This window comes from Hirundo rustica, chromosome 2 (genome assembly GCF_015227805.2).
Source record: "Hirundo rustica isolate bHirRus1 chromosome 2, bHirRus1.pri.v3, whole genome shotgun sequence".
In the NCBI taxonomy this organism is placed as follows: domain Eukaryota; kingdom Metazoa; phylum Chordata; class Aves; order Passeriformes; family Hirundinidae; genus Hirundo; species Hirundo rustica.
In genome coordinates, this window is record NC_053451.1 from 78,703,756 (window position 1) to 78,841,457 (window position 137,702).

Genomic DNA, 137,702 nt, shown 5'->3' on the forward strand with positions numbered 1-137,702 from the left:
GAAATTTTGTTTCAGAAACATAGTTAAAGCAGGGTATATCCAGCATTTCACTGCCAGGATGAACTGCTTTAGAAAAAACCTTTGATGAGTAATGGCAACGTATGTGTTTCATGCTATGCTACAGAAAAATGACAGCAAACCTTAGGTCATAAGGAAAAGATGATTTCTACTGTCATGCAATGAAAAGTTTTGAAGACTTCCTAATACTAACTGTTGTGGTGAATAACAACCTGTAATTATGGTAACATGGTACTGGAGTCAAATGTGAGGGACTTGAAACTGATGTCTTAACCAATAATTCAATTCCCTTTATACACAAGGAATGTGAAATAAGATCTATAACTGTCTGCATTTCATATGCAGAATGCAAAAAGCCATTTTTTTAAAATCAAGCTTTCATTTTTCCCAAATGTCAGGGATGAATCTGAAACAAAAAACGCAGCACACAGTGAGAAAAGTAACTACCTTTTTCCTTTTAATATAGATGTAGTACAGAATGTTTAATTACAGCAGGACAGTGCTTCCAGTTAAATAAAATTAAAAACCTTTATTTTCCCCAAATATAAAATTACTAAATTAATGTCTTAAAAGAATAAGATTATGGAAAAAGCTTTAAATTATACCACCATTTACCACAGTAACCATGATTACCAATTACATACTCCATTGCTTTGGCAAAAAAGATTTTTCTTTTAATAACTGCATATAAACCTAACATAGCAAAGACTGTATACATCTTTATATTGCACTTATTTATATACAGGGATAAATGAACTGTAAGGTCTGCATATACTCGGAATGAGCAAATTTTCAAAATAAACTGAAAGCAGAATGGTAAGAGCTGGTATGAATATTAAAAAAATGCTTAGAAATGTAATACATTTATGTACAGACTGTACGGACTGTATTAACAAACAATATGTACAGAACAATTTACTACTATTGATATTTTAGTATAACTCAGTGTTCATTAATACAGACCTTTGGTTGTATTTAGTTGTTGAGTAAGTTCTAAGCTCGCATACCTCCAAAATGCAACAAGGTATAAAATAAAGCACAACAATTTGCCAAATGGTACAAAAACTACTATTGTCAGTTGCATTAAACCCCAAAAACTAGTGTCTCTGTCTAGCCCCAAAATAGTTCTTGTACTTGGAATCTCTATGTGCCATACACGAAAAGAACACCTGAATGTTACATATCTGCAAAATTACATCCCACAACACTTTTTTTTTTGTAATGTGCAATTCATTTTAATAATACTTTCTAATGAAAAACAGATGCTAGCTTCAACTTCATAATTTTCCAACACGCACTTCTGCAATGACATGGTGAACACTTAAAATTTACCAGCAAGATTAAAAAATATATATGTGCACCTCCCTTCCTCTAAAAGACTATCACCAGTAACTGCTGTTTGCTAAGTGTGCTCAGACATTCGCATCAACTACGCAGTTTGCATGTGCCCAACATTTAGCTTCAAGGTCATCCTGAGTTTGCACGCAAGGAAACAAATCCACAAACTTGAAAAGAAACAAATATACTTTCCCTTACAAAACAATCATGCAACTGAAGAAGAACTGGGCATCCCATGAACCGTTGTGCTTGTTGGAGTTCCACTTATGGCGTTGAAAATGTGTAGTGAGTTGGGCATGACACTGGCCTTTTCTTCCACCGGAGTAATCTTAAAATGAAAGATGTACCAAAATGTTACAAAATGGCACAGGCATGTCTAAAACAGATAACCAATTTCTTGATGTGCTGCTATCCACTCAGTCTCCCAGGACTTTTTTCCACTGCACAAAACTTGTTGGAAATGGAACTTTTCAGCCATCTTCTCCTAAATTTAGGAGAAGTTACTTCTCCAATATCAGTTCTCCTAACTCAGATATTACTCTGTCCTCTGTAGAGGATGCTTGGACAGTTTCTATCATTCCTCCTGTTAACTTTCAGAAAGAGTTTCATAGTGACAACAAGCTCACTTTTTGTAGTTTTTTGGTTTTCCTTTTTTTGACTTAGAGATATGATTTGAGCATTTCTTACAAAAAGCTATCAAAGCACTGAAAATATTTCATTCTTAAAAGCTATGAACAAATTGATGCCAAAATTAGAAGAAACATTAAAAAAAGGAATTATATAAAGATTTAGACAAACTAATAGAACAAAAGTAGAGAAAACTAATTACCATCCCATCTGATCATATTGGCAAGCAAAAGAGGAGAAAAAAAAAATCTGTTAAGATTCTTTGATGCATTTTTATAACAAATATTTTGCAGTTGTTAAGATCTTGCAGAGTTACATTACAGGTAATATTTTATTCAGTGATGCAAAGCTCCTTTTCCCAAAACACCAATATGCAGGTACATAAAGGAGACATTTTTAAGGTTTAAGACCTTCATGTTTCTAAGCCTTTAGGGGAATTATTAGTCTAATTGGAAAAAAACCCCAAAATCCTAAAGCAAAACAAAGCAAAACCACCACCAACATTGCATGTTTTAATTATCTACAACTAATTACATTTGTATAAGAACACCGTGGTAGGCTAATAGTACATATTACTTCAGTCAGTGCTGTGTTTTCATATTCTGTTCACAGTATCCTATGTCTGTCTAAATGTAAACCAAGAGAAAAGAAAGAGCAATGGGATTTATTCCTGCTGTTTCAGGACACACTTTTTCTTATCACCAGTCTTTGGAAACTCACATATTTCAGCACTTTTTAAACATCTACATCTCGCACTGAGTTCAAAGTACTTTTTCTTGAGTACAAATTTTCCTTGTATTCTTTTACTTTTTCCTGTGCCAGGGGAATGTTAATCTTGCATTTATCATTAACTTCTTTGACCAAAACACTAGTCTCTCCTTTCCAAAGGGATATTCTGTATCGCTGTCTAATTCTCTCATGTACCTTGTTCATCTCAATCAGCTGTCCTATCAGTTACCCTCCATTCCAAACCCTCCTCTGCTGATCAGTTAATCACACTGAAATATAGTCAAGCTGTCCCACTTCTGTTAGCTAAGCAAACTCTTTATGTTCCACAAATCTTTCAAAACTGTTTTCTTCTCCTACTGTTCCTTATTAAAAAAACACGTCCAACCACATAATTCTGGAAAAATGGTATCACTTCCTATAGATTTTGGTTCACAATGTTCACTATTGATGGTACTTAAAAAGAGTTAGTCGTGTCATAAGCTCTTCTCTATGACAGGATATCAAAATAGGTGAAGGAAAGTAAAGCCAATGTGCTTCATAATTATATCCCAGAGCTACTTACACAGTGCCTGAGAAACCACTTTGGGATATAATGGAAAGCAAGAAAGCATGTGAAGTGAACTTTAGGGGAGTGGCACATTTTTGAATAGAAAAAAGTGGCCATAAAAGTTTTGGATACCATCTAAGCAAAAGTAGAATAAAGGCAAATCTCTCTTAAGAATTATAAACCATTCCGTGGTTCTGGAAAAAGGTTATAAAAGTAACAGTGGATGAAAGAAAAGGGGGCTGAAGTGATGAATATGATGAATAAAAATGTCAAGAAGTAAGGGATTGAGCACTGAACTTCAGCTCTTCCTGTTCTCCTGGAAATAGTGTCTTTGCCATTGAAGTCATGAGACATTTCTACCATGGAACTCAGATGCAAAAGTTGAGTGACACATCTCAATCAACAAAAGTTCTGGTTTTCCTTCCCCCATATTTCTAGCCTGTCAGTATTGGACTTCCCTCAAAAAATGTATTGGAATATCTTTTAAAAGACATTTAACTCTTTGTTGCAAAAGCAATTATTTATAACTCCAAAATCAAACAGGAAAGGGCTAAGCTTGCAGATCATATATATTAATTTCATTACATTTGTTTTATCTTTATTGTAGTCTTTGTTGCCTACAAAAATTCAGGCTGATGCCAAGGAAATACAAAAGCAAAAAAAATGAAGGTCCACAGTTTCATGACAAGCTTATACTCTGATAGAAAAAAAAAAGAAACAATCCTTTTGTGTAAAGCATTACATACATCTCCCCTATTTTTTTCACATTATAGTTATATTCAGAATGATAATATGCATAATTTAATTTCAGCACATACCTGTTCATGCATTATTTCAGAAAGCTCTTTTGCCATTTCTCTGTAGTTGGCCTTCATTTCTTCTTGATACTCCAGCTGATCTTCCTTTATCAGTCGTTCATTTACACCCAGAGCATGCCCACAGGCTTCAACAAATTGCCTGATATAGAGAAAATAAGGACGTTCTCAAACAGAAATCCGAAAGATTAATTTAAAATGTCAGCTTAAAGTATGTCTTTAATGAATCAAAACTCTGCAAAAGTTGAAAGCTTCAGAAAGAATTTTTATGAGTCTTGGAAAAAAAAGTCCTTGCCTCTCCCCCACCTCAAGAAATCCCAAACTTTCCATGCCATACCTAAAAACTTCTTTTAGGAGCTTTACTTTATTGTCTGGATATCTTTTGGTGTTAGTGTCATCTAAGAAAGCTCTTGCATATGCTAATGGACCAGCATTAACCTAAAAAGAACAAGAATTAAAAAAATAGTCAGATATTTGACCTACTATCTTAGCAGTAACAAATGCTACAGGTGTCTATTGGATTCGATTTTCTTATGAGAATATGCTGATTTCAAAAAAACTGGACATAGAAACAAGAAAACTGCTAGAGTTGGAGCATTTGAGCATGAGAGGTCTCTCCAGTGCTATAAACTTGTCCTGGCACAAAGAAACCACTTCAATGATGCAGCAAAGTAACTGCAGATATTGCCAATCTGTCATCTCTGTCTATGAAATTAGGGTGGGAAAATCAGCTAAACCTACTACTGTTTGGTCTGTGTATCTATTGAAAACTTGAAACTTATCAGTTTTCCAAGCTGAGAATTCTGCAAAAACCTGCAGAAGTTTAATTGTGCTCTTATGGCAGCTACAGGACAAGTGGTTTCAGTGACTTCTGACTCATCCTTATTGTTCCTTTGTATTACCAATATGAGCCTTTCCCTTCTCATCCCAAATAATAGCTTCACAACTTATGATTCTGGAACCTTGGTTTGGTTATTTTTCCCTTTTCTGTTGAATATGACAGCTGGTCTTATCAGGTGACTGTGTTAACAGTTCCTTTGTTTCCAATCAGTTTAAAATAACAGAGCAGCACTTTTGTTACTGTATTTTCTGAAGATCCTTTCCATATTGACTCGTACATGCTACACCTGCTTCAGGTACCCTATTTCAGTGAATCTGATGGCTTCTTTATACATTCCAGTTCCTGCTTTCCTTAGGCAAAAAGGCATGCACTATGAGATTTTCTATAATTATCTTCTTCCTATATATTCTCACTCACTCTTTATCTCCATAGGGTTCTTACAAAAATATGCTAGACCTACTGTGGGCAGACCTACAGCTGGGCAAAATATGTTAATTTATCTTCTAGGTTCATCTATTATCTTCTAGCAGTTTCAGCTTTACACCAAATCTGGTGGGGCTTGGAATGCAACATATTCCAGAGATGAATCTTTGTTCTTTCGTGTAACTGCCTCTGATCAGTTGTTTATATGAAATACTTTTATTGCTTTTCCTATTCATGAAATAACTGCAGACAGTGAGCATGTTTCTAATCTAGGACACTCTTGAACATACAGAATAGAAACCAATTATAAAATGCTACTTATAAAATTTTTCAGGGACAGAAGCAAATGGAACAGCTGCATGGCAAAGGTCTTACCTGAACACTGACACTTCCCTGCAGCTTCAGCTGCAATTTGATCATATCTACTTCAGCTGAAGAGCAAAGCTGCCTAAGCTCTGCAACTTTTTTACTCATTTCATCAATGGCTACTTCAATTGGGTTTAAATCAGTGTGGTGCTGGTACATCACTGGAATGCGCTTTTTCACGTACGGGAAACAATGTATAGCTGTGGACAGAAGCAAGTTTAGCATAGTCAGGAAAAGGTTTTTTAATAAGGCGTTCTTTGAGAGAATCTTACGCTAAAATCTCATTTTGATGTAATTAGCTGCTCAACTTACTAACTTATATAATCAGAAATACCACCAAATGGACAGGGAACAAGACACTGAAATGCAAATATGCACAGTGTTACATGCATTACAGCACAGAAAGATCACTGTCATTACTGCTACTAATAATCACCGAGAACTTAATGTATATGAAAAGAATTGCTTAACATTCACAAATCTCAAAGAGAAGAATCAAAAATAGCGAAGCTCTATTTTCTATTTCCTCACAAGTACTGGCTATGAACAGCAATAAAGTCACTTATTATTATAAGGTCACTTTCTTATTATAAAGTCACTTACTTGTTTTTACAACTATATTAATCCAGAAACTCATACTTAATAGAGAGAAAACACAAAATAGTCTTTTTCTAAGAAAAAGGAAAGCCAGACTCCAGATTCAGAATTCTGCAAAGTTAGGGAAAAAGAGATAATAATTTTGAGGATTCCCCACTGAAGAAATTAATCTGAAAAACCTGGTTGTGGCCAAAAATATGAAAAGGATTTTAGCCGATAGCTATAAAGGACTTAGTTAGGGGAAATGAAAAAAGCCCATACAGAACAAAATTAGACCATCTGAACTAATGCTTCCAGTCAAAGCATTCCATTCCATCAGTACCTGTCAAAATAGTCCGTCGCTTACACTGTTCTTCTACTCCTCCTTGTCTTTTACCACCCTGAGTAAAAGGCATCTCAAACATAAAGCGACGAATGTTGTGAGTCCTTTCAAAATCTGTTTTTCTTTCCTGCAGCTCCTTTTCTTCGAAGTACGGAACTACGTGCGTAACTTGAATATAGGCGTATTTTGAATCCAAATCCTTAGGATTCACCTTAAAAACAGGAGGGGAAAAAAAAAAAATCAAACAGCTATGGATCTAAAAGTAGTCACACAACTTCCAGAAATTAAATTTGGTCTCTTAACCTCTAAATTATTGAAAACATGGGAAATGTTCATGGTTTCACAGGGGTTTCCTGTATTCAATTTTTAACTATTCGGAAGAAAGACAGCCAGATGCATTACAGCATGTTGTGGATTTTTTTGTTTGTTTTGGTTCATTTGGGTTTGGAGGTTTTTTTTAACCACTCATGATCATGAAACCCAGCCCTTTCACCAAGACCTCCTCCCCTTCTAAAGTTCCAGTATAGAAATGCCCACCATTGCTGCACTTTAAGGCCAAAAAGCACAGAAAGTTTTGAATCAAGGATTCAAAAGGATCCTTATGAAAGAACAAAAAGAGCCAGGAAATTATACTAAGAGGAAATCACCATAAAGTCTAAGTGAGGAGAAAATCACAATAAAGTCTAGGGCTAAGGTGTGGAAAAGGGGAAGAACTTCCAAAGAATGGGTATGCACGAATGGGCAAGAAATACACCTAAAGTTAACACAGAATGTGATCATATTTTATATTTGTTCTAACACACAATTATTGTTTTGAGAGGTAACACTAGAGAAATCAAGCTTTTTGGTTGTCCTAAAAGGCATACTTAGTAGGAGATAATATTCCTCTCATGCCTTTCCAACAGCAGAGTTTTTAGACGCAGATGCTTGTGGGCCAAAAGAGTAACAGACAGTGATCCCACAGAATTTCAAGTAAACTAGTGAAAGCAATACATTACAATTTTTAGAAAGAATAAAAATCATACTTTGCCAGAATCCTGAATCATTTTGACATTTTCAGCTCCAAATTTGTCAGAGTAGAGTTTTTGGAGTCTTTGGGAAATTTCTGAAAGAGGTGTGAGTTTAGGCTCTTTATAGATATATTCCTTTCCATCTTCATCCTCGAAGAAACCCTGTAAAAAATGAAGTAATCAAAATCTTGGGGAATAAAACATATAAGGCAATGACTAAGATGGACATAATGTGTGTGATTCAAAGGAAATATAAACATTTAACATCAGTATTCAAGCAAACATAAATAGACAGAAATTAAAATCTAAGTGAAAAGGTTTCCTAAGAGAATAAAAAAACAACAGAAAAATGTAATTCTCTACTACAACATGAGTGAAAGATAATGGAAACACAGAGTTTAAACTTTAAAAGTTTGTAGCAATTCTATGGTGCGCCAAGCCTTTAGATAAGTTTCCTTCACTTTTATATAAAAGTGAACTTGCAGCACTGTTTCACTTGCCAAAACTGGTAGTCTTGCCCAACAGGACTATCTGATTCACAGGTGACTATTTTGGCAGAAGTTTACATTAAAATAATCTGATTTTTTTCCTTAGGTAATAAAAAATTTTTAAATAAAAATTAATTTTTAATAAAAAAATTAATTCCATAAGATGAAATTTAATTATGCTAAGATTTTAATTTTATGATGTACTCTTGGTATATACGTCTTTATTGAATACACATACGCTGTTTTTAGAATCACAACTAAGCGCACAATACATGGGAAGTGAAACAGTTGGTTGGTTTAAAACAACAAGCCATGTTGAGTTCACGTTTGAAACCAGAAAATAAATATTTTTATCATAAACGAAACAGACAAAATAGAAAAGCACAACATATCATGTATAAACACAGGCTAGATTGACAAAAATACCCACACCAAACTAAGGTGAAATGCAGTAGTTGGTACTGCATTGCTTGCTTTGTAAGCAGTTACTGTAATTACCTCAACATCTGTTTCACTGTCTGTAAACTGGTATTGCTATAAAGTCATAAAAGACAACAGAATACATGTGAAGTTATACTGCTCAGAGGATTTTACAATTCTCCATGCTCAGCTGGACAATTAAGCAACTGGGCTATATGCATGTAGAGAGTGTATTACTTGATACTGCGTGATACCATAGGGATACAGAGGCATTCTAGACACGTACCAGAGGATGTGAAGCTGCCCAAAACACAGCCAGAACTTTGGTTTGAAGCATGCAGTACTGATGCATAGAAAAGAGTGATCCATTCTCTAAATGGAGCTGGATGTTACTTTTTGACTTGCAATGGCTATTAATGCATACCAATCTAAGAAGCAGCCTTGCAAACCACACCGTAGCACTACAGACATTAAGTCAATACATTGCTAAAAACTGACGTTACAGAAAACTTACCGCTGCCTTAAGGTAGTAAACAACAGAAGAAAAAAAGAAAAAAAGGCAAGACATTTACTGAGGAAAAACGGTAAGAATTTTACTGGAATTGATAAATGTCTTAAAAATAAATAACTGATGGTGTCTCTTTATTTCATACAGAACGCATTCCTCGTGATTTTTATGTCACGGTATCAATATAGATGATGAAAGAGTAAACCTTGTGAAATAAACTCAGGTTTTCCTTTCTGCATAGAGGAGACCAGTGAAATTAACACTCACTTGTCCAAAGAATGCTACCCTGAAATAAGTTCCCAGCAGCCTCTTGCCTGTATGCATAACTTCTGTAACTTTACTGTATGCTCGATGAAGGGTGTCATATAAGTGAGCAAGCCTCTAAAAGTAAAAGAAAACAGTAATGAGGTAGAAGAACAAAGCAGAACTTTTCTATCTTAAAATAACAAATTATGTCCTTGTAGCCAGTAACAACTAAAAACACGCTTTTATTGAATGGTAGTATTAGGTTTAGCACTTGCATCAGGATGACAACTTGTAAGACTGAATTTTAATTATTTGTATTTTAAAAAAATATTTAAAATTAAACATTTCAACACCTTCAAATCTCAGGTACTATTTTAATACTCTTATTACGTGATATCAAACGTGTCATGCAATTAGACTTGAAAATTCAGGATTTTTTCTTGCCCAAATTTACTTTTGATGAATTAAATACCTCAAAATCTCTCCGTTTTTCATAAATGGGAATGATAAGTTTGTATATATCAGCAATGAGTTCATAGCGTTCTGCCTTCCACAGTCCATCAGCACACTGCTCCAACAATTCCATCAGCACATCCTAGATTTGGATACACATTTGAAAGTGTGAAACAATTCAGTACCCATCAAAAGCACAGCAAATAATTATACCAAAGTTCTTCCCAGTGAAAAGGGAAATCTTGCCTCAAAACAGAATTATCTACGCTTACTAATGTAAGTTATTGTGGCAATCAAAAATTGCCAAAAGGAAACAAAAAAAAGCCAGAATGGTCTGAGTGTACACACATACTCCTTGTATTTACAAACACCATGTTTCTTTTAGATATTCTTGAAACTTCTTTGGATCTTCTAGCATTCTTGCATTGCAGTGGTGAAGCCAGAAGTTGGAAAAAACTCCTTTTATGCTTAGAAGTTACTCTATTCCACCTCCTCCTTCCCTTTGGTAGAGGACTAAGTCAGCTTAAAGACCTCACTAAGAAAATCAATTTTCAATATTGCAAGCAAAGAGACTAAAAAATGGTACCCTTAGCCATGTTGTGCAACAGACCTTAAAACATTTCCTCCTTTCCCTCAGCCGTTATGGGGCTGTACAGACTCCCCAGTATCTCCAGTCTCAGCAGCCAAGTGGTGACAAGTGACAGCCCAGTGTCACTGCTGGAGCACAAGGGCTGCTCACAAATGCTGGTTTATGACACAACTCCTAATTCAGACACCAGAGGGCATCCAGATGTAGCAAAGATGTAAAATTTTGTTTACAAGGGGAAAAGAACATAAAGAGCACAAGCTTCAAGCCGGAGAGTTGACAGGAAGGAGCAAAAGAGCACAGCATTTCTGAGCCACATGTCTCAGTGTCCATCCATTCCCATGGGAAAAGTTCTTTTCCATACATGCCGTTTCCCTTGACACCTGTGAGAACAGCCTCTTGCTCTCTAATGGTGCTCTTCTTGGAAAAGTCTGATTCTCCTACTAACCACTTTAGGAGCTGGATTTTTCCAGTTTGTTGATACCTCTCTTGACTTTTGGGGATCAGAGCTGGGGCTCTACAAATGCCAGGATAAAAGGGAAAAACCTCACTTCCCTCTGCTTCTTAAGTCAATCCTCTCAAACACAACACAGCCTGCATTGGTTTTTGCTCCCACAAAGCCACTCTGATGATTCCCATTTAATATGTTGTCCACTAGAACTTCCAGGTCATTCTGCAGAGCTGCTGCTTAGCCTGTACTGAGATTTTTTTTTTTCTTTGTACAGCCTTGAGAGGACACTGTGTTCCTGCGAGGCTCTTTCATTTGCCCACCTGCAAGTCAGGGTAATGCCTCTCATGGAATGTCACAGGCAAACAACTGTTTTGATGAAATGCACACAGCAGCCTTGTTAAAAAGGAAAATCCCAAACTGAATTTTGTTCTTTTCATAAGACAGAATTCTTTCAAAATGAGGACTAAATTGACAATCTCAAAATTCAAATTTTTTGTGAAATGAGAAACTATATAAAGTCTTAAGAAAAATTTCACTTAATTAGGAAGAGTTTTTATAAACTGGAGAATATGAAAGATATTTTGTCCCTTTTAGAAACATGAAGGGATTTTCTCTTATCCTCCAATACTTGTAAATGCTCCTTTGGAGATTTAACTCTAAAATAACTAGCAAAAAGGGAAATCTCAAGTTTTAAGGGAAAAAATTCCATATGGCTTGTTACCACATATAGGAATAATTCTCATCAGAGCATAATTTTGCTAAGTAATAGTAAAATACAGCTTGAAAGATGTTTCTGCTTTTTGACTTCTGTCCCCAGTCTCATTTTTCTCTCAGACAATACAGTTCTGCTTGCTTATGAACACACTGAGGAAACACTCCATTTATGAGTATGTTCCCATTCCTGAAGAAACTGGAATACCTGTTCTGAAGCACTTGTGAAATGATTTTTAGTCTGCTAAAGCCAAACAGTTCTTCCCTATTGTTACTGTTGTTATTACTACTATTATTACTTCTCCCCTGTTGTTATTTTTCCCATATTTCAGGTAACTTTCAGAAGTTATCTGAAAAATAGTAACTTCTTCCAATATTTCAGCAGTTAGAGTACTACATGGTTCAGTTTAGAAAGGTTTGCTTGCAGGGAAGAAATGAAATTTAGCTTGCTTCAATCCTTCTGCAAGCTGCACAGGCTAATAATTTCACTCTTGGCTTACTTCCGTTCCAGGGAAATACTGAGATGGAAATAAATTTGTGTAGGGTTCAATGACCCAGAAAAAGCAGTATATTCTTTATGCAGGGAGTTACTAATGAGAAAAAGAATAAAGACATTCCAATTAAAAAAAAAACAAACGGATAACAGTTTAACTCTGACAAATGGTCTGGCAGGAAAACAGTGACAGAAATATCCAACAAAACTTTCCATCAGCAGTAGTCACTAGAATTCCTGATCTTCGATAACTTAGAGCAGCTTGCATTTTGCTTTGAGTAACATGCTAAATTTCATGCTGGATCAGAAGAATCAATGATTTAAAAAATACAGAATAAAAAATGGAAAAAAATGACAAACTACAAAACAATTTGCACAGTCAAATAAAATTGTCATACAGCTTTACTAATTAAAACACCAAAGAAAAATGTTTTTGTTGTACAATTACGCTGACAAACCAGGGGGTTTTCCAACATGACTGCTGCCAGTAGTGGTCTGTCCCTCTCTTCCACAGCTGCACCAGCACATGCATAGTGCAGACATAGCTTTTCATAAGCAAGATTATTCATAATATTTTCATATAGGCTCCTTACCAGTAAAATTTACTGTAGAGCCAGCACAGATGGATCAGCAAAGATACAAGGAGTGAAACTTAAGCCAGAAAAAACACATGGACACGAGTTTGGTGTCAGTAAAACTGCTTTCATTGTTATGGCATATTTGCTTAGGGAAACTGTAAACAGCAAAAACCATTGAACACATGTTCATGATTTCTGGTGGAGTAATACTCTAAATCCAAGTCAGTTTTACAAAATAACAGATTTTGCTAACTCTAATAAGTAACCCACCTTAGTGCTCATCCTGTCAGCTAGAGTAAAACCCCATTTTGCTTTTATTCCACGAGCGGTGTTGAGTTGATGCACTAACACTATAATATATGTATATAGTAAATTCTCTAAATCTGGGACACCTCATAGAATGTTTTATTTCAGCTTTAGGGTACGAATGGCAGATCAGAAAACAATTATTGTATCCCTTGTATCAGTAATTGTCCCGACTGAAACATAAAATTTGTAAAAAACCCCAGTCCTTTCATGTTAACATTTTTATGTTTTCTTACTTCATTGAAGTGAACATCTTGCATTCCAACATCCTCCATCATTGAAGCCTCTTCATCTATATTCGGTGTAATTACTCTGAAAGCAGTACAACCTTGCCTAAACATCCCTGTCATTGAAAAAGAAATATAGACAAATTTAATTTTCTCCAGCAGGATAACACTGGCCCATTTTGTGATTCGGGATAAAGCAGAAACCATGTTTAAACATACCTACCACCAAATAAACAAAGAAATAGATCAGCTTCCCATTTCATTATTAAAATACAAGACCTTACGTTACTGTGAATTTACAAAATTTTTTTGGTAAAAAACCCAAAAATGTTAATATCTGGACCCTTACCTATCAAACTAAGTAGTGTCTCAATCTTAACCTTAAATCTGTGACCAATCTACTGCACCCTAAGTCTACGGTACTCAAGGTAACTTTTACAGGATTTAACTAAACTGCCATGAAGTCATGCTGGAGCTGCATACAGTATGAATTACATTAACCACAAATGATCAAGGGATGGCAAACCAGATCATTCAAACACAGAAAACCAGGAAAAAAAACCAACTAAATACTAATCCAACTACCTTTACCAAAAAAAAACCATCTTAACAAAAAAGGAGTATAGAATGTTCCAACATGAAACCCATGTCTGTTACTCATACTGTTTAGCTCTTTTTTTGATTACATCAGACTGCTGAATTAAGAAAACAGGATTTTCTGTATGAATTAAAACCTCAAGGGCAATCAGTAAATATTATGGAAGCATAAGGATTTGCACATATTTATTTTACAACTCATTCCTACAAGGATTCTTTCTGCTCAGTTAGGAGTTCTGACCATCAGAGGTTTTACTGGATGATTGCCTAAAAGGCAAGGGACTTTTCTGTTCCTAGAAGTACCATAGGTAGAACTTTCACCCTCTGTATTGCTGAGAGGAAATAAATTTTATATGACAGTATATAAAAATAGCAGAACACCCAAAGGACTCACAAATTAATAGAGACTATCACTAGTTTTCAGGTAACATCAGGCTTCCAACTGGACACAGTAACTTGTCCTAGCAGTTTATTTCAGATTTGGTCTCTGAGAAGGTTCTGAAATCACTGAGGCAAAGAAAAATAGCCTATACGTGACACAAGCATTTGGCAAGAAGCACAACAAGAACAGAGTCAACTCATCTTTTAGACTCAGTACTTCGCTTCACTTTGAACTGTCATGCAAAGGCAAAGCTAAAAAGCTGTGAACATGAATTTGCCCACAAATCCAAAACACTATCTCATCACCAAAATCAGGTTTAGCAGATTCCTGATATTTTTCTTTGAGAGAGCTCTTTTTGTTAATATAAGCCATATCTCAAATCCCTAGCTGAGAACTCTTCTGATCCTACAGATGAAAGCTAACGTTCTATCCTATCTCAAGGGTCATCAGAGTCCACTTTTACAAACAGCTCCTGGCACAGAATATACCACAACAAGGTGAAACATCCTGAGCACTATTATCATTGATTGAACAAATTGATTTTGACTCCCCTGGAAATGCCAGGTTTCCCCAGAAGCAGTGAGAGACTGACTCCTTGTAGAAAAAGAATATTCACAGATAACTTTGCTTTAGAAAGAATCTGATTTTGAGCTATTAGCAACTCTGGTGTAAAATTAAAAATGTTACTTTCCAAAAATTTTACTTTGCCTTCATTTGAAATGCTGCCCTTAGATATGAAAGTATACTCTTAAGTGTACTACCTACTACACTTGAGTATGCTACCTCAGGTTAGGTCAGAATATTTTCCCTGGTGGACACTGACATACCTCCAACTTCCACAAGGAAACAATTGAATTTCCCAAATTCTAATAAAAAATATATATTTGAACATATTAAAATGAGGTTTTGAAATCATACCTTTTCGTGTGAGATATTCTGCAACCAGTGCTGCTACATGTACATAGCACATTGCTGCCTAAAACAGAAACAGTAACAATCTTTTAAAATACAATGAAAATGGGACTATTCAAAACAAGGCATAGGGAGAGCAACAGTACGAGACAATTTCTTCAGTTTTCCTTTTTGCTGCTTTGCAGGAGAAATTCTGTGATTACTGTAAGAATTCTCCACCTCATTTATGTAAAAAAAAGTAACTGGGAAGTGCACTCACTCCTTCTTAACCAGAGCACTGAGTGGCATAAACAGCAGTTCACAATCTAAGAGTGACCCTGGGCCACAAATCACAAGGCAGGAACATCATGCTGTAATAAAAACAAGCAGATCTCTTTTTTGGGGGAGGTATTTTAAGTATTAAGGTATTAATGATTCTACTCAGTATTTGGTAGCCCTTCTGCTAAACTGTTTTGTCTGCTTTTTGTCTCCAGACCAAGAAAAATGCAGAGGAAACTGGTGACAGGCCATTTGAAATTTGGTTGGTGCAGTTTGGAAAACAGAAAAAAAAAGAAGAGGGATATTTTCAGATATCTGAGATTTTTTATGGATTTGACACTGACCACTTCTCTCCACAGAAAGGACCAGAAAAAAAAAAGGGATTTGAGATTCTTGTTTTATTAAAAAGGCTTCGGCTTTCAGCAAAGTGTTACTCTTAACTGTAACTATCAATTAACAGCTTAAATATGGAGGCTGCACAACCTCAAACAATGGAGGTGAAGGAAAAAGGTAAGAATCTGCCAGAAATTCTAACTCATACTTTGTATCGAGTTGAACTTGATGATTTGCAGATGGCCTCATCTAGGTGCACAGTCAAAGATTCTAAGATTTTAATATAAAAAATTAAAAACATAACTGAAAAGGATTAAAAAGCCTTGTCTTCTCAGACAGCTGAAGCTGTTCAGTTCAAAAGACAAGCTAACAACAGAGTAATGTGCATGCCTTCTGTGTTGCTACCACGTAGAAGTGGAGAATTCTAGTATGAAGAATTGAGTCAGGAAGATAGCACCCTCTGTATCTTGGAGATCTTTACTTGCTTACATGATGGTAATTTTAACAGATGTTTATGAAATGCAAGGATTTCATACAAAGAAATTTACTTTCAGATGGAAAAACCTTCCAGAAAGAGACAAAATTAATCTGTATCCAGTTAAAATGTTAATGTCTCATTAAGACACATAACAATCCCCACACCTAATTCTCTTACTTGCTAGAACTCAAAATTTTAAGAGCACAGTAAAATCAGAAGGCTTTTCTGTTTTTCGAACAACACAAGAAATTATCTGTCAGTTTTAAGAACAGTAGGATTTTTTCAGTAAGTAATTTGGAATAAAATCAAGCTAATTCTGTAAAGGCAACTGGAAGGGAATTCAAGGAGTGGCTTTAAGTGTTTAAGCAAGTAATAACAAAGATATTTTTAAGCAAAAGGCCTCTCTTCCATGGCTTGCATTGTACATTCCATTCTTAGTAGTGTGTCAGCTACAGCAGTTAAATATGTTCTTTTACATTAATAACTCAAAATTACATACAGATGTACTTGGGTAGGACAAAAACTTATCAGCTACTGAAACCAATCCAGCAGCAATTCAAAAATGATTAAAAATACTTGTTATGTTACATGCTAAAAACTACATATAGTACATTCCCTTTCTATAAAGATAAGCTTAAGCTTATTGAAGAGCTAAAACTAACTTGATTTTTTTTTTCTCTCTTACCTCTGAAAGATCTCCATTTTTAACATGGATCCTTGCCATGCTGTCTAACCACGTCTTCCTCAGTTCAGGTGTACTTGCATAAGACTTTGCCAAGCTGTACTGGAGGTCTACAAGCATCTCTGGATCATTCTCATGTTCCTTCATCTGAGCCGTAGCCATCAGCACTGTCCGAATCCGTTTGGTTAAATCCTTAACGTCAGAGGGGAATGTAGTGTGCTAAAACATGGAAAAGTTGGGTTAACCACTACGTTTTCCTAGTCACTGCACAATAAAAGGATAAAACATAACTGGGAAAGATGCTGTGAAAGAGTCTTCAAGCATCCTTCTACAATATGGAAATAAGAATAAAAACAGACCTTAATAACTCTGTCGTTATTGGCACAATTGTTGATGATGGAAAGAGACTGCTGAAATCTAGTTCCTCCAATTCCAACCACATCAGCAATTAACTGGCTTACTGAAATAATAACCTTGACAGAAACAAATATCTTGTTAGTGCATATTTCATGAAATACTTTTGAGATATACCTAAGAGGCAATTACAGCGGAAGTTTTTTTCTTTTTAATTGAAAAATTATTCTCCTAAATAAAATAATGTTTGTTTTTGGTTTTTTTTCCCCCAGTTACTTGTAATATACTTGTAATATAACATAGGCAAGATAAAACAAGTTTGTGTAAATTCAGGATACACGACTGACTGCTAGGTGAACTAGCCAGAGGTCATTAAACCGGCAGACTACTGTTCCCAGCTTTGTCAGGACACACCATTTTCTAATTACTTGTTTTATTTTAGACTTTTATGTGCTTCTTGCTGCATTCTTCTCCTTCTTCAGATGCAACAGGATACACCATTTAACAAACAAAATAACATCTACAAAAAAGAACATCTGCACTGACAAATAAAACTATTTCCTACAAAACATAGGGTCATCCAACTGTCTCTAAGTATTTCCTTGCACTGAGTGTATTTTTATGGCCATCTTCTTACTCCTAGTAAGAGCCTTGCTTGAACCCTAAATAAATTCTTTTAAGTCTTTATCTGACAGGGCTTTGCACACTGGTATGCAACTGTGAATCTACAATATTAAAAAAGAGAGAAAATGTACTAACTTGCAGATGTGTTCGAACAAAAGACTTCTTCCCTGTGTAGTCAAAATTATTTCTCATCAAAAAGTACAGTAACTGTGAAGCTTCATTACGAATTGAACTCAGCTTGGAATTACAGTACTTCAGAATTTCATAGCACAGTGCAGAGCACATATCAGCTCTACCTTCATAAAATGTAGAAGGAAACTGAGGAAAAAGAAGAAAACAAATAATTTATTCATTAAAACTGGAGTCAAATCCTGATAAGCATGTCAAGAAAAACACAAACATATTCATATCCTCAAATTGTGGAAAAAACCAAGAGTTAAGAGTAGTTCATGACACAAAACAATTTTTACAGCAATTCAAAGGACAAGCATTCCACACTGTTGAGATCAGATCAGTCCTTATTCACCAATTTTTGGGATGTTAGTTCTTAAATCCTTACATAGTATATGGTTAACTAAAGAACTGGACAGGTACTTGAAGATGAATTTCTTAAAACTTCTTACCTTGTAAATAAGTGCCCTTAAAGCACTGAATACATTTTTCAATGCTGTTTCAGATTGATTCTTTTGAAGGAAGCAGAGGTATACATCAAATACTTTCTTCATCAGTGGATTATGTCCGTGATCAGTCAGTAGCTGATTCTTTAAAATGATAACAAAAATTTGGTTTTGTACAGCAATACATTTATAGTACTCTAAGAACACAGATCATCAAAAAGCAGGATGTTTAAAAAATATAACATCTATGGCACTATCAAGATGTTTAATAACACACACATACCCAAGTTCTAATTAGGTATTTCTAACACTTCATTGATTTTGCTTATAAAGGAAGTGTCTTCTGAATAGACTTAGAGAACACAATTGTTTTTATCAGTTGTTAATTAAATCCATTACTATTAAGAGCTTTTTGAGGGGCACACCCAAAGCATTAAGAGACTTTGCTAGCACTGCCTTTAGCAGCTCAGACAGGGGAATTTTCTCACAGCCCTATCTCCTACTACAACGTGACTCTACAAGGTCTCGTCCCTTCTGCAACTCACCTCGGTGCCCTCCACTCCTCCTTGTCATTACTGTGTCCAGGCCTCCAAAGGAGTGGAAAAGGGTGGCTTCTGACTGGACAGAAGGAGGACTTTTTCTACACTGAGGGTGCTGAGGCAAGGGGACAGGTTGCCCTGGGAAGCAGAGGATGCCCACTTCCTTGGAAGGCTTTTTCAAGGCCAGGCTGGATGGGGCTTTGATCAACCTGGCCTAGTGGAAGTTGTCTCTGCCCATGCAGAAGGGTTGAACTAGATGATCTCTGACAGTGACTTACTTTCCAAAACATCATATGACTCTGCTTTTACATATTTTAGTGCAGTTTATTAAATAGAAGCCCCTGATTCTCCTACCTGTTTTGTTTGGATCTTTGAAACTACTCTGGCATACTCTTGCCCACTTTCTCAATATACAACATACAGATAACCTTGAAGGACTGTAATTCCAAGCATGATGAGTTGATAACTAAAGGTTTAATGTTCATTCCTCTTTAAATCTTTAGTTAGGCACCTTAATTTTCAATTCAGTCACCAAGTCTGCAGACAGAACTGGCTCTAAACTCTATTAATTAAATTACCGGAAAAAGGAATCTCATTGTAAATAAGCTCATGTTTTTATAAGCAGATTAAAGATAAGACAATAAATTTGAATCTTCAAGCAAGAATCTGGATACGTTCCCCCAGTTAGAGGAGAAACAAGCTAGAGTTATCATCTTTCCTTTTTATGGCTTTGATTTTAAAGACTGGAAAAACCTCAGAAAAACAGCCGAGAAGGGTAAGTAAGTGCGTGTGCTATTCCACAGGAGAGCTACAGCAACTGATACAACTAAAAGAAGTCTTATTTGTGGACAAATGGAAAAAAGTTACAGAGGAGGAACACACAAATCACTGTTAAAGGAGTGCATTACTATTATAAGCAGCCAAGTTCAATATGAAAGTCTGAGAGTGTCCAATTATGTTTTTGCCATAGATTTTTCACCTCACATGGCCTCTAAAAGCCACTTTTACCACTAATATTAGGTAGACACCAAAGCTTCTAGAACAATTTTTAAGTTAGGCAGAGGAAGGAGCTTTTTCCATGTATTACTGGTGATGTATGATGTGTAGCTGAAGCCAAAGCATTTTGCTGTGAGATATCATCAGTTTTAAGTGAAAAAAACAAAATACAATGCTAGAGAAGCTAAAAATAGCCATGCTATTTAACTAGACTATAAAAAGACAATTTAAAAAATAGTTTTAACAAGCATTTCTTTTCAAAGATACTCATGGGAATAGTTAACACCAAGTCATGAACAAACCTTAAAAGCCATTGTGAATAATGATAGAGTGTCCAGAATTGTAATGCAAACTTCGGTGGCAATATTTGCTTCAAGTAAAGACTGGTGAAGGACATCTGCATCTGAATGGCCATAGCCTACAGAAATTCCAAATGAAGTGTAAGTGCTGGATACACGCATTTAAATGTTACTTATTTCCAAAAGACTTGCTGAACTAGGAAAAGATTAACAAGTAAAAAGCCTGACAGAAGTTAGTATTCAATACAGGAAAATAACTCATATGCATTTAAATAGTTTCAAATATGGTCAGATATTTATTCTAACATAATTTGTACAGGATCATAAAACACTTTAAGTAAGAATTTCAACAATAGGAGCATTAAACAGCAGTTAAAAAAAGTTAAATATTTCATATATAAGTACATGTATACACACACGTGTGTGTATATATATATACATATAAAGCTACAGAGTTTTATATATACACACACACACACACACATATATTAATAAGTACAGCAGCAGGATGAAGTTACAGCTGAAAATATGTAATTTTGGCAATTTAGTGATGTTACAATGGTCTCAAAGTTAATCACAAGTCAACCAGGATAAAAATACAAAATAGTAAGAATTGAAGGGATACAATCCCGTACTTATATGCAGTTTAACACCCAAGTAATGAATTCTGCTCTTGTAGCAAAACAGTGCAGTAGCTCCATATTTAATAAAAACATTCTATCACTTCTGACCCCATAGTGTATTTTAGTAATTTTAAAAACATATCCTGCTTCAGCACTGATAACAATGTGTCACTTATGTTCCCTAACACTGGTCATTAAGCACCAGATTGACCGTGACTGGGCTGCTTTATAAAAATTTGGTCTGGGTCACGTTTATATGTTGGATTTACAGACAACTTAGCATCCCTAAATCAATGACAAAGATGACAAACTTGTTGAGATCAAGTAAAGAACAGAAGAAATGCCATACTCTTTTCTAATGAGGCTTAGCCACTTCCTTCTGCACCTTCTTGCTTCCCTGGCTGAACTTAGCATGTCTATTGGTAACCACCAGTTTCTTTAGATTTATACATTCTTTCTTGAAGCACAAAACTATACTGAAATTTCTCAGAGATGAAAGGCATCACTTATACCACTATTGCAGTTCTATTTCTAGCTTATGTGGTTAGAAAGGGAGAAAATAAGTTTAGAATTTACACTAATAGACAACTATCTTGCCAAAGAATCTTGATTTTAGAAACAAGTAAAGCAACTATTTCCACTAGACACTTCCTTTCTTTGTGTGTCCCACACAAAATATTTACAGGATTATTCAAGCTCTGAATTCTGCTTTGGATACATGACCAAAGAAGACTGACAGCTAAATGAAACTGGAAGTTAACAACAACAAAACCAAAGATATAAAAATCAATTTCACACTTGATGTGATTTTTACAGCAACATGTTTTCAATTTGTAAAACCTTGGTCAATACAATGTGTAATATCCTGATATTTATTAACTGTCCATTAAAAAAAAAAAAAACACAACTATTATCAGTTTATACAAAGTTATGTGAATAAGACACCTTCCTTCATTATTTTCTTCAGTTGGAAAAGAACAGAAAGTTTCTTTTTACATAAGCATGCGTGTCTTAAAATCTTTCAGCTCACTGTTTCCTAAAACATCAGTAAACATTGCCAAGTTCTGAAAGTATGAAATCTCTTTGCACAGGGCCATGTTATCTGTTTCTCAGAGATCTTTTTTTAAGCCAGTCATTATCTGCAAAGTATTATACTGCACCAAATGTGTAGCCACACAAAAGGCTTTCTTTTGTGTACCAACAAACATGTAGAAATTATGATGATACAGCAGCAGCAGACTGATTGCAAGGAAAAAAAAAGTAATTACCACAGACGTACTTGTCTGACGTTTTAAAAAGAAGCAATTGCACTTCTTACATTTAAACAGATGAGATAACGCATTTATGAATAGAGAGGTTTTGTGGGTTTTGTTTTTTTTTTTACTTTTACACAAGACAGTGTGATAAGTCTTGTGCAAGTAGGCTACATTTTGCTTTATATTACAGAAAAAGAGCTAAAAGATTTTAAGGGACAGTTAGATACGCTTTGAGAAATCAAAGAATGAACACAGTGAAAATACGGTTAACTCAAATAATTGTTTTACTGCACACAACTCTTTTCAGTACCAGTGATGTATTTTATTGCATTAGTCAACCAGTTTCATTGTTTTTTGAAGCTGAAAATTGAAAAATGGTGCTTTAGAATACTTCACATACAGTATATTGCAATTTAGAAGCAGAATGTTTAAAAAGATAGGCCACAAGCAGATTTAGTTTTCAATACAGCAGTCTATACAAGCTGACTTCAACCTGATTAAATCTTACCATTGTCTACAGAAATTCCAAGAATACTTGATATCTTTCTCACACTGAAAACAGAAAAATCACTTCATTATTGGACGCTTTTTCACTTCCAGACAAACTAAATCATGGGTTCACAATCTTTGAAGAAATTCTAAGAAACTTATTCCTCCTTAGAGGATGTCAAAACATGGAGATATGGTCAGAATACATATATTTAATTTTAGACTAGCAATTTATAAGACCATGTAGGAGAAAAAAAAAAATTTAACCTTAATAAAGCAAATAGAAAAAAAAAAACAAGTAAATTTTGTAACTACGTGCAGCACGAGTTTGAGGCGTACGCAACTAAAAGAAAATACGAAAATACAGTTTTTTAAGGTGCACTGTAGTTAACCACGCTCCATGTTATGGCATCAGCCAGCAGTGATTGCTCTATCACAAAGCAGAGAACAGACCATCGATTGCTTCCAGCTATTCGTTTGACCTGGAACAGTAAAAGTCATTGGGATGCACTGGTGTGGCTCTGGGACCTGTCTCTGGTGTTGTGGTACTGGCTGAGGATGACAGATGTTATCATGTCATGAGACTTACTGTGGTTAAAAGTGAGAGAGTTATCCAGGCTGCTCAGCTGCTGCAATCTGGCATGCATCATTCCTGTTCTGTTACGGGAAACAGGCAATGTCTGAGATTTTCGATCATGAACTATGGATCCTAACCCCTCCTGGTTCCTGCAAGATGGGTGAAATGGGATAGAAGCAAAAGTTAGACATGTCAAATTGCAGCAAGACAGGAAGTGCTGTTAGTTAAGCACAAGAAGTTTTGTAGAAAGAATTACAATGCGACCTATTCACTGTTTTCTTTATAAAACAAAAATAGGTAGCTTAAAAAAAGCATCGCAGCAAGCTCTTTCTTAAAACCTCAAAGCATGAAAGCAAAAGCACACAAGCAGCCACTCTTGAAGTGCTGAATTTACTTCAGAGCTTTTGGGAAAAAAAATATTTGAAAACATAAATATTCTGAAAATATTCAGAACCCAAAACTGAATCCTCTATTTTGATTGCAAAATTTTAGCAAAAAAGTTAAGACACACAGCAGTAGAATTAGAAAGCACACATGCAACAGGAGAGCAGGAATTATCTGAGATAGTATGATATACTTCTTACCCAAGCAGGAAGGGAGAAGAGCCATAGACTTTGTTAAAATTTGCAGCAATTAAATAAAGAAAACAGAAAAGTGATCTGTGTTAGCAATCAGTACAGGCTAACTTCCTATTGTGTACCACCACCAGAGCTGATGAAAAATGAAAACCAGTGCTTGAATTGCAGAATTCCCTGCTCCCTTTCATTCTCTGTCATTTGTGTATTTTAAGAGTATGTGCATTGACTGTGATATACTTCAGTGTAGTGACAATGTGAAAGACATGAAAGTTACATTTACTGAGAAAATTCACAACACCAGATGCTTTCAATAGCTCAACATTTTGAACATGAACATGCAGCACACAGACCAAGTGATCAGTAAACAAAAAGGAAGCGTGGTAGTGTCCTCTACAAACTAGTCAAACAAAGCAGTTGAAAGATTTTTTACAAAAAGCCTGAAAATTACAGACTCCTGTAAATCCAGAGTTTGATGTACACTTGAACACAAAGATCACAATCAAAACTTTAAGAAAGCCAGATTTATTTTTGATTTTTTTTAGGTTATATGAACTTTTTTTTCCCCCCAGAAAAATCTCCAAAAAGATAGTCAAGTTTGTAGAAGATTCACATTATCTAAATTAAAACAAAAACCCCTAACATTATAGTTAGAATGCATTACCATCCAAAGTCAGCAACAATTTTCTCACTGAGTTCAAGAGGGCCAGTATTTTAACCACGCCAGTTTAATTATAACAGTATTTCCCTGTCAACCACAGCATAAGGCCTAAAGAAGCTTCTACCTTTTGCTCCATTAAAAATCACTTTGCATTAAAAAAAAGTTATTGCAAAGATATTAAAATACATTAATACAAGTTTCTGACTCCACAGATTTTCTTCAGACTTCAAATTTAAAAACAGCAGCATTGGAAAGTTCACTACTCACCTTCAAGAAAAAACACTATATATTCAAAATTTCTAAAACATTTTAATTTATGTGGTTCTATGGCCAACTGAATAAACAAAACATCATAAAATTTATTTCCCAAACACATTATTTCAAGGTAAAAGATAGCATTTAAGGGGAGGATTTTAAAGTCATCGTTAACAAACAGCTCACAGATCATTCTTAAACAAACACCAGACTTCCAGACAGGATACAGATTTGTTAATATGATAACCAATTACTTACTTCAAACTCTTACGCATCATTTCTCAGTAACTCTTCTACTTGTGTAATTTATTTGTTACAGAGGTTGAAGGCATATCTTACACAGTGTAATTATTAGCAATCAAGACAGTGACATTTAAATTCCACACAGTACCTGGCTATGTATCGTTTTCCCATGTACTGGAACTGATGTAAGCACACTCTGCAGAGAACACAAATGAGAGAAGCCACAATTAAAAAAAAAACTTTTCTAGATTTATGCATGCTGGAATTATTCAACAATTATTGCTTACTTTAAACTCCTACATCATGAAAGTTCTTTATTTCTCGCAGCCTTAAGATTCCCCTCTAGACCCCCAGAAAAGAAAAGGCAAATGTCTCACAGTCAAAGTTATCTACAAATGGACAACAAGCTAGGGCAACTAACATGGAAGAGTGAAGCAAAGAGATAACCAGACATTGCCAATTTTCACAAATTTTGTAAGTTGTGTGTAAGTGCTCAAAATAAGGGCAAAACATTTTGCTCCCCTCCACGCTAGTCTAAACTCACTTGGCTACAAATAGGCATTTTTTGCTTTGTTAGCTTTTATTTAAGGTCTCCAGATTCTAGAATAACAACAGAGTTTCTGAAAGAAATATTTTCAAAAAGGAACATGCTTTTATAACTAGATGATAACAAAGACAAATTAACAACAAAAAAATTTCATTTAAAAAGTAATCTATGTTACTGGTAAGTGCACAACTCTAATTACTAATTAACTAGAAGTCATATTTTCAAGTGAAGAGAAGTGGTGTGAGTGGAGGCTGTAATACTGATTTTATTTTACTCTTTTCACACCGTAAATATTTATTCCAATAATACAGAAAACAATGCAACATCCCTTGTTCCTCCAGTAAGATGTTCTAAAAGCTCTTCTTTAAAGCGTAAAGCCACAATGAAAGCCAGTTTACAGGCTCTGTCTTTTGTGAGCCAGCTGAGAATGAGAGAAAAGACTGCCTTATTGCCTCTTCAACTCAGCTCCATTTTTTACTGAGACCTTGAGCAGCTTAGCTGCCTCCAACCTGCCAAGTCAGAATGATGCCTTGAGTTTTAGCTTTCATATTTGCAGATTCTGCGCTGCCTAGGAGTGTAGATCTGAGTCTCATATGAAGTGTCAGTAAGCTCTTCCCAGAGTGGGCAGACAAAACAAATCCTTTTCCTGCTGAGGACCAAGGACAACTTTCAGCCCAACAGCACAAACAACGGTGAACTGAAGAGAGAAACGAGAAGGATGAGACCTCACAACCTGAAGCTGTAACTGGACAATTAAACCCCAGTATGCAAAGGGACCAAAACTTCTAAAAGTGTAAGGTCTCCTCCTAACCAGTCATTGATTTTTGTGACCATTCTTGGTCCACCCTGGGTGTAGCCCTGGTCAGGCCCTGTCCTGCCCAAGGTGGATCCTGGAGGCCTTTCAATAAATACTTTATTCCCTAGCTCTGTCCAGTCTCTGTTTCAGGTCAGCCTTCCCAAGGCAGCAGAATAGTGTCTGCCTTCCCCAAACTTGTCATTCTGAGCACAAAATAACCTCAATTCCCCTTTCTGATATCTTCTTTTTCAGATTCTGTTCTTCAGATGGAGAGCAAGGTGATGATAACAAATAATGGACTCATCCTGTATCTATTCCCTTACAGAATAGCAGAGGACCCAAGGGATGCTAAGAGCACTGTTCTGAAGTTACACAATTCAATCAGTTTTGCTATGCAACCACATATTTGCTATTTAAGAGTTGATGTTACAAGATGCAATTTAATGCAGAAAGTTCCTCTTCCATGAGCACTGCAATACTCTGAGCACTACTTGTTCAAGAACTTCCTGAGATCCCTTCTGCATAGCCCAATTTCAGAGAGAGACTATTGTGGAATTGGACAGACATGCAATTGTGGACATCCAGTGAAGGACTTCTGAACAGATCAGGACAATATTACTTAAAAAAAACACCAAAAAAACCCTCCTGAAAAAACATTTATGCATGCTTACATTCACAGTCATGTTGTTAACAGAACAGCAAAAGACACAGCTGCACGGCAAGCACAACAAAAACTTACTCCGTAATCGTGAAAAAGTCCATGAGTTCAGATTTTGTAGCCTTGTTCCAATATGTAAACAATGCATCTAGGAAAATGAATAACAATTTAAAAGATAACAATTACTATTTGAAGTTTTCCTTAGAGCTGATTATTCAAATGCACATATCAATTCTCCAAATGAGTTTCTGCAATATGATGTTAATTAATGAACCCATAATGCTCCCATCCAATTTCATATTTTACATAGTAATAATTGTGTAGCCTCTAGTGCCTACAGCCCTGTAACAATGTAAGACTTCAGAATATCTCAGACTGTTAGTTCTATAACTTGCTTCTTTACAGATTGGTCCCAACATTTTCTTTTTAATTACAATTTTTTTTTTCTTTGATCTCAGACTGGGATGATTCCAAGATGTATGATCCTAACAAACAATAAGATGTGCCATTCATGCCGTATTTCTATACCTCTGTAACCTTCTCCAGGATAACATGACTCTTTCAAAAATTCAATGGATCATCTCACAAACATCCCAGGAGAGCGAAGAAACACTAACATCCCCATATTCCAGAAATAGAAATATATACAACAATCAAATCATTTGGTTCCTTGTAATACGGCAAGTTCTGCAGATCAGAGGAATGAACTAGCCCAAGACACTTCTGCAGAATAATGAATTATACTTCACCTCTGTTTACCAAACCACTGTACAATCACACACAAATATTCACTTTCTTAAAAAGTCCTGTAGTTGACCTCACACTTTGAATAAATAATGAGTTACTTAATGCTTACAAGCTTTCAGTCAGAGTTTGAGTTATCACACGTAATTGTAAAACGCAGCAACCATGCTACCTACACCTAAAATATTCTGCTGATTTTGAAAAGTTATTGAATATCAGGCACAAATCCAGCAAATTATGCTGAATTTATAAAAAGCAGGAGGAATTACCTACCGTCTGACATGCTTCTTAAAATATGAAGGAAACACATCAGCAGACTTTTGATCTCTGCTTGGTCAAGTTTGTCATATCGAACAACAGAACTTCCTAAAGTGCTACTCTGTTGGTTCTGAAAAGCAAACAGATGTATTTTGGCTGGAGTTCTTAAAATGACAACAAACTAAATTGTTTTCAATTGCTTTAATAATTCCTGCAACAGAAAAAGGATCTCAGAATGGAGACAAAAATGTTTCCTGTAGAGACAGGTCACTAAAGCACACGTTACACACACGAAGTATACCAAATTAAGCCTCTTTGTTTGCTTGTTTTTAATTCCTTCTAGGTATATTTCCCCACCCCCAGGAGCAAAAGGAAAAGCCACCTCAGAGTGATTATTAAACAAGTCAACTATACCTAGGTACTCACATGGTAGAAACCAAGCCTGCCCCTTCTGCTTAGATTGAATACTTGAAAACCAAATGCTACTGTTAGGTGATACATATATGCTCCTTCGCTTTTCAAGAGACTTTATGCTGAACTGTAGACAGGACTGCCTCTACAAAATCTGTTTCATTTAAAGATGTAAGAACCTCAAGAAAAACATACATTAAAGGCAATAATATGCATTCTGGAAGACTAACTACTGCTAAGTACTTGCTCTTGCCCTCCCCACCTCCCCAACATACAAACAAACAAACCCAAACAAAAGCAAAACCCTCTCCCTGTTTCATTTTTTAATGTAATTCCTACATTTGTGGGAAGTTTGTTGGCAACCCACAATACCATCATCTACGCAAAAAGAAAAAAGCTCCATAGCTGGTCTTTCAAAATGTATGCCACCTAACAAATAGGAAAAATAAAAATTGTAAAAATATATAAATTGAACTTTGGGCAAAGACTTGTAAAAAAATAATTTCCATACAGACAAGTGTTAGAAAATCCTCAGTCTGAAGCTTTTATAAATATACTTATAAACTTTTGTTTAAAGTATAAACTGTGCCCTTTAAAGTGCCTAATTCTCACATCCAATATGCCACTTCTGCAAATGGAAAATGAACCAGATATTTAGTAACTTTTCTGTAAAGTGAACGGCCTGGTATAATTGATCTGTACAACTCTTACTATAAAAAATTTACAAATACAAAGGTAGACTCAAGGGAGAAAAGCAGTTGGTTTCATAAACAAAGCAAGAAGTGACATTTGAACAACCCTTCCTGGAATACTCCTAAAAGCACGAGACATCCTATCCACGAAGGAACATTTCACAGCCATCACAACCATTGACCGCTGAGCCCTTTTTACGCATTCTGTTGCATTAAAGACTTCCTCTAATAAAACAATCTTGTAAATCTGATACCAGTAAACTTGTAAATCCCATACTAATCACGGAAAGGATGCACAGTGAGAGCCAATGTGAAACTCTGATGAATACTAGCCAGAAGTTACTGTAATTTAGGAGGAGGTGCACACCTCTATAAGCCCAATAACTGCCCATTCTAAAGACCTCAAAAACTGTTTATCTTTGCAATATCTCTAGTGAACAAGGAGGTGCTACTTACTCTACAGCTTTTTGGATGCTATAACAGAGCAGGCAATCAATGGGTGACAGAGCAGAAACAAAATTCCAGTTTCCTACCCTTTCAGAAACTGCCCAAAGCACTAGATAATACTCCTACTAAGACTGTTGAACATATACATGGATAAAATAGGATGACAGCTGCTCAGAAGCTTAGTTTAAAATCATGTCAATAACCTATAAGGTATGCACATATTGAAATAGAAACTGATATACTTCCAGTCTATTCTGATTCCACAAGCATAATGCTACAGATTATTCTGAAAGAAAATTAGAACAAAAACATGGCTCTTCACTATCATGATATCAAGCAATGAGCAAAAAATTGGAGATAACATGCACTGAACAACTGATCTACTAGAAAGAAAGTTCAGAAAGCAACAAATAAGAAGCCAGGATCAAGTCTTATTTGGGGAAAATATTAACAGCATGCAAAACATAAATCCTCTGTTACCTAAACTGGCAGACCAGAGTAGAATTTTCAAAGGATGTTGATTCCTTTGAAAACCCTTTTACTCAGTGAAAACACTACACATTAGTAATTAACAACATGACAACTAAGTAATAGATGACAGCATTGCCATTTAGCAACAGTGTATACCAAGTGTATACCAAGTATAACAGTGTATACCAAGACATTAATTACCTTGGTCAGAACCAAAGAAGAACTTTCAGTTCTATCAAAGACCCCAAGACTCAAATTCCGCAGTTATTTAAACTGATTGGATTTTTTATACTTAAACTAGACCACATGCATGTACTCCAGGTTTGACATTTGGAACATATTTTACACGGTCAAATTGCATATACTGGGTTTGAGATTCAACTGTTGCAAAGAAGTGGCAAAACTACTGACCACACACTTCACTCAGAAGCTCAACTATACCAAGCACAAAAACCAGATACTTCTTGTAACTGAAGAGAGAAAGTAGTATGCAAAATTTTCTCTGGCAAAGCTGGGATTGTCAGAAGTGAAAAATCCATAGTAACACGGTTTTTCTTTGGAGGGTGAAAATTTTCTTCTTCTTCTCCGTTTGGGCGCAAAGCATGAGCAGAGTGCCTTCGGAGCAGCTTCTCCCTCTGCCACACGAAGGCATGTCAGGGTCAAGGGGAAAAAGGTAACATGTTGTGACTCTCACAACCAGAGCTACGAGAACGAAACGAGATCAGTATCGACACAAACCCGACAAAGACAGGACTGAACACCTCATAGCTGCTGCAGCCAGAGCTCCTAATTTGTAACAGCTTTAAAGAGAGCCGGTCTGGAAAAGTCAAACTAAGACAGAAGAAATCACCCGGAGAAAGCGCAACCGGGTTTTTCAACATTTTAAAAATACTAAGTATATTGAGCACAGAAAGGGATGGAGTGATGGTCTCCACAAAATCAAAGAAGCTGTTCTAACTAGAATTCAGTCCTCTCAAGCAAAATTCAATATACTTCATCCAGTGCCTTTCTCTAGCAAAGGAAACAACAATGGCTTGCTTTTGTCTCTGCATTGAAAATCTGTTTGCATTTTTTGTGAAACAGCTCAGTAAATGCAATACAAAAGGAGTTAACAAGATAATTACTTCACAAAAGATTTATATGAAATACTGCTCTGAAGTTATTCTAGAAAGCCCAATCACAGTGGAGATCAGAGAAGTTAACTTCTATGAGATTTAGGATGAAATTTTAGAAATACACTTTGAGAGTTTATCTTAGTTTGTTTTTGTTTTTTATTTACCTTGTCAAGAGAATTGCTTTTGTCACTGTGTCTTTCTGGGAGACTGTTTCCTGAGTCTGTGCTGATAAGAGAGCCTCTTGAGTCAGCATTCCTCACACTATTAATATTTGGAGTTGATGTGGTATATGGGGAAGCTAAAAAAAAAATAAAACCACAACCCCAAACAACATAAAAATCTCAAACAATACATACAAGTCACTCCATAGTTAAGTCAGACTTTTAAAATCACCATATATTCTTTAAGACGGCAAATAATTAATTCCATTTAGTTATTTTTAATGAAGACAAACTTTTAGAATTTCAGCAAAGTCTATATGTAAGCACATACACACAGACTTAGGTACAACTGTGTAGATACATGCAATACATACACACTTCCATGACGAAGCATGTCTATTAAATTTAAAAAAAACCAACTTTTCCCATTTTTTATATCGTAACTATCACCTTTAACAGGGGAAAAAAAGCAGTCTTGCTCCAGAAAATAGCTTTAGTTTCATACAGAAGAGCAAACCCCAAAAGATCCCAAAAGACAGATTCCATGTGCAGACTGAAAAAAATAAAACAGTTCCTCTTTAATTATTTTATTTTACTTTTTTTTAAGTGCTTACCAATGCCAGAAATAACACCAAACAGATCTTTAGGAAGATTGTTATCCAATGTGTTTCCTGATTTTTGTGGTGTTACTAACTGACTTGCAGTTGGCAAAATCTGTGCATCATCCTTCGTGCTCTGTTTGGAAAAGAGAGGAAAATGTGATTACTTTCCTATATTATGGACTTAATGAATGTAATACATCTTTTAGAGAAATCTTTGTTGAATATTTTTTCCTCAAATTTTAATTTCGAAGAAATATGCTCAAAAGAATGGAGATGATCAGATATTTGCACAAGCTTGGGATACCCTAAAACTTAAGATACCCCAGGAAACATTGAAGAAATTAGTATTAAATTGAATTTTAAACACTGTAAAACAGATTATTTCAAAAAGACTCATATTATTTTATTTCAAATACCCAAATATTTATCTTGTTTGAAGAGTTTGGGAGACTTTTTTTCTTAATACTAAATGGAACACAACAAGATAAGGACAAAAGTAAAATACCTAAATAATTAAATCTTAGATTCAACAACTGTATGCAACCGTATCAATATATACCCTTCACAAATTACAATTTAATTAATTCTCCTGGAGCCCATTTGCATACAGCTCTTTCAAAATTAGACTCCTTTAGGGTTAAGTTCTTCTCTAATTTCTAGAAAATTACCATTCTTCTTGTAATACATTTGTTTCAGTGTTGGACTGCGTTGAAAAATTGCAGAATTCTGAAGCTTATGAAGCTCCATCTTTGCCAAGAGTATGCAGTGTTTCATACAGACGTTACCAATAATTTATGATAAAAACCAATTCAGAATACCAAACAGAAATTGTCACTCACATTGCTGGAAGGGTTAACAGGAAATGGGGACACATCTTTCACATTGATCCGCTGAACATTTTCTATGAGCAGACCAAAGAGTGGCAAATACATGGTGGCTATTCTTGCTTGATGGCCCTAAATAGAGTTCAACAGTTCATTAAAAAAATTACAGTTCTAAGTTTAAAAAAAAAAAAAACCAAAAAAACAAAACAACCCACTTCATAAATATTTGCCAAGCCAGAGCTCACATTTGTAAATTCATCAATGGCAAAAGCAGTGGTCATCACTGTATTTCCTGCTAATTTACAGAAGATCAGCAAATTTTATTTACTGTCTGAATATAATGCAGAAAAACTCCGAAATTAATGCAATTTCAGCTAAGATTACCCAAGTAACGTAATATTATGTTAGCTTGCTTGATGACTTAATGATAAGTTTCCTTACAATTTTTGGCTTGTCCACAGCACCACTGATGTTAAAAAGAGTCAGAAAATTAAAAATCACTCAAAATTTACCATAATGACTTGTAGTTTTCTTATACCCATTTCAAAAATAATAGATGATGGAAGGACAGCTGCAAAATATTAAGAACTAATACTTAATGAAATGAAGAGCTTAAAACACACTTGTAAAAATCTGATTACTTTAGGCACAGCAGTTAAGAGCACACTGTGCTAAAATGCAACCCCACATATAATTATGTTAAAAGGTGCTTTGTCATCTCATTTGGTAAAAAGATGGAATTTGCAGACAGATTTTGATACAATTTTCTCCACAGCCTAAATAGAAATAATTTTGCTGAAAATCAACAAGGGTTTCTTCTACGAAATAAATAACTTGCTGTATGTGTGCTCACCTGAACTTTATTATTTTGTACTACTAGCACAGCAACAGACTTACCCTGGTAGCGTATCTGTCGTCAAAAGAATGCTTTATCATCAAATTCTTGAGCACACTAATGGCAATCTGCCGCACATCTCTGAACTCTTGCAAGGCATTGCCCACCTCCCTTAGAAGCAGTCCAACCAAGAAGTGATTTTTACAGAACTCATCCGTTAATGAATAGTCCAGCTGAAGGTCTGGAAGGAACATGCAAATTTCGTGTAAGGAATGGTTGTATTTAAATCAATTTATCAATCAGCTTAAGGCTGAAGTAAAACCCAACACATTAGACATAGCAAAGTCAAACCGCTCCCTCTTCCAAGTATTTTTCATGTAATAAAAGAATCCAGGTCATTTATGTCTTGAATTTTTGACATCTTAAGAGAAAATTGAGCTTGAAGGGCTCTAATAAACTGAATTTATTAGAATGTATGTATGTTTACAATGTTGGCTGAGGTGTCCAAGAGTTTCTCATGTTCACTGTCCTTGCTCAATACAGTAATCAAAAGCCAGATGCTAATCTCAAAGCACTTCCATTTTCCAAAGAACTCTCTCAGTAAGGGAATCCCTTTAGTCAGAAAGAAGCCTATCTGAGACAGCACAGCCATTATACAGACATTTTACAGGCGTTCTTGTAACTCACTTAAGAGCCAGCCACATCACCTGAGATATCTCTTGCTCAACACACCAAAACACAGCCAGAAACACTTCTGATAAAGGCCTTCTTTCCTGGCTGAACTCCTAGTTCCCAGGGAGCATTTTCTTCTTTATTGTGCAATCAGAAACACTGTCTTCTCTAGTTCTGCTAAATTTTAAGGTTCCCTAAGCCAGCAGCTCATAGTCTCTTTTCTATGGGAAAATTTATGCAGTGTTATTATCCAAGACACTCCTGAAGGCTGAAAAACCCAAAGACAGAAAGAAGTTCTAAGCAGATGTTCAGCTTGTGGTCTCAAATCTTGCTTTATCTTGCTCTACCTTGATGAAAGTGTTAATTAGTGATACTCAGCTTTACTAACTAGCAGAATCGACAGATTAAATATTTCAGAAAAAAAAAAGCCTATTCTATTAAAATATATTAAGCAGGTTTACTCATTCCTTGTAAAAGCACCTTCCTTGTCTCTGTTTAGTGATTTCTGCTGTAGTTCAGTGCCTGGAAAAAATTAATGTGTCTTCACAGCCACAGAAGCAATAGCTAACATATGACTTGTTTTGGCACAAGACTGGATGTACGAGGAACCCAGCTGGGCCACACAGGACTTTCACAACTGAGCTCTACACACAACAAAAAAAAAAAAAGAAAAAGAAAAAGAAATTTAAAAAAAAAACCACCACCAACAAAAAAAGAAACCACAAAGTGGAAATGAGAACAAGCTACAAAACAGGAATATAGAAGTATTCAGGCCAGGAAAGCCAAAGCTCAGCTACAGCTGAAACTGCTAATGGACATCAACAACAAGAAGAGCTTTTACCATTACGTTAGCATTAAACCCCTGAATAAGGAAAACATGGGATATTTGCTAAATGGCGACTGTGATTTAGAGACAGTGGGCTTGGGTAAGGCTGAAGTACTCCATAACTTTGTTACTTTATCCTTCACTGACATGAATCCAGGCCATAACAGTCCAGAGGCTATCTTCAAGAAAGACAATTAGCACCAGTGGATAAGGATCAAGTCAGGGATTTCCTGAGAGACCTCCAGTCATGCAAATCCACGCCGCCAGATGAGACACTAGGAGAGTTAACTGATACCACTGGAAGATTGCTCTCTATCCCCTTTGTTAAACCATGGTGAAATCATTTTTCACCAAGTGAAGGAGCAGAGTGTGAGTGGGGATGGCCAAAATAAATTTACCCAGGGTAAATAATATTTTAAGACTGGTCTGTTTGAAGGGGAGAACAGCAGATGTCGACATGGTCATTGTATCCAAGCTGGACATTTCAGTCGAAGTGAAGAGATACCCAAATGTGAAAAATAACTGTGGATCACTGGGCTCAAAAGCTGGAGGTTAATGGTTTGTACCCTACTCAGAGACAGCTGCAACAGGAGTTTCCCGAGGACTTAATATTACTTCATCAAGAACCTGGAAGGGGAGATGGAGTACACCCTCATGAAGCTTGTGGATAGGTACAGTCCATTTGGTCAAAGAGCAGAGCTGCCTTTCAGAAGAATTTAGATTCTACAGAAATGGCAATCAAATTCCATAAGGATAATACAAAATTCTGCACCTGGGATGGACAAACTTCCTGCAAGGGCATCAGCTGTAGAAGGACTAGCACTTCTAGAGAAAGGAAGGCCTACCATGATCAAAGCAGAAAATTGGGCTACAGACCTACTCAAGTCCCTTTAAACCCGAATAAAAGTATGAAAAAAAGTTGACCATGTGTTTCTTTGAAAGATTATTCTGCAACCTAAGCACTTCCTTTAACTTTCAATGGAAGGATTGAAACTTTAGACTTCTATTTAACAATTTCAAGCTTTCCATCATCTTACAGACCTGAAGTTACACAGTGTACACATCTAATAATAAAAAGCTGACACACAAGAAATATGCCATACACTGCTTTGGAAGAATTTACCTTGGTATCTCTGAACTCTGCCTTTTCCAAATGGCATTGGTAGATTCAAAGGTATATAGTGTTCATGATTACAGACTACACGAAGAAATTCAAATTTGAATTCAAAAAGAGCCTGCACAAAAGAAAGTATAAATTAAACAACTGATGTACTGGTTTGAATAACATATTAAAAACAAATTTCTAACACAAAAGGGTGACTCATTTCAGTCTTGAACTGTGTTGGATATAGACCTGTCAAAGCTTCACATGTCAGCAAAAAATAAATCCAGAATTTACTTAACAATATATTATATTGTTATATAATATCATATAATATGTTATATAATATATACTGTATGGTATATAGTATATATTATCATACTTAACAACTGGTCTTATTTACTATTCCCATTGTCCAAAGCTTACAACCCTATTACGTAGTGATGTAAGAAAAGTTTGGACACACACAACAGAAATCCTTTGGGCATCTTATACATGATTTACCCACTCCACTAAGTGCAGCTTAAGACATTCAATATCAGCTCCTCCAATTTCAGACTTCTTGCATTCATGCTTTCAATTTCTGCTTAGTGTTGCGTCTCCACGCCCCACTACTTCTCTGATTCACACACTCTAGAGTGGCAAAATTGCACCTGAAGATGTGAATCAAAATAGGAAACAGTGGTTTGATGGGAAAAAAAATGCTCTAGGCACAGAGCAGGGACTTCTAATGTAACCAAGAAAAGTCTGAAGACTTAAGGCAGGACTTTATCCCCATGCATCAAGAAAAGACAACACTTAAAAATAGCTTCTTTAAAAACACCGAGTACCTTCGGATCTCCTGGGGCAAAGCAGCTGATGTAGTTATTGATTTGCTTGAAAACAAAGCCTCTATCCATAAAAGTGAAACACCTCTGGGGAGAAGAAGTGAAACCAAGACAGAATTGATTTACTACAGTCTCTGCATTCAGTAATTATATTTCTGTATTTAATAAGTTTATTTTCCAAACACATTATTGACATTTCAGTTTGAATATAAAAAATAAAACATGCAAACTAAATATATGTGTACATATATGAATACCAACTTTTTTCCTTAGGAGTGCTGATCTTAAGTCACAAATAAAAAGCAGTTTGAAAAGAACTCTCTCTTGATAGAAATGAAAATGTCATTCCACTAGAAGTTTTATTTACCATTTCAGTTCCCATCCTTTTTTCTCCCTTGTAAATATTATTGGTTGAAAAATGAGAGACACTGAAAGTCTTTCCACATAAAATGCATGCAAATAAAGCAGTACTGAAAACTTGCAGGATTCAAAGGAAACCCAGATGAAATTTTTAAAGGAAAAAAAAAAGAAAAAATACCTTTTGAATAAAATCTAAATTAATTTCTTAAGTGACCAAATTACTGAATGGATGTCATCTTGATTACAGAAGATGCAAATTATACTTCAATGCATTTTAACATAAAGGGACATAAAATTATATTGAAAAGGCTTTATGCATATTCAGCTTTATATGAGTTGGCTTTAAGATTCTGTAAAATCCATACAGAAGCAATATTATTGAAAGAATAACCACAGAGTCCAAATCTCTTGTGTACCTACCTTTATAAAGGCAGCCAGGCTATGGTTTGCATTTTTTGAGGCCTCTGGATTGTCTCTGTACTTCTGAGTGATGTGTGGCATTAGCATATTAACAACTGTTTCCACTGCATGATGAAAGGAGGCAGAAAATCTCTGGTTTCTCAACAGCTAGAAATTAATTCAGATGCAATATTAAATATGATTTATAACACTAGGATATATCAGAACATTTACTTTAGATAACACATAGATAACCTGACAGGGAGAGAGGAAACAGAAATGAGAACTTTCTCATTTTCTAGACGGAATGGGGAGAAGGATCATTTGTTTAAGAGAAAATATTATAATGTGCACTAGCATCCATTACTGAAATTCAAGCAAGGCAGTCTTCGATGACATAAACCACATGTATAAAAGTTTCTAAGTTTAATGCATTACTATTTTTATATACTGCAATAAACAACACAAGCTTCAGAATAAGAGAGAATCTTTTAAGTTTACCCATCTTCCTCTCCAAAGCAGACACCAGCTGGTTCACATATACTGACTACATTATTAGACAGTCTCCTCTGTCTTGAAAAAAAAATTTTTGCTGTTCTGCAACTATCTTGGTAATAACTGCTTTCACCATTGAGGAAATTGTCATCCATGCTTCTTTCTTTCTCTTACTCCTCAGCAACTTCAAAATCTTGGCTCTTCAGGCATCAGAATCTTACTATGTGTGTTTTTAAGCTTCCATAATCAGAACTCTTCTCTCTTACTTTTTGGTAGTCTGCCAATTAGCTTAAAACATTTCCCCTTCATTCATAATTTCTTCCTTTCCACTCACCACCTATATTATCTTCATCAATGAATTTGTACACTCTGACAATGTTATTGGTCAGCAAGTGCTCTTCAGCTTTTTGGCACTGCAGAGCCTCTTTTATTTCTCTACTTCTTACAACCTTTAGTAAAGATTCTGTCTTTTGTGTGAAGAGACTTAATGACATGTGGTGTGAGGCTGATGACATTGACAAAAACTGTTTCAATTGTACGGTCATTGTGTCTTTTCTTTGTGAAAACTGAAATCAAAGCATACATGTGGTCTAAGTACTTTTATTTAAATAGTTTTTTTGAACTACATCAAATCCAGCATTCCTAGACAAAACAAGTCATTGTCAATGACCCGCAAAAATCAATGATTACACAATTTGCTTCCTTTGTGTTTGAATTGTGGTCCAAAACCTCCAGCTCTAGCTTTAAAAAAATTTAAAAATAGACATTAAGGCTGAAAAAGATCCTTTTATAAATATAAGCAGCACTCATGCATGAAATAACAAATAAGAACTAAAGACTGTGTTGGTGAGTATGCCAGTGTCCTACAATGCCCTTCAGTCTTGGTTGGACAGTAATTAAACATAATTCTTGCCATAGAAATAATTTTGCTGCACACAGAAATACATCTTTTTGTCAGGTATCATAAGCAGCAAATATCTGAGTGCATATTGCATTCATTACATTATCTAACAAGGCAGAAAAGATCTAGCTAAATAATTTGTATTTAAGGGGCTTGTAAATCAAGAAGCAATGTTAAGGGGTGAGAACACCTGCAAACTCTACTAAGTTCTGCTCCTCTCAGAGGAGGTGACAATGAGGTTAGCTGAACTGGGACTCGAACTCTACTGATCATACCACAGAGCACTAAGTGTAGAACTGTAAAGCTTTTTTCCTGATCATTGTACAGTTATTTTTTCCCTCACGTACTTCATGTTTCCAGTTGCATTTTAAATACACAGTGAAAATAGTGATAACAATATCACAACTGCCTCATGCTACTCAGCTGAGACTGCTGTATACTTGAAGCTTTCAAGATATGCTTCAAACCAAAAGCAAATAAACTAAAAAGTTGTCAGCAATGCAAAAAACACCACTTATAGGCTAAGCTTGTAAAAAATGCATTTCTAAAGTTTTAGTATTCTCCTTCCAGTGTAGGAAATAACACAAAATTAAATATTGATGCTTCTTACTACATACAGAAGACTAAATTTCATGAATCACTGTTCTCAGGGTCATTTAATACCACAGCTACAGTACTGCTCAGGAAAAAAGCCCATTTTTTTTGCATAGTGCTTACATCAAAGTCCACAGTGCTACCTACTATTTCCAACTTCTTTGTACCACAAGAATTACAAATTCCTAGTAGAGAGTCTAATGATTTACACAGACTGCTCTACTGTATGGATTTTAAGGGTTTCCATTCTTTTACATTAATGCTGAATCCAGCCCTGTAATTTTTTCTGTGTAATATTTCAACTGATTTCTCCTGCTGCCTCTTTCTCTCCCTTTCTTTCTAATATGCAGTAAGAAATGTGACTGAAGAAAGAAGAGACCATATAGATCTACCTGCGAATATTCTCCTGCAAAAAGTGACATACCTTCACTTTAGAGTTTTCTATCAAATGTTGAGCCATTGACTTTATCAAAACTTCAAAGAAAAACCATGAATACTGTAGAGAAAAGAAAACATTCAGTAAGATTGCCATATGCATTCAACAACTGTTTTAATACTTAGTTCCTGTTCTTCAGTTATGACTAGACAAGAACATAAAGTACAGTTCAACACATACCTTAAGCAGCTTGTTACTTGTAAGAAAGTCAGCAGATGGCTTTAAAATTGTTGTCATTGACTTTGTCAACTCTTCATGTACTGTCTTATATTCAGAAGCAACATAGGGCTCTGCTTTATATGCATACTTGGGGAGGAAAAACAGAATTAAATATGAAATTACGGCATAATACTAAGTAGATGCAACCGAATTTAAATATATTCTTTCTTAGGGAAATTAAAAAAAGGAAATATTCAATTTACTTTTACCTACCTTCACATAAGATCTCAGGTAGCTATCCAAGCCTTCTTCATGACACTGAGCAACAATATGGATAATAACCCTAAACAGAAGCCAGAAAACAAGTAAACCTATAAAGAAAGCTGTGATTGCAACAGCAAAAATGCTACTCTGTTACAGATTTATGTGATAACCCAGTCATCATGTAGACTCTATGAACCACTTAAAATTCTTTACCTTGTCACATTGACTGCAACTTCCTCTTGAGTTGCTCTGGTGAGAACTCTGAACAACTGGTTTAGAACAGTTGGCAGGAAAGCGATCATCACATGGCCTTCCATAGCATGAAGGCTCTAAAAGAGAGTAGCAATACTGTCACTCCTGTGAATCAACAGCATTTAAATCAAAAATTCTGAAACCATAAAATTTATTGCAAGCCTTTTTCAAAAATACAAGCTGCTTACACCACTTGGTGTTTATTACCAAAAATATGGCATAGAAAGCAATTGAGGATATTGGAAAACACAAATATTTACTAAATGTTTTCTACAGGAAAGTAAATTAGAAGTCAGGTGTTATTAACAGCATTTTGGAAGGACTTATGTGTACTTTTCTATCGAAATGCACTCTATGTACTGATTCAGTGAAAAGTCTGTCCATGCGCCCACAGCTCACCAAGAATGACATTGGTTATTTTGGTATTCCATCCACCAACACAGACATTTAGCAAACAGATGTTCCACAGAAACATGCAGATTTCTTACCTGTGCTAAGTGCAATATTAATTACACTAGTTACTGCTAAACAACAAACTAGCAACTATGTTAAAACCCAGGATGAACTACAATCCGTAACTACCCATTGGAAATCGGAGACAGTGAATTATTAAAGACAATTTCTTCCTGATAGGCCTTTGCATTCCATCACATACAAAAGATCCTACAGACATAACCACCCTAACAGAAAAGGCAGTGTATGAAATTCATCCTACAAAGTATTACGCCACAAAACTCCCTGGAATTAAAGGGAATTTGACAAAAAGAATGTATTTGATGAACACGCATGCAGACAACAAATGTCAAACATTTCCATTTAGCGTTGTCTTGTCTCTGTTTGCCTGCACATCCATGCTATGCAGGAGACAAAGTGGTCTTTCTTCCTACATGATCTCTGTCAGAAAAAAATTGAAGTGGAAACCATGCACTCTATTGATCTAATCCTGAAAGAGAACTGAAGAGATGACAATGATGACCTTCTAAGCAAAATTTTAGAAAAATCAAGAGTTGTGATTCCTCACAATTTCCATACACAGTTCAATTTGATTATTTTGACAAACTAAGCCATTAGTGTTTTGAAATTACCACTCATAAGGCTGATCAATACGGTCTCATTATTTCTTTGTGGTTTCCTCTTCCACTGCAATTGTAAATTTATTTAAGGCAGCAAGTATCTTTGTGGGTTTTTTCCACAGCAAATTCCATTAATATGAGTCATAGTCACAGTACTAATTCTCACACTGAAAAATGAGACCTATTAAATGTCTGAAGCACCAAGGTTTTGCAAAAGCATAAATGAATTATATAATCTGTTATTCACTGCCATTTTATACCTTAAGATATTTTACAAGATCTGTTCCTAGTGCACGAGCTCCGGACTCTGTTTTTTGACAGTACTCAAAGAAATTATGCAAGTGCTGGTCCTGTCAAAGACAAAAAGAACAACAAATTAAACAATATCGAACATTACTATCTACAATCCATTAAAATATTTGTATGTATAAATACATATCTTTGTCCATAGATTCGATTTTCAAAAATAATAGTTGAAATGCACTACTCTGAAGACTTATTAAGCCTCATTTTTTTAAATGAAATTTCAAGTGTTTTTTGAATACCCATTTTAAAAACTGCCACCTATGTTTGCTTCCTACTGACAAGAAGAAAATAGCATACTTAATTATCCCAACCAATCATAATATGTTTTCTATGAAAAGGTCTAACAGGACTCATTTGCTTTGCAGACATGTCAGTAAACAGCTTTTAGACAATTATGACCTCTCATCTAACTGGAAAATTCAGACTGGAATGGATGACAAGAGACAAAAGGCTCATGCCTTGAATAGCTTCCATTTAAGATCTTCTGTTTTTCACATTTCATGTAAAAGAAAGAGACCATGAGAAAAGCCCAAAAGACAAAAAAAAGAGATGAGCATACTGAGTTTAAGAATCTTCCCATATATTGTATATGCATACTATAAGCATACATAATTCCTAAAAAGTTCTCCAATTAAATTTGTTTTATAACTCACCTGCGTATACACAGTTGACACCAGATGAGTGGATATTTTTAACAGTTGTTTGCCTCCATCTACCCATTTAATTTCAGGACCAGAGTGCTGCACACACACGAGGGGGAAAAGTAAAATAATGTAGCAGTATATTAAAGTAGAACAATTAACAGTACCATTAACAACACTTCTTCCGAAAAGAAAAAAACAAGTTGAAGAAATGCAGTGTGCAATGAATAAAGTCATAAAAAAACCAAAATTATGCAGGCAATATTTCCAAAAGCATTTCTGAAGCTTAAAATGTTTTTTACAAGTCCCACAGTATTTTCCTTGATGGCTAACAAACTTGATTCTCTGCGAGTCACAGATTTCATGTTTCCCCTACAACCCTGCAAAGAAACTTCTGACTAGAGAGAAATATTTACTGGTTTTCTCAGAAAAATAACACAAGGATTTCCACAGATAGTCACAAGGTTTAAAACTTATGTTTAAAACTTATGAGAGGTAGCAACCAGTCCTTCCTTCCCATCCCATTCCCAAAGAACTGAGAATGAGAATGCTGACCCTGACAGCCAGTTAGGGAAAGATTCTATTGCTAAATCTACACCTAGTTATATTGGTCCTAACCTTCTACCCACGGGCATGAGCAGAGACAAACAGCAGAGGCATAAAGAATACACCTACAACGTGAGAAGATGAAAGATGTGAAGGAGATGATGGTTGGAAAGCTTACAGCAGAGTTTAAAAAAGACCAGGTGGTAGGACAGGAGGAGAGCAGCAGCTCTTGCTGTTGATTTTAGATCTCCTCCTCCAAAATTAGTCAATTTTGTCTCTGCATTTCAATCTCTTTGTCAAATTCCCTATCACATTTTTGGTTTGTATCCTCCTTGGTATGATTTTTATTGCTACAATTATGCAAGCTTTCTGCTTTGAAAAATACAACCATAAATTTTACTTGTGAAATATAGAGATCACAAAAATCAAGATGTGAGAATAAGACTTGTTCAGGAATAAAGGACTTACTGAAAGGAGACAGCATGAAATGCTAAAAAAAATTTAGTAAAGGACTTCAGATTATTTGCATACCTTCATAAACTCAAAACAATTTAAAATGTTTTAAAACTACTGTAACTTCTAGTTGATTATTACTATAGAAAATGAAACTCAATCATTTCTTAATTATATCAGCTAAATAACAACAGAAGTTAGTATGTAACAACTTTGACAAGAATTTGACGCAACCTGTTCTATTACTTTTTTTTTTGTCTCACGTCTCTTAGGGTTTGTTTCCTCTCAGTCAGACAACTCACTTTTGCTAAGCATTCCATTTCAACTAAAAAAGAAAATAAATTCTACTAGAAAATTACTTAAGTCTTATCAGCAGACTGGGGAATTACAACCAAACCTTCTCTACACAATGTTTGGGTTCTTTTTCAAGGTTAGAGCCATTTTCTACAACGTACCTTTCCAACACCCACTTCTTGATAACTGAGATAGCCCGATGGAAGGTTTGCTGACACGGGGATTTGTTGCTCATTGGTGACCACTCTTCCATCTTTGATCAAAGGAAGCCAAGAATACCCAACTACAGAACATGAAAGGCAAGTAATTTTAAATATTATGAAACTTTACATACAACCTTACAACAGAAGTCTTACCACGTAATTCTGACGTGTAATTCATAAAACAGAAAATGTTATTGTAAAGGCCAAATGATTTGAATGCAAACAACTACAAAGCATTGAAAGAACAAAGTAATTGTGAAAAACACTGTGCATTTGATGGAAACTCTAACCCAAAATTTGAAACATTTAAATTAGAAGAAATATTTTATTAAATCTTTCAGTCAGTACTATGTAATTAGGAAGCATTATATGGATCACAGAAATGATGGGTTAGCAGATAAGCATACTTCAAAAAATTTCCCTAGTAATTACTGAAAGTAAAGCATTAGCGTACAAACCTTGTGTTTCAACAACATCTTTCTTCTTTGTACTCCCTTTGCTTGAATTATCACAGCTGACATGGTAGAAGGTGAACAACAAATGGTGCTTTTCATGTAACTGAGTGGGCAATTCTATTTTAATCTGAAAGGCAAAGAATTCTCGGTAGAAGCTTTCAGCTAGAGCACTGATGTGTTATTGGTTCTATGTTTAAAAAGCAGTTCTGGATTGTATGTTACTTGAAGCTAGACCACAAATCAAACATACAAAACTTAAAAAAAAGTCCTTAGAAAGGGGATCTGATTTAACTGAGAACTTTGCAATCCTCTAATATTTTCTTGTACTTTGAAACTTCCATAGTACCTCACCTGGTAAAAGTCTCCTCAGAAAGGCAACTTACCTCATCATAAAACTCTGGATTTTGATGGTGATGCAGAACAGCAGCAAATGCACTTCTGGTAAATACTGGTCCACCAGGTCTACCATAGATACACTAAGAAGAGTGAAAAGGAAAAAAGAACAAAAAAGACCCTGTGATCCTTTTTTACCCTCAGCTTAGAATGTCTCATCCAGAATTTGGAATATTTTAATTCGTGTTTAACTTGGTTTCTTTACATGATGTTTAGTCTGCCCGCTATGCAGTAGAGCTGACACTGTGATTTCACTTCAAGATGTCTCTACATTTTTCTATTTCTGTTCTTCCAGGCACCTTTTATACACTGTGATAGCTCATAAAATGGAGCTTGGCTCTGCAGTCGATATAAATCTTTAATGTTTTAACTTACTGAGGAGCAGGTACAAGCTACCCCTGCTCACAACAAGTTTAATCTCTAAAAATATTAAAGGCATGAAATGCTCTGAGGACTCCTTAGAAATCTCTTTTATCTGAAACAAGCAAGCCATCCAGAAGTTACTCTCAAGCCACCATCCCAAACTAGATCAATTAATCCAGTACTACTGTAACTTAGCTAACTGCTCACTACTTACTTCTATCAGACACAGAAATGAAAAGACTGACCTTCAAAGGCAGAGAATCCTCTTCATCAGAATCCTTGAACTCAACGCACACTGCAATATTTCTAGCCTAAAGCAGTAGTTAAAAACAGAAACCCAAGCAATTAATCATAAGGATCATCACAGAAATGCATATGTAAACAATCCTAATCTGAGAAAGATGGTGGCACACCATATAAAGGTGGTACTCACCTTTGCAAAAGACTTTTGACTGTCATATTTTAAGTGCTTTGGATACACGTAAAGGTGATTGTTGTAGATGGTAAAAGGCTGAGTGCATTTTGGTATACAGGGAACAAACTCCTCTATTTCAAATGCTGTGAGTGTCTTGGTACTGTTTTCAAACTGTTTCATGGGAATGTATGATGAGTTAATGTAATCTGAAAATACATTGAAAAAAAAACAAATAAAGAACCGAAGAGGAAAAAGCTTGATTGTCCATTTAACAGTGTTTGTTAATACTTACTTGGAAAATCTGGTGACACGTTGTCAATTGTAACATCCAGATTTCCTAAAATAACAGGAAGTTTTGCCATCTTTTCAGGTCTGTAGGAAGGAAAAAAAAACAAAGAAAACACCACACCTCAAAGTCAGGCTAAATGCAAATCAGATGCCAGAAAAAAAGATAATAGGAAACAGAGGCAAAAGTAATATCCTGAAATAGGAGTATGAGAGGAAAGGTGGTTTGAGGGTGCATGACTGATCTGGTCTTGCTTTTTGCCTAGATACAGAGTTTTATTTTCCTTTATATTCTCAGGAAAAAAAAAAACCCAAAAAAAACAACTTGACACACAATACGTCAAAGGTCATGAAAAAGCCTGACTTTTTATTTAAATTGAAATGAAACACTTTGTCAAAGGCAAGTTTTGTCATGTAGTAATTCACTATCATTTGCATCAAGGAGGGAATCTCTAAGTTTTAAATCCCAGTGGCCGTTGATAAGCACTCATGATAGTAGCATAAACCTGGGGATGTCTTTTTCTAGACTAACAATTCACCCTGCAAAACCCACCAACTATAGATTTTATCATGTAACTATTTCAGAAACATGAAGTACTAGTATTTTCCATGCCAAAACCATGCAGAGCCCTTTATTAGTAAAGACAGTCAGCAGCATGATTTTTTAAAATTACTGCACAGCAAGTGGATGCAAAGTTCTCCCAAAAAGCAATCCCATCCTGTGAAGCAAGTTTCTGGTTGGAGTCAGGATTCTAATTCCAATAGATATGTCTTCGGCATTAGAACCCCTTTCTTACTGTAATTCCTGTGAAATACTGTACATGGTTCCACAAACAGGATGCTGAAATAACCAAAAGCACTTCCTTATCTCACAAAGTAGTGTGGCAGGCTAATTTACTGCTCATTTCAATTCCAGTAACAGCATTTATGGCAAGGAGGATCAGTATACAGAGCAATTTCACTGCTACATCAAGTTCAGCGAGACCTTCAGCCACTTGCTAAAAGGAAGCTAAAATATCTACTGCAAACCTCATCTCCTTATCAGATTTGCTAAGCAATAAGAAAGAAACTATAGCCTGTGCCTTTTGTGCTTAGTGGTTATTCAAGTTTATAGCACTCCTGCTAACTGTGCTGCACCAGAATTGGAAACTCCTTTGCAAAGCAGCGGAGATTGCTCTATTGTTTTACATCCTATTCAATAAGGGGATTAATGACTTCATGACCATGGCCATCTGCCAGCCTTGCACACAAACTGATGAAGTCTTTAAGAATACTATGTAAAAAAAAGATAATCAATGTTCTGTTATTTAAATATCCTGAGACACAGGCATTCCCAAGGAAGGTGGACTGGAGACTTGCTTGATTCCCTTTCCCTGAGAGTCAGCATCCCCTGTCCAAGGTCAGGGAACAGATGATTTATGCTCATACTTGTTTTCCTTTGAGAAACAGAAGAGCATAATGTGCAAACGTATCTCCTAGCACAGAGAAAGTTCAGGATATGATACTGACTGCATGTGACATGCAGGATTGTACCTCAGTCCTGCTTGTAGCCCCCCCAAAACCCTGTAAAAGAAAGATCTGTAGCTTATTTGAAGGCCTTAATTATATTTATACAGAATCTATATTTGATGTGAAAGACATGTGTGTGTGTGTGTATATCACAAAATACTAGATGTTCCAGTTCAAGACCATAACAAAATATGGTGTGGCCCAGGGTTAGGAGTGAGGGGTTTTAGGTTGGCTTCTGGGGAACAACCCAACCCTGGGAAAATCAGACTTACTTCCTGAAATCTGCTAACAATTTCAACATATCTTCATTTGAGAGTTTATTACTGTCTTGTCTGAAGAGAGGAGAAAATCTTGCATTTTTGTCCAGGGTTCCTGAGGCATCTTTAAACAATGTCCTGAAAGTAAAAATCTTGCTTTCAGCTGAGTTTAGGAAAGTGTTGAAATTCGTTTCAGGAAATTTTTTTATCACAAATCAGAATATACTGCACTATCCTTCATTAATATTCATCAGGCATTTAATATTCTTGTCAATGTAGGTGAGTTTAGCATATAAATAGCTCAGTGTAACAAAAAAGTGTGAACCATTCAGTCCTTAATAACATAAGAAATATTGACAACAGAAAAGAGCTGGTGATATCAACAGTTTGAAGAATAATGTAATAAATATTTATAACGTTTTTCCTACTACAAATGTAAAGTGCAAGTTTGTTGAAAATCTTTGGTTAATCGAAAGTAAAAAAAGAAATAATTTAAATAGCCCATTAAGGTTTACAAGAAGGGAGATGCAAAAAACCATGTTAGAGAAAAGTTAAGAAAAAAATACAGATTGACAAGATTTGTCCTCACCTAGCTGCCCAGGCAAAAGGCATTCTATATTGACCTAACCTCTGGCATGCCTGCTTAGCATTCTTCAAAACTTTCTGTGCAACCTACAAGGGACATAAGAAATAGCCATATTTGAAAAGCTACATCTTTCTGAACCATTAGTACAACAAGAAAAAAACCCCCACATATTGACACTGATATGAATTAAAAAATATTCTTTAGAAGATTATAGATTAATCCTAAGTATGTGAGGGGAAAGACAATAATGCCTCTTAACTATTCATTTCAGGTTAAGCACAGCCTGCTGATTTCACAGCATTTTGTGGATGAAAACAGACCCATCTACACTTCTGATAAGAAATACTTAATTAAGCATGAGAAATATTATTGTACACAGAATACAGATGGAAAGCAAGAGCAAAATTAAACTGTTTTTAAAAATAAAACTCCGACTCCAAAAAAACCCTGACATTTCCCCCCTCAGTTGCTCCCCCACCTATATCCACCGCTCACGCTCTGTACCAGAACACACCCCTGCAGAATAAGCAGTACAATACTCTGCAAGACTTGTACTACAAATACACACAGACTATGGGAAAGAAGAGTTGTGTCAAGATCACATGGACAACCCTATGTATGGGCACTGAAACACTGTTCTCATTAAAAGTTTAAATTCCTGATTTTGTTAACATTTAAATGAACAAAAATCTCCATTATCCAGAACCGACACACACAACAATGAGCAAAACCCACTGATTTGAGATGTTCAACACTGAGCTGAAACACTTGGCCCTCTCTTTTCTAGAAATCAGCTTTTCCCATGTGTCCACACAGGGCAAAACTCTTTGCCAGAGGCAAAACCACCTACAGAGTAAAATTTCCTGATCTGTGCTGTTGATATTATAAAGAGCTGATTCTGTACATGTGTTTGAGAGAACTCTCCATTACCCTTTCCTGTAAAAAGGGGGAAATAGCACTCAGAAGCACAAAACCTTGGTAAGCAATGATCATTAGATCACTGTATTCAACGTTTAAGGGGAGAAAAAGTATTGGTTTTGGTTTGGGTTTTTTTGGTTGGTTTTTTTTTTTTTTTTTTTTTTTTTTGGTTGTTTTTTGTTTGTTTTTTTTTTTTTGTTTGTTTTTTGGGGTTTTTTTTTTGCTATAGAGTTTGCTGCTTCCGTTTCCCCTTTTTCTTATCCAGTATAGTAATTTTTGCAGGGATCTGGAACTCGCTCCCTACACTGACCCACATGGAGGTCTATGTAGCTGGGACTGTTCTATTTTGTTTCAGATTAATACAGTGTAGTCCCTGAGAAGAAGAACAGAAGAAAAATTCAAACTAAGCGTTCATTGTATAAAATTAGAAGTGACTGAATGCCAGAAAGCATAAGCTACTATAACCATGAGCATTCCTATTGTCTACTCCCATTGTACAGGGCAACTCCAAGTCTAGAACGCAGCATCAAATGTGGGTCAGGCCCAAGGACACCAAAATCACCTACACTCAGTTTAGATTTATTTTAACTCAGTAACAGTCAACATCAAAACCAGACTCCTAAAATACAAAGCTGCTTGTCTTCCAACAATAGTTGGGAAAAAAAAAAAAAAACCAAAAAACCTCACACATTCTTGGAAAAACAAATCAGCAGGCTGATCTATATTAAGACCAAGTGAAAAATACATGGTTTTTTACATGCAGCCTAGCCAACATCAAATTTGTGAAAAAGAACTCTGTTGCCCTGCAGAGACTGAAAGTTAACTGTTTCTTCTTAGCTGAAAACAGGGAGAACATCAACAGTACCTGACACTGCTTACAAAAACATTTCTCTCTTGTATGCTGCCCTGGATATTTAAGGACAACTGCAAACCAAAAAAACTGAACCTCTGCTTCTTCACTGACAAACGAGAAGTAGCAACTATCAAAATTCTTGTAGATATGTTTCAGAGAACATCAAAGTGTTATGCCATCCTAGATTCCTGCAAACTTAAGATGTTCCAGTGGATTATTTTCAGAAATGATTTGGGGTTCTATTAAATCTGCAAAGCATTTTATACAAAAAACCAGACGCTTAATGATTTCAATTAATCATTCTGGAGTTAAAAACCAGCAAGAGTGCAGATAAAGTTATAGTAAACTATTGTCACCAAAAAGTGGGACAAAGAAAATGTCAACTATGTTACACTAAGTAAGATGCATTGAGACATACAGTTATGATCTATATTTAATATTTCACTGTTCAACAATTTTCAACTCAACTTTCACACTAAAGTCCAATATTCTTTTGTCAAAACAGTTTACACTAAAGACATTCTAAAAATTACATTGTCACAATTATAAGAAGTGAAATAAATGTTTTCAATAAAATGCTCCTTTTTCTATAATGTACTAATAGTTACTAGAAATAACTACAATTTACTAAACCAAATTATCCAGTTACATGAATGTACTATAAAACAACTAAGATTTTGATTTATAGTTATTAATTTGAAATCAATCTGGTTTGCCTCAGCATGTTTTTCACACCACAGAAGAAAACAACATACCTTTGATGAATCTGAGCTTTTCATATATGGTTCAGCACAATGTGTAATACTTCCCTGTAATACCTTTTCTATTCTAGCCACAAGGAAAATGTCAGTATGAGGACACGTGACTGAGAATATTCCCTAGAATAAAACAAGAGATAAATATAGAAGGAAAATGCACATTTTACATCACATAATAGAAAACCAATGAAATCACGTAGGAAACTTGTATCCAAAATCCTGCTAGTTCTTCAGGTTCCTAGTTCTTACCTGCTTTGGATATTGCAAGACAGTTTCATGAATGTCCTGAATTCTGTGTAAGCTATCAGCACTGCCATTCATCATCTGTTGAGATGCACTGGAGAGCATCTGCCTTACTGAGGCATGGTTCAAATCAACATGGAAATCTGCTGAAATCTTCCGGTTGTTTTTAATATCAAATAGTGACAGTGTGACAAAGAAAGGTTCTACCTAGACATTTAAAAGAAAAAAAAAAAATCAAGTGTCAGTGTCGTCACCTAGAACACTGCAAAAACGTGTATGAAAAAAAGATAAGTAACATTTTCACGAACACATACGGCCATCACCCTACTGACAACACGTAAAAGACAGTAAAAGAAAAATTTCTCTCTCCACCACCCAGCGGAGAAAATTATTAGCAGTAAAGTTACTTTCTGTAGGATTTAGGCCTTCATTTTGATTTAAGGAGTAAAAATCCCCATATTACACATTTCTCAGTCACAGCAAGGAATCCCTGCCATTAAAGATAGTGCAAACCAAACACGAGGGCATTCATTTCTGATTTAATAGAAAGTAATTAGGTGAATTATTTACATTTGTTGTTGGTCCTTCTTCATTCTCTGCAACACAGCTTTGCAAATTAAAAGATAAATCATTACACCTTACAAGAATTTTTTTTCCAAATTTCTCTTCAAATGGCTTCACTTCTGGTTCAATGCTAGAAAAGTCAAGTTTCTTTAAAAAAAGAAAAGAAAAACTAAGGTAAGTTTGCTTTCATCTCAAAAGGATCAACATAAAATACCCCTGTCTCCTTGTAAGAAGTCTAACCTGTGCATCTGGATCCAAGGCAAAAAGTTTAACTCTGCTTTCAGTTTTCAGCTTGATTTCTGCTTCTCTGGTACTCTGTTCAAAATAAGAAAAAAAGTCTTGGTATCACACTACTAATTTCATGCCTTTTGGTGTGATGTTCAAAGCTCCACACATTTTTGATTCATGCATTCATTTCTCCCTTAGTGAGCTCTGCACCTCCCTAGTTGACATTGATCAAACATGACTAAGCACAAAGTGAAAGCTTCTTCTCCTAACGCTTTTTTCCAGCCCTAGAAGACTAAAACCTTACACCAGCAGCATATAACCTTCCAAGCCCACAGGAAGTACACTTCAGTGCAATTTATATATCTGTCTCCTTAAACAACAACTTTCATAATCCTATTTTATTTAAATAAAAACACATTATATGACTGCAGGTTAAAGCTCAGTGCTATCCTGAGACTTTAAGATTGCTCAGGAAACAACAGTTCACCTAAATTAAGAAACACCATCACAGCTTGCTTTCTTTTTTTCTTTTTCTTGGTCGCTTTTTCTTTTTTTAAAACTTTTCTTGAGCTCTCCTGCCAAAGAAGTGGTTTTCCTGTGGGTAGCTGGAGAAAGCCCAAAAACTTCCAAAAGATAAACCCCTTACATTTAAAAGTCACTTTGCAGAGTTCACTGTACACTGCCTGGGATTTGGGGACACCTCTCTATTAACAGTAAAACAAAAGTGAAGTGGAACAAAATAGAATGTGAAAATTGATGGCATACATGAGTTACCTTTGTTTTTAAAAGGTATTATTTAAAGAGCATTCTATGATTTTTAAAGTCACAGGACATGACAAATGAACAGATGCATGTACCAAAATTACCCATGCAGGAGAAATGCCATTCTTAATGTAGCAGCTGGCTAAACAAGGATACAAAATATTACATTACAGGCAGGTGTTTCTTTTTGGATCAGCCTGTATGGGTTAAAGGAAGTTACAAACCCAAATGCTCATCACTGACCATCAGCAGGAAGTGATCTACTATCTACATCTGCTTTGCTGGAGTCTGAAGCAACTTCTACTGTGTCTCAAGAGAAAAAAAAACCAAAGCAAAACAAAAGAACAATCTCTAAGAGCTTATAACCCTATTTTTAGGTGGATAACAGGAATCAAAATAAGAATTTGGCTTAAAAGATATATTACAGAAGAGAAACGTCTGAGATGCTTTTTTGAATATAAATGCTCCATTGGTTTTCATTTACTTTACTTTGCTAACCTTAACATAAAAAGAAGAAAAGAGGAGAGTTGCTGTGAAAGAGACGACCCAGATACTCAATACCAGCAGAGTACTGGCAGAATGAGCTTGCTGAAGAACTGGTATAATTGAGAAATACAGGAAATGTGAAAAAGTTTAAGGATGGCAAGGAAGCTGCATGCATGTTTCGCAAAGGTAGTATTTAGTGGCAAGAACCGAGGAGGAAGATTACCTAACCACAGGAGCTAGAGAGAAACTGCTTCAGCTAAAGCATCTTGAATAGTTTTAGATTCTTTAATGTTTTGTGCATGAAGACCAGATGATTATATGCATTTCTGACCGACAGATCAGGGGCAGCTGTCAGAACTCAAGAACTGAAAATGCACGTTACCATGAATCCTGTCTATAGCACAGCAGTGGCTCTGTGATTTTATTTCCTCAACTGTAAAACTGAGACAATATTTTCCCACCTCAAGGTATTCTGGGACCAATAACAGTAAAGGAGGTGCTTGAGAACACTGCTCAGGACAGTCACAGCTATTTCACAGGTCTAATTTATTTTAAGATTCATAAACGCAATAAAAACAAACAACCCCGACCAGCCACAAAATAAAATCTACTACAAAAACCCTTCATTCACCCTTGGTAGTTAAAGCACAGATAAATGAAACATGAAATAGGTAGGAAAGACAGAGTGAGATAGATGAGTGCACATCTATGCACTGAAGTGCAAAATACCATCTTCGTTTATGTTATAAACTACCAGCTATTGATAGAAAAATGAAGGCTTGCAGATGGATGCACTCACAAGGGTTAAACCCTTCCTAGGAAGTCTGTTTTTTCCCCTACTGTCAGGTGCTCTACAATCACCCCTGAAGGAATTTCTCTCTCCTCATAAGGATATGAGGTCAGCTATTGTGAAATTCTCCTCCTAGAACCAACAAAAATAATAGAGCAGCTATAAACTCTTCTAAAAGAAAGCCCAATGCCTTGCAAGGCTTCCACTGGGGAAAAAAGAACCAAATCCAAACAACAGCTGAAAAGACAAGGCAAGAAAGAATAAAGGACAAAAAAAATCCTCCAAACAATCATCATTTATATAAAGCAATCAAGTTAAGACACAAAGAGTAATGCAAATGGACAGAGTTTTCCCTGTAATTTTCCTCAGGAAAAAAAAAAAAAAAAAAAAAGAGGCTAGGAAAATACATTAGAGCAAAATATTTTGAAAGATGACGTTTAGTAAAGGTGAATTAGAGGGAGAAATTAAAAATATATATATATTTTGAAGGAAACAGAAATGTAAATAGGTTATAACAATGGAATAAATTATAAAACATGCCAATGGTTAAAGAGCTGTGCAAAAATAATATTCTAAAAAATAATGAGCTTTAAGAGCTGCGTGCTTCTGATCCAACAGTTATGGAAACAGCAAGTGGCAACTGTAGTACTAAAACTATATGCAGGTGCTGCAGCCCTGAAGTAAAGTTCCCTCTGGAAGGAATATGGACCATAAGCACTAAATTAACTGACTATAAAGAAAGGAAGGTCTTCCACACAGTAAGAGCATCTAATTTTGTATTTATTTCTGAAATAAATTTTCATAGCCTCGTGCAAATATGCTGTTTGATGCTTACAGCCCTTCCAAGGAAGCCTCGATTATATGCACCATAATCCCAATTAATTTCCAAGTACAGCCATAGCTGGAGCTAGATTATCACATAACAGCTTTTTGTGCACAGGTGCTAAATTGATCACAAAGCAGTAACAGAAAGAATTAAGTCAGCCAACCAATTTAGGTGCTAAAAGCTTGTTAATGTATTCTGACTGGATCCTTTTATATGTTAGCTACTGTAGTAGATAGAATTTGGTTTGCTTATTCTCAGTTCAAAACCTGCACTGCCTTCAGGAGGAGTTACTAGGTCAGGCAGATCCTCAGAAAAAAAAGGGAGAGCATTCCAGAGAATGGTCAAGCAGAAAAGTTTCAATACTCCAGGCTGTACCACACAGAAGAAAGATTAAGGAAGTCACAGGGAGGAGTTTGGATTCTGCAGCTTCAATAAAAAAAGGTCACCAGTTCCAGTTCTTGGCTGATTTAACAAAAATTTCTCCCCTACAAAACTCACAAAAACCAACTGCAACACACAACTCACTGATTTAACTGAAATAAAGTCTGGAAATGGGCCAAGGAAGAGTTACTGTTATTTTCTATCGGTTCCATTTTACTTCAAGCTTGTTTCGATCACACCTCTCTAAGAACAAAATTGAAAAGCATGAACCATGGCAACACAGGAAGCATCCACGGACCTGACAGTTCATTATAAACACAAACATCTAAAAATACATTCACTTCATCACTGCTATTAAGCTGCTCTGGACTTTTAAGTCTAAAAGTAAACCTTGACTTCAGTATAACTATATTTCTACAGAAACACTTTAACACTTACCTGAATGCAATAAACCAATACAAAATATAATAAATTAATAAAATAATAAAACAGTAAGACATGCTGCATTTAAACAGCATATTAAGACTTATATAGGAAACCCCAAAACAAGTATCTTGTTTCCTTCCAAAAGCAGAAAATAAAGAAGCTCAATAACCACACCTATTCACAAAAGAGCTTCTAAGCTTTCCAAGCACCACAAACTGACTGGAAGCTACAAGCCAATGCCTTACCTTTACTGAAAGTTCATGTGGCTAACTTATGTTTAGTACTTTATATCCCAAGTTGACATTTAGAATATATATTACCTTGGCAATTTCAGGATAGTAGTTATCAAAACTACTTGATGAGCTTTCCAGTTTGCTTTGTTCATCATCTGAAATTATAAAACCTCATTTTAAAATAAATATAAAAATTCCAAAGTGCTCATAAAACTCCATAGCAAAAGAATTTCATCTTTTTCAATCTCCTACCCCCTCAAAAATGACAACTCTTAACATAAATATGTTGTGGACAACTGCATCGTTTTGATGCAGTGATTTCTTACAAGAAATCACTAGTTAATCACTAGTTACTAACTAGTTACAAAAATCCTTAAAGTAGCAGTTATTTCTAATCTTACCAGAACACATCTTTAATTTCAATTTTGGTATCTGCACAGGGCAAGCAGATACTCTGTGCACAAACTTACATTACTGTTTTCCACATCGCATCGTAACTTGATTTCAAAACAAGTTCTCTTTGGTCATTAGGTTCCCAGCTCTACTCACCAACAGTTACAGGATTTACAAAGCAGCCATTCAGCTAGCTATAAACATCTTGCTGTGCTAAGGTCAACTAAGCAGCACAGACTAAAATGTCTTTCCCAGAGCTAGATGCTTCTCCTTTCCAGATTCGTTTTTGTTGCAAACATCACACTAAATTCTGACAGTCTTTGAAGACTGTGATATCTCATTTTAAACTCTAATGATCCCTCTTGGTACTTTGTGCTATCTATAATAAAACAACCTTCTATAATATCCTTCAGGTTCTTCTGGATATGCATACAGTTGGTTTCACACCAGTTTCCCTCCTCTTCCAATCTCAAGAAAAAAACGGAATGAGAGGACATCTAGACTATCCTTTTGTCACTGAAATACTGGTGACATACATTGCATTTCCTACAGACACCTGCCTTACCTATTCTTAAATGGCTCCAACAGAGAGGATTCTACACCCTAGTAGTCTATTTCAATACTTGCAGGAAATATTTGTGGTCAAGGGAATTATATTTAAATTTTAGCCCCACACCGTAACCACAATTTCTACCTACAGTGACCAGGGAACAGAGTATTTCTTTTTCAGCAGCATTTTACACGTTTCAAAACAAGTCCATGCTAAATTTAAGGGTGGATTTTTAACTGCCACAGTCCTGATTTCCCATTCTGGGCTCTACTTTTCTAGACTTAACTCAATCTCATAATTATCTTCTGGACTTGACTCAACTTGAGTCAATACAGAACAGTAGTGTTTTAATGCCCAGAAGGTCAAAACGCTCATCAGCCAAAGTGGACAATAACAGGGCCTGTAATTTTTATGACCGAGGAAAACAACAACAACAAAAAAGAGCGACATTAAAGCCTTTCTTTCCAAAATGCATGGAAGAACACGTGGTCACATAACATCAGCCTTGCTAGAAACCCTGCTTACCTTCGTGGGACTCGCCATTTCTTTTTTCTTGCATCGCAGCCTCAAAGTTAAGCTGAAGGATTTTGTTGAGAGTGTTTATCCACTCCTCCATTTCAAGTTCACTGTCTGCAGCTAAAAGGAAACTACTCTTGTCTTGCATCTTGAGCTCAAATGCGAAACGTCTGACTTTATTGTTCTATAAGAAAATAAAAGACCTGTGTAGCACTTCACATACTGTCCAAGCACCATCAAAGGAAGTTACACACATTTCAGGTATTTTATACAAAAATACAGCTTGATATTTTGCGAAAATGTATCATTTTGCTCTCTGACATTTGACCTTTTGAAGTTATTTGCAGCAGTGCAACAAGTGCAAGTAGGAAAGAGAACAGCCTGACTTCCAGTTTCCAGTCATCATTCTCCTAGCAGTCATTTTACAAAAACCCAAAAGAAGCAATTTCCAAATATCAATTCTTTATGCACTCAGATCATGAGTAGAAATGAAATTAACTAAGGTCTAACAAAAAAAAAAAGGAAACAAAAAGCACAAAACTATATTATATTTGAGTGACAACTGTTTGCAGACTGGGATTTTATACTGGAGGTAAAATTATAACCAACATCAACCCCAAATGCCCTGATATTGTTAGTCATACAGATATACATAAAGTTGGGAATCAGTTCCTCCTTTTTCCCTCAATCATTGCTGTCATCCTTCTCTGCACAATTTAAACCAGGGTTTCAAATGCTACTTAGTCTGACTCATGTTTCTGGGAATGAATTCAGAAGTCTTATATGAAAATTCTATATTATCATCAATTTAGTCTTACAAATTGATAATGCATTAGAGAAACATTAAAAGAAACAGTAAGACAGGCTTAATGGTTGGGGGATTTTTTGTTTAAGTTAAATTAAATGCCAAATTACATATTAGTTTCACTGTATCTCAGACTCTTCAATTAACAGACTACTTCTTGACAAAACAGTCAGCTTTCTATCAAAGTTGAATTTCTGCCAAGTATACAAACAGAAGTGTGGACTTCAGACCTGAGTCAATCTCAGCAGTTGAAACCAGTGCTGAAATAAATGAAAAGTAACCTCTGTGTTTCACAGTGCAAAACCTTGACACAGGCAGTAGATGTCACAGATCTCAGCTTTCACAAAACACTGAATTAGAGTAACTATACCTCTACATATGGTTGGGTGTGGGAATAGATACACTGCATATATGATGCACTCCACACCTCTGATCAGAAAAGTCTCTATAATAATTTAGTATTAAAATAAAAAGCCCAACAAAACAACACCAAATTCAAAAACATCAAACAGAATTCCAAGAATTCCAGTCTCTTTATTTAACTTTGGGGAAAAAATCAAAATCCCCAACCAAAGAAAAACCCACTACTGCACAAATTCAGCATTCCCCTTGACAGAGGTTCTGATGAAGAAGTATATTTTGGTCTAAGTTCACATCTGTAAGTGAAGTCAGTATTTTTCTCTCAGGCATCTACTGTCTTTGAAAAAATAAGTGAACAAATGCACTGAATGAGCACAAACCAGAAAAGTGTTACAGCCTTGCAATAGGAACTTATCTCCCCTCACTAAAAATACTGACTCTGAAACAAGTAGTTTCATTCTGAGAACCAAAACTTGTAAGCATAACTACCTAAGAAAAACCCCTTCTATGAATTCCATGTCAGACTACTTCAAACTAATATGGCTGTGGTTTTTACAAACCTTTTCCTTTATTTTCCTCTTCTGTTAAATGGAAGTGCAATTTCTACCGTGTAAATACCACTTTTTCCCATTTGAGTTCTTAAATGCTAATTCAACACCAGTAATAAGTAACAGTAAAACAATAAGGTCAGCCAGAAAGGATACAGGACATAATATAAGATAATAAAGCTACACGTCTGGAATAGGGACGTGATGTATATTATTTGATAATTTAAATCAGCATTTATTTGCCCCCACCAAAAATTCAAATGAAGAAAACAGTTATTTCCAAATCCCCTTATTCTAGTCACTGAATGTCCACTTGGCTTCTTGGAAGTGAGCATTAACTGGTTTTGATTTTGCACCTGATGCTAATTCATAACTAGTCTCAAATTTTTACATGCAGTTTTGAAGACCTGATGCCAAGATGAACACTGTACAATATAGTACAGCATTAGAGACCCAGCCAACTATAAATTTTAAAGCATCCAAAGTACAGTTTTAGTTAAAGATGACTGTATCAGCCCTAAGAACAAAGGAACAGTAATACATTGTTTGTTTTAAAAAGCAAGCTTCTGGCAGAGTCTGAGGAAACTTTAGGTTAATTGGATTGAACTGACGGAACAGAAAGTATGGAGCAGTATGAAAGTATGTATGAGGAAAAGAGATTTTCAGGTTTTAAATCCTAAAATGATAGAATGGTTAGAGGTTAGAAGGGGCCTCTGGTCGTCATTTCATGCAACACTCCCTCCTCAAGCACAGCCAATTAAAGCCATTCAGCACAGGATCGTGTCCAGGAAGCTTTTGAGTATCTCCAAGGATGGAGACTCCTCAACCTCCCTGTGCAACCTGTGCCAGTGCTTGGTCACCCACCCTCACAGTGAAAAAGTGTTCCCTGATGTTCAGAGGGATCCTCCTGTGGTTCAGGTTGTGTCCATTGCCTCCAGCTCTGTCACTGGGCCTCACTGAGCAAAGCCTGGCTCTGCCCTCTCTGCATCTTCAATGAGTATTTGTATATATTGATGAGACTACAGCCATGTTTAGGAACCACTTTTATGTCCGTTGGCTTGTTTCAAAAACACAAATTAAATTAATTTCAGTGGAGTTGGCCAGAATTGTATCTCTAAGGCAAAAGAATTCCTGTAAAATTATATACAGAACTTGCAATGTGATAAACTTTATTACAGTTACAGGATTTTCATAGGAGTTACCTATTAAATGTGTATCCAAAAAAACAATACTATAATATTTGGGGGGAAAAAAATCCTCTGTAAAGTCATTTTATCTCTTCGTGTAAATCTTCAAACAACTTTATACTACAAAAATATTATTTAAGCAATACATTTATAAACTTTGCCTACTTCTGTACAAGTTAAAAAAAAACCCTAAGCCCCCTGGGGTTTTTCCAGGTATGCTGTGCCTAACAGAACAGTTACATGCTGTACTATAAATACAAAGCAGAATCACAAAAAAAAGAAAAATAATCTTTTCTTTGGCACTTTCTACTGACAAACATTTTACCAAAGCCCTTAACTTCTCAAAATAAAGAAAAGCACAGAAAAGTAACATTATAAAGGTCAAACGAAAGCATCTGGAAGGGTGTTTGAATTCAATACAATTCCCGCAACAAAAATCCCACACAAGAAGCTATGAAAAACATTTTACAGCTCATGCAAGCGAAAAATCTAACTGAAATAAACTTCAATTTTATGCTGCCATTACTTTGCCAAGTTTGGGGTTCTTTGTGCATTTGCCTTCGAATTTGGTTTGCTAAATACTTGACATCAACTCGTGATTTATGTTCTTTTCAGAAAGATTTCAAAAGTTCAGTCTCCTGCCCTTTGAAATCTTGTTCACTGATTTTTGGCAAGTGTCTATTTGTTCCTCTTCATAATAGGTACTTATCTACATTCAACAACACTAATCTATATTTTAAATAAAATTTCACTTGCTAATAAATACAGAATTAATTGGCAAACAGGCAGAATAATTATAATTACCTGAACCACTCCCATACATGAATCTAGAAATATTGATCCTTTTGGTTCTTTTGATATTTTTTCATCTTTATAGAAATTGAGATTATAGGATCCATCACCAAGCTGGATTAAGTGGAAAAATCTTCTTTTAAATGACTAGTGAGAAAAAAGGAGGGAAGAAGAACAGTGACAACACTGGTATTAATTAGCTTAATATTATATAAGTGCTATTTACATAGTAAGTAATACAAAAAAAGCTTTTATTTATAGATAACATAATCAGTATCTCCAGAAAAGAAAACAAAAATTATTAATAAAAAAAACCCCTTATGATAACTAGTACAGCATGACTGTATTATATCAATCAACAGCATTTTTGACCTACTGAAAGTTATTTAAAACTGATTATAATATGCATGAGGCAAATTAAAGATATATCATTTTATATAAAATATAATAATACAAACAAATAACACACCCATACAAACACCCTCCCCCGCTCCATATTACACAGTCCCTTTTCCACTGAAATCACACCAAGGTACAGTTAGGAAAATTTAACTCCTCCCTCATACTAGATTTTTCATGGCTTTTTTTTTTTATTTAATAAAATAAAAGCAAGGTTTCAGATATACTAAGTACATCAAGCTTCCCTCTTTCTTTTCATACAATTGTTTTTCAGAACTAAACCACAAACTGACCTCTCCAAGGCACAGGGATGTTTAATATCAATGTTCAGTTTTTTGTAAGATATTCTTAAACTTACTCTCATTGTCACACTGATTGCACTATTCATATTGCCTTTGTACAGCCATCCTTGTTTTGTTATTCCACCCTTCTGAGACCCAAGAGATGCTGCATCCTGGAGATGAAGTAAGGAATACAGGGAAAGGAAGAAAGAAAAATATAAGCAAAAAGTAAAGGTAAACTTAGGCATCACAGTCCATCTAATATTCATTGATAATTTCAGAAGTAATTTTAGAAGTTAGAATAACTATGTTCATAACATAATGATAATAATGTACCAGGAGTCCCTGCTGAAAATCTACAGCTTTCCCATTATTTTATTTAAAGACTGGGGATGAGATGTAATATGTAATCTGGCCACTTTTACAGGCTTTATCTACAGCCAACAGGATGATGCAGCCTATAGACAGCTAAATGTCTGTCAAGACAAATCCCAGCGAAACAGGGGAATGAGCAAATAGTCAAAACGTAAAACATTTACTGGCATTTACCTTGTGACCTTTTCCACAGACTGTAAGAATTTTTACCAATTTCTGTTGTCAGAAAGGACAATGCAAACACATGCTTATCCAAAACTTCAATCACGATTTCTCAAACCATTTTGCTCTACACCCAGTATCTCAAAGGCCCTACTTTCTTAAGAATTTACAGAGAATTCATTCTTGAATTGGATCTGCTGTTTTCCAGATCAGAATCGAAGCTTTGCAGAGAGAACAAGACTGAACTTGGCAGCGATGGCGAGTTCACAAACAGCAGATGCAATGCAAGCATCACCCATCACACCCACTGCCTGTACACCACATCCATCTGCCCGTGGAGGGAACTGAATGACTGCAACAAAAAACTCAGGATGTTAACAACTACCAAAAAGCAGCACTCTCTCTCAAAACAGATCAAAATGACAGATTTATAACTGCCATGGAATAAATATTAAATCACCAGCTCCAAGTAATCGTTTGGAGTACTACAAAGCTGACGTTATCATGGTTTCCCGTCGATGTAGCCCATTTTGAAACAAAACTATTAATGAATTAGACATGTAGGAGGATTTTCATCCAACTAGAGGAGGAATACTCCTGGTAATTTTTTTATTGAAACATTCAGAATTAGCTGAGCATCCAGCTGAAAACAAAATCACAAAACACCCTTGAGTACCTCAAGCACTTTTTCTCATTCCTTTTCTTGGCTGTTAAGAAAACATGCAACAAAACCTGATTACATAAGGGGGAGAGAGTCACTAGTTCAACAACTGAACAATAAACCGAAACTTGGAATAATATGAATTTGTTTCTGGAACTGAATCAAGGAACATTCTGTAAAAAGTTACTAGGTAATTATTTACAGCTAATTTAATCTGTCTAGCTTGCATACTCATAAATATGTGCACATGTGAACCTCATAAAACTGTGAACAGAAGGCAAAAGATGCATCAACCTGACCTTTTAAAATTTATCGTCACCTCAGTACTGTTGAAGTTAGGCCCAGTAAGGATAACATGTCATCAACAAGAGCATCAGATATAGTGGCCCAAAGGCATAGACCAGAAATACTCCATATATTTTAATGAGTCTCACTGTCCAAGCAACACAGTCACCTTTTTATTCATATTTTCAAGTCATTAGCCTCCACCGCTGCTCTACTACCTAGATAACTATTTTTCTTGTGCAAGAATAAAGACAAAAACACAACTTAAAACACTGGGTTTCCAAATATGACTCTATATGACTCTTCACCTCCCCTGGTGTGAGTTATCCCCAAGGAAAGGGTGAGTTTAAATCACCTCTGCAAGTGTAAGGCAATGAGTAGATAATGAGTTATTGCCAAAACTCGGCACAAAACAACCAATACTTTTCTGTAATTGCACGAACCATGCATAGGATGGATGACTTCATATGACTAAAATTCATCCGTTATCTGAACTAAGAAAAATTAAGATTTAGCTCTATTAAGACTCCAGTTCCCAGTCTCTGAGGTGCACATTTTCCCTACTCCGTCGAGCTGCGTGCTGTTTTCTAGCAATAAAACCGAGCATCACTTGGGCCTCTCTAGTTACACCACCTCTTTCTGTCAGGCAGAATTCCTGCCTACAGAGCCAAAAAGCTACCGAATCCTTCCAGCTGACCATCTGTTAACACAAAGGAACGCAGGATCCAGTTGTTAACACACGACTCTTACACTGAAAACATACTTCCTGTTTCCAACTGGTAAGGTAATTTCCTCACTTTTATCATTACTGCTGCACACTGTGCTGAACTTTTTAAAGTGATCTTTCCCACAAACTTGGCTCCAAAGTTTACCTCAACAGCAACCGTTTCAACAAAAACAATCCCATATCTTGATCCCGTACCGGATTGAAAAATTCCATTTGCAAACATCAACCTGATGGCCTGATAGCCCCAATTATTTTGGATAGGGAATTTTCTCCTTATCAATGATGCGTGATTAAACTAATCTTTATCTGATTTTCCTTTAATCACTTGTAGCTTTTTGTTTTCTATCATTCTCTTAATAAATCAGCTTTCTTCAAACACAAACAAAAGCAAAACAAAAAGACCAAACAACTTTCAATCTAAGGTTTGCATCTGTGCTTTTTGGCATGGAAAGATATTAATGTCTGAAAGAAACATCTCTTGCACTAAGTCTTCCCTTGATGAAAGAACTTATGGTCCCCCCACACTATTGTCCCACTAACTTCCCTTTTCCTCCTAGCATGTCTTTTTCTTGTGTTTATTTTTCAAGTTCCTCAAAAAGCAGCAGACCTCTCCTCCAGTGATTGTACTAAAAGAAATACCCTGTTCCTGCCTGTTCTTACAGGACACATGCAGTCCTCTCTTACCTACACTTCCTAGCAAAACACATACTACCTGCTAATAGCCAAATTATAGCTTTTCAGTGTTTAACTAACTCTAGCCATAATGTATTTCCTGGTAAGAATTAGAGTCAATTATATATCCATTTAATTTCTTGGTGTTTAACTCACTGTTTTCTAAAACACTTCTGTTGTCAGAACTATTACCACAGTAAATCATGCCAAATATTTTAAATGTCAGTATAATAGTAATCATAATTATTCCCGTCCTACAAATAGGAAGTTTTGGATATAGACGCCGAAAGTTATTTGTCCAAGTATCACAGTGCAGACTAATAGCAGTACTGGATAAATGTCAGCCTGGGACTCTCTGATTGGTAATCTATCTACTCAGATAGATTTCCCAATTTCCCAAACAACTTCTTCATATTTAATCCTTTCATTTCATAGGCAGCAGTTCTGAATACCAGGAATTTAGTAGAAAAGTAATTGTCAAGAGGTAAAAACCACAAAACAGAAAAATTATTTTAATTCTTGTTTGAGAGGTAAGAGTTCAAGTACTCATAAGAAAAGAAAACAGTGGCATTTAAAAACATGTTTTGGAACAGGACATGGTAAAAAATAAATAAATCACAAAAATAACAGAGGCAGTTGCTGAAAAAGTCTTTGGCATTTGAAATATACTTGAAAATTGCTTGATGCTATACATCTCTCCCTAAGTGAATGACACAAGAGAAAATATCTTGGAGTTTTAGTCAATTTTTAAAGCTTTTTTTTCCATGATAGCTCTCCAAGTCTTATCCTATAATCAAATTTATGATGAAATGAATTTAGCTCACACTGTATGTTACACTGTCATGCATACTGAAGTGTGTGTACTGTTGTGCTGTAACAGATTCACCTATGATTTTACTCAATTCCATGATTAAACTGCATGAAACATTTCTCTCTGGAAACCTGTCTACATAGACACAGTATAAAACATATATTTTATGACAGCTGAAGGATTATGTCACCAAGTACTAAAACTTCAATTTTATAATCTATCACAACTTTTTCTAATTCACCTGACAGATCTCCAGAGAACAAGGTTATTTGAAAGGAGACAGCTAAAATAAGTAATTTGTTTCCCCATAAGGTGGTTCAATGCAATCTCTGTTTTCATGTACTTACATCAACACTTAACCAAATTCCCAACCTCTACACACCCACCATCCTTTAATGAAAATGAGAGAAGGTAAGGAATTGCTATTATCTCACCTCATCTTTATCTGCTTCTTCATCCACTTCATATAAATGCACAGGAAGCTTGTCTGGCTTTGTCCCTTTACTACAAAAGAAAAAGCTTCTGAAGTACTAGGAATTTTGTGATTAGTTACATATTTTATTGATGCAAAAATTAAGATGTTCTTTTCCTGCTGAAGAGGAAAAAGCACACAAATAACGAAGTAAAAGCATGTATTTTTCATTAATTCTATTTCTTAGAAATCAATTTTCCTCATTTGTACATCTGGCCATCATGTCCCTTTTGATCTGCTTGTCACTGTCCTTATGTGTAACCAAAGAGAAAAAAAGCTTTCTCATTCACTGCACTCCTAATATCTTATGAGTAAGAATTCATACCTGCAACCACTGGCTCCTTGCAGGACAATGCATTTTTTTAAATTCCTATGGTGGTTTCTGTTCAGGGCAAGTGAAAAGCAGGTACTGACTTGTACAAAACCTGTGAGCAGATCAAAACTCTCCACAGAGCAACGTAACTATTTCTAAGCTGATAGATGCAGGAGAGCAGTTAGGGAAGACATAGATCTTCCAGAGCTGGGGTATTCAAAGTATTTAGCTACTCTGAGACAGTCTTAGAATTAATGTCCTAATCTCTATACTCTTCCTAGAAAATCTTGAAAAAAGTGGGAAAACATTTCTCTAGCAGATGGTTTAGAAAGTTTTGTAACAGATGTCACTCAGGCTTTTACTTTGAATCATCCTGTGAAAACCAGCTAGGTTCTATTCCCCAAACTCCTAAAGGCAGCTCCAAAAGCTGCCTTTGAAGCGATGAAAACAGGATATTACCATTTTAGGTTCATCTAAACATTAGTCTGTTTTAGTTATCATACTTTAATTCACATTGTCAATGCTACAATGTCTTGTTTTGACTTGCCTTTTAATAAGGCAATGTTATTGCAGTACCTTCCCAGAAAATGGTTTAACATGACATTATACATTGAAGTTCATCAATTCCACCCAACAAGTCTTTATCATCTCTACTGACCATTAACCATGGATATAGCATATTTCAGTTTACATATTACACATATTAAAACACTTCTCTAATAAATGTCTATATTAAATGCAAAGATCCTCCACAATTTCAATTTATCATACCACTAAATAAACTAAATAACATACTTACTTTGGAAGCTGTCGAAACTCTCCTGAGTAGTCTTCATATCTATAGTTAACAATATGCCAGTCTGAATTGTAGGTTTTGATGCACTGTTTAAATGAAAACCAAGTATCAATATTAACTGGAAGAAGATTAAAGGCATTCAGTGGACACAGCACAAGAAAACCTCTTAAGATATGTCTCTTTATGAACTATTATGGTTACATATCCAGCTCTGAAAATTCTGTACACTTCCTTTCTTTTGCAATAGTCTAATGCAATGCAGCTTTTTGGAACAAGCTATAAGTTTCAATAGAATGTTATCATCTGTTAGACATGTATCTAATAAAACCAGAAAATGGTGAATGCACTCAGCATCTGGATTAACCCTCTTCAGTTGTCCAAAAAGTTAAACCAGCATTTTGCCGCAGCTGAAAACATGGCCAAGCCTTTAGAAAATTCAGCTGAAGCTGAAATTGTGACTGAGCCCTTAGACAATTCAGCACAAAAACAGACACCTTTTTAAAACAGAATATTCAATTGTGCACATACTGATACAAAAAGCCAAAAACATCTTTTCCTTGAATTAATAGTGCAATTAAATTAATACTTAAATTTAAACTGTATGCTTACAGTGGTTGAAAAGCAATTATGTCATTAAGTTCTGATCTAGATCACAGGAAATACCATTTTACTCCACCCATATTGTTACAACATAAAAGTACTGATTTATCTTGGCTTTGAACAAAGTAACATAAAACTGACTAAATCTGTTGACAGAAACCATTCCATGCAAAATTTTATGTTACACAATAAACCTACATATACACAAACACAGCATCCAATAAATCGTAAATAGTTTCTTTCTATTTCAAAACATGAGTTTAATGCTTGCCAAGCAATTGTTTCAGCAGAAACTCATTAAACTTCATGAATTACCTCTAACACTACTCCCTCCTCTTGTCTATCCTCTTCAAATTTATCTCAGACATGTTTAGGTTAGGTATTAAGGGTATGTATCAGTGTGGATAAATCACTTTGATACAGATTCAGCTATCTGGAGTTCCTTCAGTTTTATTTGAGTTACAACAGACATCTACTTGTTTCAGATGTTAAAATATCAACTTAAAGCATGTCAGTAGAAAATCAGCAGATAATACAAAAAAAAAAAAAAAACAATTGAACCTTTAATTCCTTAAAGGCTTCAAGATAATAAATTAAGAGCAACCCCACAAAACCAAAGGAATGCCAACATAAGCAAACAGTTCTGAGAAACTTTAGGGTTGAGGATGTTTCTTCTACATGTAGCATACAAGTTGAACTGTCACATAATGAATTTTGGCCTCCACAAGTGTTACAGTTCTGGATACCTCTGTCCAACAATCTGTACAAGATTATTATGAACAAAGTAAGAATGGCTGGTGTGAGACACTTTATCAGAAAAAACAAGTCACAGTGATTCATTCCAGATTTACTAGTGGATCCAATATTATGTATTGAAATCACCCACGTTCATCTGGAAAAGACAAAAGCATGATGAAGGTGGGGGAGAACCATCTGCAAAAGCCAATGACGCAAACAAAATAATTAAAAGCTATCCTGTAAAACTTCTTTTCCAGCCACCAATGGAAAAAATACTGGGTTTTCCTGGAAATTTTGCCTTGAAATAATTGTCAAGTAAGTGGCAATTTAATTCTTTTTCCAGGGCTTATTTTTGTGCTCATTTTAAATGGCAAATGAAGAAGAAAAACAAGTTAGGTATAACATTGTTATTACACACAGTCCCCTGCAACTTCAGTATTACCTCAGTTACAAACAGGCTTTGAGCTTCTTTCTCTGCATTTTCAGGAACTGTTGAACGAATGTATCGACTCTGCCGCTGCAATAATGCTGTCTGATAAACAACAAAAGCAATTAATGAAACTTGCATTTAAAGGGAAGACGCACATTATAGCCACACTCAATTTCACCACTCTTATGAAGAAAAGCTCAGCAGAAAACATCCTATTAATATGATGTTTCAGAATAACCAATTAGTGAGAGTTTGCTTTCATTCAAGCAACATGTTCTCTCTTTCACAATAAGAGCAAGATCGGCAGCAGTGATAAATAGATGTCATAGGACAGCTTTTTCCACTATATTGTCAACATGGAGAGGAAAATACTAGGAAAAAAAAATTCCACCATGACAACATAACTCCAACATTTTGAAGGCAGACATTAAGGTAGCGTTGGTACTACACATAAAAACTATTATTCAAGGAAGGTAAATAAACCACACCAAAATAATAGAGTAATACAACTACAGATCTTAAGTGACAAAAAAATGAGACTAGCTGTTTAACTGCAGGTTTAAAGAGAAGGTGTGGACCACTGAAGCACATATACACTTCAGCCTACCGAGTCAGAACTTACTCCTATCCTATGCCAGAACTCAGAGAGGCACAGGAAGGCTGCCAGAGAGCAGAAAATCTCTCTGTGACCATGAAATTCTGCTTCTCAGACCTGTGCTGAAGGTAAGCCTAAGGCTACTTTACATTTGTAAAGTGAAAAAGATGAAAACTTAACAAAACCTTCTGGACCACAAATGAAAATAACCACACAGCAATAGAAATTGTTTTTGCACTGTGTGGAAAGGAGAAGGAGCAGATAAAAATGTGACTAGCAAAAGCTCCACGTGTTGTGTTGAAAAACAAAGGGTGCCTAAGTACATCACCTTAACTTAGCTCTGTTGAGAGTCTGATCCATAAGGTGATTATCTTGGTCATTACCAAAGCCTCACTCCATTAACTGGGGAGGGTATTTAAGTAAGAATATTCAATTACAGTAAAGATTGAAAGGAAAAAAAAAAAAAAAATTCCATAGTCACGGTCAACTCATTCGTCTAATCCAGAGTACTGCTAACTAACTCCTTGGATGGGAGAGGTGGGGAGGTATTAAAAACAAATACCACAAATCCTAAAAAATTGCATGGGACCAATAAACCTTGCAAACTGCAGTTAAAAAACAAAACAAAACCCCCCCCCAAACTGAAAGAAGATAGACATTTATATACTAACAGCTTTTAAAAATGAAGTTTTCTTAATTCTAGAAACAATTTCAAACCATACTAAGTATTTGTTTTCACAAGCTATGAAAATAAAACCTTAACTACATTAAGACCAGACTTTCTAGATACTATTCAAATGAAATAATCTGATATTTGATGAGAAATTATTTATACAATATAGAAATATTACATGCAGTATTTATATATATTCCACAAGCATACACTTATACTGCGCTTTCCTAAAAAATATTATTTTAAGAAAAAAACAGAGGCTAAGGTGGCATCTTACCAGGCACTTTTCATAGGAAACCCATGAACTTATCCATCAAATTTTAGCACTGTAGCATAATTCGGTAAAATTGAATTTGCTGAACATACTTTTTAAAACGGCTGCTCCTGTTACCTTGCTACACAGCTATCAATACAACAGTAAGGGCTTTTTGCTAGTTGTTCAAACACAAAAAAAGATTTTAACTTAGTACTGTATCAATATCAGCGACAAAACAGAAGACTCTGACTTGTCAATTTTGTTCGTATTAGTAATTGTCTTAATGCATCCGTCTCCTTCTCAGCACATCCATGAGCTGCATTAAAGAGCCAGGAAATGCAATGAGTGAGGTACTGTGATTTAGAGCAAATTCCTAAAAATAATTACTTAGGCAGCACCACAATCTTTTAAAAGCAAGCGTGCACACAAATACACATTATATTCCAAAAGAAAAATTAGGAAAGGAAGGATTGTCTTCTCACCAAACTCTCTTCACAACTGAAGTTTGAAATTGGCTGAACTGTTCTGTAGGAATGTAACTTTTCAACTCTCTGGGATTGAGTGATCATTTGATTTATGCCAGCATCAGGAACAAACAAAGTGTTAGTGTTTGTCTCATGCTCTCAAAGAAAATTAAAAAACCCTTTCAATTACTCTGCTGTCAAAACTAAGGAAGGGCACTTTTAACAGGAGCCAGGACTCACACGCACTTACTGAGGCACACAGCTGACAGACTCTTTCACTGACACAACTTTCTGGCTGAGTCCCAGGGATTTAGGATTTGTTGAGGTCTCAGAATGGGCCACAGCAGCAAGAACATTTCACCGAGTCACTTAAGGAGTACTCACTACCCAAACCCTGATGGAATGTGGATAGTGAACACTCCACAAGGAGTGCAGACTGCAAAGGATATTCTCCCTCTCACAAGGTTGTGTTTGCCAGTGAGACTCTTACCACAGAGGCTCATGCTCCAGAGGCAGAGACAGAAATTGTTCCGAAAGCCTCCAGGGAAAAGATGGCAAGCTGTACGTGAGATCCTGCCCTTAAACAACCACGTGTCAGAAGTGACTTAACCTTTGCCTGGGAAGTGTCAGAACCTGTATTATAAAGTAATTTCCAAACGAAATCCATTTACAACAGTTGGCTAAGGACTAAAGGAAAAATACAAAATAGATTTTAAAGAGAAAAGGTAATAGAGAAATTACTCTGAACATTTCAAAATTAGTTATTTGACCAGTTTAATTTGTTAATTTGGACATGAACATTTTTTTGCTTTTCGCCTACCAAAGATGTGCCTTCTCATAGAATGACCTGGATTTAGTTTTACTTCTGCAAACTTGGCATAAAATCTATTTTCAGAACTACTTAACTCACATTAAATAAAAGCTAAGAGGCTTTAAGTGAAAGTATGTTAAATCCATATGGCTCAAACCCAAAAATAACAAAGGTGAAATGAAGTCTAAGCTAAGCACCCACTGCCTTCAAAATAACACTGCAATAACTTTGCAAAGACAAATTTAATAAGGGTAGGAATGCACTCACATTTTATTTGCTACAAGCAAATTTAGCCTGCATTTGCATTATTGGACAGAACAAAGGGGAATGGATTCAAACTGAAAGAAAACACATTTAGATGAGATATTGGGAAAAAGTTCTTTACTGTGAGGGTGGTGAGCTACTGGAACAGGTTGCCCAGACAAGCTGTGGATGCTCCATCCCTGGAGATGTTCAAGGCCAGGTTGGTTTGGGGCTCTGAAGAACCTGGTCTAGTGTAAAGTGTCCCTGCCCATGGCAGGGGGTTAGAACAAGACAATCTTTAAAATAGTTTCAAACCTAAACTCTTCTATAGTTCTATGATTTCCTTTAAAATTTGAGGTAGTACTCAAAAGTTAGGTATTTTGAAAGAAAAAAAAAAAAGGGTATTTAGATAAAGGGTGACTTATTGCCAAGTACACACTAGTACTGCTTTGGGTTAAGGTTTCTTTACATAATTTACCCACGGTGCAGCTAACAAACATCACTGATTTTGCAGCCATTGAGCATACAACTTTAACATCATCACCACCATGAAGGTGGCCTGTTTTAAACTAAAGCTATTTAGTTAAGAAGCCATTTCATTATTGAGAAAATTACTGAAATTCAGGTGAGAAATTTCCAACAAGACATGAAGAGGTACAAACTTGGATACATGGGTATCCAATGGATATAGTCATTTACAACTACAAAGGAGATGGCTTTTCCCAGCAAGAGGCTGGAAAAGGGATAGCCTTGATAAACTGGTAGCATTGTGACTGAGAGTAGCAAGAACATTAACAGAGATGTTCCAATGGGTAGCAGAAAAGTGCTTCTATCGTCATAATTAACAAACTGTATAGGCACCATAATGAAAAAAGAGGACAAAAATGCAGCTAAAAATGAACAGACTACAAAGCATGAAGAAAGTTTAGACACCCCACTTACTAAGAATGAAAGCAAATTCAGTGATGCCAACAGCAAACATGCCTCCAAACACATCTACCCCTATAAATTTGTTGAGAACAAGGTAGGGAATAATTCGCTAAGTGATTTCAGTGCAGAAAACTCAGAGCCTGAGCTTGTGAAAAGCAGCTGAAACAATCTTCAAGTGGTAAATTTAAAAAGACCCAACACATGAAGATGAAGTTGCTGATTAAGAGCTCTTCTGATAACTACAGAAAAGCAAATCTTGCTGTTGTTTAGATATAATGGCATGAAGGGGAAAAAAAAAAAAAAAAACCCTTGAAAGAAAAAAATTACAAACCTGCTTTTTTGGATTTGAAGCTCTGCACAAAGCAGAACAGAAATTATGTTCTTCAGAAAAGTAAATTAACTGTTACTAAACATATAAAAAAAGAGAGAAAACAGATTTCATAACCTCAGCTAACCACATTTGGGACAATGGCAAATGCAGTTAAGTGGAAATCTGGAAAGGCTCCTGTAACTAGGTAGCTGGCTGAAGAACAATCCTTCAAACTGTGTGAGTTTTCCAAGACTGAAGCATTTTCTACTCCATCTTTGCTCAAATATTTCTTTCGTAGTGATATGAGCTTAGAGCTGCTTCTGACAGCATGTTTAGAGAACAGTCATACCTGAACAGAAAAGGAGTTATTTTCCTACTTTGTTACTGTTTTTTCCCCTCTTTCCCTCACTAGACAAATAATTTTCATCAGGAGTAAGAGGAGAGGAAGAGAGGAAAGCTATATGCGATCAAAAAAAGACAGTTTCTGTGCTTTTTCATTGCTGATATGGACTAAAAATTAGTATTGGTTCTCCTTAATACTAGCTTCTCACCCTTAATAAATTAAATTTCAGTTATCTAACTGCACTACCTGAAAAATAAAAAATCCAAATCAAGCAAATATTTCTATCCAATTTCTCTCTAAATAATTTAAACTTGAACAGAAATTCAATGTTGGCATCATCAGTGGTGCTTCTTTGAAGACATTCAGCTTCTTCCACAATCTTCCAAAAGTTCTAGAAGTGATATCTAGTACTGCAAGCTAAGTATTTTCTGTGCCATTTTACGTGCTAGTTTTAGGGCCATGCTAAACAAAATAGGCTTACTCTTAATGACAATATAAATTAACACTGCTGAGTTTCCTTTCCAGGCAAGGGGTTTTTAGATCGTAATCAATTTAACCTAAGCGTGAGGAAGAACTTTGTAAAGATAAAAACCGAATGCTCTAAAAGGAAATAGCTTGAACAGGTTTCTAGACAATGGTAGGCGTTTCCACCTATAAACAGTTCTAAGTGTGTTTACAGGTAGTTCTAAATGCTCTAGCTCACTATTTTATATTTTTCTTGAGGGGGATGAGGCCAGTATCAAACATTTGAGTCATGGCTTACCCAAGAGCGCTCACACACTGAGTGACAGCCACAAGTTAAGAAAGAGGAATTAAAAAGTACATGCGAAGCTGAGTGGCAAACACAGAAAATATGCCTTTTTTTTTTTAATTATTCAAATTATACTGGCAACTATATAATGAGTAGTGATTCTAAGCCTGTAAATATGGCTATGGAAAACTGAACAGGGTTAAAAGGTTTAACTTTCAAATAAAAATAATAAGCACGTAAAGGTTTTCTGTTCTCCAACTTGGGAATATTTTCATAATACATTGAATGAGAGATTTAAATACTTTATGTTGTTGAAAACAAGCTGGATAGATCAAAGTAGTTAAGAAGAGTCCTGTGTACAACAAAAATATTTGGAGTTAGTTTGTGCCAGCAAGTCTTCCAAGGAAAAAAAAAGTTTGAAAAGAGAGTTTGATAGTACAAACCAGTCTTCATGTAAATCACGTATGAAATGAGACCCTGCCAAAACTGGGAAAACCCAGAAAATTTGTTCAGCTATTATACTGATGGATAAAAAAACCAGAAAAGCTGACTACACTCCAAAACTGTGACTACTTGAAGGAAATCTTCCAAGATAACACACACTTTTAACCCCTGCCTTGATGAAAATCTGAATCCAAACAAAGGATGACAAAAGACATTACGATTTACAATAAAATTCAGTCATTCCTTTTGAAGGATGAGACTGAGAACTATGGACTACCTTCATTCATAGAGGCCTGAGGATAAGAATTGCAGAAGGTCACTAGGAATAGCAGATAAATGCTTCAGCCATACCCCCAGACTGCTCAGACAAAATGCCTGCGGATACTTAACAGGTCTGTTTCTTCTCCATTGGTAATTCAGAGCTGCTCACTGGAATGACCCTGGTAAGTGAACTAGTCAATCAGATAAAGCACACTTAGCAGAAGTAACTTGGATTCCTCTTGATCTGTGATACTGAAGAGACACACTACAGAGGGGATTTTGGTGGTATAGCCTAATCTTGTTTTTCGGTCCTGAAGCCTGCTGTTGGGCATCATTCTGAGTGATTCTGTATTTAAAAACTTGTATCAGACCAACATCCTTTTCAAGAAGTCTTACTTCAATCCTATAAACTTCCATGCGTGGCTGTGAACACATGAACCCCAAACTCCTGTCTAAATAACTGTAGCTTCACAACCCCCAAATTTTCAGCTCAGAGGGGAAAGGCTACAAAGTAGAGTAATTTGTGTCAGAATCAATGCAAAAGAAGCCCCCAGATCGTATTAAAAAGGGAGTCCAGCTGCATTCAGGTAAACACTCTAATAGGCCAGAAAAAATTCATTGCTAACTCAACATGTCATTTATAGGACTTTAGATGTCCTTCTGTAGAAATATAACAACTTATCATCAACTTTCCCCATGGTAAACAAACTTAGCTTCAACCACTTGGCTGAATAAAATTAATTTACAGACTTCAGATGTCTGCATACTTTTCAAATAGACATTTTGATTGCAGGTATGGGCATATGGACAAGAGACTTTCCTCACTATTTACTCCAGATCCAGTCTCTTAAGATATTTGGTAGTTATTCTAACTAGATCTACAAGAAATAAATTTTAAAGGTGTACTTAAATAAATTATTTATTTCTATAAACATGGTCATTTAAAAATATATAACAAGATCATCACAAAGCTTGGTTTTGGCTGGCTTAATCAAGTCAGAAACTCTGTTATATAAGTGGTATTTTGCTAGAACACAGTTTTGGCTGGGATGATGCAGCTAAGAGCAGCAGACTGCCTTTGAACAGGTTCATGTCCTTCACTATTAAGAATGGGGGGCAAAAATCAGTTTAAGAATTAAAGAAAGCAGATGCTTTTTTTAAACAGACATCACATAAGTTCCTACATTGGAAAGGGAGGGGGAATATCTACAAGTGACTGATCATCTTCTACTACTAGTAATTCTGCTTCAAAAGGCACTAAAATTGCTGAGTTGTGGAAGTAGGTATTATAATCTGGACAGATGAGAAAATTGTGCTATTTCCTCTGTACTCAAAAGAATAAATCAAGCAGGGTAATGGGACTCACAGCAAACACTTTGTGAGGATTTTTGGAGCTAAAGAGAGTTAAAAACCAAAGAAATAGGAAGTTATCACCTCATGGCTACTACTACTAAAAGCTTGTGGTTAAAAAAAAACCACCAAAACCAACCCCAAACAAAGAAAAAATCCCCTCAACAAAAACGGAGTGGATTAAATTACCTGGAAGTCATCATAAGGGAACAGCAGCATCTCACGTAGAGGATCATTCAAAATCTGTGTTTTTCTCTGAACGATGACATTTTCATAGTCTATTGGTTCTATAAGCTTTGGTTTTGCCTACAGGAAAAAAGAAAAAATCAAAATAAATTCCGGTATATTGAGGACAAATTACAATTGTTGACTTATTTTAGAAGTTACTCTTTAAAAGATTGGCAGAATTATATTGCATCTCCATAAAAAACATGCAGTATTCAAAATGCAGACTTTGTCATATTACACCATATGGAGAAGTGCAAGTGACAATTAGAGACAACCATGCTGATTCCCTCAGAACTATTTCACAAAATCCAGTAAGCCAGAGCTTATTAGCATAATCACATATGTATTCTCACTGCAAAAAAAAATTATAAAAAAATTACTAGTCTCTTATGTTGATGGCTGCCTCTGCTTGATACAGCCCAGAAAGCTCTGATCTAGGTTTAACAGGAATGGAAACAACCTTGGCTCAAAGACTGAGCTGTATTTTAATTCAGCAGTAACCTGCAGCGGGGGCAGACTAATTGACATTCCTACTTCTTTATTTTTTTTTTTTTCAAAATTCCCATAGGCCATCTACTTCCCTCTTAATTGCACGAGCAGCTTTCCTCAGTAACCGTGCATTGATTCCACATTAAAACCCTTTTCCGCAGATGAGGCATTACAGCTGCCCCTGCACAATCAGACAGAGAAAAACCTGCACCCTGCCAAATAATCTGTTAAGTGGTCAGATGGCAAAGCAGGTTTAGACAGAGCTCTGAAAAAGGCCGCTCTACTTTGGAGTGTGCTAACTAATGCAAAGATGGGGTTACAATCTAGCTTGAACTTTCTGCAACAAAAATTCAGCATCACAGTACCAGACATAAAATTACGGGTTTTTACAAGCAGCAATTACAAGAGACTTTACAAATTATACTTCCTCAAGATCAGTGGTACTGATTTACAGGTAAGGTATATTAAAGATAATTGTAGCAGCAAGACCATCTTCCATCACCATTCTAGGTAAAATGACAGGACAAGCTTTATATATGGTTTTGTGTAGCTCATGGCAATAACCCTCCAAATCTAATTGTCCTACAAAGGAAAAATATATCTATCAGTAATTCCTGTTAATCACTAATATATTAATAATATTCCTGAGAAACCCTACAGGTGTTTTCTTCATCCAAAAGTGAATCAAATAAATTTGTTTCTCAAGGAATTAGGAAAGCTTTGGTAAGAGAAAGTTACCAAAGTTTTCAGGCTTAGTTCACAGGCTGCTCAAAAGCTGCTTGAGATTCCCTTGTATGTACCACACAGCAGTTTTATTGGCAAGAAAAACGTGGGAACGTAACAAAGCATAACAGCTGAAGAGGCGAAAAAAGAGAACTCTGGAAAAATCTACCAAAAATTATGAAGAAAATGTAGCTTTAGTAAGAAAAATAGCTACCATTTACTATCACACAGGAAGGATTTACTAGAAGTTCATTACTTACGTAACAACATACTCAGCACAGACCAGTACTTCTAAGAGCCATGATTATTATGTTGTGTTTGACATCTTTCTCCCCAGAAGAGATGGAGAAGGGCTGTTCAGTTCACTATTGTACTGTGACACATTTTGAGAGCTTATCACCTGTACCCCAGCTACTGCCTCAAAGCCAAGAACTAACGTCAGTGTCCATCAGAAAAGGCTTGTGTTCATGTACCCATCTGTGGCTGAAATGGTTGGACAATTTAGCTCAGAAAAGCATAAGAAAAGATAACATTTTCTTTTATGTACTAATTACACAAAATATTCTGGTTGCAAGTTTGCATTTGAGTCTTCAGACTGCTGCAGTGAATCCCAAGCTAATGAAATTATGTGCTCTACACTTCCTTAACACCTTGTCCACCCAACCATTTGAAACGTTTCCTATATACTGACACTGCAAAATTACCCCTTCACAAAATTTCAGGTTGAGTAGCCCCATTATAACAGATTGTCATAACCAGTTCTGATTCCAAATAAATTGCTGCAACTTCACCACTTTCAACTCTTTACTAAGGCAGTAACTGTCCATTACAAATTTTCTGCCTTAAGCATGGAGACAGAGATAACAGAACACAAAGAGCATTTCAAACTTTACTGGTCTATAAATGAACTACAAGGTAACACATCAGTCAGAAAACAAAACACCCTTTGCTCACCTTTCTCTCACTTTCAGCTTAACAGGTCTCTTTCCACCTATCCAGACAAGCAAGATGCCCTCCTGCCAACCACTGAGCTTGGGCTCTTACGCAATACACTCTTTCTTAAGTGAGAGCAAGGTTTAGAGATTACTAGAGTAACGTGGCGCAGTCACTCCATTTGGTCAAGTTTGCTTTTCCCACGTGACCATTCCCCCTCAAGAGCTGTCATGAGAAATTATACACAACATGCTGCAGTGACAGGTTGGTTTGAGAGTGGTGCAGGATGACCAACCTTTAGGAGGAACAAAAATCAATACTGCAAATTAAACTGTGCCTAAAAAATGACCAGCAGAGAAGGACCATTTGATTCATTATACAATCAGTCTCTGCTCGTCAGCTTAAAAGGTTTGGCTTCACAACTGGCTCAAAGCAATTAAAAGCAGAGCTGACACTAGAAGGACCCTTCCCCTCTCATGGCACGCACGTTTCTGAGCCTTCTCACACTAAGACTGGCAACTGAGCCAGAGCAGCTTTGGTGACAGATGAGGAGGTGCCCTGGCCTGAGAGAGCTCCTTCCAACCAGGGGCCTTCCAGTCAGATTGTGCCTGAAATGCTGATCAGATGGCTGTGTGACCACTCGTGGCTGTTCGGGGAGCTTTTCAAAGGAAAGAATAAACACGTGCATGGTCAATATTGTCAGAAAGCTCATGTAGCATCATCTCAAACGGGAAATGGATTTTTACATGGTGCTGCACATGACCAGCACTCTCATCCACTTCTCCCTGGTGCTGAAGACCCACGTCCAACCTCCCGCAAATTCTCTTGGGAAGGTGACAGGTGAAGACTGGAAGAAAGTTAGCTCTGGCTTTTCTCATTTTATCAGCAAAATCAGATGAAAAGGATTACTTTTAAAGACAACGCAACTAAAATCATTTCATGGGCATGCAAACACACACACACGCTTGTCTAGCACAGCTAATTCAAAACCCAAAAATGCAGCTTTAAAAATCATCCAATTAATTTCAAATGCCTCTCTCTGCCCTGTAGTCACAAAACTGGCTTATCACAACTATAAAATTTATGAAAAGAAATCTTAAAGGAATCTTAAAAGAATATAAGCTTTGCTTACATGCTGTAACATGTAAGCAAACACAAGATTAAAAAAAAAAAAAAATCCTCCCCCATGACAAGCTTTTAAAGGGTCTAAAGCTCATTGCAGCTGAAGTCTTAAATACAAACCTCTCCTATTTAATCAGTAATGTACTTGATTTGCACAAATATAATTTACGTAAAAATTAATGAAGAATTTGTTTCCTCGGAATTCTCCTAAATGCTACTAACTTATTTCTTAGTCATTTGTCAGATTCAAAAGGAAGAGGATGTTTTATCAGTTTAGTCCAGATATGAAAAAAGAAAACAATAAACAACACACTGATACTGGCATTTAGCCAGACATAAAACAGCACAAGGAAGTAGATTCTCTCTCAGGCTCTTCCATATTAAAAAAAAAAAAAAAAAAAAAAAAAAAAAAAGTCTATTATTTCATGTAATATAAAAGAAAATATGCTGGGTAGTTACAGGATCGTTAAATACGATTTAGGGACCAGCTGACACAGATAAAACTCAGCCCAGTCAAAACTGCAACGTCAAGTTTATAGGCACTAAAATCAGTCTTTCCAATAAGGATTAACTTTTCTTATTAATCTACAGCCAGTAACATTTTTATTTCTGTAATCTAGGAAAATGCTAAGAGCATAGGGGTTCGTGGCTGGTCTCGAGCCAGCCAATGCTATATTTGTTGAAAGATAAAAGAGCAAATTTTCTGCTGTACCACTTTGGGTTTTGCCTGAGTATTATAAGCATGGAACCTTATCAGAAATAAGAAATATTTCAAAACAGCAGTCATGACACCTATACATCAAGCATTTTAATCTGTTAGAATACAGTTTATAAATTTGGACGAGCGGTGTCAAAATTCATCAGTTAAAATAAATTTTAAGCTAAGAGTTCAGTGATTGCCTACATTACATATTACAGAAAAAAACCCCCACAGTACCTGTTATTCTTGCATGTTTAAATTGAGACAATTGTTATTCTCCAATTCTCTTCTCAGAAAACAAAAGATGGTAAGGCTAAGCATACCGAATATTGTTAGCCTCCTGCTACAAAACATCATTTACCTTATAAAAACATGTTTGGCTTATACACCTGCAAATTAACAAGTTCCCATAAGGAGTAAAATGGAACTACAGGCACTAGCAGGAAGCAGCATATAAATACATGAATAGGAGTTATGTATTTCTTAATAGTGGCCTGAGGAAAGCCACTGTGGACATACAATAAGATTATTTAATACTAAACATGGGTAACAGCTCCATGTATCTTACTGTCCCACAATAAACATAAAATAAATTGCCCAGGTTGAGGTTTTAAAAATTAATTCAAGAAATTATTTGTATCCTAGAGCTTACTTTTAACTATTACATTTTATACTGCCAGCAAGTTTCCAAGCAGAAAGATGACCTCCAAAAGATCCAACTTCCCAGAAACCTCATCTGTTTTGATGAGCAATTACTACTTGCGACTATCAAAATGCAGCTGGACAGCAGGCATATTCATCTAGTAACTTCTACAACAGCTAGCACAACAGCAGCTCATCCCAAGGAGGGTTTTGAGGCACCACCTGGAAAATCTAAACGCCTTTTCCATGGGCTCTTCTTGCTTGTTAACCTCAAGAGCAAAGTTATGACAATGTAATTCAAATCACAGGGACACAAGCAAACACACATACTGACATACTGGCACTGAGAGCAGCTGATGACTTTCTGAGAATCACCCACCTAACCAGGAAAAGTTAATTCAGGCACAGCACTCAATCAAATAACATTGTTTTCAATAACACATGGGATGCTTACAGTTATAAATACCCAGATCCCTCAATGCTCCAACAGACTCTCAGTGAACTACATTTAAAAAAATTAAATTAAAATGACATAAATTAATATGGCAAAAAACCTGTTGCCTCCTGACAGCTGATTCTATTTCATCTTTATAAAGAATACATAAATTGAGTGCTAGGCCAATCACATCATATTTTCACTAAAGGAATAATACATCCACACTTGAAAGAATGTTTTAGACAATAATCAATGAGAAGTATTACTAGAGTAAACCAGAAGCCTACCGTTGCATATGCTATTGCTATCTAATGTAATTCCCAGGTTTCTACCCCAGGAAACAAGAAATTCTGCTATTTAGAATTTATTAGAGCAACTACAAACCTTTTCAGTCTTAGTTATAACCTTACTGCACCCTGCACCAATGGCAGGGTACCTACTTCACTGTGCCAGTAAAAATGTAGTGCAACATCACAGCCCAGTGAAATAAAAATGGACCCAAATGTCAACGTCAAATGAAACATATCACCTTACTTTTGCTTTGTGCCTGGCAGCACACTTGCTGCAGGTTACTTGCACCACTTCATCTAGCTTTCCTCAATAACTAGACAAAAGGGCTCTATAATTATGCTATATATACACTTGTATATATAAACAGATTATTACCAAAATAGCAACTGAAATGACAGTGAAGACATTTTTAATGTGACCCATGCAAAACCTAAATGTTCTTCCCTTTAAATATTGACCTTTGTGTAGAATGCATGCACTTCATCCAAAAATGAAAAAATGAGAGCAAACACTTGATTATTCCATGAACATTAAATTAAGTGGTATTTGAAAAATTATAAGGATATACTTAATAAATGGTAATAAGTAAACACAGTATTGTTTTATACTTTTTTTTCTTCTTAAACAAGTACATGTGCCTTCCTGATTAGCTGCAGTACTCCAAGTATCTGCAGAAACACTAATATCCTCTCTGAGTATTCATGGGGGAATAAAAACAATTCTAAATAAAGTTAAACATTCCAAAGGCAGGAAAGCACACACAAGATTAGCTCATATTGTACTGATGAAAATCTGGACCAGAAATCAGAACACACCCATCCAAAAAACCCCACGTTTTACTAACAACTCTCTGAATAGAACAAAACTAAAAAAAAACCCAAAAAACAGTGACAAGGAAAAGAAAGTTTGTCTTACTAGCGCACACGTAAGCTTTCAGTTATATACAGTAACAATTCCCAAAAAGTTACAGATGAGCATTACTAAATACAGATGGCCAAAACGTTTTAGTTCAATTCATAATATAGTTCAAATAAGAGGGAGGGGGGACACCATAATTTGAGGATCACCCCACTAACTTCAACTACAGGCAGACAACTAAAGACAGGAACAGCAGCAGCAGCAATTAAGCATGAAAAAATACTAAATAAAGTTGAAATTTTAGTAAGAACCATCGAAGTACTTCTACTTTCTACTGATATGTAAGTACTAGTTTACCAACCTTCCTCTGAAGAGAGTTGGTGGATTCATTACAGCTCATTTATTATGTCCTCTTGCTTGTACTATTAAAGTTCCAACAGAACTAAGTGTCTAGCAGTGAGTGTTTCAGACAAAATAATTCTTATTTGATTAGTTCCCCCACATACAAAAAAAATTCTCTTTTCCTTCACTGGAAGTTATTTTAAAACTTTAAATTCCTAAATAATGTACATTGAAAGAATTGAAAAGTAAGTCTTTTAAGGTAGATACTTTAACAGAGTAGTCATTAATTATTTAGATAGTTCTTTGATCATTTAAGTAAAATTTACCTGTTAAATACACACTTCAGGAAGTTCAAAGATGCATTAATTGGAAGATATGCTGGGCAATTAAAAAACAGAGGTGCTAGAAGGAGTTTTAAAACATATGTAGTTTTCATGCTAGGTTCAAAGAGCTGTATAAATATGTTAGACAGAGACTGAAAAGCAGCTACCCTGAAAGCCAGTTCCAAAGGCACACTCAAAGAGAACCAAAGATTGACAAACTAGAACAGCAAAAATCAATTTAAAAGGCAGACAACACACAGAAAATCAAACCTAAATCTTAAATGCAAATTATTCACGAGTAAGAATGCTGGAACTTCTCAACGGCATCAGATTAAGAAGTTTTTCAATGACAGAGAGAATGGGAATTATTAAAGGGAAGAGACAGCTTGTTTAAAGAATTCTTACCAGCACAACCACAGCACCCTCCGCTTGCACTTCACAAGGACCTGCATCCTTGCCCTTCTGCGGAGATTCTATAGTAAGCTCCTTCTTAGGATTTCTGTTTGTTCTTGCCTGCATTCTTTCATTGAAAATACAGACAGCAGCAAAAGTGTTTGCTTTTTGGCATCAAAGTAATCCACATGCCAGTGATCCAGTGAAAACAAAAGCTTTTTCCCTGGCACGAGCAGCACAAAGAACAAACTAGCCTAACTTCTCAGCTGCAGTTTGCTAAATCTGTTATGGTGGGAATGCATGACAGACAAAGGCCAGCCCCTAAGCATGCTGTACTCCTCTGGGGAAGGGAAAAAAAAAAAAGGTGGATCCATTTTAACGCCTTAAGGTTATGAGCCAAACACAAAAGAGAATGTGAATATCTAAAATTACTATGTAAAACAGGCTGAGTTTTTTACAGCATGTATAAAATCAAGGCTTCAGTAATTCAAAAATAGTTTTAGTGTAAGAATTAGTCACCAGTTGTCAACTGTGTCTTTTTAGAAGTATAAAACCCTAAGTAAGCTTTTAAATTTTTTTTTTTGCATTAATATTACTCAGGTGTTATCAACAATCCACCACTAACCAAGGAAATTCTACAAGATCAATGCTCTGAAAAGATACATTACCCTTTTTAGGGGGTAAAGTGGGCATGACCTTTTTTATCTTAGTGCTAAATCCGTATTAAAAGTTTTACTTAACACCAAATTGCCTTCCCAGTAAAAATCTTACATAGTCTACAAATATGCTAACTCAAAATGAAATTCAAAAAACTTAACTCTTCAAATACCAGTATCCCCCTGCCTCTTTCCTTTCTTCAGCCAATTAGCTCACTCCTGTATCGCACATTATTTGCGCTCCTTCCCCACTCCTCAAAACCCTTCAAGACTATAGGTGTCCGTGACTGATCAGCATCCAAAACCACAGAGAAGACAATGCAACAAAATCTTCACACATTTGAGAGAAGAGACTTGGGAGAACCTTGAGCAGCCACAAAGACCAGGCAGCCATCACTCGCTGCCTTTGGCCAGTACAAAACCCTGCAGGGTATCACCCTTGGCTCGGGAACAGCTCGCAGAAGTGGCTCTTGGCCTCAAGACTTCCAGGCTACAACAGTGCTCAGTGGTTGCTCTCTTCATTCCCATCCTTAATTACAACATAAACTCAAGTCATGCTTCTACTTTGCTTTTTTAACCCAACCTGCTCTCTTACTGTACCACTACTTACAGACGCTGTTCAGCACACACATACAGTGGCAAAATAAGAAGCAACAAGTTCATTGGAATCATTTCTGTGCAATTGCAAAGCAATTTTGTACGCAACGTAGCCAACATTTTTGGAAATTTTTAAGGTTCGACTACTCCAATTTCCCTACACAGTAGTTTTAGCTAAATTCCTCCTCCTAGGGGGGAAGAAAAAAAAGTGAACTGTGGTGAGCAGTTTTCTCCAGGTTTTGAGAGGAATATTTTGGTTTTCCTTTTGTTTCTTTTCAGCCCTAGTGAGTTGCAACCTCCAAGTTCACAAACCTCAGTAGCTGTATTTACCAAGCAAGAATACATCTCAGAGAAAATTCAACTCCCCAGAGAAACACATCCTTATTTTAGACTCTCTGTCTACTGAGGAATCAGACAGCTGTAGAAACTAAGCCACCACCTTCATTCAATTCTCAGTTCTCTTGGGACAGTTAGTTATCTCACTTTAATATAACTCACATCCTAAATTTAACTTGGCCTAAACTTTTATCTATACTCTAATAGAAGAGAAAGTCACCTTAAACTGCAGAAAGCGGCTGAAGTTGTGGAGAAGCATAAATATCCTCCTTTATTGCTAGTATTTTTAAGAAGGCACAACTTGAGGCACAGGTTTCTTATTCTTCAAACCTAATATAAGACATAGATATCCTCTTCTCTTCTCCTTCTCTCCACTCTCACACTTGTGTAACATACTCCTATTTCAGCCTGCATTCGTGAAACTGAGCCTGAACAAGAGCTTTCCCATCTCATCCACAATGCAAGTACATTTCTAATGAGTGGACTGAAAGAAATAATAATATTTTAGTCCACAAAATAATGATTTATTATGTTTCCAAATTTTTCTCTACAAAATACAAGTTCAATCCATGTACTTTTAAAGCTGTCTCTCTCATACTGAGAAACCAAGCACCAGAAAACAGTACTGCATGAAGCTTCATTAAGAGTTAAGAAGGAAACCAGCAGTTTAGTCAAATTTACAAAACAGATCTTCCTGTGTAAAGCAAGGTAGACAATAGCTCAAGAACATTTAGTTACACTTTTTATTTTGCACCAGCCCCCTTTGTTTTCAGAGAACGGAAGCACAGAACAGCTTAGACTAAATTACACCATTACTTGAGGATGCAGCTGCCAAACAGGAATTTGCTTCATTGAGATGGTCTGCAATTATACTTAACTGCCAGCAGAAATTCCCAACCTTATTATGCAAAAGGCATTTGTGAACACTCTCACTCATAAAGACTTAAAAACGATATACATTGTAAATAGTATTTCTTCTACTAATTTAACAAAGGATTCTACTTCTAAATGGCAACACTATTTTACCCCAGTCAGGTATTTCTCCTGAATGCATCTGGATTACTTTAATTCAGTATAAATGTGATTTTCTTTCCCTGCCAGTCTTCCTATTCTTCTCAAGACATGATGAGGGACAAAAAGAAAGCCAACAGGCTAACATTTTTATAACATAAGTTTAAAGATATAGAAGCTATTTTTCTTTATGGTTGACTAATGTAAATTCTAGCTTGCATTTCACTCACAGATATACTGTTAGAAGAGGTTCTTTCATTTAATAAAAAAGGAGGTGTGAGGCAGGTCCTCTGGAACTGTATCCTGCATGAAACAGACCCTAACTGCCACACTGATAACTACTTCCAACATTTATTTTCTGATGAGGACTTAGTGATTACCTCAAGAATTTAATTAATTTAAAAATACTTAGAGTGATCAAACAAACAAACAAAAAAAACCCACAGCAAAAATATCAAAGCAAACCAAACAAACAAAATCCCAAGAGATATTTTTTATCCAGGCATTACACAGTCAAAATAATTAAGCTACTTTAATAAAGTAGTGTATTGAAACAATTTACCAGTAACACACTAAAATTTAAAAAGCAAAAGATGAATACCAGAACTTTAAGACATGATGAAACTTTTATCACCTTGTTAGGTGACCAGTAGTTTTAACCTCCTTAACTGCAATTTAAAAAAAAAAGAAAAGTAACAAAAAAGTACTCAGTTTGTTACATCAGTCAGTTAGTTACCTCAACAAGGATCACAGAAAATCCAGGAAAACAATGCACACACAAAAATACCACTGTACAAAAGGTGATAGCATTTCTAACACATCTCCCAAAACTGAGGAAAATTACCAGCTAGAGACCTATCTGCAATATAACTCACATTATAGAAACAACGCAATTCATCTTTTTACAAACACAGCGGCTTGAAAGACTTCACGTGGTACTTTCATCAGCAGCAGTTTTCACACCACTTCCAACAGCAAAACATTTGGCTCCCATCTTGCATCATATACTCCTAAGGAACAGCCTAATTACAAAATTACATAGGTACAAAATTCTCAGTATTTCTGGCAGACCCCAGTGATTCATTCAGCCAATTTCTGCCCAAAAGACAAGTTCCTCACATACACTATGTTACTCTTTCAAATCATTTTTCACTTCAAGAACTTGTTTATCTAATCACCATATCACATAATAAAAAGTGAGTTATGGTAAGGGAACAGACACGATATAAGAATTTCCTTTGAACTTTAATGGAAGAAAAGATGACTGTCCAGCCACCCTGTAGGAAAAACCTAAAATCTGAGTAGTTTGGTTTGATGGCCCTTCTTTTGCTTCAAGTCCTACTTAAAACCTACTAGCTAGAATTACAGCCATCAAACTTACCTCTGTAAGCTGTTCTAGGGAAAGACCTGTCCTTAACCTACAGCAGCTGGGGGGAGGAGCAAGAGAATAAGGAATATTACTGTAGGTTTGCACGTCCTGTATGTGGGAAAAGAGAAGGATTTGATATTAGTTGCCAAAACCCTACATCTGTTCTCTGCTCTGTACACTCTCTACTTTATGGCTCTAAATTCCCTGACAACTCACAGCATCTCTTAAAAAATAATTCAAAAATGAGAAGGATGGATAACTGGAGGGGGGTTGGTGCTTTGTTTTGCTAGGGTTTTGGTGAGTGGGTTTTGTTGGTCAGTTGGTTTTTTGTTTGGGCTGGATTTTTAAGGCAGTAGCTCATATGAAAACATGGACCCACTTTAGCAAAGTGACAAGGACCATTAAAAGCCAGTACGTCTTGCGTTTGTCTGTATCCGCACAAGATATTCCAGCGCTGCCCTCCCACACTTGGCAGCCTGCCTCGCAGCTGTATTCAAGGCTAACATTTCACAAGACACTGGAAGATTCAGTGTTGCAGCTATACATATCTTAATGCTGCCAAGTTTCATTAGCGACCAGCAGATAAGTGCTTCCCTGGAAGAACGTATTCACAAGTTCAAGAAAAAGGCTGATAGCAGATGGAATGCAGCATGCAATTCACCTGGCAATTCCCATCCATGCTACACTCAGATGAAACAGAAAAACTTACACAAAACTCAGGAAGACTCCTTCTATGGCAAACACTGCAAACGTGTAATTTGCAGTCCCACCAATAAGGAGAACATTCTCAGCTGGAAACAGGGATGAGAAAAGAAAATGCGTAAGACACAGATATGAGTGTGCTACACATTATGCACTTTTCATGTTTGCTTTCTTTGGCAAAGCAAGAAATAAGCCTGTGTCGTAACAGGGAGAACAACAGCCCTTCTTCGTAGAGGTATCTCTAAATCAGTACGAATGATACAATCTTAAATTTTGCATTGCAGGTAAAATGACTCTCAAAACAATATTTTTAGGGAGATGGTTAAGTAGCCTGGATAGGACAAGGGAGGCTGAGATACTACACAGAAGAGATCTCAATCATGAGTAGGTTGCATCAATGAAAAAGGTAACACCAATGTACAGGTCTGTATTATTGCTCAAGAAGCTGGAATAAAAACCCCCTTCTTTTAGTAGCAGCATAAAGTTAAAGGATTCTTCCAGTGATTGTCTCTATCGGATCCATAGTGCACAATGCATTTTTTAAAAGCTTTATTTCACAGAATAAGAATTTGGCTAAAGTTGTCAACACAGACATGGCACATTTCATTATACAGTAGCTTACTTTGAACACTCTTACATTGTGACAAATAAAAACCAAAACAAGTCTAAAATCACAGCAGAGCTAAACAAAATACAAATTAACTTTTGCCCATGTCACGCATCTGCATACCATCATCTATGACATATCAACCTGTGATGCAATTAATTTCATACCATCTTAGTAGGAATCAGGTTTTGGGCAAAACCAGACTTCCTTAAGGTCCCAGGGAAAAAATAAAAAGAAAACAAAGCAGTACAGTTTAGTATAGGAGACTTCAAGACTGAAACAGCACTTCTGAATTAACTATGGTTCCGACATATGTCCTTACAGACAGGACCTTACCAGCAGACTGACTGTGAGAACACTACTGGACTAAAGATGGTGTTTCTCCTAAATGGACAGGACATTCTGACTGTCAGAAACTAACAGAACAGACTCACAAAAAGTGGATCAAACCCCTAGGTCTGAAGATCTTTCAAGAGGGAGTAGTTCTGTGCCAAGCAAGCCCTTGGGGGGGCAGGGGGAGCCTTCCCACCGTGTAGCACCAATCTCACATGACTTTTTCCAAGAACAATTTGCTTCTAGAGGAGAATGTTAATTCACCTCTCTCCTTGAGCTGAAGAGTACATTTTGTTTGCTGCTCAACTGAAATACAGAAGCGTCTCAGACTTCACACTTGAGAGTTTTAAGAACATTGCAAGAGTTAGCAGGTGGCTCCCGGCTTTGGGCCTTCAGCACAAGACACACCCATTGAGTGGGTCCAGAGGAGGGCCACAGCGCTGAAGCACCTCTCTGACAGCCTTGGAGAGCTCGGATTGCTCAGCAGGGAGAAGGGAAGGCTCCAGGGAGACCTCAGAGCAGCCTTCCAGTACCTAAAGGGGGCCGATGACAGAGCTGGAGAGGGACTTTTTACAAGAGCCTATAGTGATAGGACAAGGGAGAACGTGCTTTAAACCCGAGGATTGGTTTAGATGAGATATTAGCAAGAAATTCACTAGCGCAAGGGTGGTGAGGCACTGGCACAGGTTGCCCCAACAAGTCTGGATGCTCCGTGCCTGCAGGTGCTCAAGGCCAGGCTGGATGGGGCTCTGAACAACCTGCTAGTGGAAGGTGTCCCTTCCAAACCAAACAATTCCATGATTCTATGACTTCCTTTAATTACATTTAATTTCATGACAGAATAGGGTACCTACATCTATAGATGAGTCAAATGAGCACTTCAGGCTGTTCCTAAAGCAAGGGGATAGAAGTATTAATTCAGAAAGAAGAGCAGAGATGTGAACTCCTTTCCACATGCCCATTAAGTCTAGACTCTAGTCTTAAAAGCCCCACCTGTGCAGCTTCTCCGTCACAGAAGTCTTCTTCTTATTCCTTAAATCCATATAAAACTTTAGTGGGGGGGGGGGGGGATGTGGTAGGGGGGAGGTTTTTTTAATGGGGTTTTTAGGGCAGTTTGGGGGGCTTTGGGGTTTTTTTGTTTGGTTGGTTTTCGTTTGGGGTTTGTTTGATAAGTTTGTGTTGTTTGGGGTTTTTTAGGTCCATACATCTTTCAGCACAAGATACCCTTCTGTTACATTCAAAGGGAACATGTTTTCCACCTGGATGTAAACTAGTGCCGTATTTTTGGGTTGGATATCTTTCTGTGCTAGTCCAACATATATTGTCACGGCTGAACAATGGTTCACACATACAGACTTGACCAACTATCCTGGTTTTATCCCCAGGCCTAAAGACTTTTTTCCTGAAGATAAAATGCCTTATCTTATTTTCTGCACACCAGTGCAGCGAGTGCCTGCCAACCTGCTTCTGATAGTCCTCTCATGCATCTTTCAAAGGCGTGTATTTGATGTAGGTACCGTACACAAGCTTGGTGACTATGTGCTGCAATTTCCCCTGCTAAGAGGGCAGAGGGATATAAGGAGATGGACATTCGAGCATTCTTCCCAAAGGAATGTAATGAAAGGTCAAAACAAAAGAAATCTACAGAAACCATTAGGAGATTTAGCCAAAACTACAAGTCAGCACATCAGATGCCAAGTTTTTATGCAGCCAGAGCAGTAAGATGAAAGGAGATAAAAGAAGCTCTAATTCCAGTGACCCATGAAAAAAACCCATGCCACAGTTAGATGCTGTACTTATACATATCTGTTTCTTCCTCATTAAGAGGTCTAATGAAGCCTAATGCTCCTGTTGCTGATGAATAAAAGCCACTCGTAATACAGTTATAAGCTGAAGCAAGTTATGGGAGTGTAACAACACACTAACCCGTACAAATCATCTACACACCACTACAGATTTGTTGCATAAGCTGTTAGAGTACATTAAAATAAAACAACTTCCACTTACTTAGCACATACTTCCTTAGAATTCCTTTTTTTATATTTCTACTTTATTTCTACTAAACCTTTCTACCTCAAATAAACAAGTTGATATTAATTTCCAAATTCAGACAGCAAGAACACAACTTAATATAAGCTGTTTAGTAAATGAAGGCTTTAAAGTTTATTTAAAACACAACACATATTAAATGGAGGAGAATACTTTTCAAAAATTATACATATATAGTTTATGTTGAAATCAAAATATCTCCAACTTGAATGTCTTCTGTGGAGTTATTTCCAGAATGATGTAGCTCACTGCTGTCATTAGCCAATCTTCCTACATGCCCAGACTCTGGTGTACGTTAAAGATGCCACAGTTTATTAATAAACCAAATGACTCATGAGCAGCACAGGAAAAGCAGTCACCAAAAAACTCAGGAACACCTAATGATGACGCTGCTGTCAAGTCAACTGGTGATACAGACTAAGACACTGCAGCTACTAAAACGTAGCAGGTTCTGTTTCCAGCCAAATCTAAATCTAAATCTAGACCTAAATCTAAACCTGAATCGAAATCTACCCTATTAAAAGCTGTACGTGTACTATTTCAAAATGCTCGCATTTCTTCTCAGAAATTCTGCAAGCGCAATTCAACAACAGATATTTTCCACATCAGGCATAACATCTTTAAAGACTACTTAAAATTATTAGGCCCCATCTTGCACAGCTACAGCTATCATGCTACCTTAAGTACGTTTACCAAACTACAAGGTTCTAAAGATGAGAGAAATGGCAGCACTGAATGGGCCATTAGAAGCAAACTGAGCAGAAAGCATTTCAAGCATGGAAAAAAAGGAGTTGTTTTCTGCAATTTTCAGACAAATATATATTTTAAAAAGTTAATGTCATTCAGCCAGTCTGTCTCACTTGAGAATTTTCTACCTCTCACTCACCCCTGCTTCTTCCATCACTGAATACTTCAAGGGGTTTGTTAGCAAGCCTCAAACTGGTTAAATTTTGCTAGTTCTATTATCACCACATCATTCACCCTTGTTCATTTTCCACCTTTGTCAACCACCCAAAACAGCTGTTGAGGACCTAACTTGTACATCAACATTTGACTCTGAGATAATCTCTGCTTATACAGTGATAACAAAAAAAAAGTAATTTGAATATATAAAGAAAGAACAAGCAATATCATTCTGAAAATTAATTTTTAAAAAATCACAGGAAAATTAAGACAAGTAAAGTAGATAAGCATCTCAGCTAGTATTCTGAAACTGTATCCTGCAACTTACTGGAAAATTAAGCACATTGAAAGGTTTTCTCAACACTTGCCAAAAAATAAATATGCCCAAGATGGGCATTTGGGGAAAATACAATTTCATTAATTTTGATGTAACTTTTAACAGCATCTCAAACTAAATGTATAATCTTTTATTAAAATAAAGATCCTCGTCCATGTGGACCTAAAGACGGTACAAGATCCCATGTTCCAGCAACACCAAGTGATAGGTTAGAAATGTTCCTGCAGCTAAGATACAGCATTTTCGTTGCAAGTTTGAATGACATGAGATGGACAGAAATAAACTGTACTCCTGAGAAGACATTCTCACATGGGCTTTATTTTATCTTTCCTTCAAGCAATCAAAAGAGCAGGCCCTCTTAAGATAAAACTGTAATTAGACTTAACTAGACTTTAGATTTAACCTCCTGACATCTGGGCTAAAGGGTAAATAAGAAAAACATATGCTAAATGAACTGCCTCTGCCTCCTTACTTTCTTCTCAGAGTAGGTGATTTTTCATTCAAGGGAAGCTACTTCCTGAGAGTTTCCTATTCACTGGAAATTTTCAGGTTTTCAACACTGATTTTACAATAGGACCAATGAGTTGTTAAATGAAAGGACTCCCTGAAATTCACTGGTGTTTTGACAATCGCTCTGTATCAGAAGTTATTTGATCCCAAGTGCTTAAATAGATCTGATAGGACGTACAGCCAAATAGGCTAAACTAAGACATTGCAGCAGCTCGGTATGTGTTACAGCACCGACAAAGAGGTGAAACCACACACCCACCTGCATCTGTTGCAACAATCACCAAAATAAAAAACAACACAAGCAAGCAACACTGCTTTTGGTGTCACCCTTTTGGTCTTGGCTATACAGGTTCTCTTCGGAGATGAGATTCCTGGAGCCTTCACCTCAAGGCACAGCTTCTCGGTGAGGAGCAATGTAATTTCTCCCCCTGAAAGCCACCGCTTTGGAAGGGAAAGAGCTAGACAAGCTAGCTTGCATAGCAAAGAGTACAGACATCATGTAACTTAAGAGATAATAGAAGTCTTAGATACTTCTACGAGTTCCATAAAATCACTTGTCACTGTTGCCAGGGTTGCAGTATCTTTCCCCGTCTTCCCATTCTTCAGAGAATCCCACTTCCCAACCTTCAGGGCTAAATCTGTAGCAACTGCTCCCCAGCCTCAGACAACACCTACGAAAGCAATAACCAGTGCCAGCTCTGACTATCAAGAGCATGACCTTTAAACAAAGTCCTGTTCTTTTCTTGTAAAACCCTGACTTTTACTCTCATGGACTACACTGGTCCAGTACAATGAACAGGAAATCATTCTGACCCCTTGATTCCGCACACTCTTCCCTACTAACCTTCAGGTATTTTTCCCAGGAAAATAGCCTGTCTTAATCCACTACTTCCAGTTAAACCAAGCTAACAAAGCCATACAGGAAAATTCAAAAAAATAAGATCTTTATTTCAAAGCATCCAGACATTTTAGAGTCAGAAAAAATCCAACCCCCTAAGAGACAGATGTGGAACTTCAGTTTTAAGTGGCAGTTGTACCAATCCGTAGGACAAAATTAAAGAAAAAATATTGCTGGAACAGTACCATGTGAAACAAATGAGAAATATTAAAAAAAAAAAAAATTCATACTTCAAGTTACAGTAAATCATATTACATTAAAAAAAAAAAAAAAAAAAAAAAAAAGTATTTCTTCATTAATTTGCCTAACTATATGTAGAATTCCAGGCCAGTAAGGGTGTCAGGTCTTAAATTCAGTGGGTTACCAAAGTTATTGAAAGTATTCCTTACTGAGAATTTAACAAATTTCTAACAATATTCTGTATGAAGCTAACTTAAAAATGGCTAACAGTGTAAAAAGGCTTCTAATACCCAGAGGAAGCCATTTTATTTGTAATATCAAACCATATTAAGCAAATGCAATGCTATCATGAAGGGGAATATACATACTATAAGTTATTTTAAGCATCTGAAGACAGTTCAGATTATTCTGTGTTCTCTCCTAGAAGCTTGTGTGTGTATCCACGTAGAGAAATATACATATATGCATGCACACATATACACACGTGTATACAGACATTCACACATATGTGCAACCACACACCTCTTCCTTCCCCCTTAAATTTCAGTTCAGCAAAAAAAGGGACCTGAACAGCACAAAGGCAACAAAAGCTTTATGAAATTTCTAGAGACTTTCCATAGCTGCAATTGCACAGCATGGGTATGCCAGCAAGACAACAAGCTCAAAATCTGTCCAGCTATTTCAATGTACCACGCCCCTCTTACCCCAACTACTGAGCCAGTGACAAAGCAATTAGCAAGTAAACTCAAATTGTTTTGAATTAATATTTAAATCCTTAACTAGCCCAATTGTGAAGCAAGCTATGCACAGTAGTTAGGTCTTGCAATTCCACCCCCTCAAGCCTAAATGTAATATACCTGACGCACAAATACGTCAGTAACCTGGGGGGTACAAAGACCACCGTCTCACTTTAAAGCCTGGATTCTTTACATCAAGAAACACCTAAAAAGCCTTTAAGAGCAAAGCAGGTTCAGGAAACAGTTAGTGCTCCCTTTAACCATTTTTTTTTTTCTTCTAGAATGCTCCTGTATCCCTTTCAGTAAGTTAAACAGAAATTGGACAGTTAAACTGTTTCAGAGAAAAAAAAATACACTCAAATCCCTAAGAAAAAAAATAAACCTTAAATGCTGGGTTACTGTTTCCTCAACAATGCCTTCCTTAGTTTTTTCAAATAACATAATCATCAGTTGTTCCTCAGTCCAAGTGCCAAATACATTCCAAGAGTATGTTTAGAAAGATCTAACAGCACACAATCTTCTATAACAATTAGAGTGGAAACTCTTCAGAGCTATCAACACAAATCTAAACGATATAAGGAATATGAGTCTTAAGCTTTAACATTACAGCTGCATGCACACATACATAACATGCCACATACATGCACTAACATCCTACAATTTCAGGACAAGATATAGATCTATGTCTGCACATAGCAGATGTTAAATAAACATGCTATTTTGGTTTTAGTTTAGCCTTCAATTAGCAGATAAAATTATTAATGAAACAAGTTTTTATTTACCAGGAATGAATGAATCAATATTTCTGAATCTTCATCTGGCAAGCTGAATGCTGTGTATTCAAGGGCATTGTTTTCCCCTTGCTGTTTGCATATATAACCACAGTTTCTCTCAAAAACTGTACGAATGCCTTTAAACAGAATCACACTTGTCGTGCAACCCATTCCCAATCTGTTGAATTTTGCATTTCTAGCAGCCCTGATTGCATTTGCAGAATGTCTTCTTCCGTAGCTCGACTCGAGTGATTTTCCTGTGCTTTGCAGAAATATTTCTTTGTACAATCCTCATGATGTCCCACGTTTAGTATATTCCTCAACTAGAAACCATCAGCTACTGAAATGTAATCCTATTTGCTTAAGCCAAATACTGCCAAAAATCCAGCCGCTGAAGACAAAAAAATCAGAGGGCGATGAAAAGCAAAGGATACCTTAGCTGCAGAAGATAGGAGGCTTTCAGCATGTGCTGTACTCCACCACAGAGATGAAAAGATATTCCAAGGGGTTATGGAAAGAGTTCCTATATTCAGAGAGCCTTAGAACATAATCAAAGATGAAAGGAAACTGCAAAGATACTGCTGCAGTTTCTGCTGCCAGCCACAAAGAATCCTCATCTGCTGCAAGAAAGCAGTCTCCCAGAATGCTTAGCACAGTGTTCGTACTGGCAAACACTTCTTTACTTGACCTATATGTGCTTTTTAATGTCTGAAACAAAAAGCTTCAACATAAAAAAACCTGAAAATATGAGGGGGAAATTCTTAAATCACTTCTGCTGTGCAAAGAAAACAGCATGCTATATACACTTCTTTCAATCAAATCTGTATGTTAGAGCATGCTATTATCAGTTCAGGCAAACCACAAGGGAGCTGAAGACTGCCTTCACTTTTCTCTTTCTTTCTTGCATGCAAAGTTATCTGTCAAATCCCACCTGCCAAAATCTGAATTTATTAGTCCTTGATTGCAAATAATCAATACTCATAAAAGGAGGAGAGGGAAAAAACAAAAAAAAAACAAAAAAAAAAATTTAATTCAGATCAACATCCACCTCTAAAAGAAAAATACAGGATGAAAGTTAAAATCCATACATTTCTTGGCTTTATAGTGACTCAGACCTGTACTGACTGAATTTATCACTACAGGACACTAGTTCACATACTGCATCAGTATCTGTTGTACAAGTACATAAATATCTTTAACTGACACTGAGAAGTAATGTTAAATTTTTAAAACTACTTTTAAAGGCAAGCAATTTGCAAAAAAATAACTGTCCAAATCCACATCACAAGAGTGTCATATCACCCTGTCAGAGAGTGCTGGTGAGTTTTATATTCCTGCTAAACTGAAAGCACTGAGATGTATTTACTTCTTTACTTAGCAAATTGTAAAACTGGATGAAAAAAGTGATCTTACAAAATCACCATTGTTGCAATGGAGTTAAAACAATCTAAATTAAAAGCATGGAGGGAGAGAATAAACAGATTCAAGATGTCAGCTACAGATTTTTCCCCATGCAAATTTTCTTCACAAGGAAATATCTGCAAGCTATAATGATACTTCACAAAAAGTATTTCAGACTTAATAGCATTTTTCCCTAATATCTGCCTAGCTAATACCTGTCAATATGCTTCTCATTACATTTCTAACCTAGATAAGACACAGTAACATGCATACACACCAATAAAAAACCAAAAACCCAACAACATTTGACAGTGATCCAAGTAGTTCCTGTCAGTCCCATATTAACAAAGGCAGAAGTTAGACCATTTCTCGTATTGGGAGAAATACCAATTGTTTTAAGGCAGTTCTGCTAATAATGAACAGCTTTATCATGAGGGAGAACAAAGAAGGTCGTGGTGAAGAATTTGGCATAAATTCTACTATGAAGGATGGAGACACTTCATACATAACCATGAACCTTGCACAGCAACGTCTCCCTACCTCTCCAACCCTCTTTGAAAAGAAGTAGGTCAGTGAGGGAATTGCAGTGCTCCATTCACTAAGGCTGGCTAAAGACATCCTTGCAAACATGCAAGGGAAAAGAGTCATGGGAATTACCACAGAAGGCATTCCCCAAAAATACATTCAAGTTAACTGTTTCTAGTGCAGAAGCCCACATCATTCCCACCTGAAATGCAGGATTACACAGACCTGACAAAGTTCAGGCTACAAACATGGTTTCAAAAGTTAAGAGATCATTAAAAGGAAGCACTATTTAGAAGGTTTAGAGGGTTTTCCGTGCAATTTCAAAGACTTCATAATAGCAAATGCCTCAAGCAAAAAAAACAAAAACAAACAAACAAAAAAAAAAAAAAAACCAACAAAAAAAGGTCAGCTAACAAGAAATTATCATGCACTAGATAGTTCTTCCAAATGCCTAGAAAATTACCCTACTTGTAAAATACTAGGTAGGTTACAGAGAAACAGGAAGACAAAAAAATTTCATTTGAAAAGACAAACACCATGGTCTAACTCAGGCTGGAAATGACCCTTGGAGGTGTTCCAATTCAAAACAAATTAAGAGAAAATTTAATTCCAATTATATTTTGAATAAATTTAGCATCATGATTCTAACGTATTTTAGAAACAGCAACTGAAACTGACATGAGTCAACACAAAGATAACACTACCATGAAAATCATCTTTATCACAGTCAACAACTTCCTCATAGAAAGAGAAGGGGAGGGGCAGACACTGATTTCTTCTCTATGGTGACAGTGACAGGACCCGAGGGAATGGCCTGAAGTTGTGTCTGGGAGGTTTAGGTTGGATATTAGAAAAAGGTTCTTCACCCAGAGGGTGGCTGGGCACTGGAACAGGCTCCTCAGGGTATTGGTCACAGCACCAGCCTGAGAGAGTCCAAGAAGTGTTTGGACAATGCTCTCAGGCACATGGTGTGACTCTTGGGGATGGTCCTGTGTAGGGCCAGGAGTCAAACTTGATGATCCTTGTGGATCCCATTCAACCCAGCTTATTCCATGATTCCAAATAGAGCTTGAAAGGGAAATAATTACAGGGACACAAGGGGTGGGAAGAAACCACAGGGAGCAGGAGAAATCTGAATAGTATACAATGCAAAGAAGTCTGCCGACAAGGAGACTTTTTATTAATTCGGTGCAAAGTGGAAGTTTTCAGCCTCATTGAGGAGATTCCTTGAACTGTAATGAACAACCACACTGCACAAGCAGTGACCATCCAGGCAGCAACGTGACACAATGCGATATTATTCACTTCAGTATCACATCTCAAAGTGAAATGGTGTCATGGTCTAGTAAAGGTACTCCCTGATTTAGTGTTCCCACTGAAACACTCCAAACCATGTGCCCCTCATTCACTGCCCCTTGCTCTTCCACTATCTGGGTGGCTGGAGAAGAGAACTGGAGGCATAAAAGGTAAAGATCACAGGCTGAGATAGGAACAATTTACTGGAAACAGTAATTATATGAGAAAACACAGTAACAGCAGCAATACTAATGACAGCGCACACAAAAGAGGGGAACGATTCACACAATTGCTCACTCACGGCACACCCCTGGTAATACCAGAACCACCATCACACTACCCCCACTGCAAGAGACCCTTTCCCCTGTTCCCAGAAAATGACATAAGGTGGTAGAAAATAACCTCTGCGAACTAGTCATGTCCCCTCCTGGTTACTGCAAATATTAACCCTGTCATGGCCAGAACCAGGACAAAAGGCAGGCCAGAAAAATTCTTACAAAGGGCTGGCTTTGCCCACTGAAGAGATCTAAAAGAGAGCCCAAAGCAGATAAAAGTCTTAATCCAACAGTAAAAATACCAAAGTAGAACAAATCAATATATGAAGAAGCCCAGACTGTACATATGAACAGCAAACTACCCACTGTAAACTGCCTTTAGCTGAGCCTGGGTTATGGAAAGGTCTTTTTCCGTAAGGCAGCAAGTGCAGGGGAGGAACATGAGGCTATAGGGAGGAGACAACACTTGTGCTTGTCTGCTCTTGGTTTATGAAACAGGGCCTGCACCAGAAAGCATGCAGACTTACGAGCTCCTTGTGTTAGTATACAATGCAAATGTTACACCCCTAAGCCAAACCACTCATTTATATGGAGAACAACAAGCTCCTCCCTGCTATGTACTACATTCAATCTGTACTGACTGCACCATGAGGACAAAAAAAAATTAATTAGCTGTGTTAGCTCCAGATTGTTCAGAATCATGTATTGAGGCATGTTCTTTTGGAAAAATATTTCAAAAGTTCTAGTTTCCTTCCAAAAAACAAAATTGTTTTAAGGGCCTAACCACTCCTCTGATTACAGTAAATTACTAATAATCACTTTGCACCTGGGAACTGGAGGATTTCAAATCAACATGTTAAGCAATCCTTTGACAACCAAGCGAGTTCCAAGAAAGCATGACACAGGTACAAATTAAATGTGTGTTAGCAATCAGACAGCTCTAAACAAAGTTTACAAGTTTCCATTTGACAATGTTCAACATGTATAAAGGTTAGAGAATCAGTCTGGGTTGATATAAAATCTTCAGCTCATCCTAAAAAATTCTCACTATCAAAATGAGAACTTAGAGACTCCTAGACAGAAACTGAACAGTTAAGAGGACAGAGGTCAGACTAGGGAGACCAAAACATGCTTCTGTCTTCAGAAAAGCCAGTACTAAAGGAACACATTTCATAAAGATACAGCCCCATATCTGCAAGAGAACATACTTCCGGGATGATTCAAGCACCTAAGTCCTAGCATAAGAGCCACAAAAATATCCTTAATCATTTGAAACGTTAGAAGCAGGTATGTGATAGTAAAGGATCCAGCAACCAGAGAAACAAAAAGTCCTCATGATCAGGTCACCTGGGGTCGTGGGTACGCCTATGTGTCCACTCCCCCAGATCTCAAGTGGGTGCCAGCTGAGGGGGTGAAACCTTTCATCCCTAAAAATGCAAAACCCCCTGCAGAGGGCCCACAAGTGGCTGGTGCTGTCTGGAGGAGGAGAAAGCGCCAAACCCTCTCCTTCTAATTATCATTATCCCTTAACAGTATTTTTCTGAACAGTTTATCTGCACTAGATGTCATTTTTTTTTTCTTCTCCAACTTAAAAGGTACTCAAGGTCCAAACTCTGAACATCTCCCATGAACCGAGCCTTCCTCCTTCTTAATTTAAATAAGAAAAGGGGAAATGTTGTAATACATTAATTTGGTTTATACTGTGTTTCATCAGATTTGTAATGATTTCCCCTGTTCCCCTTTAACTGTATCACCTGGTCTGTCCCTGCTCGGCAGTGCCCATGCCCCCACACTGGAATGTAACCCAACTCTGTTCCACTCCCACTTTATCCCTGGTTGGGCAGTGGCTTGTCCCTGCCTCTGGGCCCTGCCCCCGGGGAAAAGCTCCGGGATGGGCGCAGCCGCGCTCTCTCTGGCACCAGCGCCACACTGGGAAAGAGTTCCAGCCAGCAGGGCAGGACTCCAGAATAAAGCCAATATTCCCCCGGTTAGAGAGCAGGCTCTTTCCTTTTGCCATCGGCGGTCGTCTGGTCTCATAAAGAAACTCCACACAGGTACTTGTATTTTTACCTTCAAAGTCGTCCATGACATTTAAAATGCCCAAAGTAATGCCATCTTGACATGACTGAATGTCTGGTTCCTTAAAGATCTTAACACATCCTGACTAAATTCTGCTTTTCACAAAACATGACAGTATTTGTAGGTGGAACACTACCTCTCATCTGGCAGCTACCTGTATATTGGCTCAGAACACTGGAGATGAGGCCCTAAAGCCCCCTCAGTCCAGAGGTGAAAACCAACATCACTTGGCATTTTTGGAGTAACAATCCAATGACAGTATTTCAAAGGCAACAAACTCACTTCTGCCTGAAAAAGCTGTGCTGCAGAAAAGACTGAAGATCCAATACCCCTGCAAGAGTAAAAAGAAGTGTATATAAAACACTTCATACTTAATAGGAATGTTCAGAGGACCAGAAAGTTCAGGTGCTGGTTCCATTTGCAAAAACTGTTTCTGCAATGATCGGGCATTCGGATTTCATAGAAGAGTTTTACCAGGTAATTCAGTTCAAGAAGTAATGTTTCTTCAGAAAGAAGAAACTATGCTCAAAGTTTCTTTGTGGCCACAACAGTGAGTTTTATTTTCTCTTAAATTTTTTAAGCACTTGATTTGTCAAAACTAGTGCAGAGGATGTGTTTGTATATTGATTATCCTTAGTAACCCTTATATCTGCTCTCCAAAATGTAAGGAGAATATGGAAAACTACAAGCTGGTCAGAGTCACTCCCATCTCCAGGAAAATTACGATGCAAACCCTCCTGGAAGCAATTTCTTGACATACAAAGAATAAGAGATGTATCTCCGTTCCAAGCCGACCACATGGATTTACCAAGGACAAATTATGCCTGACTAGCCTGTTTGTCTTCTGTGATGTGACAGCTGGTTCTGTGGACTAGGAAATAGCATGGGACACTGAATACTGTTAGTAAAAGAATGCTTCTGACAGTCTCCCATAGCATCCGTGTACCAAATTAGCTAGATGTGGTCTGGATGAGTGAATAGGGTTGGGTGAGTGGATAAGGATGACATCCAGCTGAACAGCAAGTTGAACATGCTGAGCAGGCTTCTCAGTACAAGAAAAATATTGACATATTGGACTGAGTCTAATGGAGGGCCATCATGGTGTTTCATGTATGAGAAAAATCTAAGATCTTGCATAGTTCAGCCTTAAGTGAAGGCTAAAAGGAAATCTTATTGCTGTTGCAATACCTAATGGGAAGCTAGAGAGAACAGCCAAACTCTTCTTGAAGATACAGTCACAGAACAGGAGAAAATAGACACAGAATACTCCATTTGCATAAAAGGATTTATTTACTTTTTTTTTAGCCATGAAGACTGACTGCTACTAGGGTTAAAGTATTTCCATCTTTGTGGATATTAAAACTGGACTGTCAGTCTCTGAGCAACCTGCTCTAACCAGATCTTTTTTGAGCAGGGGATTGCACTAGGTGACTTCCAGAGATCTGCATTTCAGCCAGTGCATATCCATGATTCTGTCGTGGTAGTGGCTGGATAGCCACACACTAACTCTGAAACAGAGAAAGATAAAAGCTCCAAGAGAACTCTGTCCTTCAAAAGGTAGTCTTGAGAACAGCGTGGTTAAATTCCCAGTGATTCTGACTGAGCATCTGTGCGCTCCGTAAGACCCCAAGAAGAGATTTTCACCCAACAGAAACAAAAAGCTACCGCAACATTAAAAATACTGAGTATAGCACCAGGCTGAAGACCAGAGGCAGTTTATCATTCATACAAGATGCCATGAATGTCAAAGATCACATCAAAAGTAAAAGGAAATGCTTATGAGAATTGGTACAAGATTTAGTCTGTCCTACCTGCACAAGGTATTTTTTGTGTCTATTATGCCTTTTATGTATTTAGGGAAGTGAGGAGGCATAAATGAAGCAACCTAGGAAATGCTATTTCAAATCTAACATACACGTATGACAGGTATTACATAGGCGTTGATGGAGAGATGCAAAGATTTATAGCCCTACTAGCTGCAAAATGCTAAATATCTTAGCTCATAGTTTTAGGTTTCATATTTGAGAGCTGCAGAAAGCTCAGTCTTTTCACAGGTCCATTCTTACATGAGTAGCAATACACTTTGATCCACAGATCAGCAGTGGGATCTGCAAGTTCTATGCCTTAAGTTCAAACTGAAATATACCTTGAGGATAGAGATACCAAGAACAACCCAAAGAACTTTGGGCAGTTGTCCAAGCCAATCTAAACTGAATAAATGAGGATTTATTGCTAAGCATGAGACACAAAACATCTACCCCTTTTCAAACTGCAAGCCACACCACAGGATTTCTGATAGTGAAATATGCTCCCTGGACTCCATCTAGTGGTCACGTAACTTTCAGCTTTCTGAAGCTGAAGTGATTATTCTGTGATTTTAAGTAACTGATATAATAACCATAACAGAAAATTATTATTACCATTATAGAGCTACAAACCAGGACAGTAGTTATAGGATATTATTTTAGAAACTGATGAAACCATGATGGAATAAATAATGGTCAACAATACAGCAGACTGGGGAAAAAAATTAAAATCCATTTTTTAGCAAGCTTACTGTGTTCACGTAAGAGCAGCAGAAGCTTCAGGCTCAGACATCTTTTTTTTTTACTTTTAATTTGTCTAAGGTCATTCAGGTTCAGGTCTTTCTCCTTTCCTTTGTTCCGAGCTCTGCCAGGAACAAGTTCCAACTTCCCCTACAGGAGATGATTTGCTGCCAAAATATTATGCTGGATGTATTGCCCCTTGAACTTTATCAGCCAGACTGTATACAGCAGGACTATTTGATTTTTCTTCCTATTAGTAACTTCATATTTAATGTGAGGAAAAACTTACTGGATCATGTTGTATGCTCTGGCTGGGAAGAAATGAAAATAACAACCGTATTAAGCCATATACAACACCAGGCAAATAACTCCAAAGCGGTAACAAGCCTGGCAAGCAAGAATCCCAGGACAATTTCAGAAGGAAACTAGAATAGCATCCTTCAAATAATTATGATGTGTGTCATCTATTCATTAACCTGAATGCTCTTTTTAAACTCACTGACGTTTGAGGACCAACACAGATTTTAAATCCCTTTTGGACTAGCAAACAGTGAGAGTGTGGCCTCCTTGAATACTCCTTAAAGACAAACATACTACTATGATTTTCATGTAAACCACCTACCAAATCAGACAACATGACACTCCACATACGAGTGCCAGTGCAAGCTGGTGCAAATACGCCTGGCAGAAAGACATCTGAAACAACACTTGACAACGTCACTGTACTGGGAAAAATGAGACATGGGCTAGGTGAGGTCATTTTCTACCTCATTTTCACAAAGCTTCCGTTCCGTATCATTCCATTGCCTGGCTGTAGTCTCTTACTAACCCTGGCTGTAGTCTCTTACTAACCCTGGCTGTAGTCTCTTACTAACAAGCCTGGAAAGGCATCAAGCGAAGGGCAAGCATATTTTCGGTCAGAATCAGCAGCCTGGTGAAGAACAGGACTTCCAAAACCAAGGGATAAAAAGATCACATCAAAAGTAAAAGAACACAACATTAAAGAACACAATGTGAAATAGTATTGTCAATGTGATCAAACTGGAAAATGGTTGACAACCCTTCTATCACCTTAGAACTCAAGCCCCTTTTCTGGATATTGATACCCACAGCATTTCCATTTGATTTTTGATATCTTGACAAACCTGTTAAAATGAGAACAAGAACTACCTTACTGACATTTACCTCTCCATGAAAAACACCCAGCTCTTTCTGTGGAGCATCTACTTTCTCATTCACGTATGTTTTAGCTCTCCTTTCAGCCTATGAAGGGTGGCTGAGTGATGGGTAACCAGTAAGGTAGCAAGATCATCTATCTCCATGTCAAAACTAAAGCATCCAAAGGCAGTGGAGGCTCTGGATCTGCAGGCTGAACCCAAATTTATAAACTCAGCCACATTGAATTCCAGGCTCCTGAAATGAACTACTTTGCAATTTGGGTGTGATAACAAGTGAAACATATTACATCCTGCACTGATACAACTCGATCCTTAAATGCGTTCTCTACTTCAAATTATGCAAGCATTATCTATTCTGATTTAAATTCTCCCACTCTGTTGGGAGAATAATTTTATAGTAGTCAAAATATAAGCTCCTGTCTTATCTCTGAATTCAACAAGCAACTCCTCCCCACCTACAGAGTATTTGGAAGTACTAAAAACAGTTTCATCTTTGCCTCAAATTTCCAAACCCAGATCAGTATCTGTCAACATGTCTTTTTAAATCAATAGCTACACCTGAGTATCAAAAAGCACCCAGAAGTACACAAAGCAGCAGCTAAGGATTATTTATTTACACTGATGGATCTGTATTACAGGCTTCTCTGAACTCGAGCAGCTATGGATCAGCATTACACCTTCTCAGGTTTGTAGTGACTACATTTATTTGTTCACCTTCCTTGATTTTTTTTTTTTTTTTTTTTTTTCCATTTTGGGTAGTTTAGCACTGTTTCGCTTGTTTTCTTTGGGTTTGGGGAAAAGTTGTGTTTTAAAGCATATTTAGGTAGCTTAGCTAATTTTATGTGGTATTTATTATATTTTATTATGACTTGATATTTCCACTGCATGAACAAATATGTTTCTTAGCATAAGAAACTTCAGAAGGGACTTTTTGATTTTAACTTGTAAGGACTGTTACACTATTCATTCTTCCCTGAAAACTTTAAACAAGTTTAGCAGAGTAAGGAATCATTTTGAAAAGTGACTACTTTTGCAGATTTTGTGTCCTGCATTTTTATTTTCCAGTACTCTTTCCTAGAATTGTTACTAGAAGAAATTTTCCATGAGTACTATAAGTACAGTTAGGAGAAAAAAAGCTAGTCTAAATCATGTTTCCTTGATTTGCTCAGAATTATAAGCTGACACTTTCTTTCTGAACTATCGTTACTGAGAATGTTGCACAAAACAAGGTCTGCTTTGCATTTAACCTTTCCACAGAAATACTGTGAATCTGATTTTTAAGGCAATGTGCAGCCTCAGCTGACTTATTTCTTCCTCCTCCCAGTCTTCAGATTGAAAAATGAAATGATCCAGAACATTCACAGTTTTCTTTTTTTTTTTTTTTACACAATTGCAGGGGTTGAATTACAAATTTCATTCTAAAGCTACCTGGCATCCTTTTCCTCAGCTACTGAGCTGAAAAAAAATTCTAGCTGGTTCTTTAGTGGAATGGGACTTTCTATCCAGAGAGGGCCCCAACCCAAAACTTGGCTTGAACCCAGAGATTTAAAACTAGAATTCCAGAAAAAGCTTCCATTAACACTGACACCAACCAGTACTCCAGTCTGAAACAGCCTGCAATCTGCTTGAGTTATGGAAGTCCTGGAGAGAGCATAGCAATGGGCCATAAAGATGATTAAGGAACTGGAGCACCCCTCCCCTGAGGACAATCAGAGAGCTGGGACTGTTCAGCCTGGAGAAGGCTCAGGGGAATCCCATCAATGTCTATAAATACGTGCAGGGAGGGTGCAAAGAGGGCAGAGCCAGGCTCTGCTCAGTGATGCCCAGTGACAGAGCTGGAGGCAGTGGGCACAACCTGAACCACAGGAGGATCCCTCTGAACATCAGGGAACACTTTTTCACTGTGAGGGTGGGTGACCAAGCACTGGCACAGGTTGCCCAGAGAGGCTGAGGAGTCTCCATCCTTGGAGATACTCAAAAGCTTCTTGGATATATCCTTGGCAACTGGCTCTAGGTGATGCTACTTGATCCAGAGGGTTGGACCAAAGGACCTCCAAAGGTCTCTTCCAGGCTCAGGCACCCTAGGACTGTGCAACAGAACCATGGCACTCCTTCGCATCCCATCCCTTGGAGAGATCTTTCCTGCTGCCTTTATTTTTTTTTTTTTTTTTTTTAATTCTGGATATGCACCACTAGGACCAAGGTAACACTGCCTTACACAGAGCCCTAGTCACAAAATGGAATGGTTAGTTTCACCAGCCTGATCCAGACTTTTTAACAAGGACTTTTGGTTTCTTCTTCCTCGTTTTTCTCCTCACTTGAACTGCCAGGAATCTCTGGACACAGCAGGAGAACGCAGAACACAGAGCCTGGATTCCCCACTCCTCCTTATATCTGATTCATTGGGCACAGATGAGGAGATGACAAGCTGTTCTAACAGATGCAGAACCCATCCTAACACCAACAAAGAATCCCATCCCTCACTCTTTGCAGTCAGATTTTTTATTTTCTTAATGTATCTGCAGCAAAGCTGCTATTTCTCCCAATTAGCCACAATGGGAGTGTATGTAGAAGACAACACCAGCAATAGATGTTGGATTTCTCTGACCAAACCTTTGTGGTCCACGAGACTTTTCTTCATAAAACCCCGTTCAGAGCTTCTGAGCAACTTTCTTAAGACCTTCAGAAAACCTAGCATTCTTTTTTTCCAAAGCGGAGTCCACTCAACCAATGAAATTCTAGACCTTGTTTAATACAAGAAATCTAGTCCTTAATATTAAAAGGGTTAGTTTTTAATGTGTGTTAATTTATTGCATTTTTAGTGCCAGAAGAAATCTCTATTTTGAGATAATACATGATCACTTTCATTCTCACAGAAAGAACTTTACTTACATTAAAATAAAATTGAAAAAAACAACCAAACCCATAGCTTTCTCAAGATGAAATACCTACCACTATCTCATAGATTATTAAAATCAAGAGGCCAAAGACATCAGTGCCTCTGGACTAAGACAGAATGTAAGCCACCTTCCACAAATCAATCTATCTATCTTCTAAACTAAGGTCTTGAATAAGCTACATGACCAGAATTATTGGACTATCTTCTCATCTCTAGAAGTAAGTTATTTCAAAAATACTTCAATGAGAAAAGTGTTGTGTAATTCATGGACTACTTGTGCAACTTTTCTGCCTTACATAATTAATGCTTTTCATGGACACAGACAATCTAAGGAGGGGCAAGGGAAAATGGATCTGTCTTTACTCTCGCAAAAATGATGGAGTACCCAAGTCCAGTGAAGTACTTGAGACAGTTCAGTTTCAAAATCAAAAACAGACACTAGGTAAGGAAAGAATTTTTACATATATATTAATACATATTTTTTTATAGTCATTGCATTAGTAAGTTCTTCAGCCACCATCAGAAACTTCAGGTCTAAATGAGAGCTTCCTGGACACCAGCACAGAAGATGGTATTTCACCTTTTATCTCCACAAAGAACCAGTGGCATCAAAACACCTCTAACCATTATAAAAATTCTTACATAAAAGCAATACTGATTATACATTTCTCAGGAGGCCACAATCAAGCTTCTTGCTGTCTTGAAAACTGAACTCCCCTCACTTGCTTCAACAACTTAGAGATAACCTCTCATTATTTTTAGAGCAGACCCACATGGATTTGGCAGAATCTCCAAGTTACCTCAAAAATACAAATATATGGCAAAATTGACAGGTTCCCAAATTGTCGATCTTGCATACACATTCATATCTCTGATGGTCATCAGATCTCAGGCACACACTACTCACAGGAGAGCTCAATGACCACCTAGGATTAAAAGTTACTTGAGCATTCACACCTATGCGACAGAAAAAACAGTTTACACTAAGGGTCTAGTTTTCAAGATGAGTGGTTACAGACCTTTCTGAAGCATTTGCACTGAAGCATAATGTAGCATAACCAATAACTTTAAGCGAGATATATGCTTTTAAGTTTATTGCACAAGATTTTAAAAAAATAAGAATCACAGAGTTGTGAAAGCCCCACGTTTAAATGTAGGTGTAGTGAGTTCTACTTCCATTGAGATAGAAAGATCCTGATTGGGGACTAAAGGGCAAGCGTGGGAGGGAGAGAGGAAAGATAAGGTATGCTGTGGTATCCCGTGTTGCATGAGATGGAAAACCCAAACCAGCAACACACATCTGACTTCTGCTGTATCAGAAACAACTACTTATAAAGCACTTATTCTATCTTACACATAATTATCCTTGTCTAGCAGGAAAGAAAAATTTCCAGAAAATAATAAAGAAAGAAATTTCAGCTTACAAGAATGATCTAATGTTGTTTATTTGAATGTTTTATTTTATAATGAAAGTTTAAATATCTACCTGTTCACACAGGAATTTAGCTCTCCTGCATTTTGTCTCTCAAATTGCCCTCCTGAGCAAGAACTTTAAAATTCAAATAAGTTTAATGGCATTTCTTAACTTCAGTACTATAGTCCAGTCTCTGAATCTTTACAACCACAGAAATGTCTAGTCTTGTTTGCAATATCAGAATTTCCAGAAAAAAGTTTTCTAACTACTGTCTTGTATTCAATCAAAAAGGTTTATATATTGCACTTCGTAAAAATAAAATTAGCACCTTTATTTAAAAGATCTTATTCTCTGATAATTTTTATTTCATTTACAACAGTTAAGCAGTACATACCATAAACTAAAATAACTTCTCAGGGTCAAGTACTAGGCTTTTTCTCCCAAGTAAGGAAAGTTCAGCAGTTCAGAGTGACTGAACTAGCATCGTTGTTTTTAGCATGTTCCTACAAGATGAAATACATTATGGTGATGTTCATTCTCAGCAAGGATTTCTCCTTTAAAATCATGCGTGTCAGTTCTCACCTCCCTGCTTTCACTCATCCATTCATAACAATTTGCTGCTTCCAAGTTCCTTATGTATACAATTTCACATTCCATGTGCAGAAAGCACAAGCTTTATCCATGTTTCCTGCTTTTCTGTACCCATCAGCTCTAAGAGGTCCCAGTCCTCCCTCACCCCTTTAGCATTACATACCACTTTTGAATTCCTACTTTCCTAAAGTTTTCTAGACACACTACAACTGAAATCTGGCAGTTAATGAGGTTCCAAGTACTCTGTTCAGCACCTACAGAGAAGCTGCTTTGGAGAGAAGCACACGAGCACATGGCAAATGAAACTATATAGGAATCAGAAACTAAAATGACAACCCAAAATGAATACTACATAATCCTCCCAGTATTTTTTGAGAAATGCTGTATTAAAAACTTGGCAATCATACAGCAGAGTGCACCTCTCCATCTTTTCTCATGGAGTTGAGATTCACAGGAAGCAGAGATCAGGACTGCAAGGACAAAGTTAACAGAAGTTTTCTTATAAAGAAAAGAAAGAATACCAGTGAATTTGAGATCAATGACTCAGTAGGAGATCCAAACATTGCCTTTGTGATATACTGATTTTCTACCACGTCTGCGAAGCTGAATTTCTGGAAGAGTTTTAGAACTCAAGAGCTCCATTGGGTATCTGAACTCAAGTATGAAGCCCAAGACTGTCTTAAGATACAGTTCTAGCCTTTAAATAATCAAAATCTATTTTACATATCCAAATCAAAAAGAAGTGCTGCATAGAGCAGTTTGGGAATCTCTCAGACTTCATCATATTCCCCCATATCACAAGCTTCTTCTGTACAATATTAATTTTGACATGGGGGAAATAACTTTTGCTGCATTATTTGGCACATTTAAACATTTTCATTATCTGCATATTTGACAAAGGCATTTTATTGACAGCTAGGCAAAAGCAGATCAAATTTCATTTGCCAAACATTATCTTAATTGCTTATTATCCTTAAATGTCAGCTCTAATAGAGGTATATTATTATAAATAACCCTAATGTAGAGTAATTTTGTCACTGAGATGAATTATCATTAACATACTATTGAACAAGACACTGATCTGTATGCAACATGCTTTGAGTAACTCATCCTCCCTTAAAGACATCACTTTGAATTATGCATAACACTAAAACAGCATTGAAAACTGCTCTTGGCAAGATTGCTGGTTTAAGAGACACACTTGTCATCCCCATAATCTTCCCTCTCAGACATAAATGTATTTGGGTGGCCAGAGGCATCAAATTAAGTCACATGACAAGTCTGAAGTCAAAACAACATCAACAATGCACAAGAGGATATTCAGCAAGAATGCTACTGTCAAGCAGAAAATAGTAAAAACTGAATCCAAATAATCAAGAAATACATTATGTGCCTTGCAACACAGTGAAAAGTTAATTGCCAAATAACAAGATTTCATTTCAGCCAACCAAACTGTACTTGTTGGTTCAGCAAACTACATCTAACAGAGAGAATGTATGAGATGTCGAATGCTGACAAGAGAGCTTGCTTCATTCTGTGATGAAAACTAGCTTGGCAAACCGCATCTGCTTCATGCTTTTTTACTATACAGTCAAGTTATTTAGTCTGTCAACTGGCTGAAAATCTTTGACTTTTAGATCCAATGAAGAGCAATCTGAAAATTAAAGATATACCACGCTATCCTACTGACATGCTGTTTCCAGTTCTCTTTCATCAATATAATCTCAAGGACAATAATAAAATGGGGGAAAAAATAGCATATTTAGCATCTCATTTAAAGATGGGCAAAGCTTTTATTTTCCCTTTTTAATCTAGCCATACACTGCTGATTATAAAAATCGATGGAACTGTTAAACAGCAGCCACAATAGCAACTTACAGAATCTACTCAAGCTCAGAGGTATTTGTAGTTCACATTTATCTGCTACTGCAAGTAATGAGTGCATGATTTGCATCACTGCTCAGTACATTCTGCTGCAGAGATGTACAGTCCAAAGCAATAGCTGATTGTAAAGATCTGGGCAGATCATCCACTCTGAAGTACAGGTTTGAATTCACTCTTTCCTACCTCCAGATTCTACACAGCAAGACTAGTCAATGGCAGACAGCTTCAGCAGCTTTTCAGTACTGGAAAAACTCAGCCCTTGCTCATGAGCAAGTGATGACAGTAAGATCCCTTTAGTTACCAATGCTGAACTATGTTTTAAGCAAGACGATTTGTTGACAACTCAGTTGAAAAAATCCTGGGAAAGTGCTATATATCAAAGAGCTTTGAGAGACAGCTTTGGAAGGAAAGTGGGTCTCCTTCACTTTAAAGCCCCACATTTGAAGAGTATTCCACAACTACTATATAACTACTCGTAAGACTTGTATTTTCACCAGGTCAGCCTAAGATTTTTCAGAGAACAAAACTGAGGAACTCCAACAAATAAGAAACAGGTCAACCTGTCGAACTTACAGATGAAATTTTTTTTCAAGTCTTTTATAGCAGAAAAACAATACTATCCCACCTAAATTTCTCCTTTTAAAAAGCGTAATTTAGTTCCAAACATCAAGGTTCAACAAAAAGAGTTACAGTTATTAACAGGAGTATATTAACAGGAGGAAGAAAATGTAAATGTAAACCTGCAATCACTAGCCTCTTATTTCATTATTTAAACGGTGTGTGCACAAGAACATTGGAGTTCAGTGATAAAATGAACAGCACTTATAGTAAGAGAGATATAGCAGCCAGGGCAGAATACGGCTGAAATAAGAAAATGAACTTCAGCACAAGACTGTATGCGAGAGAGATGGGGATTCAGCTTCATGCATCAAGCTAACATAACATTCATGTCAGGTTTTTGATCCTTTTAAGTCACCATGAATGGTAAGTCACTCCTTTTGCTTTCTAAAATGCTGATGAAGACTTTATCCAGAATAAGATCAAGACAGTACACCATTTTGCACCAACACTACTTTAATCTCCATAAAATTCTGCAGAATGTGCTGTTGTGACAGCATAAAAACACCTGGGAGATTAGTTCCTATCACCCTTTTATGTATTTGGTCAACCAGAATTAATTAAAGACGCACATAAGTATTTTCCAACTCATTGACACGAGTCATAAGTGAACCAAGGAAAAACCTTCTAAAGGCAGAGAAGGGAATGGCAGGGTTGCAGAGTACTACAAGAGAAACATTTATGTCATGAAAATACTTAAATCTCCTTTGTGCTCCCTTAAATGAAAAATAGTTTATAATACATATCCTCTTCTTCCACAGTTCCCAATAAGTACCTGATCCCTGGAGAACCGTAAACGTATTTGGATGTTCACTCCACGTACATGTGCTAGCACCTTGTGGAAAGCTGTCAGTATCCAGGCAGACTGCAAACTCTGCATATTAGGTCTTTTATAAATTCTGTGACCCATAGATAAGAGGAATTTAATTTTAGAGCCATTATTTTTTGAAAGAAAGGCATTTGTCTTACAAGCACAGCTACAGCATTTGTTACTCTCACAACACACAGGTATGACAAGAAACTGTCCCAACAAGAGGTTTAAAAAAAGACAAGATGATACTTAGCATTAGCAAGAGCAAAGAACAAAGGACAGATCAGCTTCCAGTACCAGAAATTCCAGCACCAAAACTTCTTCACTTACACAGAGTTAAATGCTTACTGAAACATTCCCCTTGGAGATAACAAAACCACAAAGAAAACAAATGCATACCATGAGTAAGAGCTCCGGGAGAAAAACCCTGAAAAGTCTTACTGAGGCTGTTTAAGATGTCATCACCTGCTGCCCCAGTACAGCATCTTAACAGAATCATAAAATTGTTAGAGTTGGAAAGGACTTTTGGAGATCATCTAATCTAAGCCCCCTGCCAAGGCAGGGTCACCTGGAGCAGGTGACACAGAAACACATCCAGTTGGGTTTCAAATGTCTCCAGAGAGTGAAACTCCATGACCTCCCTGGGAAGTCTGTTCCAGTGGTCTGCAACCCTCAATGGGAAGAAGCTCTTCCTCATCTTGAGGTGGAAACTCTTGTGCTTATGGCCATTGCTCCTTGTCCTGTTACTGGGCACCACTGAAAAGGGTTTGGCACCAACCTCTTGACACCTGCCTTTGAGATATTTATTTGCACGAATGATGAGATCCTCTCCCAGCCTTCTTTGGGCTGAAACAGCCGGTTTAGACAACTATTAACAAAAACATACTTTCAGCAGTTTAAATTAAATGAACGCGCCCAACTGTGCACGGGAGAGAGCAGCAACCATGTGCAAGCACGGCACAGGACACCCGGGATAAACAACACGCTAAAACATTCCTGCTACACTCGCCAGCGCTCACGGTCCATTCCGCACGACACAACAAAAAACTGCATCTTAGTTGTAAAGAGAGTAGAGAGCAGCAAGATGAAAAATCACTTTCGCACCGCTATTTCGAAAGCGACTCGGCCCCGTCAGGCCGGGCTCCAGCCGCTCGCCCCACAGGTGAAGTTTGCGGTGGGCGGGCGGAGCACCCGGCCGTGCCCGCCGAGCGCCGCATCCCACGGCGGGCGCGCTCCCCCCGCGGCCGGGAGCGCCCGCCCCGCCTGCGGCCGCACCGCACCGCACCTCGGCCCGCCGCGGCAGCCGCCGGGGCGGCCGAGGAGCCGCACGCCCGCGCGGGATCAAAGCGCGGCGCCGCGACAGCCGGGCAGGGATCAAAGGGCCCGTCTCCTCCTCGGGGGCCACCGCCGCAGCCCCGCGAGGCCCCGCGCCGGAGCCTCGCCCGGGCCGCCGCCGCACTCACCAGGAGGACGGAGCCGCGCACCACCTCGGAGACGCTCTGCCGCAGCTCGGCCGCCGTGCCGGGCTTGCTCAGCGCCCGCGTGAACTTCCGAGTCTCCGGAGCCACGAGTGCCATGGCTGCTGCCTCCGCGCTCCCTCCCTCCCTCCGTGGGCGCGGGGCCGCCGCAGCCCTCCCGGCGCGGCCGCCGGACGGACGGCCGGACGGACGGCCGGAGAGCCGGGGGTGGCCGTCGAGGGGCGGGCAGGGAGCGCAGCCCCGCCGCCGCCGGGTGCCGCGGGCAGCCCCTCCCTCCCCGCTTGCCTCCCTCCTTCCCCGCTTCCCTCCCTGCCCCGATTGGCGCGGCCGCCAGAGGGGCGGGGGGCGGGGCCTCGCCGTGCCCACCTGTTCCCGCAGCGCCGCTCTGATTGGCCGTCGGGTTACCTGCCCGGCTGCGGCTCCGCGCCCTCATTGGCCCGGCCCGGGGCCGGGGCCGCGGCGGGGCGGGGCCGGCCCGAGCCGGAAGTCGCCGCCCGCCGAGCGGCCCCGCCCCGGCGGGAGCGGCTGCGGCTCCGGCGCGGTGCCTCGGCCGGGCTCTGCCTGCCCGTGCCGTGCCCCGGCGGCTGCGGCTGCTCCGGGTTGTACCTGCACCGGGGAGGGAGGCATCCCGCCCCTCTGCTCAGCCATGGTGAAGCCGCATCTGGAGTACAGCGCAAGAGAGTCTTGGAGCGGGTCCAGCGGCGGGGAACAAAGATGATGAGGGACTGGAGCATCTCTCTTATGAAAAAAGGCTGAGGGAGCTGGGCCTGTTCAGCCTCGAGAAGACTGAGACGGGTCCTCATCAATATTTATCGGTATTGAAGGGAGGGTGCCAAGAGGATGGACCCAAGCTGTGCTCAGTGATACTGAGCAACAGGACAAGAGGTAACGGGCAGAGGCCGATGCACAGGAAGTTCCACCTGAATATGAGGATGAGCTTCTTTACTCTGTGTGACCGAACACTGGAAAAGGTTGCCCAGAGAGACTGAGGTTTCTCACTCACCAGAGACATTCAAGAAGCGCCTGGACACAATCCTGTGCCGCGTGCTCTGGGATGACCCTGCCTGACCAGGGATGTTGGACCAGATGACCCACTGCGGTTCCCTCAGCCCTGTCCATTACATGATTCTGTGCCTGTAGACACACGTGCACATGGAGCTGTACAAGTGAAAGAGTACAAAACCTTGGGAAATGGATGCTGGAGCTGCAGCGCCCACAGTGTGGTGGAGCATGTGCACTGCTCATGCGTCCAACTTTTTCTCTGAGGCTTTCCTTTGTACTTTTTTGCCCTCACAAATAGTATCTGTAGGTAAAGTTGCTCATGTCCTTAGTTGAGTAAGGACCATAAAAGTGATGAGGGCTCTGGAGCATTTCTTAGGAGGAGAGAATGAGGGAGCTTGGCCTGTTTAGGCTAGAGAAGACTGCAAGGGGATCTCATCAATGCATATTAATGTCTCAAATGCAGGTGTCAAAAGGCAGTGCCAAACACTTCAGTGGTGCCCAGCAACAGCATGAGGAGCAATGGCCATAAACACAACAATTTTCACCTCAAGATGAGGAGGAACTTCTTTCCACTGCGGGTGGCAGACCATTGGAACAGGCTGCCGAGGGAGGTCACCTGCTCCAAGTGACCCTGTCTTGGCGGGGGGGTTGGATAAGATGATCTCCAGAAGTCCTTTCCAACCCTAAGAATCTGATTCTGTGGTTCTGTAAAAGTGGATGCCTCTAGCATGCTTAATTACCATGAATTCCCGCTGAGAGCCTGGTTAGCAGCCCTGCTGGAAGGTATGCAGGCATTAGACACATTTAAATGCCTCGAGCATTGAGAGCATTAGAGCTTGTGCACCTTCATCTTCTTAAGCACCTTTTTATATAAACTAACAGCACTTCTCTACACTGAATATACACCTTACCACTAAGGGAGAGAGGGAGGGAGGGAGGGACTGAGTGCCATGGACAAGGAGTAAGGGGGCTTTCAGGTAGAAAAAAAATAGCACAAAGTGTTTGTGTTAGGAGGATGCATACTTCAGAAATGCCTGCTGGATAAAGGGGCCTACTTTTTTGGCTGCTTCACAGATACATCTGTAACTAATAAGATTCCAAGTAATTGAGGTAATTCCTTCAGAAAGACAGAGGATAAAAACTGTTCGAATGCACAAATTTGTATCTTACACTGAGTTTTTTGTCCTTGCAGGATCTTTCCTACAGATACTCTGCAGACCTGCATCAAAGGCTCATTTATTCAAATGCACAATCTGGGATTTTTTAGTAGGATGTCTGTCACAACTCGAGTGTTCAAACTAGTTTATGCCATAAGAAAGACATAATGTGCAGAGAGTGTGACTTGCCAGGCTCAGTAAAGATCACTAGAGTTTCTGTTTTCACAAGTCCAAGACCTGGTGTGTTTATGAGTCAATGTTTAGGCTGATAAATCAGAAAATTGCATACTGGTGAGAGAGATTATCTGAATACAGAACTGGATGAGCAGCTATGTAAACATTTAGCTAAAATGACCTATCTTATGATCACCTTTTTAATTTTTGTACCTCAGTCTGTAGGATATGTCTAGATCTCAAACCTCCACAAGTAAACATGCCCTAGATTTTATATAAATAATAGATGATTATTTTCTAAAATTAAATAATTTGTTATTTTCAGAGCTCTCGGGTGCTTTAAATTCTGACAATTCTGACCAAAATAAAAACAGTCTAATCTAGAGATTTTAACGGGTACTTGAATGTAAAATGGCATAGTTTAACTATCCATAATTTAACTATGTTTGTTATCTATAAATAGTTCTCATGTCTATTAGGCATTTTCCTGGAAAAGAGACTGTTCCAAGTCTGAAAAAACTCTGAATGACCCCCGTAAAGGTAGAGATAGGTAGGAAAAAATAGGTAAATGAAAGTTTACTTAAGAAAACCATACAGGATACCCCAAAAACAAGGTTATGACAATCATCAGAGTTTCTTTTCAGCTAAACACATTCAGTTAAACAAAGAAAAAGAAAGTGACAATTCTATGTACAAAACAAAAGGAAAAATATGCAAGCTGATAAGCAGAAATGGTGAATTACAGTTGTGAAACAATGAGAATGACTAATAGTAACTAAATATAGGAATAAAAAGTCTTGGATCATCGCCTAAAGGGCAAGGGGAATAAATTTTTTAAAGCATCAAGATCAAGAAAGAAAAAAAAATTTAGACAATGGCATGGTTTCCCTGCTAGTTTGAAATACACAACTTTCAGTAACAATGCCAATGAATAAAAGCATTTGTTTTTTTAATAGAAACCTGGATAATGCAGTAATACTTCATGGATGTAATTGCAAATGTTTTATTCAATCGGTACTTAGTAAGGATGCTAAATAGCAACCGGTAAAGGTTAAAACATTTAAACTTTCAAGACCAACTAAGTCATGGCACAGAATTTTATGGGATTCTAAATCATTCATGGTAATAAATGAACTGTGTTTTTTCCAGAAATGAAGAAGAGAAACTGATTTGGTGTCCATTAGAAGTGTAAAGCAAAGGAGGCTTAGAGCTAAAGCAACATGACAAGAATCTTTGGTAAAATCATGAAAGTCAACAGTAAAAATCAGATGTAGGAATTAAAGAATTCCTGAGTTTCTAATAGCAACATGATTTGCTGAAATTTAGGCCTGTTGCTTAATGGGATTAGTATTCTACCTGGTAAGGGTCACTGTATAATTATGAGTTTCTATGAAGATATTATGGTATATTCTACTGAATGCTAATATTCAAAAATCTTTTTTATACAAAATTTGCAACACAGCTTTATCTGAACAACAACAGCAACAACAAAAAATAGATGCAGATATAAATATTTATAAGAAAGGCATCTAAGTACAAAGAATATTTTAAAGTCAAATCATAGAGGTGTTATAGTGTGGTTATGAACAACTCAAAAAAGATTCATGCTTATGGTACAAACTTTGGATTTAAAAGTGAAGGAATAATAAGTAATTATGATGTTATATATGGCATTCATCAAACTTTTACTGAAACAGTGGTATTGGATTTTAACACAAATGATTGACAGCCTAAAAAATTCAGGAAAATCTGCCTTGCAGAATGAAGAAACATCTGTCTAGCTCATACAAAACCTTGATCATAATGTACTAGGATTTGCAAGACAATTTCAAATATTAAAAGTCTCTTTAATCTGTCAGCTAAGATGACAGCGAGAACCAATGAATGGCAGGTGAAATTATACTCATGTAGAGTAACATCCTTCTCTTTTAGCCACAAGAGGAGTTATTTGGTATTATCCCTCAGGACCCACTGAGCTCTATTTCCCAGTTTCTAAATTAAGATTCGATAGCTTTTCTAAATCCTATGATGTAAGTCATCCCTCAAGTTATGGACTCAAGGCAAAGCTTTATAAAATTTCTTGGCTTTTGCTGCTGTGGAGGTCAAGGTGATCATAACCTTTCTGGCCTGAGAATCCTTTCAGCTGGGAAAGAGCTGTTGAGCTAAAGGTCACCAAAAGTACCAATCTCTTCACTCTTGTGACGGTGACAGGACTTGAGGAAACAGCATGGAGCTGAGTCAGGGGAGGTTTAGATTGGATATCAGGGAAAAAGTTCTTCACCCAGAGGGTGGCTGGGCCCTGGAACAGACCCCCCAAGGAAGTGGTCACAGCACCAGCCTAAGAGAGTCCAAGAAGCCTGTGAGAAATGCCCACAGGCACATGGTGTGACTCTTGGGGATGTGCAGGGGCGGAGGTTGGACTTGATGATCCTTGTGGGTCCCTTCCAACTCAGTTTATCCTAGAGTAAGTGCTAAAACATCAGAGGAAGCAAGGGTGTACTCACTAAATATTAGCTAAGCAGACAGTCTGAAGGTTTTTACAAATAATAAACAACTAAAGAATGGATGTTAAATCCAGAGAAGTTGTAGGGGGTTTTCTGAGGGGGTTTTTTTTTTTTTTTGGTGGTCTAAAAGGCAGAAGCATAAAAAGCTACATTTTGATAGCATTTTATCTGTAATTGAAAATAAGTTACTAGTTTTCTATTCTTGTAGAAGTTAAATTAAAACAATACTGCTGATAGGTAGATTTTTTAGCATCTGCAAACATACTAACCCCTTCAATGATGTGCTGGAGTAGGTTCATTTGAGCTCCTTTTTAAAATTCTCCCAAAGTCTGTAAAGAATAATGGAGTGTTTTTTGCTGCATTTGGCTAAGGCTGACTTTGTCCCAGATACAGCTAATCTACCCTTCCAGATATTATACAAGCAGTCCACACAGATATTTCTGAATAGCAGCATTTAGTTCTTCCCCACCGCCCCCAGTGGAACATAAGAGTGTGCCAAAGTTTGTGTACGGAAAGGTACAAGCGTTTAAAAATTATTATAGAACACTGATCTCTTCTCCCCCATGAAATCCATAATATGCCTTTTTAAGGGAACACCATTTTTTTAATCAGATGGTGTCCATAGGTCTACAAAGTTCATCCTAAATGCAAATACCTGAAAAGTGCTGGTTAGTGTAAGGTAGAATTAATATTTCCACTGAAGAGATATACCATAAATTACTTTGAGGTTGTTTCTTTTTTTTTAATATTAGTAAAAAAGTGCACATACATGTTTCTGCTGCTCATAAATGGAAATACAAAAATTATTTTGGTTTATTCCTTACCTGGAAATCTGGCTCTATCATGAGGTGAAAGGAAGGAGCATTTAGTGGAAGTTTCTCCATAATTTCCTTTTTACTGTTCATAAAACTACATCCACTGCCTCCTTTGCAGAATGATGTAATTAATTTCAGTGTACTCTGTGTTTTAGCCTTAGTTCTTGTAACTCTGCCACTAGAAACTTGAGGAAGGACCAAGTAAATATTCCATGATCTTTCTACCCATTCATGTGCAATTTTAAAAGCTCGTTTTTCCAATTTTATTTCTCATGTTCACTAGAGGTATTACAGAATTAATATAAGCAAATGAAATCTTTCTCTGCACTGGCACAGCATAAATGTAGCTTCTTTTTTCTTGAAAGTGGAGGTGACGTTACTTCCCACGATCTGGCTGCACTCCAACCAGGGTCACTATAGTTCTATGTAAATAAATTCCTATGCAAGTTCACGAAGATACAAAATAATTCGCTTTCTGTCTTTCTATGGACTCCTAAGACAATTATGACATTACTTTCAGTTTATCAGTCAATCTGTTTCATTCAGGCTTCTGGCATAATATTCCTTCTTCAGCATTAGCTGTAAGAATCTACCCATGAGTATTGCTAACAGCTTTTTGAGAGTTAGTCATGCAATATGAACCGAGTTCTACATAATTCTGTATCCAGTGGAGGATGACAACTGTGGGATTTTAAACCTGATAGAAAATTGATACAGGGACTTCTGCATAGCTGCTCTGATTTTGTTTTTGTTTATTTTGGCTTGTCTAAATTCAGTTTAGATAGTTTTTGTTGGACTAAGTTAATAAAGTCTATACTTAACAAAAGTAAAAATAGATGCATAATGTTTTGTGCCAATAAACCCATATTTTTAAATTATTTAGAGTCTAACTTTTACAGTTTAAGATGTTTATTTACTTTCACATCTTTCTGTGAACTGCTGTTAGGATTGCTGTGTACTTTTAAGAGATGTTTCATGTCATGCCATGACCACCAGCAGCTGCCTGAGCCTACCATAGGATACATCTTTCTTTTATCAGCAGCATAGGGATTGTTGAAACCTTTAGAAGAGGATTTCTCTTCACAGTAGGGATGGAGATTTCCAGTTAAGCCAGACCATATGCTGATTCCCGGATTTCTTATCTGTAATCAGTCTCTCTTTGATGTTGTCAAAGATGTTTCCATTAAAACTGCAGAATAATTCTGCTACTTCATCAGTGTTCATGTGCAGTATTTATTATTCTGAGACTACATCCCTTACTACACAAATCAGTAATACATTTCTTGCTGTGTTAGTGTTTGTGATTCCCCACCCACTTTAAACTAGCATAGAGGAGATGGCTGATAACCTCCTAACACATAAAAGTACTGACAAGGTCTCCTGCAGATGCTGTAATTCATGGTGGTCTGTGCGAACACAAATCCTCCATCATTGACTTGTCTGCTCATTCCCTTAGTTTGACATAGCTCACATTTCTTCCGTTCTGAGCAGGTAACTTCTTACTCAGAGAATTTGGATAAGTGTTCCTTGTTTCAAGGTTAGTTTAGATACAGTTCCAAGAGAGAGAGAACTAAATTATCTAAGAAATAAATAATAGGGCATGATCTGTATTCAGCAAAGCAGATGAGCAGTGATTGTTTACACAAACATATAACTGAGCCCTAAAGCTCACAGTTCTTACCTCTGTGGCAGAGGAACTGATGCAGCAGAGATCCTTGCTGGCACCAGGGAACAGTTTTCACCATATGTTGTTTGCAAGGAAAGGAAACCCCTTTTTTTTTTTTTTTTTTTTTTTTTGGTATAATGCATGTTTGTCCAGTATCTGTTCAAGTAGTGTATTTAGGAGCTTGTTTCTCTGCTATAAATATATACTGTAAAATGTAGGCTTTGGTTCCTGTGCTTTCTTCCTTGCCAATTCTTCTGGCTGTCATTTATAATAAACTAAGTCACAATAAGAAACATTGTCACAAATAAATGCAGTATACTGTCATAAAATAAAAAATATTACAGAATGTCTTATTGTAAATATTTTTATTTTAACACAATGTACAGCTATTAAAAACAACCTCACAACTGCTAATTTCTGCTGGCTAAGGGTTTGGTTTGGCAGATTTTGAAACTGCTTGCTAACTGCTTGCTGTGGTTGGCTTATGTAAATTAACTCGGTGGAAGCAGTTTTTAAACTTTTTTAAGCAACTTGTATATAGCTGCAGGGCAATCTTAAAACAAAACAAAACCAAAACCAAAAACACACATACACACAAACACACACACACACACACACCCCCAAAAAAAAAAAAAAAAAAAAAAAAAAAAAAAAAAAGCAAACCTGAAAAAAGTACATATCCAAAAACAAAAGAAAATATTTAGAGGGTTTGAAAGTTTCCAATCCCCTTATAATTTTTGCATATTTGTAGCCTATGATGGTAGACCACAACAATAAGCCTTATTCACATGGGGAACCACAATGACACTACTAGAAATAATCACATGAGGAACAGCTGCAAGAATGAATTTGTGGATGTCGTGTAAATAAGAAAATTGTAAAACGGAATGCTGGAATTACCATGACTAGTACAGAACAGAAGGGGGAAAGTCAGACATCTTTCTAAGACATATAAATACTAAGGAAGTTAAATAAGCAATCCTGGACTGTATGATAGACTGAATTTATAACCTGGTGCAGCACTGCCTAAGAGCAATATCTCCTATTAAGATGATAATTCAAATCTTCACTCAAAACCTTTCAAATGTGACCAGTGATCAATGTGACTTAGGATAAAAATCAGATTTCTTAGAAAGACAGTTGAAATTTGTTTAGTTGTTAAGCACATTGGTCTTGGAGGAGGATCCCTGTGAGTGAATCAGATTCCACTGTCTCCTATTTTCCTATGAAATATGATGAATGGAAGCTCATGAGCATTTGTCAGCCTTCCTTTGCAAGGACAAAGGAAAAAGGTCATTTTAGGTTTGATTTCCTAGATTTTCCTGAGGTACTCTTTAGTACGTATTAATGTTGTTTCAAAAAAGCAAACAAACAAACAGAAAAGAAATCTACATTTAAAACTGATCTTGCTTGCTATATAGGATTTACATCACTTAGATGTTACTCCTCTGTCCCCCAAATACTACCCAACAGGCCTTGCATTTCATTTTAATTGCATGTGTGATCAAAATTAGTTGTCAACAAAATGATTGGGTTACTGTCTGTTTGAAATCTACAGCTGTCTTGTTATGTGTAGTAGTATCTGTAGCAACCATAAAACTTAAGAGCCTTCCAGAAGGCTATTAAGCAATGTGAGTAATGCATTTTTGTTTGGGTTTGTTGAGGTTTGTTTTTTTGGGTTTTTTTTAATACTCATGGAAAAATGTGCTTCTGCTGGAATGTTTTGGCTGCTCTTTAATAATACATATTCCATCCATTCATCCACCAATGTACCATGTTTTTTTCTTCTGTTAGACAAGATAAATTCACAGAAAGAAGCCTTCAAATCCTGTGGTATAGAGTGAGGAAGTAATTTGTGGGGATCCCTGGAAGGCTCTGTCTCCTCCATCGGAAGTCTTTTTCTCTGAAGAAAAGCCTCATGTGTTAGTAGATGTGTTTGGAGCAGCCAAACCCAGATTTATTTTGGAGCCATGTTGTCCTTAGGTTCTCTCCTAAACGCTTCCCAGCTGTCCTCTAAACTGATAAATCCTTCAGGAGTTAACATGGCTTATATTCCAAATACAAAAGCAGCTGTAAGGAGACATGGGGCCACAGATTTACTGGCAGTTCCAGGGGCTGCAGCAGTGACAAATTGTCTGTAAAACTCACATTTCTGATGCAAGCAACCATATAAACAAACATGCTATTTTTATATTTTACATACATAATAAGTAAGCAAACATAAAGCCTTGTGTTTGTAATTTCTTCTGACACAAATTTTGTTTCCATTTCTCGGTACTGTTGCTCAATCCTGAAATGATGAGTAAAATTCCACTAAATAAAAATGCTCCTGCTTTCAACAAGCTTTGCATTTATTAAAAAACAAACAAACAAACAAACAAACAAACAAAACTAATGTGTTGGGCAGTGTCTTCAGCCCTTATCATCTTTCAGATCTATGTTTAAATAACAGACAGAGAGGATCAAACAAACTGTTCTCTGTCCCTGTGGCTCATTCAGTCAGCATTCCAGCCCTGTCCTTTCTCACTTTCTCACTTTTTCACTTTCTCACTTTCTCACTTTCTCAGGGTCATCTCCTTGCATCTTAATTTAAAGAAAAGGGGTCATGTAAGTTTGCAGAGCACAGATCAGTTTGGAATACCATCTGTCCTGAAGCATCATCCCTAGATTCCTTGTTTGCTGAGACTTACTAAATCATGCCTCAGTTTCTTTAGATTTTCTATTATGCTCTAGTTATCTTCACTCATAATTTTTAATTGTCTAAAATATCATTTTAAGAAAAATTCCTGTCTTTCAACTGAATCCCTACATTATCTTCTTCTCTTCTCTTCATTTAGTTTATGAAATTTATTTCAGTTTCATTCCATAGAACAAATCCTATTTTTATTTTTCTTATCACTGTTTTACCTGCTTACATTTTATATATTACTGGCCATGTAATTAGGAAACCTGGAAAGGAGTACAAAATCTATGTTTACCTGTTTCAAGAATCGGACATGTTCACAATAAATTTAAAAGAGAAAGTGCCATAAGGTGAAAGGCTTGTTGGAAAATGCTGCTTTGGGTAGATAATCCAGAGTAAAGTGAAAAAGCAGACCAAAGAACAGTTAGAGGTTAGGATCGGAAAGGAAAGGGAAAAGAAAAGAAAAGAAAAGAAAAGAAAAGAAAAGAAAAGAAAAGAAAAGAAACGAAAAGAAAAGAAAAGAAAAGAAAAGAAAAGAAAAGAAAAGAAAAGAAAAGAAAAGAAAAGAAAAGAAAAGAAAAGAAAAGAAAAGAAAAGAAAAGAAAAGAAAAGAAAAGAAAAGAAAAGAAAAAAGAAAAGAAAAGAAAAGGAGAGAAAAGAGAAAAGACGAGGGGGGGAAAAAAAGAGCCGCAAACATACCAAAACAATGTAACAGAAAAGGAAAAGAAACAAAGTATTTAAGCTAGCCTTAGGACTAAGCATAAGAGGAATGGTGTAAAGGAAATTCTGATTTCCAGTTAACAATCCTGCTGCTGCAGTTTTAACTTCTTGTAATTGTAACCTAAGAGTTTCCTGGAAGCTGCTAGCACGGAAGCACATTCAGCCTACAGAAAGGCAAGTTTTGCGAGCCAAACATTTTACTTGCTGCTAAAATGAACTTGAAATCTGAATTTAATCCATTTTTTTAATAATACCACATCACAATGGGTATTATAAAACTCCAGTGAATCAAGGTAAATGGTTATAGTACTACTGCCCTGTGTCACCTCCGCTTTGAAAATTCACTCTTCCCTTGCCCACAACTCTTTATTGGTCTGTACTGGAAAGAGTGAATAACTCTGATTTAAAGAGCAGAATGAATGTCCTAGAAAACAGGCTGTGCCTTTCCACACGGGCGAATATTTTGTTCCAGCAGCCAGAGGAGCTAATGAAACTTCGTGGCTTGCTCCCTGAGCACGGATGTGAGCATCGCCCCAGGGCAGCCCCACAACATCCTTCCTCCCAGCAATACACGCTCCCCAGCTGCCACGCAGCATGTCATTCCCAGACAGCCCTCCAGCAACCTTTCCACAGGCTGAGCTTCCCTTAAACCATACCTTGAGTCATCTCCAGGTGTGGCAATGCCAGTGTAAACTCTGGTGTGGAAAAGTCAGGTATGCAGCACCCCATGGAAGAGGCACCTGGATGTGCCAGTCATGGTGTACTGCTGAAAAATGTGAAGGAGAAGCTACTGTGGTGGTTGCATGCTGCAAAATCTGAACTTCAGATACTGGGTTGTTGCTAGAGGACACGAAAAGAATTACACTCACACAGTTAAGTCGTTAGGGCAAAAAGAAGGGCAGTTTATTTTCGACCTTGATTTATATAGATTCTGGACAATGACCCGGGATTGGAGAATACAGTTTCCACCTCTCCGACCTCACTGGTCAGACTAGAGGTCTATCAACTGTCCCTCCTCTAAGGAGGAATGCAAAAACAATCACTTTGTTTATGTTACAACCCGTGAAAAACTCCACTATAAAAATGCAAACAATCAGAAGGCTTAAAGAGTAGGATAACTCTGGGTAACAAAGCCGGTTAAACCTGTGACTTTTATAATCATAAAACTGTTTTTCAAGTGGGAAAGAATTGGCAGAATGCCCTTGTAATGTCCCATCAGAGTACCCTGAGAGCAGCACGGTCAGAGACCATCTTAGCTATGGCAATAGCCAGGTGGATGCTAGAAGAGGTGTGAGCTTGTTTGGGTTTGTGCTGAGTCCTGGAGAGCTACGTCTGCAGTCTTGAGGAAGCTGCAAATTTCCAGTAACCTAGGGATCCCACCAGAGGCTTTCCATGGGACTTCCATGAGGTGAAGGCTAAGAAGATTAGATGGTTTGGGTATGTTTTCAAAACAACGTAGACATTGAAGTTGGGGTACATACAATTCACCAGCTAAATAGCTGCCTAAACCCCACCGTGTACATAAAGGACAGCAACAAGTGTCTCCAGAGGGCACTTGGTTGGATCTGCCTCAGCCATCTGCCTTAGAGTGAGGTGAGCTGCTCTCTGCAGGTGTCCCTTTCTGACCATCAGTGCTAAAGGAAGCCAAATGCAACTGGCATGGGTATGGACATCAACCTTTTAGATACCTAACTTTCCTCCCCTCCACTCTCCTATGGGAGATTCCCTCCCAAGCTGTAGCCTGAGGAGGACAAGAGTGTGAGACAGAAACCTTTTCAGGGATACTGATAGGACATGATCCCACCATACAATCAAAATGAATTTTAAAGTCACAGGGTAGCTCCTCTTCTTGATGAAGTTGAGTCAACAAAGTCAGGACAGTGCATGTAACCCGTGCCTCTTACAAAACATACATAGGATTGTGATCCGAGTTCCTCTTGTGTAGTAATTTCCTCTGACACTTCAAATTGTTTTATTCTGTACTTTTCACTTGGAGATGCACAATGGAATAATCTTTCTTCTGTTTTATACACAGAAATATACATTAACAACACGCCCTTGCCACGTAGTCTTTGGGAGTCCTTAGGGCAGGCCTGGATTTCAAACACTTAAAAAGGAAGGGGAAAAAAAAAAGGTAGGAAAGTTACTCAATGTAGTATTTGAATCAGTAGAATTCTGTGGATTGTTGACATACTTTATACAGTTTAATAACATTAGGCCCTGAAGTATTTTACATGTACTTCAATTATTTGACTGGTTAAATGAAACAGGACTTCATACAATACAGGGTGTTGTCACTAAGGTTTTAACAGAAGTGTCAAAGAATGACTTATCTCTACTCAGAACTAGTTCCTATTCTAATAAATACATTAAAAATGGTACTTCAATTTTCCAGTTTTAACATAACATGGAAAAATAAACTGTAAGTTATTACAAAAATTAATGAAAGATCATAAATATTCAATGACATTGAGCAAAATCAGTGATTTGATTACTGTTAAAGTCTATCTTAAGAGTGTTGCCAGTTCTACTTGCCATAAAAAGCACTGTGCTTCTGCAAAGCCCCTTTGAAATGAAAATTTTTGTTGGAAAATATGGTAAGAACCCTAAAAACTGCAAAGTTTAGGTATTAGAATTGCTGGTGGAATCAGACTTATCATTGATGTCCAATTATAAAATAAATTAATGGTTCAAACACTCAACCAACAGATGATGTGCTGTAGGAATCAGTCACCTATAAATATATAAAAATATGTAAAATGCATGTTGTATTTAATTTCTCTAGACATCAAAGGCACAGTGATTTTGTTAAAAGAACTGTTTTCCATAGACAGGTTGGTTGACATACAGTGGATGCTGACACAAAATTTCAGGGCATAAGAACAGCTACTATTCATACTGGAAAACTGGCTAAGTGTAAGCTGGTTTAGAAGTCAAATTAAATATATGCTTAATTCTGTGAAGATAATTTCTTTCAAGCTGACCAAGCCTTTGCTTATCCCCTTATATCTGGCTTTAATTATGCTTTTCTAACCTTGCCCTTCTCAGTGACATTCTTCCTTTTGCAAGTCTTTGTTACCCTCAGTACACTTCTTCCTCTCTCATTGATTCAGCTGCTCTTATGGTTGCCATAACGGTGGCAGTTCAATTACTTTATTTCTGCCTACCATTTCCTTTTCTCATTAAAGCTGAACAGGCAGCTCTGAGAAGGATCTGTTGCAGCACACTCTATGTAAGATGGTACTCAGAGGTATGAATGAAATAGCTGACAATGGTGATAGTCCTTGTGAAAGCTCTGCTTTGATGCTTGAAAGACTGCAATGGCTTCCTATTTGTCGCTACTTGTATATTGGCTTGTTGCAATTGGATCTTTAAAGTGCTATGTGGTCTGGATCCTGTTATTTACAATGCCACTTCCGTCCAGGTGACAGCTGAGACAATCACATCTGCTTGGGTTAGCAGCTCTGATATTAGCAGGTGACTAAAATACTAAAAATAGAAAAGAAAAAAAAAAAAAGCAAGAAAGGCCACCTCCGCACAGGTGTCAGGTCCTTGACTCTGCCAGCAGTTGATACAACAGAGTCCAAGGGTGTGTCGAAGAAATGAATGTAAGTGTGGTTTAAAATGTTTGCTGTCAGACTTGTGATAGCATGAGTTTAGACAGGGCTTCATGGGACAAATAGTTTTGTTTTAGGCAACATTGGACAGAAGCCAGGGCTGGTCACATTCACATCCAGATGAGGTCAGAAAAAAAAATCTAAAAGAGTTATTTTGCTTTTCTTGCTATAACTGCAGGTCTTTGAAAAGCTCTCCTCAGATTCCGTTCTTGGGATGCACAGTGACTCACGAAGGCCATGTTTATTCACTCTGCCTTGTATCTGACAATCCTCTGTGGATTGTCTACAGAGCACGAATGAAGGCTGAGCCTGGCCAACTGAGTGCCTTGGGATGGAGAGCCAGTCTGGGTGGCTACAAGGCTACAGGGCCTGCACGGGTCAGGTACACAGTGCACAACACATGCTTGGCTGAATGCGGTATTGCAGGTATGACTTGTGCACTTTATCCACTTAGATACAAAAGCCGCTTACTGACAGTCCCCAAGAGTTGCCAGCTGCTCTGAAATACAGGAAATGCCACATCTTGCTCAGAGCAATGCCACAGATCCTGTAAAGTCTGCAGCAATCCTATCCCTGGCTGATTAGTATCACCGAGGGCTTGGGTCCACCGCTGTTACTGTAGTGCCAACCTTGATAAAAGCACCTTTCTCGTGGCAGGTATTTTATGCATTTCCTTCTTGCTAGAGGTAGTCCTGTGGTTTTCCAGTTTTGGATTCAGACCCTGAATCAAATGCTAGCCCTCTTGCCCACACCCAGCAAAGCCATCAGCAGCCAGTAGGTGAATTCCCTCCAGGAATCTGTGCTCAGTCTTACCAAGGTTACTGAGCCTTTCTGTTCAACTAGCCCAGCTCCCAATTCACCTAGAAAGAGAGTGAACAGCAAAAATCAATAGACACACCACTAGCCTCCTACTTAAAGCCTTTCAGTGTAGCAGTCCCTGTTGCAAGGAGTGGGGCTTGGATTTTCCATAACCATGCTGTTAGTCCTGGCTGGGCCTCTGCCAGGCCACTCTCCTCAAGGTAGTGCATCCCTCTTATTGATGACCAGCTAGCCAGGGTGGGAACAGATTTTTTTTTCCCTTGCCAGCCTTTAACTGCTGGAGATGTTCCCGAGTACCAGTGGCCTTTGGCATCACACTGGCCCACACACCTGAGTGCAAATATCCCATTTGTTCTCCAAACAATGCTTCCTTCTTTCCTCCCTTGCTTTGCTCACTCATTCATTCCCCTGGCATTCTGTACAGCACAAAGCATTCCTGTGAGCCGGCAGAGCTGCTGTCATCCCTCAGAGCTTGCTGAGAGCAACCTGCTTCTGCTGGCAAGCTCTTACAGAGTGATGTAATCCTGGGCAGATCTTACGCCACCGTCCTGATGCCAGATATTGTGTTGGCTCGTGTTGTTTGTTACAATGTGTATGGCTCCTTAATTTTTTTCCTCCAAAGGATTTGAAATTTGATCCATGCTTGTCATTCTGGTTCTCGTATTTTCTGTTGGAGAGCTCTGTGAAATCTCCATGTCTGTGGAGGCTCTTGTCCTTCTTCTTGTATGTTCCAGCTGAGCTAGGTAATTTCCCCTGTTTCACAAATTCTGATTTTTGTTAGCATTTAACCCAAGTCTTCCAGCTTTCCAGTCTTATGTTCATGATCCAAATAGCCTTGCTTCACCTGAGTGAACTGTTCAAAACAGTCACCTAGAGATCAGACAACCTTCTCTTCTTTACTTACCTCCTGATGAAAAGAGGTTTTTTAAATGCTTAACTCCTGCATTTTCACATTCTGTAATACCTTTTCATGATTCATCCCCCTGGTTTCATGGAACAGTATCAAAGGTACAAAGTGCTTCAGTTCCTTGCCAGAAACAAAGCCAGGACCTGGCTGGTTTCCATTTCGCTGCAGCTGTAGTATTGTTACAGTCATTATCTTTCAAGTACCTGGGTGAGAGAAATTTTGTAATAAGAATGTCAAAATACCTTTCATTAAATTGACTTTTTACAGACCTCTCTGAAAATGCAGCACTCTGATTTCTCCTCTCAGATGAAGGTAAAAAATGTCCCTGCTTATCCTCTACATTTCCCGGCATTTTCAGCATTTAGGGACCAATATGCAACTTCTCTGTCCTGCTCAGACATTTTCTTGGTTTCTTCTCTTCACTACAGTGTTTGCTTGCTCAGTGATGATTCAGAACAGAAAACTATGAAAAAGGTCAACCTATTTGTTTCTCAGCTTTCTAAAGGTGCAGTTATCCACCCCAAGAGGAAATTCAAGACTTCTTTGCCAATGAATGTTTCAGAGTTATAGCAGCAAGAGAAGCCACAGTGCAGCAGTCACCTGGCACATATGCAAGGTGACTCGGCCTAAATAAATTAGATTAATTGAGTGGCAGTAAAAATCTTCCCTGAATTAAATACACTGAAAAGAGAAAGCATTTACAGACTGTGCTGCAAGGAAACTGAAAAAGTGTTTCTCCTCCTCCTGTGCCCTAAAACCTGCGCACTGACTCCTGGAAGGAGCTCACGCAGGGAATCCTCTCACCAGATCCATACTAAACCCTAATATGTTAGAAAGGTGATGTTTTCAGTGTTAAAGTGTTACTAAATGAGACAATATAGACAGTATTACAACTTGGTAGTTGCTTTGTAACATGGGAAAGCCCAGATGTTCCCACTGTGTTTGTAAGACACGTCGCAATATTCAGCAAGGTCTGAATATTGAGGCGTGCTGTAGAAATGACTGGAATCTCCCTCATCTGTCAAATGCATGTGGATTTGGATCAGCAAAACTCATTGAAGCAGATGAGTGTATTTCAGGATTTTACATCTACCCTTTGACTGCAAGGTTACAGTGTTGACTCAACCTCCAGTTTATTTCCTTTTGGATTTCCCCATCTTCAGATTTTGTTTCCTCTGTCTATTGTAGGAGTGAAATGTCACAAACCAGTCATTAAGATCCTTTTATAAACATTGCTTTTGAGTAAAATTCTGGATTAACACAGAGTTATAAAATCAGATTTATCAGTTATTAATTGGCAACAACTGAGACTTGAATTTTTTTTTTTTTATTTTTTTTTTTTTTTTTTTTTTTTTTTTTTTGGATTGACGCCAATTTCTTTTTCATGGTTGAAAGACCTACCAAATCTTGATTCTGTGCTATTGGCAGCTCTTTGGCAACAGTCTCTTCAGGACCATGCCCCTTACCATGAATATTAGTTTCTTCCAATCTACTTCATGATCCATTATTTTAGAGTAACAAAAGTCAGAATTGTTTAACATTCAAGGAGCTGAATGTGAACTTCTCACCACTGGAGAAGTTAATGAGTTTCTGTTTCCTCACTTCTGGACGAGATACAGCAAATGGTGCAAGAAAATTTGGAGAAGTTCCTTTAAAATGGAGCAGCCTAGAGGAGAAGGACTTGGGGGTGCTGGTGAATTGGAATCTCAACATGGGCAATGTGCACTTGTAGCCCAGAAAGCCAAGCATATCCTGGGCTGCATCAAAAGCAGCATGGCCAGAAGGTCAAGGGATGTGATTCTGCCCCTCTACTCTGCGCTGGTCAGATCCCAGCTGCATCCAGCTCTGGGTCCCCAAGGTAAGAACTTAGGGTGTTGAAGCAAGTACAGAGGAGTATTGCAAATGTGATCAGATGGATGGAGCATCTCTTCTCTGAAGACAGGCTGAGAGAGTTGGGTCGTTCAGCCTGGAGGACAAAAGGCTCCAGGGAGACCATCCAGTACCTAAAAGGGAGTACAAGAGAGCTGGAGAGGGACTTTTTACTAGGGCCTGTAGTTATAGGACAATGGTGGATGGCTTTAAACTGGAGGAGAGTGGATTTAGATTAGATTTGAGAATGAAATTCTTCTTTCTGAGGCTGGTGAGGCAGTGGAACAGGTTGCCCAGAGATATTGTGAATACTCCCATTCCTGGGAGTACTCAATGTCAGACTGGGTGGGACTTTGAGCAACCTGGTCTAGCAAAAGGTGTCCCTGCTCTTGTCAGGGGGTTGGAACGTGATGATCTTTAAGGCCACTTCCAACCCAAACTCTTCTATGATTGTAATATTCACAAATACCAAAATCACACTTTGAAGGTTTCAGCTGCTTTGTCTATTCTATTAATAAATCCTTACATGACTGTCACTGAGTGACAACCATTTGGGGAAGGACAGGCAGAGCAACTTGCCTGTGGCAACACAAGTCATGGGTGGAATGGGGATTATGAAACAGGATTTCCTGCCTCTCAAATCTCTTCAGGTTCTCCCAGATCAGGCTGCCTCCCAAGCAGGTAATTACATGCATATCAGTCATACCTCTTATCATTTTCTTATCTTTATTTATGAGCTGTGGTTCTCCTACTTAACCCAGTTGTACTTCACTGCATTAGTTAGCTGTTCTTAACAAAACAACTTGGAGAAGTATTTAGTTAGTGCATTCATGAAGTCAGTTCCAAGAAAGGTAACTAAGCTTTTAATGAGGCTAAACAAAAAAAACCCACCCCAAACCAAACAAAAATAAACAAACAAAACCCCCCAACAAAACAAATAAACAACAACAACAAAAAACAAAACAAAAAAAAAACCCCAACAGCATCAGCAAAACCAAAAACCAACAAAAAAAAACAACAAAAGCTTAATTACAATATATTTAAAAGTGCTAATTTCTCTGCCAATCAAATGTGGTAAAGACATTTAATCACCCACAACTATGAGGGTGAATTAGTTGCAAGAAAAATTGCAGCTGCATATATTGTTTGTGTTCAGGAAAGAGATTTGCATGCCTAAACAGTATAAACTTTAACACAGTTAAAAAAAACCTCACACATTTTGTAAGCGAGATGGTTTTTGTATAGAGTGGTAAGAGGAAGTTATATCTTTTCTCAGTTTTGGAGGAGGAAGAGGGAAAATCCTCAGCTACAATAAAGTGATTGTGGTTCAAGAGAATGAATGGATGGAGCTAGATTTGTAAATTCAACTAATGATCTACGTCAAATATACGAGACTTCCAACTGAAATTCATTTTGGCAGGTGGGGAGAGAATGGCTGCTTTGAAAGCAATCTTGCTTACACATTAAAGAAACTGTCGGACAATTTCATTAGATTTGCTCTATTCTTTCATTTTGCATGTCATTGAACAATTCTGCTCTCTGTCCAGTCATGCAGTATTTTATCCTGTGAGGCTGGTGGGTTTGTTTTAAAAGTACCTCTTCCTTTTGACATTTTATCCAAACTGAATTGCTTCACAGAATCAAAGAAAAAATTATAGAATTTTCTGAGTTGGAAAGGATCCAGAAGGATCCTTGGGTTCAACTCTTAAGTGAATGGCCCCTATGGACATCTTCATTGTTTCTGAAAAGTTCTTGCCACTCTGTCTCCTTTTAAGAAGGGGCACACAGAAAGCAGCTGTGCACACCAAGACAATGGTTAGATGATATTGCCCAGAATACCTAGAGAAGTGAACATAAAGTCTGAGCACAGAGTTTCTGCAGACTTAGGTTATTTTGAATGTACATAGTCACAAATAATTTCTTTAAATTAATAATTTTCTGATCTGCTGCTTCTGACACCCTCTGATGTCCCCAAAGAAGAGCTGTGTCAGTTAGCTGTGCTTTAACATCACTACTAGTTTGCCCAAGAATTTCAAGAGAACAAAACAGAAACATTGCTCTATCCTTTGCATAGCTGGTCTGAGTGACAGAGCATCACTACTTTTACAAAATAAGAGTATTAATGCTTTATAATTATTACTTTTGATACAATTGTTTGCATAGGTGAAGTAGGGAAGAGGTGACCCTACAAAATACTGCTAATTGCATTTAAGTAAGCCTCCAGAGATAATAAAGTGCCTTTTATTATCTTTGGTGTTTTCTTTCTGAATCTCTGGCCAAACTTGCATCATATTTTTCAAATCTTTCTTTGCAATGTCAAGGCCTCAAAGCCTTTCCTTTGGAAGATATAAAAGCAGGAATTCTCTGCAAATATCTGGATTTCACATAAAAGAAGGTCACAGAATGTACTAAGTCTCATAATAAAACTATGGGATGCTGTAATACATCTGGGTTGCTTTTCTATGTTTTTTTTTGCAGTGCCTGCAGTACTAAGGTAGAATGGCAAAGACAGGCACTGAAACACATGCTGCTACCAGCTTGTTCGTACATGTTCTCCAAACAAATATTTCTGTGCTTCAGGGCTGTAAGTTGTGATAAGAAAAATAAATGCATGTATATATATATATATATTTATGTGTGTATATATATATATATATATATATAAAAAAAACTAGAATCACATTAACATGAGAGGAGAATCAAACCTTTATCTCTGCATAATTTTTGAGCACTTGTCTACACAAGGGACAGACAAAACTGAAAAGGAAGGAAGTACAATCAGCATATAACCTAGTCATGGGGCTAAGAGAAAGAAAAAGTCTCATATAACGATCCAAGCTGTTCACCCGGGATGCAGAAATAACCCCATCTCAGTGCTATATTCATGGATCAAGTGGTGTAAGACATGAAATAGCTGAGCAGGGTGGCACCACAGTGTTTGACTCCTGTGCAAGGTGACACTTCTCTTGGAGGAAGTATTGATGGAGGTCATGGTGGACTGGGTGAGTGAACACCTTAGCCCCACATCTGATTTCCTCTTGTAAACTTGGGCTGGAGAGCAGTCTCTTTACCATCACTACCTTGTTCCCAGCATTTTCTTGGTTGGTGAGCATAAGTTAGGAAAAAAAATCTGTCAAATGTATTTACATGAAGGAAAAGCCTGAAACAAGTGCTAGAAAGAAGCTGTGCACCAAGTGATAGTATTGAGTCTCTTGCTGGTGTTCTGTGTGCAAAAGTTATTCTGTGTTAGATTATGCTAAACCTCAAGACAGCTTTTCTTGAAAAATAGAAAAGTCCATGCAGAGGGCAGATATTAAATAACAATTAAACTCTAATTATGTCTCATAGCTATTGCACAAGAGTTTCCACACAGGAAGCCTTTTTTAAAAAGTCACTTGACATAGGAGGAGCGTGGATGAGGCATTTGGCCCTTGGTACTGAAGTCATAGAGCATAGAATCATAGAATCACAGAATCATAGGTTGGTTCAGGTTAAAGAAAAGTTCTAAGATCCTTGAGTCCAGTCATTAACCCAGCACTGCCAAGTCCACCACTAAATCATGTCTGTAAATGTCACTTTTACCCATCTTTTAAATACCTCCAGGGATGGTGACTCAACCACATCCCTGGGTAGCCTTTTCCAATGTTTGACAACCCCTTCAGTGGAGAAAATTTTCCTAATAGCCAACCTGCATGTTTCTTCTACCAGCTGTGCTGTGGTGCTGGCAGCCATCACCAGAGAGGTTGTAACAACCTGCAGCAGGGGAGCAAGGGAGAACAGTAATATTAATTATGTAATAGCTCATGACAGCACTTAGGATGAACTGTTCCGTGACCTTCCCCAGCACTGAGGTCAGGCTAACAGGCCTGTAGTTCCCCAGATCCTCCTTCCAGCTCTTTCTGTAGATGGATGTTACATTTAGTAATTAGGGCATCCCATTTGCTGACTTCCAGTCAACCAGGACCTCGCCACTGAGCCAGGGCTGCTGGTAAATGATGGAAAATGGCTTGGTGACAAGTTCCACCAAATCCCTCAGTGCCCTTGGGTGGATCCCATCTGGCCCCATAAACTTATGTGTGTCTAAGTGGTATAAGCATCTGAGGTCACGGCTCCATTTTCATTCTTTTGAGCCCACACAATTTAATTAGGGTTCCCTATTGCCATAAAGAAGCATGGCTGATTGAAAGACCAGGTATCTGTGCAAAAAAAACTGTGACAGAGCCATTTTAGCAGCCTCATCCTCATGTTTGGGCAGTGGGAATATGTGGAACCAATTAGTCAAATTATGAGCACTGTCACAGCTAGAAAGAGATGAAATAATCCCTGTTGGGTCTGAAGACAGTTTGATTATGAAAGCTGTTGGCAAAGATTCCTAGGCCTAAAAGTGATTTAGCAGTCAGACTACCCCATTTTGTTATCATACTGTGAATAAAAACCAAGACATTCATTTGTACACTGTGATTTAAGGGGGAAGGGTTATTGGTCAATAAAGCTTTGTAGGAGACAGGAACATCTGTTGTTTAATCATCCTCTAAAATAGGCCAAAATCTAGAGTTCCTTTTAAACATACATACTTTTTTTTTTCCTTGGGTAAATTATTATTTGTAAATCTATTCAAATCTCTTTCATTCCTCAGATCTGTGGGAAAGCCAGCCAGGGTGCTGACAGAGGGACCATAATTGCTGTGGTTTAGCCATGACAATATTAGCAATATGGATTTTGTCTGGTTTTTTTCTCATGAATTCAGCTTACCTCCTGGATGTGACAACCCAGGAGAGAGAAAATAATCCACCTTAACCTCTACCCACTGTGAAAGTCTATATGACTTTTTTTCTCCACACTCTAATTAAATCCTTGAAGTTCTTAATTCTGCAGTGACTAATCTACTACCCCTTTGGATCTCAGTTCTGTTCTCAAAGTCTAAAACATTCTTATCTTGAATCCAGGCCAATGTATTTTTAATTATGGCTATGTCTGGGAAGATCATCTTTGTTGTTACTATATCAGCAAGACAAAATGAAGAAATCTAATACGTGATGAAAGACAC

General features: G+C 37.3%; 1 protein-coding gene across 13 annotated transcripts; it reads right to left on the bottom strand.

Annotated features, from left to right (window-relative positions):
• Positions 1-455: 455 nt before the first annotated feature.
• Positions 456-114,836, bottom strand: DOCK9 (dedicator of cytokinesis 9). 13 transcript variants are annotated; one of them, XM_058419438.1, is made up of 54 exons: positions 95,737-96,318; positions 76,439-76,555; positions 68,831-68,920; positions 67,054-67,136; positions 65,904-65,973; positions 61,854-61,949; positions 61,109-61,243; positions 57,414-57,588; positions 56,033-56,100; positions 52,054-52,128; positions 51,820-51,960; positions 51,256-51,456; positions 51,004-51,126; positions 48,481-48,563; positions 47,907-48,029; positions 46,133-46,212; positions 45,859-46,046; positions 45,671-45,736; positions 45,053-45,145; positions 44,673-44,796; positions 44,173-44,294; positions 42,731-42,817; positions 42,032-42,121; positions 40,660-40,775; positions 40,456-40,525; positions 40,204-40,329; positions 40,012-40,083; positions 37,619-37,765; positions 36,842-36,925; positions 36,033-36,144; positions 33,474-33,652; positions 32,592-32,708; positions 31,765-31,885; positions 31,154-31,287; positions 27,869-27,983; positions 26,933-26,999; positions 24,999-25,046; positions 22,559-22,602; positions 20,175-20,290; positions 18,344-18,481; positions 17,856-18,038; positions 17,102-17,215; positions 16,746-16,961; positions 14,998-15,055; positions 13,110-13,216; positions 9,768-9,890; positions 9,317-9,430; positions 8,620-8,655; positions 7,649-7,795; positions 6,624-6,834; positions 5,714-5,904; positions 4,412-4,512; positions 4,078-4,216; positions 462-1,684 (listed from the first exon to the last, which is right to left on the bottom strand). In XM_058419438.1, exons 1-54 carry the CDS (start codon positions 95,896-95,898, stop codon positions 1,562-1,564), a joined length of 6,261 nt encoding a protein of 2,086 aa, XP_058275421.1. In that variant the 5' UTR covers positions 95,899-96,318; the 3' UTR covers positions 462-1,561. The 13 variants fall into 13 exon arrangements, with proteins under 13 accessions (XP_039912050.1, XP_058275421.1, XP_058275422.1 ...); XM_058419439.1 differs by lacking the exon at positions 95,737-96,318 and adding an exon at positions 83,742-84,007; XM_058419437.1 differs by lacking the exons at positions 22,559-22,602; positions 95,737-96,318 and adding exons at positions 23,129-23,265; positions 83,742-84,007.
• Positions 114,837-137,702: the final 22,866 nt, after the last annotated feature.

What these genes read in the sequence shown, in the direction of transcription:
- DOCK9 (XM_040056104.2), bottom strand. Translation starts at nt 95,898, where the DNA reads ATGGGTTGCACGACAAGTGTGATTCTGTTTAAAGGCATTCGTACAGTT. An exon ending in TCCCTTATGATGACTTCCAG is followed by an intron (nt 68,921 to 76,438) that starts GTAATTTAATCC and finishes GTTGTTTATCAG; the next exon opens with ACAGCATTATTGCAGCGGCA. An exon ending in AAAATGGAGATCTTTCAGAG is followed by an intron (nt 15,056 to 16,745) that starts GTAAGAGAGAAA and finishes TTTCTGTTTTAG; the next exon opens with GCAGCAATGTGCTATGTACA.